The sequence below is a fragment of the Myxocyprinus asiaticus genome, chromosome 27 (genome assembly GCF_019703515.2).
Source record: "Myxocyprinus asiaticus isolate MX2 ecotype Aquarium Trade chromosome 27, UBuf_Myxa_2, whole genome shotgun sequence".
Classification (NCBI taxonomy): Eukaryota; Metazoa; Chordata; class Actinopteri; order Cypriniformes; family Catostomidae; genus Myxocyprinus; species Myxocyprinus asiaticus.
The window spans coordinates 20740748-20884926 of NC_059370.1; the positions used below are offsets into that span (position 1 = coordinate 20740748).

The 144179-nt window shown below is 39.8% G+C and overlaps 1 protein-coding gene across 4 annotated transcripts; it reads left to right on the forward strand.

The window, feature by feature from the left end:
* Positions 1-51046: 51046 nt before the first annotated feature.
* On the forward strand, positions 51047-109296 carry LOC127418370 (protocadherin-19-like). Of its 4 annotated transcripts, none has more exons than XM_051658982.1 (5): positions 51047-54256; positions 57121-57466; positions 86575-86633; positions 88804-88976; positions 107189-109296. In XM_051658982.1, the coding sequence occupies exons 1-5, from the start codon at positions 52056-52058 to the stop codon at positions 107746-107748; spliced, it is 3339 nt and encodes a 1112-aa protein (XP_051514942.1). In that variant the 5' UTR covers positions 51047-52055; the 3' UTR covers positions 107749-109296. The 4 variants fall into 4 exon arrangements, with proteins under 4 accessions (XP_051514942.1, XP_051514945.1, XP_051514943.1 ...); XM_051658985.1 differs by having other exon boundaries at positions 57121-57253; XM_051658983.1 differs by having other exon boundaries at positions 57139-57466.
* Positions 109297-144179: the final 34883 nt, after the last annotated feature.

The window sequence follows — 144179 nt, forward strand, 5'->3', positions numbered from 1 at the left end:
GAAAAAACTCTCTGTAAAAAAAACTGTAGAACAAAAGCAAAAAGCAGTTTGGAATGATTTTTTGATTCATTGCATGTCGATCTCGATCTCAATGTAGATGGTAAACAATCAGCTAATGTGACAAAACCAAAATGCCACTGACAATGAAAGTATATAGTAGGCACTGTGTAAATAATTTATTTATTTATTCTGCTGTCTAGACAGCTTCATTTACAATATATATTCGCAAGAGTGCTGAACTCTGTGGAGCATCAGTGAGCTTGTGCTGAACTGCAGGACTCAAACAGTGAGGGTCTGACAGCTTCAGTCATTGAATGGGAGTGTTCTTAAATTGTCGCACTGCTCAATTTTTGTGTACAGTTTGTAAAAACATTTTTTATAACAGTTTCGTTTTGTCATGTTACTAAGTTGCATTGATGTCTCAAACAGCAATAAATTAATTACCAGTGTAACAGTTATCAGCTTGTTTTGGATGTTTTGGATAGATAATGTGGCATGAATGGTATATTTCACACATCACAATCACTATTATTGCGTCTGCTCAAATAAGATGCCCCACAGCTGCTGTTGGTAGTTTTTCATTTTAACGTATCACACAAAATCCGATAGCAAATGGCTGATTTTAATTTCCAAAGTGCAACCTCTCTGACAGAAATGAGACCAAATATGATCTAACGATGATCTTGTATGAAAAAGATCACCATGGAAGATCCTGTCTTGCCCCTGCTGTAGTGCGTACTGGCTGTTTGTGGAAGGATATTCAAATTAAAATAATATACTACTTTTATTTTTGCATTAACCTTTATCAGGCTTTAGAAGTGTGTAAAAAGTGTGAGGACGTGTATTTTTATCAACCTGTTACATGTCAAACAGACATATTGAATCAAGTTAAAATCAAGTAAATAACCTACATATGTTTTTTCGCTGTAAACCAAAGATACCCCTTTTTAATAACTGTTATTAACGACTTTATTAACAAACATTACAATTGCAATGCTTAAAAGAAACTGCTTCACAGCTCATATCCACCAATAAAGGCTGCTGTTCTGAAAAACCAAGAAGCGCAGTTGCCTGCTTTGTAATGATGACACAGTAATGATATTTTTTAATCAACATTAATAATCACAATTACAATATAAAGGGTATAATAATCAACAATTGTGATTTTTGTCATAATCGTGCAACCCTAGTGGGCAGCTTTCTAAAGCTATTTAACAAGAATTAATAAATGAAGTGCATTTTCAAGCACTGTATGTTTTAAATGGAAGTTTATCTGCTCAGTTCTTTTTCAACACAGCAGTTCTAAACAGGTCCTAGTTGGTTAAGCAAAAATATAGCTGCATTATGCCTAGGTTGCACTGCAGGAATTATTATTATTTTATTTATTTATTTATTTTTATTATTATTTTTTTTACAGATCAAAACACTTTAGGTAAAAAAAATTTTTTTTATTAAAGATATGCAGATTAAAACTTCATATTCAAATTCAGTCTTGCATTGAGTTTACCGGTCAATTAAAACCTCCTAAAAAAAAAAAAACTGTTAATTTCATGAGGCAAATACCTTGTATCAGGCCATTAATGTTGAAACTGAAACTTAAAGTAACTAGCCAGTATCTGTCTCATTATTCTTTTTTAAAATAAATGGTGCTGGTCTGTACCCTACCAAACAGAAACAGATTTGGACAGCCATATTTGCATAGTTTGACAGAGAGACTCAAATAAAGTAGATGAACAAAAAGAAAAAAAATGTAAATCTGCCCCACTTAAAACACCCCTTCAGCCAGCCAAAGTTAAATCTCTGACCTAATCTACACTTTACCAAAAGAGCTTGAGCATTTATTTATTTAAAATCAGCCCGAATAAATGGAACGTTTTGCTTCACATCTATTGAGCCAAAAAGTTAAAACCAAAGAGTCTCCTTGAAGCCCTTTTACACACCGGATGTTTTATGGAAGGTTTAACAGTAAAATGTAAAAGGCTCATTAGGTGCTACTTGGTGCCACTCTGCTCTTATGGGGCATATGCAATTCATATCTGAATGCCATGTATGCTTCAAATAAGACAGAGGGTATTAAGCTGGGGACTCAGTCAGCAGTGTTATTAAGCTGGTTCCACAAAACTTTTTTTTAAGTAGCAGAAGAGTCGAATACTAAATAAGTCTCGCTAGCTGGGGACGAAGGAGGCTCAATGTGCTCTCATGCCTTCAGCCCCAGGGCGTATACTGGGATGCAGAGGGTGACTGCAGGTAAACTGATAGGGCACATCATTACTGTCCCCACACACACCCCTGTAGAAACGGAAGCGAAGGATTAGGAAAGCAGAGCTTCATCCGAAGAGCTTTCCCATCTGCAATTCAGATGACCCTGTCGCTGCTTGGTTTGTGGGTGCAGAGGGTTTGCATTTGAGGCATTACATCTGTATCTCTCGTGCTGCAAAGGTGAGTGACAGCAGGTGGGGATGTGGACCAATTAAATGTGGGCTGTTTGGTTTGATGAATGTCCCAGTCTGGTGGGCTTGGCGAGAAGCACAGGTAAGCGGAGGCGATGTGCTGCCCACAGCTGTCCCAGTGAATAGGAGCAAACATACTGAAAAAGAGATCAGCCATGCTGCAACACTCTGGAGAGGCAGTCTGCCTCTGTCCCATCTCAAAAACTCTCAAACTCCCTCACCTATCTTTCCCATTCTCCTTTCCTTCTGTAGCCTTATAATCACTGACAGTTATGGTCCAGCAGTAATGAGTACAGAGTAACCGAATTGCTGTGAGCTCCACATTCATTCCACCTACTTCACACAGCTACCGGATGAAATAAAACCACTGCCAAGTATAAACTGCTGGCAAGTATGACACTTTTTCATCAAGTATGAATAACTCGCTAGTCACCAACCTCTTTAGCTTTTGACTTGTTGAGAAAAGGAGATGAACAAGCTACATATGCAGTCATTAATCTTTTATGTTGTCTACAGCACAGTAGGGATTTCACTTAGATCAGGTACAGTGTTTGCGATGAAAGTGGCTTTTGCTTTTTTCCAAACGGAGAAAATGACAATGGCTTTCAGAAATGCCACATTGCTTAAAATAACATTTTAGAAAACAGATTTTGATGCATATGCAAGACATCAAAGAAAGCAAACAAAGTACTTAGGGAGATCTACTGCCAGAAGAATCTTGTCAAGGTAACAAAACACTTGGAAGAAGCTGAAATGTTTTGTGCAGGATGAATGTCAGGTTTTTCAATGAAAGGTGCAGACATTCAAGTGCTATAAGACTTAAAAAAGAGATAAGAATAAAAAGAGAGTGATTACATCTTAACAATTTAGACAGAAATTTATTCCATCTCATTTTTAAAAAGAAGTCTCTGTAATTCAATTTAATCACTGTCTTAAATAGGGAGAGATTTTTCTGAGACCATCAGTCGCTTACTCCTCCAGAATTCACACTTGAGGAACAGTGGGATTTTTGTTTTTTCCAAATAGAAAAGTAAATGTATTTATGGTGTCAGCTTCACCACATGATCACTTAGTAAAGTCATTGTTGCACTATACACTCCTTCAGTCAAATAATTTGATTATGCCAATACCTCAAGAGGATGCTGCGCTGATTGATGTAAACACAGTTTTATTGATTTGTCTCATGTAAGGTGAGGGACTAACTGTATCCACATTAAAATCACATAAATGTATGCATAATGACATGTTGTATGTAGTTTAATGTAATACAACTAAGATATGGAGTGCAGTGTAGATTACTAATTATTATGGGGTGAGAAGTTGAGAGTAACATGCTAATTTTGCACTTCCCACTAAGAACAAATGTTGAAAATAACACCATGTGGTCATGTATCCTACACACACACACACACATAAACACATGCATGCACACATGCAAGTGTACACACACTTAAGAAACCATTATTTTTAGTGCCACAAGGTAGAAATTATGTGTACTGTAGCTTTAGCTTTCTCCATGAATGTTTCTTCATATAGGCTATGGTAAGACTGGAATACTGTATACTGCACAACATACTGTACACTGTCTATTATGTACATAGTATGTTAAATATGATGCATTTTGCAACAACAAATTTGTCCAACAGTGGCATGCACATTGTTGTCACATGATTCCATCACACTGGAAATTTTATTAAACGTCCAGTTATCATCTTGGAAATATATATATATATATATATGTTGGAAAATGTAGTAATTTTTATGCATATTGAAAATCTGCATACTGTACACAGCATACATGCTATATTTAAAGGAATAGTTCAGCCAAAAAATAAAATTCTCATCATAATTTGCATTGTACGGACCAACAGAGCTGAGATAGTTTTCTTAAAATCTTTGTTTATATTCAGTAGAAGAAAGAAAGTCATACACATCTTGGAGGGTGAGTAAATAATGAGAGAACTTTAACTTTTGGGTGAACTATCCCTTTAAGCAATATCACACGAGCAAGCGTGCTGTCATCAGTCGTTCCATATATCAGCACCAGTGTAGCCCCCATTCTGTACATGTCAGTAATCATATGGAACAACAGCACGACTGCGAGTGTGATATTGCTTTTATACAACAGTTCAAGAAACAAGGAACATAATATTAAATAACTTATGTTTCAGACAAAAAAAATTGGCTAGTTGCATTTCTTCTCCGCCAGGGAAAATAGTTCCAAAAGAAGGCAAAGCATCAAGCACAACCCTCAGCCCTTGTTTTGAACTAATTAATAAGTGTTTTTGAACAAATGATTCAATTGATTGGGGAACTGTTTTAAAAAAATGTAATAAATGATTCACTCACTTCACACTTCATTCACACAAAATATGCTAATTTGTCACCACTGGAGTAAATATACAATCTCCAGAAATTTTCACTGAATGAATCAGTGAATTAAATTAAAATAAGCAATGAAATAAAATCCTCACCACATTTGTAAAGCCATGAACACGGAGAAGCGGAGTGATTAAAAAAGTGAAATGTCCCAGTGCTGTTTGATCAGCACTCCTGAAACAGCGCTCTTCTAATCAGATTTGAGGACCGGAACTGTAGTAAAAACTGCAAATATAGTAAGAACAGTATGGTAGATTGCTATTCTGAACATAGCCGTCATTTCTATAAATGGAGATAAATTGACAGAATTAACTGTATTTTGTGCATCTACAGCACCCAGAACCATAGCTTTTGCATTCTCCCTCACCTGCTACCCAACCCAACATTGAAGGTCATGGACCAGCCCGCATCTGACAAGCCAAATCCCCTTCTCCAAGTGTTTGTGTCTACACACTAATCAACATCCATTACCTACCGCAGGGTGCAAGGACTGGATGGCCTAATTTATGTGAACAGCAACACCAAAGCTTAAGATAACCCCAGGGTGTCATCAAAGTGATCGTCTCTCCAACTAATCACCTGCTGTCCGAATGAAGTCTCTCCAGAGCAGGAAATTATGTCAGTGAGAGTGAAGGCACTCAATGCACCTCACCTACAGTGCATCTGTCAGTAATCTTTGCACAACCCATGACCGGAGTTCTCAGAGATCTAAACATTATTTTATAGAGGGAGTACTGATGTCAGAGGTTTGAAATAAAAAGTCGTTGTTATGTACATGTAGTGTGTACAGCCAGGCATGGGCAGGAATGAGTGAATCAAATTTTTATTTGTAGGTCTAGTTTATTTAACTGCATTTGTTTTTTTCTCCAATCTGTTTGACCTGTCTTTTCAACATGCAGTTGTGTTGGTAAGAATCCGATGCAGTGATTGCTAATTACAGTACTTGCTCGGTTTGTATGGTAACATACAGAGGGGTCCTTGCCATCGTTGATTACCCTGGGGAAGTGTTACATATTTACTGCCCCCTGGTGGTATACTTCAAAATCCATGGGTACAGCCTAAACATTTCATTCTGCTGCATTTTGTTTTATTATTTGTTGAAGTTTTGCAACAAAACCAATTAATGTGAAGGGGACATAAATCAGTGACTACAAATAAGTAATTGTTAATTGATTTCCAAACATGACTTGTAAAAGAAAAGTGATCTAACAATGTGAGAATGTTTTAAATGAAAGATTCTACTGTTTTCTCAAGCCATTGATTTTATCATGCCCTTTGTGAGATTACAGCTCACTATGTGGCTGGTGACAGTAATGGCTTTTCAATAGGAGCCAAAATGATTAAAGCTTTATTGTGATATAGACAACAAACAAAAAAAGATGTCTGCATTTAAAATATATTTCAGCTACTAGAAAAAAGCCCATATTTGTTTCAGATTTGTTTCAGTGCACACAGCAGGATATTTCTTGCTGTGTCCTGCTGCTCAAATGCTGTTGACAGCAAGCATGCTTTAATCCAAAAGAGTGAATCCCCCTCTATTCCCCATTCATGCTCCTTCACACATGGGTGACTGGCAGCTGCTTTTGTAAATAATTATAAAGTTCCTGGCAGAAAGTGATCATGTGTTGGGAGGGGGAATGGTGGCATGTCTGTTCGGCCATGTATTATTCACACCCCCTGTACCCAGCAGCTCCTACTTCAGGCTTTATACCGCCAACAGGTCTGTAAGAGCAATAGAAATACTGTACATTGTTACTTACTTTTGTCTGTGGTCAGGTAAGCATATTATATTAATATATTATTAACTATAGTCTGTTTATTGCTAATTTAATGCATATGAAATTTTCTCAGCACAAGCTATTTTCATCCAGAACATGTAAAGCAAATATGTAAGAAAAAAATTGGGTCAAGAGCTATGTTACTTTTCTCATCGCAGTGATGGACAAAATGAAAAAATCACAGTCCTTTGACTTTACAGGATAAAGCATTTTATTATTTCCTAGAGATTGCAGGGGTGGATATCCATATCTCAGACACCAATCTTTTGAATTAATCATTTAAACAAGCACACTTAAATTCTCAAAATCTGAATGTGGTCGAACGAAGGAATAGGCTTTTTAGGCCGGTAAACACCCTCTTGAGGAAAACCCTGGCTAAGATTGAAATAAGATACTACCATACTACTTTTATTATTTCTCTCATATCTGTTTACTGACTGATCTCACTGTGAACTCTGTAACAGTAGGTCAAAAGTTCTCCTGCTGAAATTGGTCTGTGCTTACTGAAATTTAAATCACTGCCACCAATTGGTCTAAGCAGGGAGGGCCAGAGTCCAGCAGAGTTTAGCTCCAACCCTAATTAAACACACCTGAAGCAGCTAATCAAGGTCTTCATGAGTGCTTGAAGATTACAAGGAGGCATTTTGGAGCAGGGCTGGAACTAAACTCTGCAGGGCTGCGGCCCTCCAGGAACTGAGTTTGACACCCCTGCTATATACGGCAGAAATGATAATAGTATGCTGTTCCGAACTCAGCTCCCATTGACAGAACTACAGCTATGAATGTGTAATAAACGCTTTTGAGAGGGCTTTAGAATTATTGCAAACAGCTCACTCTACCAAGAAAAAATAAAAATAAAAAATAAAATCTGAGAATCATTAATATGCATGAAGTTCACATTGAGAATTGACTCAACGTCTTTAGCTGAAAACTGAATTATTTACCAAGGAGTGATCTCTCGACACTGCATTAAAGGAGGACATGCACACAGACAAAATGTCCTAAAAGCTACAGCTAATATGTCATATTATCTCATGTGCATCAGTGTGTTAAATGGATTTAATAAATTATAAAAAAAAAAAAAAAAAAAAAAAAGAAAACAAATGTTGGAGACGTAGCTGCATGCATAAGATCATAATATTCATAAGTATAGGTGCAATTAATATGATAATATAACGTAGCATATAAACTGACATGAAACATTGTGTGGGGGAAATAAAGCCAACATTTCTTGGATGATGTCACAGATTAATATTGTCACACCGGTTACGGTTGTGGTATGCTAGTCATAGCAACTGTCACTCTCCCATGAGACATCCACGGGTGTCAAGACATCATGACAAGTAGTTGACAACAAAAACTAAAATCTCTTTCCATTCCTCTTCTTCCCTCTCCTCCTCTATCTATCAATCTATAAACAGTATAACAAATTAAAATCTCTCTCATTCTCACTCATAAAATGTGTTTATTTACATATAGTCTACTTATTTCTGTTTAGACATTCTCACCTAACATTTACAGCACAGAACAAACTGTGTCATCTTCCACCAGCTACAGAGGAGCCACATCCACATTCCAACGAGACGGGCCACTTGCTTCTTCTCATCAGGACCACAGCGCACACCTGTATGTCTCGTTGTGTGAATCCACAGAGAGAAAGAGAGAGCAGCTAGCTTCAGGCAGTCTCAGTTCACCTGACGCCTCGCCGGAATTAAATTACCACTTGGCCAAGATGCCGGAGCTGAACAGTAATGAACTATACCTGTGCCATATGTACCAGTTATAAAGTCGAGATTAGCCGGACTAAAAGAGGGGCTGTGGTGATTCGCTGCAGAAATAATAAGCAGAGCTTTAATAGCCAAGCAATAGCAACATCTGAGCCATGACTGGCTCTGACAGGTCTCCCTGTGCTGCTTCATAGATGTGTAGCCCTGTTTCGCTGCGGCACAGGTCTCATTTAGTGTGCCTTTCAATAAGCCAGCTTTAAAAAGATGTGACACCCCTGCTTTTCAATTCACATCTGTGGGCAGTGCTATTTGGTATTTGGGTTTATTTCATTCTCACCCTCAGAAAAATAAAGGAACTGAGAGTACATTATAGCAGTGTCTCAAAATGTGCTAATACCAAATATGGAAAATTTGCATGCTCTCATTCAGGACACAAGCAGATGGTGAATAATTTGAGTGGGTAAAAATATACTGACCCATAAGAACAAATCTGACTTTTAAATGCCTTTTCTGACAACCACTACATCTAATGATGTCTCATTGAAAGTGCTGTGATGTGTGGATCTGAACTGATCTAAAAGTAACCAAACATACAGTAGATTAACGTATGCACAAGCAGCAGAGGAGACATTATAATAACTGGAATGTTGTAGCTGTTCTGCACGACATATACATCATATATATCTGAGCTATCTTGTATTATTAAACTTTAAAGAAAAATAGCTTGCAGCATGAACACAGAACTTGACAGCTTGAATGTCTGAAACCATAGCATCCTACAGCCTGCAACTATTGTGTCAAATCAACAGCATGCTGTGGGCTTTCTGCAATACTCAGTGTGCTGTTCCCGTGTTACTTTGATACTTCCTTCATAAATCTGTGGGGTATGTGGTTTAATTAGCTGGAGCATATAAAAATAAGCATTTCTTCGACTTTAACTCTGTGGTATAGACAAACGTATTAGTTTTATATTATGTATCTGGGTTGTTTAGTTCACAGCTCCTTTCGGACTGATGTCACTGAAAATTCAGCATCAACCCCTAACCTAACCCCAACCCTAAACCTAACCATCAGTAGAGTAAAAATGAAATTTTAGAGCAAAAATGCAGCCTCTAAATTGTATGTGGTGATGGGGGCGTGGTCATGTGTTTGTTTGCGGGAGAGAGGGAGTGGTGTGGCTAGTCATGCTGGTTGACATGATTTCTAACAGCTGTTTCTCATTATAGTGATAGCAAGAAAGCTATCAAAGTGGACGAAGTTTGAGTCCACTTGTGAAAATGTTTCTATTTAGCATTTTTCTATTTTAATCGTTTATTTTTCATTATAAATGATAATATCTGCATAAAAGTTTGAGTGAAAAATGTGCGCAAAACCCGGATGTGAAAACTCGTGCATGTGGATTTTCACAGAGCATCTTGTGAAAATGATTTAATAAAAGAAAACCTGTCCTTTTGTACAGAATGAGTTAACACAGTTAATGTCACAAATTTGCTTATTTGATTACTGATCACGAAATTGTGTTAAATATTTCTTATATTATGTCATACAAGTTTTTCGCACCTGCATTCCAATCTACATCTTGATATAATCCTTCCTCATGATCATGCAGCATGTTTTCATCAGCTGAATGGGAGGCTTAACACAATTAACGTGTGATGAGACTCACATTGCGTGTGCAAGCCATTCGCACATCACAAGCTGAAATTTCAGCGCTTTTCTGTGAATCGCACCTGCAAAATCCTAAAATTGTATTTCCAGGTTTAATTTATATTTTGAATAGACTCAGAGATTTTTCAACCACATGATGTAGGTTTATGTTTTCTCTTTTAATTGTTTAATTTAATTGTTTAATGTATCTGTTCATATCAAGAACATTCTGTGGCTTCTGTTTAAAATAGATGTGCAGCTGGAGCCGCGGCCTAGTGGTTAGCACATGAGCTCTGATATATTGAGCTCCAGAGATTTTACATACTCCAAACACATATGTTACATTCTATTCTACTATTCATACTATTCTTCATATCTTAATTTACATGCAGAAGTGACTTCACTAATTAAGTCTCTATGCTTGTGGATCACGTATAGACCATATGTGTTCCTTGCTTTATTGTATCTCTATCCAAGGTGTAACACCAAACTAAGTTAACCGTGGTTATTATACCTAGGTCCTCAGGTACCTTTGGTAAACCCATTAAAAGAGCCCTCTAAAGCCACATACACACTGTAAAGTTTTAAGAGTGACCATGTTTTTCATTCATTATGTGAACAAAATACAGGAGTCACTCTTACTACCCCAAAGGTGCAATGGTCGATATTGTGACAACTAAAGCATCATTTTGACATCTCACAGCTGTAAACAAGAAACATGGGTGCCTATAGTTTAACCCGTTTGGTGTTTTAGACCAAACTAACATTCACAACCAGAGACATATTTTATCTGGCAATTTTTAGTAAACTGTTATCAACTGAGGTGGTGTATTTGTTTATGCTTTTTACAGACTGTAAATTTGGCAACAGTAGGTCGGAAGTTCTTGAGCTGAAATTGATCTGTATTTACTGAAGTTTGTATCCCTGCCCCCACTGACTGATGCAGGAAGTGTTGTTGAGCATATGGGCATGTGTGAACTAGTTTTTGGCACTAAAAGTTAATTATAAAGAGAGTTGTTTTCAGTTATAAATGATGTTATGCAGTAAAGAGGATTGCATATTTTATTAACCATATGCCCTAACCCAAACACTAAACCTAACCATCAGTGGAGTAAAATGTAATCGTGGAGGGAAAATGCAATCTTTTAATCGCACTCATCATCAATTCGGTGATTGTGATTACTTCCTGGTTTCCACTGGACTAGAACCTGTGTCTCTGAGGCTGCTCACACAATGGGCTATCAGTAGCACCAGAGGGAAAGTTTAACAAATCTGAATTGATGCAAAAATGTCTGATGGTGTATGGTGCTTGACAGTAACTCAGCAGAAAGCGGTTAATGTCAGGGTACCGTAACAACTTCCTCTTTGATCTGGAATCAACGATGGTGGGGAGACAGACTGTTATAAAAAATGCAAATGAGTCAAGACACCTTCCGCCATCTCTGTGATTTACTTGCACCGTAAACATCTAACACAGAGGTTTTTCTAAATGCATCACTGCATTGGCAAGTAGTTGTTCAGTTCATTTCTGTACACAATATGAACAATTAATATTACCTGAATTTTTTGGGAGTGCATTCAGCTGTAAAATACTCCACTAAATAACCAAACTTGGCCTCGGAGACCAAAATTACCTTCTTATCCTTGGCAAAGTGATAAGGTGGGTTGCTTTCTCCTTCTTTCCTTGTTACTCTTAAGTAGACATTGTGATTGCAAATAGACTGGGTGATCCAAGATGTCCAGACGTGAACATCAATTAGGAGGACCAAACCCTTGAATTACTGAATACATCTGCATCAATATGCCCTTCTAAAAATTCTGTTGAGACGTTAATGTGTTGTATTGTCTATCATACCACAGGTCTATTAAATAATCTATTTATGGATTTGTGTGCTCATAGAGGAAAGACATTAGACACATGAAAATGCTTAGCAAACTGACTCTCCCTTGTGTGTTTTATTGTCTTAACCTCCCCTTAATCCCATATAAAAATATTACAACCTAACCCAGATATAGCATTTCTGGGAAAGGTTGCAATATGCACCATGTCCAATATTTTCATAATTTCCAGTAACAGGCAACCCCAGCTGTCACAGTATCTACTTTTGTGTTTACCTTCTGTCGCAATATTTTAAAATTATACCACATTCATTATTAAATATGTGCAAATTAGCTTGTTATAAGAGCAACAGAATTACCCAGACATGTTCAGTCAAAATTTATTCAAATTCAGATGGCTTTAACTAAACATGAGACATTAATAACAATTCTCACATTGTATCCTCTTGAGAGGGCATCAAAATTACAGCATTTCCATGATTGTCATGTTTGTGCTCAGCAAACTTATGAGCGAAAATGGACTATTATGCTGTTTGAAAACATGTACATGCTTGTCTACTGTATACACAGGCCCCAAATGACACTCATGTTTATCACAGCATTTATGTTCAGTGTCTCTTTCTGTGACATAATTTAACATAATTTAGTATTGCACAAGTACCAGCAATTTCTGTCAAATGCATATAATTGTATGTTAAAAACACTGCATAACATACTATACAAATAGCTGAGTTTTGTTATGAAGTAGATATGTGTGCTGTCTCTCAAAAATCTCTCAAAACAGCCAGTGGAATTTGTTAATTACCTCAAGTGAGGATGGACGTGCTTTCCAAAAAAGGTCTGTGCCCTCCTTTTGAATAGTAATCAGATGTGCAAGTGTGATGTTCAAATGTTCAAGCCCTATGTAAAATTAGGACAGGCTTAAATTATTCCACTTATGCATTTTTAAGATTTTTTTTTAAGAAAGCTATATTAGCTGAGATATGAGCTTGACAGACATGTTTGGAAACCGACACACCATCTGATACCTATACCAGGGCACCAAGCCAATACAGCTCATCCCCTTTGCATAAGGAATATAAAGACATCATTAGAGAGAGACACACTTTCTCCTTTACTGTGAAAAATTACAGTACAGAGGTGAGAAAGAAATACTTTGACAAACTCTCAAATTTCATGCCACAGTTTCCAGTTCAGCAGAAACAGATCAAATGCAGGTGTTAGTGAATGCATCAGTTGCAGCAAAAATAATTTTTGAGCTGCACACCCTCAGAAACCAATCATTTTATATTGTATAGTGTACTGTATATTGTTATTATAGTTTTTTATTTTGTTTTATTCATTACTTGGCACCTTATTTTAATTCTATTTGTATCATAATTTGTTACTATTTTATTAATATTATTTGTCTTGTCATTATCTGTTTTGTGTATTAATGCTTTGGCAATATTGTATGTAAACACAATCATGCTAATAAAGTACTTTAAAATCGAAAATTGAAATTGAGAGAGACAGACAGAGAGAGAGAGAGAGAGAGAGAGAGAGAGAGAGAGAGAGAGATGTAGCCTTCATTCATTTCCATTCAAATCAAAGCCAATTTCTATTCCTCTTTTACAGTAGCTTGTTGAAGATTGGACCATACTCTAGGAAAATATGTAAAACACCTCCATATCACACTGCCACTTTCCTCTCCCTCTCTCTCTTGGATCGCCCGTCCCTCTCTAGTGTAAAAATGGTCCTAGTCAAGTCAAGGTTTGACAACTGCCTTTCTGCTAAGTTACAGCAGAGTATTTATACACTCTTTAGGGTTGCAGCTGTCACTTCAAATGCAATATCCAATCTGGTTCAAAATTGATATCCGTGTACTTGACATCTGTCTTTACCTTCATTTTAAATGAAAGCTCTGTTTAGGTATTGATTTATCATCCTTTTTAACGGGCCCTGGTCGGCCCTTAAGCATTGATTTATGCCTAAAGCACACCAGGTGAAAAATGTGAACTTTGTTGAGACGTCAGTGTAAAATAGGATATTTGATGTACACTTTGGGATACATATTGGGAGATCGTTAATTAACTCTGTCGATAAAGAATTTATTTTTTATTTTTTTCTGAAATATTTTATGGTTAAAATATATCTGCCTCAATGTATTGCAAGCTTACTCACTCATTGGAAAGCACCTTCATAGACAGACCAAGAATGGTGCACAAACAATTGCACTGTGAGTTCGACTGATGACTGTGCATGATTCAGTGGAGGGGGAAGTCTCCATGTGACAGCAGGGCTTTACAATAACTGGGTAAGAAGCAACTGGATTTACCTGCAGATTATACATTATCAGAGACATCACAGCACTGACTGGCAGTGCAGAGTCTCTCTATCTGGTTGAAGATTCCGACGGGGAAGGATGCAATGATAAAGCATTAATACGTGAATTTTCAGAGTCAGGCAATGATTGGATATCTATAAGTGACTCTGTGGTTGAGAGATTGCTTGCAGTCAAACATTACCTGATATCCTATTTGAAATGCCTCTGAGGATATTGCAGAGAGGGTGTAGCCTGCCAAGTTTTAAGACAGAAAGGTGATGATGCTTAGTTATCATTTTGGTCCTGTGCAACAACACTGACTAAAATACACACAAACTTGCATACATCTACAGGCTTTTCAGCTAAACTGTGACACTGAATCAATGCTTCTTGCCAACAGATATTCTTAAAGTGGTTGTTCACCAAAACGTTTATTCTTCCTGGTCTCATAGAATCATGTTACTAAAACAAAATTTTTGCAAAATTATTTGTATGTGCATAGCATGGCAGTTTCCTGATGAAGTGAACACTAGAGGCTCTAAAATTCTCTTCCACATAAATCCCGATTAAAAGGACAGATTATCAGTTCATAAACTCTTACATTTTGCCCTGTTCTTCACATAATGCTATATTATGAAATGCAAACACTTTTACAATAGTGCAGGACTTGCAATACATTGTAACATGCAGTCCATAACCAACTATAGTGCATGTACAAGCTTATCCTGGTACAATAAAATTGTGCAGTATAGCTCAACTAACAGAGTGGTGTGCTTGCGATGCAAAGGCTCACTGTATGAGTCCTGGACAGAATGTGAGTCGTCGCGTAAGCGGAAAGTGTCATAGAAGCACCATAAAATGACGTGGTTGCTTCAGCAATCTCGTTTTTCATGTCACGTTTGCTTTTTTAAAGCACTTGTGGTTAGGTTGAGGTTTAAGGTTTAGGATATGAATGTGGGTTTTGTTTATTTAAAACTTGATGGAGGATTAACCTTCAGAATCTCATCTGTTTGGAGTAAATTGGACTTTTAGCGCCACACAGTTGACATTTCACTTTGGAATTGCCACAATACTAGTAGAAGAACCTTCATCAGAACAGCTCTTCCGTCCAAACAATCTCGTTATTCAACAGAAGCTACCACAGCAGCTCATTTGTCAGTTGTATTGACCACTACCACGTTAAGTGTTATATTTTATTCTGTCTTTCTTTCTATTCTTTATTCGCCGAAGCAGATTATAGCATGAATTTGCTTCTGCAAACTGGCTATGTATACATGTCAAACATCTCTCTACGACTGCTCATATGTTCTGTGATCTAAACTTACCACTCGGAGCGGTCCGTTGCGTGAAGCTGCTTCCGCACACCGACCGCTTCGGTGCTGTATACATGTGAAACAGCTCCCTATGGCTGTTCATATGCTCTCCTATCTAAACTTCCCACCCAGAATGGTCTATCGCGTAAGCCCGCCTCTGTGAATGGGCACTGCTCTGGCTTCATGCCACTTGAGCTCTATTACAGCTTCATTTGAATGTGAGGGAAACAAAAGATTAACTATTTAATTCAAGCATCATTCCAATGCTCCCCAGTGTTTCAATCTGGTTCTCCTGCACAGGTGATTCCTGTCAGCCTCATTACCTTGCCGCGCAGCTCGTTTAGGGCATGCTCCATTCAGCAATTTCGTTACTTCCAACATGATTATCACAATTGTTCTCCCTTCAAAGCGCCCTTCGGAGTGCGATTTATTTCATTCGGAACACATGGGGCATTATGCAACTAGCAAATTCCTTCCAATACTCACTGCCGCAGTGTAATCATGCTCCTTGAGTAATCATGTTAAATTGCTAATTTGGTACTAGAAAATCACTTGCCATTATATCAAACACAGTTTAAAACTATTTGGTTCGTTAAATGAAGCTTAACATTGTCTTTGTTTTTGAGTTGTCACAGTATGCAACAGACTGGCATATCATAAGGTCAATATTAGGTCAAAAATGGCAAAAAAGAAACAGCTTTCTCTAGGATCTATTTCTCACATCTATGGCAAGTGCTACAGAAAGCGTGGGGTGAAATGTCACCTGAGTATCTGGACAAACTGACAGCTAGAATGCCAAGGATCTGCAAAGCTGTCATTGCTGCACGTGAAGGATTTTTTGATGAGAACTCTTTGAAGTAATTGAATTTTTTTTTCAAATTGTAATAGTAATGTTTCACATTATTAATGTCCTGACTATACATTGTGATCAGTTGAATGCCACATTGGTGAATAAAAGTACCAATTTCTTTCCATAAGAGCAAAATCTGTGCATTATTTCAAACTTTTGGCCACCAGTGGATGTTCCCAACATTTAATCTAGCAAACAATTATGTTCAGGAGTCTGCAGACGCTCAATTTAGCACATTACCATGTTTTCTATTGGCTCAGTACATCCCTAAGCAGCACAAATGTGCTGTCCAGGTGCTGCAACTGCAGCGTCTTTGGGGCCATGCGACTAAACCTCCCACTACACTGCAAACAGCACAATGCTATGTCCATGCAGCGCAACTGTGACATCTTTCGGGCCATGTGACAAACTCCCACTACACAGCAAACAGCGCAATTTGCTGTCCAAGTACCGCAACTGTGGCGCTTGGTCATCCAACGTATATCTCAGCTACTTTACATCCACACCAACTGTCTCCATATCAGGAAAGCACAACAAGCCCTAATTAACTAATCACATTGTTCACAGTCAGGGTCAGGGGGACGCTTGCTTCATCCTTGTCTGTTCAATAGGCCGGCCCCACCGTTTAGATGCTGCGGGGGCCCTCCAGGCCAGTCCGGGAGCTCCCCGTCTCAAATTACTGGATGCCTCAAACACTCAAGGGCTCTCCCGTTCGAACCACAGCAGGGGGTTCTCCCATTCGAATGCAGTGCGAGCTAACTCATGTTTATTTGTATCGTGGGCTCCCTGTTCGAAACGCAGTGAGAACTCCCCCGTTCGAATGCTGTGAGGGCCCCCATTGTCAGGAGGAGAGGCTTAGGTAATTTCCGAGCACCTAGGATTCACGCCTACACTCAGGGAGATCTGCCCGAGTGGCTAGGATTCATGCCTCTGCTCGGGCGTGGCAGACTCCTCCAGCGCAATCCATCAAGGGCTCTCCCATTCAAACCGCAGCAAGGGTTCTCCCGTCTGAACGCAGAGTGAGCAATTCACATTTATTTGTATCATGGGCTCTCCCGTTCGAAGCTCAGGAGGACTCTCCTGGTCGAATGCAGTGAGGGCCCCCGTTTGATCACAGATTGGGCTTGCCTGCTCGAGTGGCCGCTGTTCCCCTTCCCTCGGGGTTCGCCCATTCACTGCACGGACCCATCCGTCGAATCCACCAAGCCTGGAGGGAGACTTAAAGTCAGTCCGGGCAGCTAGGATTCATGTATCCGTCTGGGGCGACCCTGACTTACCGTGGGGGCGGCCCCCGCATTCGGGCATAAACGATCCCCTCGCAGAGCTCATTTCCATGCGGCCGCAACCGCCGCGGCCGCAACCGCCACCGTCTCTTCAGTGCTTCAGCCTATTTTTATTCTCCATCTCTACCTATTCTACACCTCCCAGTTTCCTATCCTCCAAGTGGACCCTAGTGCAAGGCTGCCTCCATTAGCGGCTTCTGCTCATTCTATCATATTTTGGCACCTCTGTCTACCTCACACAGGGCTCCGATAGCTTTCTATGCAGCTAAGTGCATTCACTCCTAAAATCCGACCAAAAGTTCAGTTTCAGGAAGCAGATGATGTTTGGAACACTCAAAATTTTGGCAGACATGGACAATGATAATCAGTATATAGATTCAGAATGTATAATGCTAAATTTTATCTTAACATGGTTGGCAGTGATTTGGTGATGCTGGCCATTATTTTTGAATAAGAATGATTTATTCAGCTTTACATAAAATCATCTGTAATGTCCATAACATCTCAGAACATGAATAACCAACACTCCTGGAAACATAATAAACAATTTGATGAAAACATCTGAATTTCTATATGCTGGTATTATTTACAATTTCCCAACTGTCCACATAAGTGGACATCAGTTTTTAGGAAAACTATTTGCTCTAGAATTGCATTTATTTATTGCTTGTGTACTAGGTGCTAATAGTTACAAATCAAAAAGGGAAATGGAAAATTCACACAGCAGTCACGCTTGGGTCTCAGGAGGGCAAGAATGACATTCAGACCCTCGCCAATGTGTTTATGAGATTTGTATGACTTCTGAGTAGCTTGTAAAGTTACCAGGGACTTTGTAACTTTATAAGGCCATGTAAACGCTGCAGCTAAATTAGAATGTCAGTTCACCTTTAAGTGCTTAATCCTGTTCTGTACACACTAGTGATGGGAAATCTTCTTCGGATGGTTTGTTTCAATGAAATGGTTCAAAAAAACGATTCACCAGTTCATTTACCTCATTTACCTCATCACATAATGATGTCACTATACATAATGCTAATACGCCGGCGTCGTAGAATACACGCACAAACACATTCAACAAAGCCATATGTAAGCGCATATTGCTGATTATTACATTTTATTTAATTAAGTTATAATAATAAGTGTGTTTACTGTCATCAGTGTTTCATTCAGTCATTCAAACATACTACATTAATGTTTTGCACCTAAAGCACCCAATACTGACACTGATATACAAAGGCAGATGTTCTACACATGTCTAAAGCATATTAAGTGATTAAACTAGTCTTAATCAACTCACCCATTTTTACAGAAACCATAATTCAGCTCATCAAAATTTCAGATATAATCTGCATGCAGAATACTCAAAAGTAAAATTTGTTTACATCTCTCGATTGAAATGTTTCGCACCCTCATTCAAGTCCTTGGTTCATGCATGCTCATCAGCTACTTACTGATCAGCAGTTCTCAGTATTATGTCCGAAAGAGGCGATTCTCAGTTCAGTGTACTGCTGACTCGAGAACTGCTGCGAACAACTCAGTGTACTGCTGAATCGAGAGCTGCTGTCCCGGGATCAGTGTACTGTTGACTCGAGAGCTGTAGACTGGATCATCTTCATACACTGATAAAATGGTAATACAATCAAGTCATAAACATATATCCAGTATGTTTTATTCGTTACACCTGAAACTTAATCACGCGCATGCTCAATGTCAGCAGCATATCGGTTCTCAGTAGAGGTCTGCAACCCGAACTGGGCCCAACGGGACCCAAGAACCTGACAGGTTTTGGGCCGGGTTCAGGTCAGTTTTTCAAGTAGCACTTCGGGTTCAGTCGGATTCCGGTTTGTAATTAATAAAACTGTATTGTTAAAACTGTATTTTTACTGTTTAAATACTGTTACGAATGTTGCCTATATGCTTACATAAAATATAGCCTATTGCAACAGTACTTGGTAGGAGAAGAAATTCTAAAGATAGTGAGTGATTTCAGGTTCGGGTCGGGTTTGGGTTTATAATCTGGCGGTATCGTTCGGGCCGGGTAGGGTGGTCTCGGGTACAAGTCAGGTTCGGGTTTCATTTTAAGGCCCGTGCAGACCTTTAGTTCTCAGTATGCCGAACACCTTCGAAAGAGGCGATTCTCAGTTGAGTGTACTGTTGACTCAAGAGCTGCTGTGCTGTCCCCAGATCAGTGAGTGTACCATTGACTCAAGAACTGTTGCGACTGGATCATCATCATACTTTGATAAAACAGTAATACAATTAAGTCAGAAACATATTTCCAGTATGTTTTAATTGTTATACTTTCTGCTGTTCAGCAAAATACACCAGTAACAGACATTTCACCCCTTAATCACATGCATACTCAGTGTCAGCAGCTCATTGGTTCTCAGTATATCAGACACCTTCAAAAGAGACGATTCTCAGTTCAGTGTACTGTTGACTTGAAAACTGTTACGAGCAACTCATTGTACTGTTGACTCGAGAATTGTTGCGACCTGAGTGTTCAGTCCGATTTGTGAACTAGTTGGAGCGGTTCACTGCGAAGAAGTGTTGGCAAAAGCAGATATCACCAGTTTTAGGATCATATTACTCTCGGTTATCGGCTCATTTTGATTCGGAGTGTCAGGCACATCCAAGAGACAGGTTAAGATAGAGTAACTTGTGGATCAGTGTTGACTCAAGATGCAAACTGTTTCAAACGATTCAGTCTGATTTGGTGAACTGGTTTAACTCACTCACTAAACCAAAAGAACGATTCGTTCACAAACTGGACATCACTAGTACACACACAGTTCGGTAAAATACGTGAGTGAAAACCGCATTCTACGACTGAATTAAATCCCGAAAAATTCAGGTAGTGACAACCCGATTTTCAAAAGTTCCACATTGTGTGTATGACAGTGAACACAAAACGGGATAAACATTCATGTTTCACAGGCGAGAGATGCTGCAGAATTGCTATGGTAATCACTTGTCAATCATCGCAATTGCGTGAGTCAGTCCTGTATTCCATACACACATGGAATGAAAATTTAGGGAATTCGAACCCGCATTTAAATGTGGTTGTCACTAAGGGATTGCAATATAATGGATGGTTTAAGTCAAATTGTAAGATTGATATTCCTTGCTTATGACCCTCGCTGATGTACATGAAGTGACACAAGCAATTCAAAAGGAAGACACTCAAACAGTCTATTAAAGAAAACATCTATCGCAAGTCATGCATCTACTGACCGCTTACCTCAGTGGAAATGAATTACAATTTATTACAATATTTTTGAATATTTATTGAGATTGAGTAAGTATAAAACAACAACATGGAACCATGAAGCATGGCTGGAGGAGAAAAGCTCCCAACCCTTTAAAGTCTTAAGTGTGGAAATATTTAATACATAGTGACTAGTGGTCGACCGATATATCGCCAAGGCTGCTAAATTTGCAGATATTCAGAATTTTTTAATTATCGGCATCGGGTGATACATTTTCCCATTTGCCCGATTTGTTTCTTGAGGGTGCTGAGAATCAGCTGCTTGCATGTGAAGCGACTGAGACATGTAAACGACCAGTCATGGTTCGTTTTGTTGTTACGTGCCATCGAGTTACTACAATAATAGACCAGTGTGCAACACAGTCTCATTTAAACAGTCTGCATATTAGAGCCGCGGCAGACATGTTTGAGCTCATAATGTTAAAGTGCTCATCTGTTTCATTCTCCCTCTCTCTCCTCAACAGTTCCCTGTAACGCTTAACTGTCTTGTCTAATGATAAAAAGGCAAATATCAATAAAACTAATATCATATACCATCTGCAAATATGCACAGATTTAATTTAAACAGATGTAATTCACGAACCTCACGAAAATCCAGTGTTTTCTTCCCGTCGAACGCTCATCTAATATCTTCCTCTGAAGCGCGTATTATATCAGCCAGAATCAAAACTTCAGGATCAGGATCAAAAGTTCCTCTGATTCACAAATCATGACGGTCACTCCATGACAATCCAAGCAGGCGATCCAGGCCGTATAAACAGATGTAATAAACCAACCTCACACAACTTGAGCAGATCTAGCATCCTGTGGAGCGTTTGATTTAAAAAAAAAAAATTCATATTTATTTATTTAATGTTTATTTTTGTCTTTATTTTTATTTGTGTATTTATTTAACTGTAATTCAGTTTCTTAAATGTTCAACATTTTTTTCAAAGTACCATTCTTTGTTATCTTTCCATTTTAAATGCACATTTGGTGTTTATAATTCATTAAGAACAACAATAAAGTTTGTTTATCTTTTAGCCTGTATTGTAATTAAAAACAACACCACAATAATTCCGTATACCACGATACAAGCTTCAACAATTATCACGATATGAAAATGTTATACCAACACATGCCAAGAAACGACAAATGAAATAGCTTAATCATTGTAGCATTTATGAAAAAACAAACAAACAAACAAGTTGTAAATTCTTTCTGTAGTATTGTGGTGAGTACCAACTTAATTCGATATCTGTGCAGTTTGACTTAGGCAGCTGCTTTAAAATGCTCAAATAAATATTTGCAGCATTCTTTGCAAAGAATGCACACACCTCGCCATAAAACAGGTACAAGTTTTAATTATATTTGTTTATATGTTAAAATGTAACCTTTAAAAAAGGAAGTATGTTCAAGACCATACACATTTTTGTTGTGGTGAAATTTCATTGGTATCGACTTCTGGAATTTGTGTTATCATGACAACCCTAATTGTAATTATAAACATATAAGGGTGAAACCCTATTGTCCTTGACATACACTTCTCATTTTTGTAAAAAATACCATTGGGTCTCATTCATGAAACACAAGTTAAATTAATTACTGTGTAAGGCATTTGTGAAGCCACTCTTATTAAAACTGTCAATTTGATTTGAATGTGACAGTTTACGTAAGAATAGTGTATGATTAATTTACACATACATTTGTTCTGCTCGTATTTCATGAATGAGGTCCATTGTTTTAAATGGGAAACATTTAAAATGTTGAGGGGGCTCGGATCCCAAACTCGAGGCCGTGCTGAGTCTGGGGACATCGGAGCACTTACCTGGTTCCGGGTACCCACCATAGGATCGGTCAGCGATGGGGGAGAAGGGAACCATCCTCGTAATCCGTCACAACTGCCCTGGCATGGGTGTGTTGTGCCGCAACTGGGCATCCGCATCCACAGAGAACTGCTGTGCAAAGTCCTCGATGGTGTCACCGAATAGGCCAGCCTAGGAGATGGGGGTGTCAAGGAACAGTACCTTGTCAGCCTGCCTCATCTCGACCAAGTTGAGCCATAGGTGGTGCTCCTGGACCACCAAGGTGGACATCGCCTGCCCGAGAGTCCACGCTGTGACCTTCGTTGCCTGGAGGGCAAGATCGGTCGCCGAGTGCAGCTCCTGCATTAATCCTGGGTCAGAACTACCCTCATGCAGTTCTCTCAGTGCCTTGGCTTGTTGCACTTTCAGGAGAGCCATGGCGTGCAGGGCGGAGGTGGCCTGTCCAGCGGCACCGTAGGCTTTAGTCTCCAGTGACGACATAAACCTACAGGCCCTGGACGGGAGTCTCGGGCAGTTCCGCCAGGTAGCGGCGCTTTGCGGGCACAGGTGCAATGCAACCGCCGTATCCAATGGGGAATTGCCGAGTACCCCCTGGCAGTCCCACCATCAAGGGTAGTGAGAGCGGAGGAGCTCAGAGATCGGGTCCGGGCAGTGAAAGGTGCCTGCCATGACTTCGTGAGCTCCTCATGCACCTCCGGGAAGAAAGGGACTGGGGCGCGGCCGTGAGCGGTGCTCCGAGCCAAGGAACCAATCACCAAGCCGCAAGGGTTCAGGGCGGGTCGGAGGGTTCCACTCCAACCCAACACTCGCAGCCGTCCGGGCAAGCATTGCCATCAGCTAAGCATTGGTCTGCGACTGGGCAACCGCACCCGAAGGTGCGAGCCCGTCTAACGAAGGAAAGCCATGACCGCAATGTTGCCATGGTCATGTTCTCACAGTGAGAAAATGACCCGTCCGTGAATGCTGTCTCCGTGTGGACAGCGCCCAAGCACGTTAGGCAGCGATCATGGCCATCAGAAGCGGAGAGGTAACGACCGCAACCAGGAATTAAAAACAGACAGAAAGGCATCTTTAAAAAGACGCTCTCCGTCAGTGCCACTCTTTTAGTAGGGAAAATATACTCTTTTATCACAAGATTATATACTCTTTTTGACTGTCAAAGCACCCGGGGGTGTTCTCTGCACTCCAACGGTGCACAAGGGAGAGAAGCTGCTTTAATGCACCATAAACTCCAACAGTTTTTTTTAGAGGTGAATGGAATGGAAGGGGATTCAGCTCACTGAGCACAACCGCTCGGCTCCGAAGCAAAAATCTGAATGAGTTGTTGCGAGCAAGCTCCTTTTATACCCTTATGTCTGGGGTAGTGGCATGCAAATTCCACTCGCCAATTCCCATTGGCCTTTTCTCAAAGATCAGAGGTGTTTGGGGCTCCCAAGGGTGACCCCTAGTGCCACTACATCGACACAACGTCGAGTGAGTGACAGATAGGGAACTATGTTTAACTTCAATTATGTTTGTGTAATAATGCCTATGCATTTAACATGAAATCCAAATCTTCTGCCTTATAAGGTTACTTCGCTTGTAACATTTACAGGCTGGGGGGATTGTTGTCTAGTACTCTCTGAAATAACTTAACTAGTATGCACCCTTTTTTCATTTCAGCCCAGCACAGTGAGATTTCTGCCAAAAAGAAAAATTCTCATTTCATCCTAGAGCTTAATAGCTCTGTTAATAGCTGTCACTTTTAAATTAATGTGGATATTAGTGCAACAGCTGTGAGGCTGCAGCAAAATGGAAATCAGAATCGCTACAGAGCCAGACAATGACCTAATAAAAATACAGCTTCACCAAAATAGTCCCCCAATAAAATCCCCTCCAATCTCAAAGTGTTTACATCTCCCGGCTTCACCAGTCTCCCTCCCCTTTGTGCTTATGTGTTCTTTCAGTGAAAGCCAAGCTGCAGATTACGACATTAGTCGAGAATCTCTTGTGCAGTCACAAATATTACATTTCAACTGTGCAGCCATGAATCTTGTTCAACATTTTCATTTCTAATGCAAATACATCCCTGTGATCATTAATCAGGCAACCATCTCCAAATGCTTACTGCTTCCATCCACAGCATTAATATTTCATCTCATGAACAAGTCTCGCTTATGAGGCAACGCATTTTCATTCTGCTGGTTATTTCACACTATGCTAGAATCAAGACAAACGCTACCTCCATCAAACACACAGCTCTTTTAACCGAACCTGAATTGTGCTCTTTATTCATTTGGCCAGTCAAAGCTATTTTGTGATGCAATAATCCACACTTCAGTTTTTAAGGATTGCGTTCTATTAGGCAGCGTTATGTGGTTAGATGTCTTCATTCTGCAAGTCTGCATATTCCTGCAGGCATTTGCATTAAAAACTGCTCGAAAACTTTTTGAAAAAGCTAGATAGGAAGTCTAAAATAGTTTGAAAGCTTTTGAAGCATTTTAGGTATAGTATACCTACAAGCCTGATTTAAATATTACAATCCAAAAATTAGAGAAATAAAAAAGGCATCAAGAAGATACAGTATATTCACCTATTGTCCATGTATATTGAGCTTGCTCTCACAAACGTCTCAGTATAATGACTGAAATGTAATTAGCTTCCTGCTCTTCATCTTAGAGTGCCAAACACTCTCTGGAGGTTTTAGCATTGCTATTAAATAACCATGGAGTAATTACAGTGCATCCGGAAAGTATTCACAGCGCTTCACTTTTTCCACATTTTGTTATGTTACAGCTTTATTCCAAAATGGATTAAATTCATTATTTTCCTCAAAATTCTACAAACAATACCCCTTAAATAACAACGTGAAAGAAGTTTGTTTGAAATCTTTGCAAATTTATTAAAAATAAAAAATGAAAAAAATCACATGTACATAAGTATTCACAGCCTTTGCCATGACACTCAAAATTGAGCTCAGGTGCATCCTGTTTCCACTGATCATCATTGAGATGTTTCTACAACTTGATTGGAGTCCACTTGTGGTGAATTCAGTTGATTTGACATGATTTGGAAAGGCACACACCTGTCTATGTAAGGTCCCACAGTTAACAGTGCATGTCAGAGCACAAACCAAGCCATGAAGTCCAATGAATTGTCTGTAGACATCTGAGACAGGATTGTATTGAGGCAAAGATCTGGGGAAGGGTACAGAAAAATTTCTGCAGCACTGAAGGTCCCAATGAGCACAGTGGCCTCCATCATCCGTAAATGGAAGAAGTTTGGAACCACCAGGACTCTTCCTAGAGCTGGCCGCCTGGCCAAACTGAGCGATCGGGGGAGAAGGGCCTTAGTCAGGGAGGTGACCAAGAACCCGATGGTCACTCTAACAGAGCTCCAGCATTTCTCTGTGGAGAGAGGAGAACCTTCCAGAAGAACAACCATCTCTGCAGCACTCCACCAATCAGGCCTATATGGTAGAGTGGCCAGACGGAAGCCACTCCTCAGTAAAAGGCACATGACAGCCCGCCTGGAGTTTGCCAAAAGGCACCTGAAGGACTCTCAGACCATGAGAAACAAAGATTGAACTCTTTGGCCTGAATGGCAAGCGTCATGTCTGGAGGAAACCAGGTACCGCTCATCACCTGGTCAATACCATCCCTACAGTGAAGCATGGTGGTGGCAGCATCATGCTGTGGGGATGTTTTTCAGCGGCAGGAACTGGGAGACTAGTCAGGATTGAGGGAAAGATGAATACAGCAATGTACAGAGACATCCTTGATGAAAACCTGCTCCAGAGCACTCTGGACCTCAGACTGGGGTGAAGGTTCATCTTCCAACAGGACAACGACCCTAAGCACACAGCCAAGATAACAAAGGAGTGGCTACGGGACAACTCTGTGAATGTCCTTGAGTGGCCCAGCCAAAGCCCAGACTTGAACCCAATTGAACATCTCTGGAGAGATCTGAAAATGGCTGTGCACCGACGCTCCCCATCCAACCTGATGGAGCTTGAGAGGTCCTGCAAAGAAGAATGGGAGAAACTGCCCAAAAATAGGTGTGCCAAGCTTGTAGCATCATACTCAAAAAGACTTGAGGCTGTAATTGGTGCCAAAGGTGTTTCAACAAAGTATTGAGCAAAGGCTGTGAATACTTATGTACATGTGATTTTTTCATTTTTTTTTTTTTTTATTATTTATTTATTTATTTTTTATAAATTTGCAAAGATTTCAAACAAACTTCTTTCACATTGTCATTATGGGGTATTGTTTGTAGAATTTTGAGGAAAATAATGAATTTAATCCATTTTGGAATAAGGCTGTAACATAACAAAATGTGGAAAAAGTGAAGCGCTGTGAATACTTTCCGGATGCACTGTAAATGCACCTGCTTTTATTGACAGATACACCATTACCATCCGATCATTTAAAGGTGCATAGCTTCAGCTACATTAATGCATGCAACATCTCACAGTATTTATGAGTTCTGACCCAAGAGACATCACCTGTCTCCAAAGCAGGTGTTTGCTTGTGCCGTTATTTAGTGTGTTACACCAAGACACGGCTTCAGCGGGCTGTCATCACACTGATCAGCACAGCATTACTGGCCCCATGGTATTACAGGTCAGAAACTTCCAATGGTGCACTTTGTAGAGGCCCCCTTAGTGCCCATAACTCACTTAGCAGGTTGGCTCACAATCTGCAAAAATGGTGGAGTGGAAACTGGATAGCCTGCGAATGAAAATGAAGTAAAGCATAAAAAACACACCTGATCAATTGGAATGACAAGACATATGGAATGTGTGTAAGCTACACACCTGGAGTGAATTTAGCTACCTTGTCCCATAGAACAACATTACAATATCTAAATCTAGAGTTCTGGCAAACTTGTTGCAAACTTGCAGCAAATTTGTCACTCATTATCATCACATGCAAATTAGTTTGATATTCACTGCAAATGTTTGCCAGAAGATTCACCGGTAGTGGTGAACCTTCAGCAAACCTTTGGGGACAATGAAGAGTTTGCTGCAAAGCACATTTGCATGTGAAAATAATGAGTAGCGAATTTGCGGCAAGTTTGCAGGGCTAGAGGTTGGTTGGCACCTCTGCCCCCCAAGCTAGCCCCTTACCTTGAACAATGCCAGCAACACCACTGGTCAAAAATGTAATTTCACTAGCGCAAATGTACGTGGTTGCTTCAGCAATTTATTTTTTCATCTCACATTTGTTTTACATGACACAATCAGCTCGGTTTAGGTTTAAGGTTAAGAGTAGGGGGTAGGTTTTGTTGATTTAAAACTCTAGAGAATTACTCAATGAACATTTCACCTTGCAACTTCCGTGATACATGTTAGAAACCATATAGTATCCTTTTGCAAAACTGTTTGCAAACGGTGTAATATTGCTGCCCCTTCTTTTGTTCAAAAGATGTATCACCAGCCAAAAGCCAAGAGTAGAGGTAGAAGGTGCTCCCTTTACAACATAACTTCTGTATATACAGTAAAGAGAGTGTGGAAATGAATGGTACTGCCTAACTCTCTTTCTAGGGAACCCAGAGTCAATGAGCTCCCTTCAGAATGCAGACACCTGGCCCAGTAATGAACCGCAGCCCAGAAGGGAAGAGCTTAACTGGAGCAGAGACTTACAGTGGAGCCTAGCGAGAAACTGTGTCATCCATTGTGTTACTATAGTGCGGAAGCACTGTTATATCTGTATCTTTGTCTGCATTTTAAGTTTTCCTTACTGGGAAGCAAAAATTTTTCCGTCCATTTCTTCTCTTGATTACACTACTGTGTGAATAATCTCTAATCAGCCAGTAAAACACAGTAGGAGTAATATTGCATTTCAGCAGCGCATAAAGTAGATCAGGTTTGGGGGTCAACTAAATATTCAAATGACATCTCTTTTAATTCACCACACCTAATCTGATAATGGAACTCCAATTGTGATTACACAGTACTGCCGCATTATCTCTTTGCCGAGTCTATTAATGAAGTTGAATAAAACAAGTTGTTTCACACATATCATGCATATGAATCCACACAGATTTAAACTCCTGCTCAGAGCTCCACATTACAATTCAACAGCACTTGCGTATTATATGATTTTCATTACAAATAAGAAGAACAGCACCATCCAACGGCAGCTTGTTTAATGTATTGGAACTGTATGTTACACATACTGTATGCTAATTATGGAGCAGTCGGCAGGAGCTTTCCAAGGTGAAATGGGGGATTTGGAAGGAAGAGGGTGGTGTCAATTCCTCATTTGAGCAGCAATTAATTAGGATGTCACATACTACAAGTGTCCTCAGTGTCATTCCTCTTAATTGATGATTGATAAGGAATTTTGAAAGGAAGCATATCCTCCTTAATTAAGACTGGCACGTGTTATTTCAGGCTATCTTCAGGGGTTTAAAACCCATGCCTGTGGCCTCCCTGAAGGTCTTGGGGCTATAATATGTGGCGATTAGTAAAGGTGACATCAGGTCAACGTCTCAAATCTGGATCTTTAACATCTGAAGAAAGCTCTGCAGGGGTAAAATGACTATCAACTCGCTCACCTTTATGTAATTTCACAAGTCTTTGACTTTACAGCCACTGCTATAATTATGGTTATGTCAAGAAACAGGCTTTGAACTATGGGTGCAGCTAAGCCCTGCAGTGGATTGTTTAAGAGCTCCTGAACTCCAGCCATTGAATAAAATGGCTAAGGTGAGGAAAATTATTAAGCGCCCTCCGCAGCATTATAATATAGTGTGCCAATCAATGTTTGGAACAATTGCTATTAGTGTTGTCAAAAGTACAAGTCGATCCTAAAATAAAAAGATGTAACGATACGTGTTTCTGCAGTACCGGTAATACCGAGCACCGACTCTATCCGGTACCAGTGCGCAGTATGACTGACACACGACAGCTTTAAAATGCTCACAGTCTTATTTTGAACGCATGCTGTTGCTCCTTTTACGCTGAAATGGATAATTAATCAAATTAAAATCATGACGACGTAAAGCTGACAATTTATTTCTATTTCTTCTACTCCAAACTTACATCAAACTTACTTCTCTGTCTGCTCGTATGAATGTAACACATCATAAGAAAGTGTTTCACCACTGCTCAAATGCTCTTTGGATGTATAATAATTTGGATGCTCATATATATGTATAAATGTTTTCCATCTGAAAGGACTAAATATTAAATTAAACAAATGACAATAAAATGCAAAGTAATCTCTTCAGTAATCAAAATACTGTATTAACTGTATTCTAATTACCAATTATTTAAATTGTAACTGTAGTGGAATACAGTTACTTATATTTTGTATTTTAAATACGTAATCCCATTACATGTATTCTGTTACTCCCCAACCCTGCCGATCGCTCATCAACTGGAAACTCCACAGACATTGAGAATCATTCATGTTGTATGAGATGACAAAGCAGACCACTAAAAAATCTAATCAAATCAAATCACTTTTATTGTCACACAACCATATACACAAGTGCAACAGTGGGTGAAAGTCTTGGGTGTAGTTCCGAGCAACACGGCAGTCATGACAGTGATGAGACATATACCAATTTACAATAAACATCAGATTTACACAACACAATTTACATATCTAATATACACATAATTACACAACACAGTAATAATATGCAATGTACAGTATACAATACACACAATATAGAAAACACATACACATAATATAGAATACACATACAATAAAAATAGCATATATAAAATATACAGTAGGTTGTATTGTACTGTATTGATATTCAGGCTGTTGGTTGATAGTCAGTTGCCAGTGTGTTGTTAAGAGAGAATATAATTTATGACAGTCCAGTGTGAGATAATAAGATTAATAAAGTGCAGTGCTGATGTATATACTCAAAAAGACTTGAGGCTGTAATTGGTGCCAAAGGTGCTTCAACAAAGTATTGAGCAAAGGCTGTGAATACTTATATACATGTGATTTTTTGTTTCTTTTTCTTTTTTTAATATAAATTTGCAAAGATTTCAAACAAACATCTTTCACGTTGTCATTATGGGGTATTGTTTGTAGAATTTTGAGGAAAATAATGAATTTAATACATTTTGGAATAAGGCTGTAACATTACAAAATGTGGAAAAAGTGAAGCGCTGTGAATACTTTCCGGATGCACTGTATTTAATTAAAAGGGACATATTATACAAAATCCACTTTTTCAAATTTTTGGAACAGAATTATGTGTCCCCAGTGTGTGTAGACAACCAACAAACAGTGTCTCCGAACGAGCCATTCAGGTTTGCAGCCCCTTATGACGTCAAAAGTGGAAAGGTACCTCCCACGGCTGGCGAAGAGGTCCGCCCGAGTAGCTTAGATCCGCCCTCATTAAAACCTTAGAGAGCAGTGCACAGATTTACAGTCGGATTGCTTCATCAACGATGGTCAACACAAGGCTGGATTTGTTTCAAAGCTTAGGATCAAGGATGGATTGATACTAACTCTCCATGACCCAACTTCAGATTTGCAAGTCATAAGTTTTGCACTTTATACTTTTTTAATGTTTGCAATTTGGATTTCTGAATTTGCTTGTCTGCACATTTCGTGAAAAATACTTGTTGCGAAAACATTGTGCTTTGTGTAACGTAGAAACTAGTCCCTAACTACCTTATTCCATAACAGTGAAGCTGTAGCTCTGTTTCGGTTATGATATAAACTGATTGGCGTCCTCCACAGTCCCGCTTGAATAATCATGAAATGAAGATTTTCTGTGTAATAAAACCGGTCATTATTTCAAAAACAGTTATGAAATGATTGTGGTATTTTCGACAACTATAGCTGTTTTTTATATTTCATAACGCTACCTTTTTTATGCACAATACAGTAAGATGATTGACTTAGTGTGTTCTCCATGTTATTTGCATTGTTGTCGCTGGGGTATCCATGGCACCAGCAGGAAAGGCATAGCCCACTTCCAGAAAGGGGTGTGGGGAGCAGAAGCTCTTTTGCATTTAAAGCTACAGACACTAAAACTGCCCGTTTGGAACAGGGCTACAAAACTGGGGTATAAAGGCATGGTAGAATAAACGATCTGTGAGGTATTTTGAGCTGAAACTTGACAGACACATCCTGGAGACACCTGAGACTTATATTACACTGTGTAAAAAGGGGCATAACATGTCCCCTTTAAATCACTGCATTTGCAATTTAATCTCAACACAACTTAACAGAGTTGACCAAAGTGCTTCACACAGTAATAAAATTTAAAACATAACAACATTTCAAAATGACCACATACACAAAAACCAGCAATCTAAAATACAAACATTCCAAAACTGTGTCCTACATTTCATTTGTCAGACTCAAAGGCCAGTGTAAAGAGATGAGATTTCAGACATGACTTAAAAGTATTTAATGATCACACTGGGCTGTGTGGCAAACTGTTTATCCAGAAAAGTGAAGCTTCCAGCAAAAAACACGTCATAATAAAAGCATGATACAAAATAAAAGCTATGTCTGAAATTGAAGAAATTGTGACAGAAATATGTTACAACTGTATAGTAAAATGTAATATTCACTGTAATAATAATAATAATAATAATAATAATAATAATAATAATAATAATAAAGCAATATATCACAAGCAAGATTGCTGTTGAATAAAAGTTTGGCAAAGTATCGGTACCAACTACTGAAATTTTGGTACCGTGACAACACTAATTGCTATCAAACTCACACATGCGCAAATCCACACAAATACAAAAACACACACATTCGCTCCACTGCAAATATTCCAGCAGCCAGACAAAAACCCTCCTAAACTCCTAATGACAGTCTCCAAGCAGATTTAAGCTCACATACCCAAATGGAGCACAGAGCTGTCCCTAGACAGAGGGTTTTCAATCAAGGCCAGGCTGGGGCTTGCTCTCATCGGCTTTTGTTATGGAGAGGGTGGTCGAGTTAGGACTGGCCTAAACCTAGAACGTCATCAGAGAAGAGACAAGCAATAATATTTATTTATTTATTTATTTCGTTGGATTGGGTAGCTTGAAAGGGTTAAACATGAGTGGATTAGAAAGCCACCACACATCCGTTTCCTTACTGTAATCCTCTTAGTGCCCACTCCTAATGTGTTTTATATCTTTCCTATCTCTCGCCGAGGTGAAATCAGATTAGTTACCCAGGTTTGAGTATATCATATTACATTCCTATCTAAAAGCGAAGCACGTGAGGGAGGTGAGCGAAAGAAAAGGCTAGACAAGGTACTGTATAGACCACCCCATCACTGAGAAATACAGTAGCTGAAAATAAGCCCCTCCCACATGCCTCTCCCTCCATAGCTCTGTTACTCTTCTCTTTTTTAGATTTTTATGGGAGTTAATCCCTAAAATAGGTGATTTACTTATGATCCCTCAGATTTACTGGCGGATTACACTTCCCTGCTCCTTTGTTTACAAGCGCTGGCAAAAATCATCCATGCCTTCAGAGAGGTGCCTGTGTGCAACACCCAGGGATTGTTTGTCTACTGTCTGAACGTGCAAGTGTGTGTATTTTCTCAATAGGAAATGCTTTGCTGAGGAAATTCTACCCTCGTCTCTTGTCCTGGGAGCCCACCCTGAGGGGAGAGAAAATCAGCCAGCCTAGAATATGCACATACAGCACAAGGAGATTAGTTAAAGCATTTACTGAAGCTCAAATCCAGATTTAAAATGCTACTGTATCTCTTTTGCAGGCGCAGCTATCACAAGCACCACCATTTCAGTAAACAAAAGGGAATGTTGCTGGCCTTTTGCACCCACGGTGTGAATGACTGCTGTTATGGCCTTTTTGATCATATACTGAAATCTCTTTGGTCTCAGTAAGGGAGTATGACTGAAAATAAACAGTTACAGCTGATGCCATGGCAGAACGACTTCAACACTTATAGTAAAATTATGTGTCCCTGAGCTCTGTTGTGCAACTTTGAAATTTCAGCTTTGAACAGGCAAATGCATATAGTGTGTACAAATGGATACAACATTTTATCGCCCTGAAATTCAAGATTCTGAGAAACCAAATTCATCTACATCTCCGCAAACACACATTTGTGCAAACACCCACACATGTATTCACACTAGCGGAGAGGTCACCTGTTCAACCACTGCTCCTCTTTTACTCAAACTATAAGCTTATAGAGCTGATCCTGTTGACTCATACACTCATAAACTTTCAACAACTAACAGTAGGTAAATGCCTAAAGCTAAAAATGAAATAATGATTAAAAAAAGTACTCATGGATGTGAAACAGATATCTCCTCATAGATGACACTCAATGGGTGGTAGCACCCATTGAGAACATTTTCATTTTCAACCAATAGTAGCACTCTGTGTTACTAGTTGTATATTAAAAGGCTTTAAAGGAGTTATCTGTGTGTTTTATGATAGACTTCCAAGAAAGAATTATGTAGCAGTGTCATACAGGCATAGACATCAACCTTGTACTACAGCATTTCACTATGATAATTACATCAAATCAAGGATTCCTGGGGTACACGGCCTAGAAGGGAATAAAAACAGTTGGAGAATGTTTTTTGTAACCTCCAGTGATACATTTGATGGAATGTCTTGCATATTAACATTATATTTCTGGATGAAACAGTTGACAAAAAGAAACATAAAATATGTCATTCTCTTAGGGGGCTGCTTTCTGCGTCTGTTCATAATGGGCTGTAAATAACATTTTTCATTGGGTTGTATCTTCTGAGCCATTCTGTTGCTGTCAAATAAGCAGCCTGCTCGAAAGACAGCCCAAATTTCTCTCCTTTTTATATTGTTTATGTGTGTTCCATTAGACTCTAGCTTTGGGAAAATTACATATGAACAAAACAAATGTTGACACTGAGGGAATTCTCATTTGTCTGCACAGCCCACACATTGGGACCCAGGGGTCTTGAAACCCTGTGATCCTCCCTTGTCCCTGAGAGATGAGTAAACATTGGCTGCCACTGATAGTGAAGGAATTCCCATAACCTGAGGCCATACCATCCTCCCGTGCACACTAATGGCTGTTACCTGCAAAGACAGATAATGAAGTGAGCAGCCATCTACAACACAATTACTGCAGACCAAAACCTTGGAATAGGCAGAGTTTGTTTGCTTTGTGTGTGTGTGTGTGTGTGTGTGTGTGTGTGTGTGTGTGGCTTTTTTATGTACTTTGCCCTGAGGATATGCCTGGGTGGGGTGGCCAGATAAAAATAAAAAGATCAATCAAGTAAAGCCAACCCACAATCACACTTTGACCTATCCTCAGCGTACACATGCACAATGGGAATTCCTTCCCTCTTAAGGAGCAAATATATTCATACATGCTGTATCTGCTTGCATTATCAGGTCAAGCAGTAAGCTACTTGTGTTTGTGTGTGTGGCTACAACTGATCAAAGCTTAACAGAAATCTCATACAGAGTAGTGGAACAGATATTGCAGAGAGGAAAAGAGAGAGAAGGAGAAAGGGAGAGAGAAAAAAAAAACACAATCTGCTCAGAACAGACTTTTCAATACTGGATGTGCAATTAGCGCACGCTAAACAGCATGCCATGCCATGCCTCTCAGAAGCTATTTACTTAATCCTTACAGTGAAGAGGAGAATGATCCTCCCAAGGAATGGAATATCTATATATCCCTCTATTTGCCGAAGAGCAGCTGTTTGCATTGGAAACTGCTACCTTCTCGTTGCCCCTTAAAGCACCTTAATCAGCAGAGTTATTATACAGGCTATATTCCACATTAATTTCTTTCTTCTCCAATGGCAGGAGGGCAAATTATATTGTGGGGTACATGTGTGGAATCTAGAAAGTCAGTCGAGACACACATAAACAACACAGAAGCCATTTATAACTCTCCTTTTTGTTGGGGGAATTGGATTGACAGTAGTCCCAATGGACTGCTACCTTTATTGATATCGCTGCCAAGACAGAAAAACTGCAGTTCCCTGTCACATCACCTGGACAGGGAGACTGACAGGGCCAGGTTGCCCAAACCTTCCTGGTTATAGCACATTAACCAGAGCTCCTCTCTGGTAATGTTAGGTTTGATCTCTCTCATGGGGATGTTGTCGATTTTTATAGAGAATGAACATTATGAGAGCAAAAGGATAAGTTAGTGTGTGTGTGTGTGTGTGTGTGTGTGTGGGCAGGTTTAAGTGGTTTACGAGGACATTTTTTTAGGTTACAAACTGGTAATTACAAGGGTATTGTAGGGCTTTACTGGTTGTTTAGATCAGTGTTACTATCAGAAATAATTAATAATTATTTCTTTAGTTATAAATTAATATGTAAATTAATTAGTTGAATCTAACTCATTAAAACCTCATACGGGGCTCCATACATGTAGTGCGCTACGTTTAGGAGCGGGTTTGGTTATTAGCAATAATTAATAATTATCAAAGATAATTATTCATTATTAAAATCAATAGAACATTGATGAGAATCAATGTTAGCTTTCCTAATCCTTTAAATCAACAATTATCAAAGATAATTGTTAATTGTTAACATCGATGAAACATTAATTAAAATTAACACTAGCTTATTGATCATTCAAATTCAACAATCATCAAAGATAATTATCAATTATCAAAAATCAATAGAATATGAATAATTATAATTATAATTAATAATAATAATAAGAATAAGGATTAACATTGACAGGGCACCACCCTGGAATCAGGGACTAATAACCAGATAGTAAAACAGTCTCAATATTAGATTGTTTTCTTAGGAAAATTGACATCCGAAGAATATCGATTTTCGGGAAAAAAAAACAATGAATGAAGGCTTGAATCCGAGCACTGACATCCCGTCAGCATGACACAGGGTATGCAAAACAAACCAAAACACTTCTCTTTGTAATATAACAAAGTTTATTTATGCAGTAATATCAATTAATAGTTAATACAATGCAGTCAATAAACTTCCGACTTACAACTACAAATTAACAGTGACATGATTAGATATGGAAACTAAAATAATCCTATAACACATAAGGTGTGTGTTTGTGTGTGTGTGTGTGTGGTTAGTACGAGAGAGAGAGAGAATAAAGTGACGGCCCTAAAGCCGATTTCGCGATCATGGGAGAGAAAGCAGCTGTTAGTTTATATCTCAAAGACGCGGTGGAAGGCTTGTAAAAGTCCAGAGTTCTTTGATTCTTTAATGGATAACTCAGTTTGCCGGTTTCACCCGCGACGGCGAAAATGCACAACAGTCCAGTTTGGTTGGACCACAATACAGCAAAACAAATTCATGATAATTAATACACTGAGTATTAATAATGAGCGGACATGGCGGTCCGTAAACTGTACAAGAAAAAAACCTTGAAACACAAGAATGACACACTATAATATTCTATCTCTGCCCAGACGTAAACCTCTTATTTGAATCGCATGAGGACAGAATGTGTGTTCATCCGTCCTTTAATTCCGACCTGGTTCCTTGAGGCTCGGGTGATGACGGGAGGCCGTTTCCTCGCTCTGTTGGAGGGTATGGCTTTTGATTCTCGGCAGGCTGGCGGAGAACTCAGAAATGTCGACTTGATTGAAGATGGAAGAGAAATCTTTAATCTCTTCACTTCTGCAGGCAAACGGATGAAGATGCAGATTGCTCGGCGGTCTCCTTCGGATCCGTTAGAGTGTTCAGTTGAACACAGAGTAATCTCAACTCATCAAGTGAGATGGAGATTGTATGGCCACAGTTTCAAGTCAGACATTACTTCCTTGTGCCACGAGGTTGCACCTGAGAGCAGCGATGAGCTGCGTCTACACACTGCAAACAAAGTTGCTGGAAGCAAATCCCGGAAGCATTTCAGAGGTATTTCAACTCCTGATGATGTCATGTTTGAGGGACATTCTGTTGTGTGCCTCATCCAAAAGGAGTTGAGAGTTCGATCCTTTAGTGAGCAAGGCTTCATGGGATTTGTAGTCTGTTTTGGACTCCCTTTGTTTGATTTTGGTGCGATTTTTATAAGTATAATTTACGACTTGGAATGTGGGGGCTTGAGCTAGGTTTTTACGACTGTGTTAGGCCTGCCTTTGTCTTCTATCTGAATACATGAGGCCCAACAGTATTATGCTATAAATGTGGTTTATGAGGACATTTCTAGCGTTCCCATAATTCAAATCGCTTAAAAAGCATACTAAACGATGTTTTATTGAAAATGTAGAAATGCAGAAAGTTTTTTGTGAGGATTAGGTTTAGGGGTAGGGGTAGGGTTAGGGGATAGAATCTATAGTTTGTACAGTATAAAAATCATTATGTTTATGGAGAGTCCTCATAATGATAGCTGCACCAACATGTGTGTGTGTGTGTGTGTGTGTGTGTGTGTGTGTTTGGGTGGGTGTTAGAGTGTGTAACACATAAATCACCTGTACAGCATTCTTTGAGATATCAGTATATGCTGCTGTGACAGCATTCTGCACTGATTGTAGCATTAAATACATATTTACTGGCCTTTTTGCTGAAAAGATGAAATGTAGGTTTAGGTTTATATTGACCATACTAACGAATTGGTTCTTTATGTTTTTCCCAAAAACTTTGATCATATACCTGTATATTGTACCATATCTTAGGTACACATATCTAGTAAAAGTACAGTCAGTTTGCATATTGTATTTTTAGACATTTTTTTTCCTTTCCCAAAATGTGCAACTACCAAAACACAGAAATACACTATAGTAAAAAGGATTGTATTTATCTCTTAAGAATTTGTTTCCATATCCCCCAGCTATAGCCAGCAGCCATATCACCCTGCTAAAGCTAAGCATGGTTGAGCCTGGTCAGTAACTGGATTGGAGAACTTCTGGGCAAAACGAAGGTTGTTGCTGGAAGAGGTGTTAGGGAGGCCAGCAGGGGGTTCTCACCCTGTGGTCTGTGTGGGTCTTAATGCCCCAGTATAGTGATGGGGACACTATACTGCAAAAAGGCACTGTCCTTCAGATGAGATGTTAAACCGAGGTCCTGACTCTCTGTGGTCATTAACAAAAAAAAAATCCCAGGGCAATTCTCGTAAAGAGTAGGGGTGTACCCTTGTGTCCTGGCCAAATTCCCCCCATTGGCCCTTATCTATCATGGCCTTCTAATAATCCGTATCTCTGAACTGGCTACATCATGCTACTCTCCTTTCCACCAATAGCTGGTGTGTGGTGAGCGTACTGGTGCACTATGGCTGCCGTTGCATCATGGATGCTGCACACTGGTGGTGGGTGAGGGAATTCCCCCTATACTATGTAAAGCGCTTTGAGTGCCTAGAAAAGCGCTATATAAATGTAAGGAATTATTATAAAGAGCAATTTTATATTTTGTTCCAGAAGATTTGCACAGCAATTAAAATTAAATTTTAAAATTAAAATGACAATTTTAACAAATTTCAAAGTTCAATTTATAATATTCATCAAAGTCTAAAGCAAATTTTCTCTGTAATGTACCTACATAAAAAAACCCAGAATATTTTAGCTTAACAAAGTTTATTTAATTGCAGAGAATGTGTGTTCGGTAGAGACAATTCTTTAAGTTACATAGCAATTCTATTTAAAAACTATTTAAACCCTTTGCACCAGTGTTGGCTTCTCTCTCTCTCTCTCTCTCTCTCTCTCTCTCACTCCCGCAGTGTGTGAATGTGCCCTGTTTATTGCCTGATATTAATATGAAATTAACATGCCCTAATTTAGGGCAATCCGATCACAAGTGTACAGGAGCCATTGGCATTTACAGACACATCGACATTTACGCCTGATCATCTCTTTTGACCCCTTCTGTTCGGATTTCGAGGGGAGTGTCTCTGATTTCGTGACTGCGTGCAACAATCATTACGTCAGTGTGCATGATAATGAAGTGCAAAAAAGTATAAGAACAAAAAGAAACATGAAAAAAACAAAACAGCTCACCGTTTCTTCGAATTATACTTGAATTTAATCTTAGTGCAGACATAACATTTAGAGCAGAATTCTCAGTTATTACAGAAGCAACTGTTTTAACTGAGCTTTAAATTTGAATATTTCTCATCTTCATCACTTAAAGTTGATATCAGGCACACTGAAGTTCAGTAAAGTCTTATGCATGAAAATATATTCACTTTTATATTTTCTGACCAGACGGTTATTTCCCTTTAAGCCGCACATAAACAGCAAAGTTTAAAAATCTTGTTTTAGTGCTGCGGTTGATTGATAGGTCTTTCAACCTAGAATGCCTTGGTTTCACCAGACTCATGCTTGGGGAGTCAAAAATCTATTACCAATATATATCAACTCATGTATGTGCCATTATAATGGATGATGTGCCCCTGAATGTAGCCACAGTATTTATGAAATTAAAACAATTATGATGGCTAAAAATAGACAATGATGAAATTTTTATAACTCAGTCCATCAGAGACAGATGAAAACAATTTTTTTTTTTTTTTTTTTTTTTCGCAACCTCATGGGCTCTGCCAATGGACTAAAACTTTTTGTGTTTTGGTAGTGACATGAAAATGTGGGACATCATTATTAAATAAAGGTTCATTCTTAACTCAGTAATTTATTCCACATTAAAAAAGTTTTACTCCTAAAGAAATTAATTGTAATTTTGAAACCATCATGACCACTCACATGAGATGAGGACTGTAGTCATATCAGTAACCTTATAAAAGCTCTTTAATTCTACAAGGGACAGGGGCGCCCTCACGGAGGCTGCCATTTTAGAATCACATGACCAGCTGAATAATACTCGTTTAATCTCAGTAACCGTCTTGTTATTAGACATTTTCCCTCTTGGATTAAATTAATCATGGCTGACTGTGAATAATGAATTTCTACAATGGCATCTGTAACTGAATTTTTTTTTTTTTTTTTTTTTTTTCTGATTTTGAATTAAGCTGCATCCACACCACTAGGTGTCACTGTAAGTTCAAGATAACACCAACAAAAAGTTACTGAGTGCACCTTTAAAACTTAAACCCTTAATAGAATCTATTTTTTTTTTTTTTTTTTTTTACTTTAAAATAAATCAAAAAGTTATTTTTTTTAAAAAAAACATCAGAATAAAATGACAAAAAAAGTATTATTTGAATATGTTAAAATTAAGGGGCTATACATAATAGAAAGTACTCAATAAACTACAATTTATTACATATTTAGCTTATTATTATCTCAATTAATGGCTTTGGTTAAAATATTCTTATGAAATATCCAATATCTGAATTCTTAATTGTTTTTAATAGGTATTTTTATTGTGGAACCGCAGTTCTAACTAATTTGGTAAAATGGCCCATAAAGGTTTATATACTGTAAGAAATCTATCCTAGTGTAAAGAACATGTTGGTGTGTATTCAATAAATTTCTAAGATTACTTTGTTTATATTTGCATACTGTACAGCATTTAAAATTGTACATTATTCCTGAGCAAGGTACTTTTATTTATCTGGCTCTTGATTGTAATGGATTCATCATGACCTGTAAGAGCATGAAAACATTCTTGGTTTCATTCGAGCAATGATGGACACTCTACTCCATACATCTTTTCCTGTGGATTAAGATAATTGACTGGAGAGGCTAAAAGAGATTTGCAGTAATATGAGGGATAAAGATGGCACTCAAAAATAAATATATATTTAGATATTATATTAGACAGCCAGATTGAGAAAAAGAAAATAAACAACAGCAATATGGTATTCTCTGTTAAGCCCTTGCGATTAAATACACTTCAAGTCACATATGTTCTCTTCGCATGCTGTCATGCTACGCCCGACACCAACTCAAGTCTGTGCCCTGTTTTCTATTACAAGTCCACCCCCCACTGGCATTAATTTACCTGGAATGAGCTAAACCAAACACAGACAAAGACTAGCATGCACACACAAGCACACAAACCTTTACAAACTCACAAAAGCCTAATGGCTTACACTCTCCTAATTTGTCTTGACTAGAGAACAGCTGTAAACACACACCCAGGGGGACGAGGGCTGATAAGCTCTCCATCCTGCTGATGGTATCAGACAAAGGGCTGCCCCACCCAGTTCTGCACATTACCAGGTGTTTTAGCCTGCATGTTCTGACATCAATCAGACCCTTGAAAAAAGCTCATGAAAAATAATCATAATATCATACTAATTGACCATAGACCAGGTGATAGACCATACCATGCTACTTTTGAGTGGTTATGATTGTGTGAGGTGGTCTTTGTACTTCCGCTGACCATTAAACAAAGGCAGCTGATTTCTGCATATAGGGGTAATCAGGTTGGAATTCCAGTCTCTAGTGGTGTATTGAACACATGATTGTGTTCATTGTCTGAGTGGTATGAGGTGAGAAGGGAATGTTAGGCATTACGTCTCTAATAGAAACAATACGCACAGCAGAACTGGACCTTTCAGGGTTCTTATCATTTGATATTTGATTGACAGTAATCATTTATAAAAAAAAGGGTGTGTCCATTCTAGAGAAAGAGCCTATGTTTGTGCTTTCTCAATATAAAGCACAACAGTGCCTGCCGTCTTGGTTCCGGAAGTGTTTTTCCTCTTTCATTTTTATTTTATTTTTTCCTTGTAGGGATTTCATAAGGTACTTCATTAAAGGGTTTTAAGCCATGAACCAAACTAACCAGCTCTGAACACTGATTTGAAGCAAAAATAAAAAAATAAAAAAAAACTGAACAAAAAGATAAAGGTACAAGTCTTAACATATTTAATTAGGGAATTAACTACATTGCCATAAAGCATTGTGAATGTTGATGTTCACAAAGCAAAATGATGGAAAACATAAAGCTAATGGTTTAAAGTTGTTACTTATAAGTATAGAAACAATAACTTTAAGTTATTGCAAATTACTGAGACAAATATAAATATATAAGTAGTTTGAGAGTGTAAGGAGACTGCCTCATTTACATCATTCATAGTGCGTCTTTCTCTTAAGGATTCATGGTAAGTATAGTTCTTCACTTGGAATTCCGCTATTAACCTCCATTTTTTTTTTTTTTTAAGTTGAAATAACATGTTTTGATGGTTTCAACAGAAGCATACCATTGATTAACAATATCAGAGCTCACAGTAGGTCTGTCTTTAAAGTTTTATAAGTTATTGTTAATATTCAATTTAGGGGTTGACCGATATGGTATTTTTTTTCAGGGCTGATACCGATAACGAATATTAGTAATCAAAAATACCAATAACCAATATTTGGGGCCGATATAAATTTGCAGTAAAAAATTTAAATTTTGTGTCAGAATTTACACTAAAACAAACTCCAATACAAAACGTCCTTTAAATGCCTACGAACACGTGTTTAATTAAATGCTGCAAAACAGAACATTTAAATATTATAATTTTTTTAATAAAGTGGAGGGAGCTCCTAGCAGCATTTCTTTTGAACTGACACTTTAAATATATGAATGTTATGAATGTTTAAATTCTATGTTATGTATTAACATATGTATATTTTTCTTAAAATGCAAATCTACCAAAAACAAACAAACAACGTACACCAACTTAACTGTTTGCTATAGTTAAGTATAAATGGGCTGACTATTTTTCATCAGTTTTGGTTGTCTTTTTTGCCATCCATGCCAGAGATGATTTTATCTCTGACTCTGATTGATTTTCACAAAATTAAAACAAAAATGTCTTTGTTTATTATCAATAGGCTCAAAACATGTTGATTAATCTAATTTTAGAAGGAAAAAAATCTTTTACAGACTAAAGGTGCTCTAGAACCATGATAAATTGTCCTGTCACACACTAAACCGTTGGGGTCATGTCAGATACATGAATATTGTTTCACTTTGCTTCATTCACGTTTTCTGCAGTGTATTTTAGTGAAAGATGCCGGTATCGTTCTATATTGTTGCTCACTGTATTTCTCCGCTACAGTCTACTGTCATTTAAAAATAACCGCATCTGCAGCTCTACTATGCGGCGGCACATGTCATGGGACGGGGAGAGTGTAAGGGCATTAATGAAGCATGTTCGGTGCTAGATAAAAATATTCAAGGATAGAGCGCTGAAAGATCAGTGCTATCTACAGTGCTATCTACACCCCGGAACGCATGTGGTGTACACAGCTCCATTGTGTTGTCGCGCTGCTAATCTATAGTGTAGAAATGGTGAGGGGGGCAACCGTTGTCATGATGTCTCGCGGTCCGGATGGAACAAATCCGGGGTCCGGACCAGGGCCGCGGTCTGCTAATTGGTGACCGCTGACATAGAGTATTGTCATGTTTATTACAACTTCAGTTTCTGGATTCTTACCTTTGAAAACAGCTTGCCCTCTCAGTGATTCATCTTTCTCTCGCTGCTTTCCTCTTTCCCACCTCTACCCCATGAATACGAAGTACAGTGTTGATCGGCCATTTACTCGTGAAATACAACCAATCCGATAATACTGTGGGCGGGGCACTGAGCCAGACTAAAAGCAGTAATCTTTCAGAGAGTGGCAGTGGTATTAGAGGCAATGAAGTGCAATTTAAAATGTATTTATTTAATCAGCAATCAGATCAGTAAAAATAATTATTCTGATAATTATAAAAATTATGAATATCGGATCTGATTATCGGCCAGGCCGATAATCGGTCAACCCCCTAATTCAGTTCCCTCATGGAAATAAATGAATGGGAATTTTAAGTCCGGACTCGACTGTTTTACTATCTTTAAAGTGCCCTTGAGGGTGTTTGTGTGCAGAGTTAAAATATAGTCTTCATTGTTGTTCAATAATTTCAGCTTCAAAACTACCCTTCAAGAGGGATGTATTAATAGCCATTATAGCAATTAGAGAGACATAAGCATACAGGGATTAAATTTGCCATAAAGATGGTGGAACTGTATGTATTAATTGCTATCTAAATGCTGAAATATTCAAATTAATCATGCATAAATAGAGCACAGTGCTCTTAAACATGTCATACAGAAGGCAACTGGGATGTTGGGTTACTAATTATTAGTCTAAATTGCTGCCATCATAAGTTTCACAATGAAGTGTGAATACAGCTCAATCTTGTTTGGGCCTAGAGTGGAGTGAAATCTAATTGGTTGCAGCTGTGCCAAGTGCCAGTTACAGTGATGAATCCTACCACGTGACTGGCACCACTGTGTACATTTCATCCCTTGAGTATTTCCTTTCTAGTTCTTGCTGCTAGCAAATCTCTGACATTATCAGGCCAAGGTGGCCATGTTATTTTAATTGTAATTACTAATGACTAATTGCTTAAAATGTAGTATCAGTCAAATGATATTGCAGATGTTGCTTATCTAAATCCATGCTACACTTTTACAATTTTGGTTTTGCTATTCAATGTTGCATTGAATACATATACATTTAATTCACAATCGAAAGAGGCATATTAAAAATAAAAACATCTGTAAACACATGACACAACATACACCATCGATAAATGATGGCTAAAGCAAATGTTATTTTGTTTTTGTGCCATTACTTACTCTGGCTGTGTCAACAGTTGCCAGCAATTTCAATTCACATAATAAACAGTCCCCCCCCAACCCAATGCAATCTTGAATACAGCCATCGCTAAAACCTTTCAGCACCTCATAATAGCTTTCAGAGGTTCCAGTGTAAACAGTTGTTGTATTTAAGGCAATTTGCCATCACACATTAATATCGTGTATCAATTGTTAAACCGTTTTCCATCAGATTGTACAGCCTAGCTACAATAAAATAAAAAAGCAAAGCTACTGTAAGAATGGAACTCTAGTTGGAGATTTTTTTTTCTTGTGTACTTTTTACTGCCAACAAAACATTTAATAAAATATGGCAATAAAACTCATCAGTAAAGCAAGGTAGTTCGGCTCAGTAGACCAAATCTTTTACCATGACCTCAGCTTAAAGGGATAGTTCACCCAAAAATGAAAATTCACTCATCACTTACTCACCCTTATGCCATTTCAGATGTGTATGACTTTCTTCTGCAGATCACAAATTATGATTTTTAGAAGAATATCTCAGCTCTGCAGGTCCTCACAATGCAAGGGAATGGGTGCCAAAATTTATATGCTCCATAAAGCACATAAAAGCATCATAAAAGTAATCTGTATGACTCCAGTGTTTTAATCCACATCTTTTGGAGTGATATGATAGGTGTGGGTGAGAAACAGATCAATATTTAAGTCCTTTTTTTGCTGTAAATTCTTCTCCCTGCCCAGTAGGGGCGATATGCATGAAGAATGTGAATCACCAAAAACACAAGAAGAAGAATGTGAAAGTTAAAGTGGAGATTGACTGAGCAGGGAGGAGAATTTATTGGAAAAAATGACTTAAATATTGATCTGTTTCTCACCCACACCTATCATATCACTTCTGAAGACATTTAATTAACCACTGGAGTCTACTTTTCTGCTGACTTTATGTGCTTTTTGGAGCTTCAAAATTTTGGCACCCAGTCACTTGCATTGTATGAAACTAAAGAGCTGAGATATTCTTCTAAAAACCGTCATTTGAGTTCAGCAGATGAATGAATGTCATATACATTTGGGATGTCATAAGGGTGAGTAAATGATAAGAGAATTTTAATTTTAGGGTGAACTCTCCCTTTAAAAGTTTTTACTTGCCACCAGATGCAGAGAAGGGCATGCTCATTCTCTATGTGATTTGTTATAGAAATGTATGCATATAAAAAAAGTTAAATATGTAGATACATACTTAAAAAAACATGTTGAAAATGAATAGTTTGTAATTCAAATATTTTCTCAGAGTAAATAAAAAGACTGCCCCATGTCACTAAATTATACTGAGAGACAAACAACAAGCTTTTCAATACTGAGTGCTCTATCATTGATGCAACAGTGCCCTCCCAGCATAGCAGGGGGGCTCAGATGGAGAGAGGATGGGGCCTGTGGATTTGGCTGTCAGTCATCCTGCTGTCTGTTCCCAGCCACAATCATTAGAGGAAATCAAAATCCTGAAATACTCTACAGATGAAGACCATAATGGAATTGTCCTCTTTGTAGCCACATCCAGCCACAGAAAGAGCAGTTATCTTGATCAAATTCAAATAAATCAAGCTCTGTCCTTCCTCGTCCCTCTCTCTATTTCTTCCAATCGACACCTGTAGGTCCTTGTCTTAGTGAGCGGCCATGCTATCCAAGCAAGTCTGCAGCACAGGTTAAAAGGCAGCAACACATCAGTCTAGCTCAGATATTCCATTCGAAGTGAGCAGAGGGGACTGGCTACAGAAGTGTGCCATGCTTTAGCAGCAAAATATAGCATCAAATCAGTTATTCTCTGTGTACTGTGGAAAGTGTTGGCTCAAGGCTTCGAGCAAAAAAAAAGTGTCTTACAGAAGTTCAAAACCACTGCATGATTGTGGCTCCCGCAGCACAAAGTAGCTTGAGCTGCGGTCTGTATGCACCTTTGAGCTGCTTTACGTAGAAATTCACACAAAGAGTGCTGGCAGTTAGAGGGGCACAGGGCTAAGAACACTGCATCAACAGTACAAGACACTACTGTTCATACCAAAGTATTTTCATAGTACATATTGAAAATTATCTGTATATACAGTAAAATTGTTCTAAAATATCAATATAAAATTAATATTTGCTATTGACACACTAAAGTACTGTGTATACTTTATATATTATAAATATATTAAGTATACAGTACTTACTGTATTAACGTGTCAGTAGGAAATATAAATGTTGGATTTCCAAGCATAATAAAAGTAGAACAAGGAGTCCTGCAGCAGATGGTGTGGTCCCCACAGAGCCCGGATCTCAACATCGAGTCAGTTTGAGATTACATGAAGAGACAGAAGCAATTGAGACAGCCTAATTACATAGAACTGTGGCAAGTTCTCCAAGATGTTTGGATCATCCTACTTGCCAACAACTTTGAAAAGCTGTGTGCAAGTGTACCTAGGAGGATTGGTGCTGTTATAAAGGGATAGGGTGGTCACACCAAATATATATATATATATATATATATATATATATATATATATATATATATATATATATTTGTATGAAGTTAATTGATAAATATTGCATGCTCACTATACAAAATTTTTCACAACTGTCTGACAGACAAACAGACAGATGATAGATAGATAGATAGATAGAGAGAGAGAGAGAGAGAGAGAGAGAGTTATATATATATATATATATATATATATATATATATATATATATATATATATATATATTGGGTGAAAACTCTTTTTGTGCAAATGTGCATGTGTGTCAGTAGACTTAAAAAACACCTTTGTACCCAAACCTTTCATTCTCCCAACCACACCTTTAAAAAAAAAGAAGTGTAGACAGACAGACAGACAGACAGATAGACAGATAGACAGATAGATAGATAGATAGATAGATAGATAGATAGATAGATAGATGTGTCAACTATAACAAAAGGTTGTTTTTTTCCCTCTTCTTTTTGGTTTCTTTTTACCCTAATGCTTCATTCCAACTTCAAAGCATTTGTTTGCTATTATGTGTGTGTTATTATTTATTTGAGAGCCATCACTGCTTTTTTGTGTACTGATGCAGCACCCATTTTCACTGTTTCTCACTGCTGGGGTGAATTCACTCTGGCTTTGATGGTCATTTCTCTTCCATTACAATGAATGGAACACAGTGAGATTAAAACCTCCAACCATATGCATCACTTACTATTGCAGAATCAACACCAACCTCCTCCATTGGAGAAAAAAATGGTGCCATATCACTGAGGAAGTTAAACAGAAATTAAACAAAATTAAACAAAATATATTGTTGGGTATCAGAGAAATGTTGCACAATAATAATAAACAAATCTTTAATTTGAGCAATATCAGAATGTCTAGTTAGTTGAATTTCTTTATCAGATATTTAAAATAGAAATGCATCAAAAAAGCAATGCATATAAAATCCAACAAAATCAATGTAATGTATTTATTTTATTGGTGGAACTCATGCCATGCTATATTTAAACATCAATAAAAATAAATAAATAAATAAATAAAAATAAAAAAAAGTTAAATATTTCCACCACATTACGATTTATTAAGATAATAAAACTAGCTGTGGAACTACACTTTCAGTACCCTGCCATTTCAGAATCAGAATCAGAATGAGCTTTATTGCCAAGCATGCTTACACATACAAGGAATTTGTCTTGGTGACAAGAGCTTCCAGTGTACAACAATACAAAAACAATACAAAAACAGCAGCAAGACACAGATAATAATAAAAAATAAAAAATAATTAAACACATACGTACAGACACACCTACATACATACACATACACATGGGTAGTGCAACAAATTTCATTTGAAGCTGGGCAAGTTTCAACAGTCAACAGAGCAACAGGTTGGCAGCCGTCCCTAAAGCATTGCAAGCTGGATTCAAATATAAACTTGAATACTTAAGAATGGTGACATCTGTGTTTGTTCATAAATATGACTGCTTGAGACCTTCAACTGTAGTATGGCAAAAAAAAATAAAAAATGCAATGCCTCTGTGGTTAATTAACCTCCTATGATTTATTCAGGTATAATAATAATAATAATAATAATAATAATAATAATCATACGTTTTATTTAAATAGTGCCTTTCCAAGAGCTCATGGTCTCTTTACATAAATATTCAAGGTATTTAATATTGGGTATTAATATGGGTACTCAAGGTATATCAAGAGTGAAACATGAGCTATGAAACAAGCAATGTTAATGTAAAATCTTACGGGACCCATTTTTCCTGCAGAATTATAACTGATTATTTGTATCAAATGGCAGTAAAAAAATAAATAAAAATAATAGGATACATTCCTTAAGGGTATAATATTATAGGCTGTTCAACAGTAAAGCTGCATGTGTATTTGTAAATATTTTCTTGGCATATTTATGTCTAAGCAAAGAAAAGAAAAAGAAAAACCTTCTACTTCCTTCATTAATGAGGACACGAAGGTATCAGCCGCTAGGTGTCAGCCTTGTGACTTTAAACATACTTTACCCTCAGTATGATCGCTGTTGTTTTCATGGGTGCAGGTTTCTGATTCTGTGTGCATGTTCAACAGTCAAATACTGAAGATTTAAAGTAATATATATATATATATATATATATATATATATATATATATATATATATATATATATACACACACACACACACACATACGTATATATGAAAATTGGATGGGTTGGAAATCGACAGGGCACTATATTAAATTAAAAGAGGTTAAATTGATCATATATCGACGACGAATATTCAATTTACGAATAAAAATCAAACATGTAGGCTATTAATGTGTATTGGCTTATCTGTGTGTTTTTACGACACGAGGTAGGCTACCATACTATCTATATAGGTTTACCTCTGAGCACTCTCAGTGAATTCAACACTGATTTGCACATATTAACACAGAAGGAATAACAAAGGGTAAAATAGGATTTAAAAACAAAGTAAAAAAAAATTTAAATAAATAAATGCAGGTTATGGAATAGTTATCAGGTCATTTACAAAACGAAACTTTATTTTTTATCATCATCAGCTTCATATAGAATTCTAATGACAGATAATCGTAAATATATAGCCTATTTTTCTCCCTCAGACTTAAGCCCTCGACCATTTCATATCATGTTACATCCGAGAGCGCTACAATGTGTTAGAGACAGTTATTCATTGATATAGTAGTGGTCCTCATCAGTGATGGGAACGAGGGGCAGTTCCATTTAAGATTCGCAATTAGCGCAGATCTAAAAGCTGTCATTTCAAGCACGACTAGGAACAGCAGTGTTGATATTGTGCTCCCATTCATATGCATGTATGCCATTAATATTTCTTAGCCCGACTACTGCCAGTGCTAAGCGAACATATTTCATCAGAGGATCGCAGCGCAACACGTAGACCACCTTTTCATGATTTAATATTAAAACGGATAAGTAAATAAAAACTAATTTGCCTAAAGTAAACAGACTAATGAACAGATCTGACTGGATTGCACTAGCAGCCGAACAAAAATAACAAAAACCTGCTGTTTTGTATGAGAAAGATCCTTTTCTGCAATCGGATGAAATGGCTGCACCCAGCACCTTTAGGTCAATAGAAGGAAATAAATGCTTTTTGAATAGGCTATATTGAATAAAAGCCTTTTGTGTGCACCTACTGTAGCAAGAACCATTCAGTTACTCGCGCATGCCACGTTACTGCCAGGATATTTAATCGGCAATTTTCAGTTTGGATGAACTTGGGCGTAAATCGTCCAGTCATTTAATATGGCACACTTAGATCTAGACATTACTAACTATATTTATGTCCAGACATATCCAGCGCAGATAGCATGTTACACAATTAAGTGTTGTATGAATAAAGCTCGTTGGCCGAGTTTCATAGCTGTAGTTCTGCACCGCCCACCAGCAAATCCAACTCTCCGGTGTAACGTCTGATTGGCTGTGGGGATTGCGGGTCCTGAGACTGAGCGCGAGACACTGGGCTGTGCATTCGACAGTATGCGCTGAAGATGTGTGCTGTGCGTTTACCTCAGTGAGCCACATTTAAGAACTAGATCAAGAAGTATATTTCGCTTCACCCACAGGCTGGACATATTGTTGACTGGAGGCTTTTATTACGGCGAGGCGAGTCCAGTTGCACTTACAGATGCTAGAATATGATTGATTGATTGATCTTTTCTCAGTGCTTTTATATAGCCTAGATTTGTTTCATTCGTTCTGGACTAAGACCAGCTGAAATACCTTCATATAGCCTAAGACATTTACGCCGTTGAGAGAAATCTCCAGGATCTTCAGTGGACAAGGCACCCACCTTTTGCACGACTGGGAATATCACTGAAATGCGGACTGGACTGGTATTTAATGAATTTCACTGAAATTGGTATCTGTGTGGGTTCAGTTGGATATGAGTATGGACATACATGCGGATCAAGGAGGGATCCTAACTTGAGCTAATTATTTGGATTGATTTGGGCACGAGCAATGTTATAAACTCAAATGTATTCCAAGTGAACGAATTATGATACCGAGACCATTTATTTTTTACTTGGATCCTTTCTTATAATTTCTTTCTTTCGTTCACAAGTTGAGGACCTTCCAGCGGACATTTATATTTGTACCGAATCTTTTTCTCTCACTGACTCAAAATGGGCGGTTTACCTATCTGTAACTCCGAACAACGCAAATGTTCATGTTGATGCCATGTTTTTCGTTTGCAATGTTTTCACATTCGTTATATAAAGATTTGTTTACCTTTTATGCACATTTCTCTTCATTAAAAGCACGCAAGACATGGCTAGCCTTATAAGATTTCATTAAAGTAAAAGGAAGTTATCAACTGCGAAATCAGTAAGTCTGATTAATTGCATCGCAGATATAAACATTTTCGTTCATTTTAAAGGATATTTAACAGACTGTGATTTTTTTTTATTTTATTTTTTTTATTATTTTTTTTTTCACTCGACTTATTGGAGCTTTTTATTTGATTTTTTTTACGTCGTGCTAAATGAACGTATGCTTAAATGTTAATAAATGGTCATGCAAATAAGCGCGTGAACGCAGACATCAACAGGTATAGGCGTTCAAAGGACATGGATTTGGTACAGATGTTTTTGTGCTTTTTCTTATGTTGGACTGGAGTCGATGCTGTTTTCAATTTGAAGTATACAGTGGAAGAAGAGCTGCGCGCAGGGACAAAGATAGCCAACGTGACAGCGGACGCAAAAGTTGCGGGTTTTGTACTGGGAAACCGACAGCCTTATTTGCGGGTCATCTCCAATTCTGAGCCGCGATGGGTTAATCTGAGCCCCGCCGGACTGCTCATCACAAAGCAAAAAATTGATCGGGACGCTGTTTGCCGACAGACACCGAAGTGTTTTATCTCGTTGGAGGTGATGTCTAACTCGATGGAGATCTGCGTGATTAAAATTGAGATTATCGACGTCAACGACAACGCGCCCCGCTTCCCCACCAACCACATTAACATAGAAATCTCGGAAAACGCCGCTCCCGGTACCAGATTTCCCCTAGAGGGGGCAAGCGATCTGGACTCGGGGAGCAACGGCATCCAAATTTACACCATTACCCCCAATGATATTTTCGGTCTCGAGATAAAGACGAGGGGAGACGGCTCCAAGATTGCAGAGCTTGTGGTGGAGAAGACTTTAGACCGAGAAACGCAGTCGCGTTACACGTTTGAGCTCACAGCCGAGGATGGTGGTGATCCCCCAAAGTCTGGGACCGTGCAACTTAACATTAAAGTCATAGACTCGAATGATAACAACCCCGTTTTCGACGAGCCAGCATACACTGTAAACGTGCTAGAGAATTCGCCCATTAACACATTAGTCATTGATTTGAATGCTACGGATCCAGACGAAGGAACCAATGGCGAGGTGGTTTACTCATTCATAAACATTGTCTCCAACCTGACCAAACAGATGTTTAAAATCGACCCCAAAACAGGTGTTATAACTGTGAACGGCGTTTTGGACCACGAAGAACTGCACGTCCACGAAATAGATGTTCAAGCCAAAGATCTGGGTCCGAACTCGATCCCTGCCCACTGCAAAGTGATTGTCAATGTCATAGACGTCAACGACAACGCACCAGAAATCAAACTGTTGTCAGAAAACAGTGAGATGGTAGAGGTCAGTGAGAACGCACCTCTTGGATATGTAATAGCACTAGTGAGAGTCTCAGACAACGATTCGGGAGCGAATGGAAAAGTGCAGTGCAGACTGCAGGGCAATGTGCCTTTCAGACTCAATGAGTTTGAGAGCTTCTCCACCTTACTTGTTGATGGCCGCCTGGATAGGGAGCAGAGAGATATGTACAATTTGACCATTCTTGCCGAGGACAACGGAAATCCCCCGCTTAGAAGCTCAAAATCGTTTGCGGTGAAAGTAACGGATGAAAACGACAACCCCCCGTACTTCACCAAACCACATTATCAAGCAATGGTCCTCGAAAATAATGTCCCTGGTGCGTTTCTGCTCGCGGTGTCCGCTAGGGACCCTGACCTGGGCATGAACGGCACCGTGTCGTACGAAATCATCAAATCGGAGGTGCGGGGGATGTCTGTGGAATCTTACGTGACCGTAAACTCCAACGGTGAAATATACGGGGTCAGGGCTTTTAATCACGAAGATACGAGGACCTTTGAGTTTAAAGTCTCAGCAAAGGATGGGGGAGATCCCCCGTTGACCAGCAACGCCACCGTGCGCATTGTCGTACTGGATGTAAATGACAACACACCTGTGATGACAACCCCGCCGCTGGTCAACGGCACAGCGGAGGTGTCCATTCCCAAAAACGCTGGAGTTGGTTATTTGGTTACTCAAATAAAAGCCGATGATTACGATGAGGGGGAAAATGGAAGGTTAACATATTCCATATCAGAGGGAGACATGGCATACTTTGAAATAGACCAGATAAACGGAGAGGTGCGAACCACAAAGACGTTTGGGGAGAACGCGAAGCCATCCTACCAAATAACAGTAGTAGCGCACGACCACGGCCAAACTTCCTTATCTGCCTCTGCCTATATTGTCATTTATCTCTCCCCTGATCTGAATGCACAGGAGCAAATAGGACCCGTCAACCTGTCGCTCATTTTCATCATTGCCTTGGGCTCTATTGCTGTGATCCTGTTTGTCACAATGATCTTTGTGGCAGTCAAGTGCAAAAGGGATAACAAGGAAATCCGAACATACAACTGCAGGTACCCATACAATTGTACACACAGCTTTGATCAATATTATACATATAATTATAGTTGTACTGGAAATAAATCGATTCTCCGACTGCAGACATTGATGGCATGAGGAGAGAGCATGTCTGATGTGTATCTAGCTTACGTCAATGTTGGCTGTGCTCGCCCTGTCGTCGTCAGCTGTGCATGTGCTTGGGCCTTACCTTGCTGCTGGTATTTGTAAATAATATCAGAAATATGCATAACAGGATGTTTTTAATTAAAATTATAATAATAATAATAATTAATAGTGCCTCACAAGACTTATTTTATTATGACAATAATTACATTGCCATTATCGTGACAAGAATTAATGGAAAAAAGCCACAGGAATGTCTTTCTAACTTTGCGTGGGTTTAAAAATAAACACAATAGCTAATAATAATATTAATAATAACTCATTAAATATATCTAGCAAAACTAATATTTTAGTTACAGAAATACAGTCACTAAAGCTTTTTCTATATAAATTAGAAACTTTATTATAATATTGTTTTGATGACTGATATACATTGCAAGCAAGGAAGGGTAAACGTAGGCCTGTCCTTATCCACACACCATCTGCATTGAGACTGGCATTTGCAGAAATGACTGGCGTCAATTTCTGACCTCTCTCAAATGTTTTCAAAATATTACATTACATTAGGTTATGTTTATGGCTTTGCCAGTGTATTTTGATTGTGATCATGGAGGTCATAATACAATAGCAAGGCCAAAGCTTTCAAGTGTTGCCATGGCAACGACTACCCTTTCATAATTGTAATTACTTACTTAAAAGGTAAATCATGCAAATGTACAGCACAGTAACTGGTGTGTGGAGGAGAATATTATTTTGTTAATCTACTGTTATATGAATACTTATCAAGCAACATCGGCCTCTGTGTTGATTTCCCACTGCTACATTACCACTCAGCATTTCCATATAAATTGCTTTTGCAAATTTAACCTGAAACCATTACCATATTTTTACCTAAAATCATCGTTGACATTTCCATCATGCAATGCAACAGCATAACGAACTATCTTAACAGAGATGTTGTGAAAAAGTGAACATATTTAAGAATGCTAGATCATGGTTTCGATGGTTAGACGCATTCAATATCTGCCTTGCCATGATCGCAGGATGGTTAGACAGGGCCTGTGTTTAGACTGCCGTTGTAAACATTTATTTTCCTCTCCAGATAGAAACCCGATGGAGGCTTTCAGCTCTCCCAACAGGGGGTTAGTGAGAGTGCTTGATACATTTTTCTTCTACTGTGCTCACTGACTGTTCTTTCAGGCTTATCTGAGATTCTTTGTATTGTCTTCTCTATGAAGAGAGCCTAACTACATCAAATATAAAACAGAACACCCCAATGTACGTGACTAATATTAAAAATAAGAAGAAAGACAACTATTCCCATAAAATATAATGAAATATGATGGGTCATGCAGGGAATTGTGGGAGCATCCAATTATTGTTTTTTACTGTAATTTTAGCAATAATTTACTGTAAAAAATGAATGTACTCTCATCTTTTAAAATATAGTAAATTTTACAAAAAAAAAAGTTTACAGTTAATACTCGTTAATCAATGAACTTTTTATTTCTGTAGCATTTTTAGAGTCTTTTACTGTTAAAATTACAGACATTTTTTTACAGTGCAGTACAAATGATTTTACGGAAACAAATTATATAACAATAATAAAGAAATATAGTTACATTTTCAAATATTATTTAAATGTGAGTAAAAAACAAAACAAAACAAAAACTGTGTGTACCAGTTCCAAATTGTTAAAAGAAATGGTTTTCTGCTATGCCCAATAACTTTAAGTCACCACCCCACATCTTTGCACACTCATTTGCAATCTACTGTGTCACTCTTTGTCTTTAAAGAAAGAAACAAGCTCACTGTTCCAGTGACAGAATAGTGCACTTTTTCAACCAGCTATTAAGAAAGCCTTACTAACTTTTTCTCTGCTTTAACTTGAGAGAGGAAAAAAGCTTTTAGATGCCCTCCAAAAAGATAAGGTCCTGCACCGTTATCATTTTTTCTGAGCCAGAAAAAAGTAAGGAGCATTGAGACACAGGCTGAATCCCAATGAAAAGCACAGAAGTGGAGGCTTTATGAGGTAGTGTTGTGTGGGCAAAGAGAGTGTACCATTAAATGAAAGGCGTACGTTAAAACAAATTTGTGCCCTTCAGAGGACATAAAAAGAAACAAGTGTAAGATTGTTTCAGGCCATAAGATGTAATGATCCTCATGGGAAGAAGAGAGGGGTCAGCAGGGAATAGCTCAGACAAAGATTGTTTACTACGCCAACTCTCCTTATGAGCTCTCCAGTTCATATTTACAGTGGATGTATTGCAACCTAAGCCTCCTTCGGGGCAGAATTTTAAAGTTTCTCATTTACTCTGATTAGAATCAAAACCCTCAAATCAAGTTAGTAGTAGCCACAGAGCGTAGCTCTGAGAATTGAAATTCACACCCCAACAAACAGTGGGCTTTTGTTTAATGAAAGGCATTAAAAAGCAGACAAATGTGGGATTAACTTTGAATATTATTGCTTACTCTTGTGATGATGTTTAGTATCATTTGTCACTGTGTGTGCTTTTGTGGTTTGGCATGTTTGCATTGTGTATGTGTTTGTGACAAGTTGACCCGCCGAGCATGGAAATGCAAACAAATGAGGGATGACGGCTCCTTTGGCGGCTGGAGGTCACTTGAATGTGTCTCGTATCTTGTGCTTGCCAGTGAATATGCTTCTGGCACCAAAGCCCAGGCCAGGCAGGACCTGGCCCAGGCTTTGTGTGCAGTGAGAAAGGCAGAGCACTGCTTTATTGAGTCTGTTCAGTTTCTTGTACCTGCGCAGGGTGGCGGAGTACTCCTACGGCAACCAGAAGAAGTCCAGCAAGAAGAAGAAGCTGAGCAAGAATGACATCCGGCTGGTGCCGCAGGACGTGGAGGAGACAGACAAGATGAATGTGGTGAGTTGCTCGTCTCTCACCTCTTCGCTCAACTACTTCGACTACCACCAGCAGACTCTGCCGCTGGGCTGCAGGCGCTCCGAGAGCACCTTCCTCAACGTGGAGAACCAGAACTCCAGGAATGCTGCACCCAACCATGGCTACCACCATACCTTCACAGGGCAGGGCCCTCAGCAGCCTGACCTCATCATCAACGGCATGCCGCTGCCTGAGGTGAGATTTGCTCCGGTCTGGTCCATCCTTCAGCCTGCCACGGCTACCTGCGACAAGGGAGGGTGGGGTCGATGGAATGCTGCCGCATGGGCCGCTAACCCAACCTAGTGAAAATGGCTAAATATGGTTACTGCTAACTTGCTTGAATTGTAGACACAGTGGGCAGGAATTTGGGTGCCTTCTTGTTTTTAAATTTACAACAAGATACATGGTTTTGCAGCACTTTTTTCTCTGAAAAATGGTTTAATCTAACCATGCCTTTGGTGGCGCTTTCATATCTATGATTATTTGTTGGCTGTAACATTATGGTCTTACGAATATAAGTATTGGTAATGCCCTGTTATAATAAGAAAGTGAGGCAAGCAGCCATTGGACAGCTGCCAAAGTGGATTATCTGGCCACCTCTGTTTCTGCTCTCTCTTTTTGTTGTAGCCTGAACATCTGCCAAATTTATTGACCTGGCTAATCGGCAGCATTGCATGTCATTTCAGGTGCTGACATTAAGATCAATCGTTGCTGAAACAACGATTTGCACCTAAGCTCTTGTTCTTCATGGGTAGAATGGCTGTTTGAATTGTTAGATGGTACACAAATATACACTGAGCTATTTGCCTTCAAATTGACTGTGGTGAAAAGGTTCCAGCTCATGGACTGTGCACCAAGCAGATCTTTAACCATACTAGAATTAGCTATCTAGGAACTGAATACAAATAAAAAGAGCAAGCTACATGTAATAATTAAGGCTGCCATCAGTCTCTGTGCTTCGTGTCTGTTTCTTTGGAGAATATATAAGTTTAACACTCTTTCAGAATGTTACATTTGCGCCGATCTATTGATTGGCCAATCAAGCATTTTTAGCTGTTTATATAGATTATAAAAATAAATGGAACACAGTTAATATATTGCTTATTCTATATGGAGCTTATTCACAGTAGTGACATCTTTAATTTTTGATGGGATTGACAACAAGGCTTTGAGGGATAGACTTACAGTCTCTTCAGTGGGTTTTATTGTCATTTAAAGTACTGTATTTTAGATCATTCATCTGACTGAAAACATTGAAAAAATCATCATCTTTACAAAAAATGTTAGAAGACAAAAAACTCCAGAAAACATGAGTTGTGGAAAATTAAATGTGATCTTGAAGCTTTATACAGTGCATGCTATTGAAGAGACTGTAAGTATATCCCTCACAGCCTAGTTTTCATTCATGTCAAAAGTCAAATATGCTGCTACTGTGAATACGGCCTATTGAAAATGTATTGCTGTTGCCAGATGCTTATGTCATATTTGCGATATTTAAGATCCAACATTTGGAAGGAATATACAAACAGAGCCCTACTTACAAGCATCCAATAGGTCAGACAACACTCTGAGGTGAACACAGGACTTAAAGCTTTACGCTGACTGGACAAACAAATTACAGAGTGTTACAGCAATTGTAGCAGCTCGGCACGGAAGCTTAATCCTTTAATAAAACTACCTAAGCAGCAGGATTAAAGAACATCTATTTGTCTCGACTGATGAAAAGACAAAGAATGAATAGGGAGGGGTGTTGCAGAAGCCTGTAGAATGAGTGTGATAGTACAATGAACTCTAATGCAAAGCTCTGTTGTTTGACTGCTGCATTACAGGAGAGAGAGAAAGAGTGTCTGGGCCCAGTGCATTTTCTAGTTTTCAGATGGCCGGTGATTGCCCTGATAAAGGCGTGGATTAATTTGTATGCTGGTTTCATAAAGCGCAGTGCTTCACCTGACATTGACAAACATTGTGACATTTACAAAACACAGTTGCTCCTTTGCAACATATTGTTGTATATGAAAAAATGTTGTCAGTATAATCACACACAATCAAATATTGCAGCTGTGAAATGACCGATAATAGCTCTGTCACGCTTTGCGAGCGTTTGACTCTACAAGTCAGGGTTTCCCAGAGGTTTGGTGAAGACACACTGGCTGGCACACAGTCATGATTAACAGTGCATCTCCATCCCCACAAATATCAATGCCCAATGGCTGTTTTGCAGCCTTTCATGATACAAACGTCATTTAGAGACGTGGTTTGTTTGTTTACTTTACAGTCCCAGTAGGAGATTATAGTCTGAAAATATATGTTAGGACGAGTGCCATGGCAATATTTCTGCAAAGGAAGAAATATTGCATAACTTAAAATTACACATTGCTGGCTGAATAATAATAATAAAAAAGCTAATCTACAAAGTACATGTACAGTATATTGTCCCATTGATAGTTGTATGATTTTGGAGAGCACTTGGGATGCACTTTCCTAAGCACACAGATGGCATCACAACAACTGTGGAAGTTGTACTTGTGAGCAAAAAGCCACCATTGAACAAGACAAAGAAAGACACTTAACAAGCCTTAAAATTATAGTCAAAGACAACAGTAACATGTATCTCAAAGGCTCCAGGTGAGTTCTGTGTTTGTGATACTGACTCTCTGGAGATGATTCTGTGCTGCCAGTCTCTGAAGATTTGAGCACATTGTTTTGAGAAAGCTGTGTGGTTAACCTGTCTGCGGTTGTCTGTAGTAGGGACATGGGTCTCTAGCCAATCACTAAAGATCAGTGGCGATTCTTACAGAGGAAGCACTCTCGACACTTTGATTTGAACTGGTAATGTGCGACAGGCGCCGCTCCAACTGTTACAATGATTATGATCCAAAATTCCACCAAAAATGTATCTACTTAACATCCTGCTACTCCACAATGTATAATTGAACATCCCTAGAATAGACTAGCATTTTAAGAAGAGCAATGTTATTTTCTGTTTTTTTTTTTTTTTTTTTTTTTTACTGTTACATTTCCTGACTGAGAAAATCTGTTTTCAATTTTGCATGTTTTGCCCAACTATAATTTAAGAACTGCTTGTCCAGATGCTAGCATTCTGTTAGTGAAGAAATAAGCTCATAAATCCCACTTCTAGCATATGGTACAGTTTAATACTTAACCACTCAATCAGGACCTGTACAGTGGGTATTCATATTTATCATAGTCATATATCTCTTATTAAATAAAAAATAAACACTTGTTATTGTAACAAAGCAAAGTTATGCTTTAAATTTGTGTTGATGTGTTAAGCCCAAAGTATACTTCAATTTTGACGTGAACACTCAGCATCTGCATCTGCGTACAGTTGAACGCAAGCCTGTCAAAGTATACTCCACTTGATGGTGCGCGCATACACAGGCAGTTGGCGCACACATGCTTTGACTGTACAAGACACTGGACTATTTCTCTTCAGGAGTTTAGACCCATAGAGATGTCTTTATATTCCTTCAGACTCGAGTACAAATGCAGGTATCTCCTGACCTCCTCACACACATGCTCCTGACGTGCATATCCACTGTTGTTGTTTTTACCTTCCTCTCCTGTTGTTTACCGGTCTTCTTCTAGTGCATCTTCATGACAACAATGGCCCAAATGTGAGTTTTGCCACCTTTTGGAACCACTAATTAGTGCAAATAATTCCAGGCATATGCGCATTCTACGCGTTGGAAGTGTCCGTTGTGGTGTATGAGGTCGATAGTAAACAGGTGTCCCATTCCATTTTTTGCTGCACACGCTGTCACTACTCCTGCCAACAAGACAAACAGTTTAGAATGTTCGCTTCGACATGTCCAGTGTAGACAGCCTCAAGCCGTTGCGGCATGCCACATCGCGTCAATGGATGCACCCAGTGTGGACAGGGTGTTAGGCCTACAACTCGTGCTCTCTACGACTCATCTCCCTTTTGTCTAAAAGAGGGACAGTTGAAATACATTAATCCTCATTAATGTAGTTAAACCTAGGTTGGAGACAGAGAATCAAACTTGGAAACTTTTTGTCAAACCATTGTTTACAATGGCCCTGAAGTTCTAAACTTAAATGTTTTAATTTCTTGGCAATTATTTGGTTGTTTTGTATTAAGAAATGGCTTTAAAAATCATTTGTTTCACCTTTCAGGCAAGGGTTTGAGGAGTTTTGAAAATAGATGTTTTGACAACTGAACCATTGTGGTTTTGTGTTTCTCTGACTTTCATCAGACTAAGCCAATTAACCATTCTAAATCCCATACACGATAAGGTAAAGGCCACAACATGCTGCCTACCTGGAGGGCTTTCAGAAAAGGCTTCATTGAACTGAGCTGCTCTGATGAAGAATTCTGATTCGGACAGTTTCTATTAGAGGGGAATTAATAAAAAGAAAGCAAGTAAGAAAGAACACAAGAAAGAATGACTTTTCTTTCATCAATAGCTCTCCTGTTCTTTCTTTCATGTTATGTGCCAAAGAGAAAAACAGACAGTAGGAGGGATAGAGCAGGAAGAAAAGCACTGATCCAGAGAGGTTGAGACATCTTATCTCAAGTACCTTGCAATGCTTTCTGATTATATTCTGGCAGATGAAAGGTCATATTTTATAAGAAGGTTATATTTGTAAGCCACAGACTTGCTGGCACTCTGCCTTCAAGAGTTGCCTACTAACAGGAACATTTCAGGAACTTATAAAAGGACCACAGTCCCATTATAGCAGGAACATACACCATTGGCTGAACTCTGACGTTCAAGTGAGTGCGGTACAGTATTAGTGCAATATACAGTAATCAGGCAGGCTCATTTTCTCTTGGAGTTTGGAGATGAGGCGTTCATAGCCTCTGTAATTAGAAAAGCCATAATACTATCTTTGTGACTCTAGTCATGAGCTGATATAAGCATGTCGGAAAGCGCAGCTCTTGTTTGACGTCTACTCTCAAACATTGAGGACAAAAAGCTGACAACGTAATATCCTCAGTCAGTCATGAAAAAGAGAAAGGATGGGGAAAAACAGAGAGATGCATGTAATACGACAGCATTTCTTGATCTCATAGTGACGTGATGAAAACTGAGAAAAGCAAGACAAAATGCATTTTCCATTGAATAATGCTACCGTATCCTTGCTCATTATGGTTTTGTATTCTCCCTTTCCAGCTAAACAGTTTTAGTTCAGTTTGGGACATCTCTATGAAGTTTTCTATGTACAGTACCTGAACATTTTAAAGTATTTCTTCACCTAGGTTCATTGGGACCCTGATGATGCATGCTTACTCTCAACAATTGCTTTGATAAAACTTTTCTATATTGTTGTATTTGTATTTGTAACAGTATTTAACTACAGTACTTAACATGAATACAATAATTTTACAGCACTTATTAGCATTGCTTAATGTTAGTTTCAGCATTTACTAATATTTTTTTACATTAAAAGTTGTATATGTTAATATTAGGTAATGCTTTTTGAACTAACATTAACTACTAAGGAACAACTGTTTATAAACTAATATTAACCAAGATTAATACAAAAAATAATAATAATTGTAAGTTCATGATAGCTAATTTAAACAAATACTACCTTATTGTAAAGTGTTTTCATTGTTTTTTTTTTTTTTTAACAAAATCCCACAGATGACTGATTTAATATTTGAAACAAAGCATAAAAAAGTTATTTGTATGTAAATATATATACACAGACAACATTAAAACCACCTGCCTAACACTGTGGAGGTCCCCCTTGTGCCACCAAAACAGCGCCAACCTGCATCTCAGAATAGCATTCTGAAATGCTATTCTTCTCATCACAATTGTACAGAGCGGTTATCTGAGTTACCGTAGACTGTCAGTTCGAACCAGTCTGGCCATTCTCTGTTGACCTCTCTCATCAACAAGGTATTTCCATCCGCAGAACTGCCCTTCACTGGATGTTTTTTGTTTTTGGCACCATTCGGAGTAAACTCTAGAGACTGTTGTGCATGAAAATCCCAGGAGATCAGCAGTTACAGAAATACTCAAACCAGCCCGTCTGGCACCAACAATCATGCCACAGTCCAAATCACTGAGATCACATTTTTCCCCATTCTGATAGTTGATGTGAACATTAACTGAAGCTCCTGACCCATATCTGCATGATTTTATGCACTGCACTGCTGCCACATGATTGGCTGATTAGATAATTGCATGGATGATTGTTGGTGCCAGATGGGCTGGTTTGAGTATTTCTGTAACTGCTGATCTCCTGGGATTTTCACACACAATAGTCTCTAAAATCTACTCAGAATGGTGCCAAAAACAAAAAATGCCTTGTTGATGAGAGAGGTCAACAGAAAATGGCCAGACTGTCTCGAACTGACAAAGTATATGGTAACTCAGATAACCACTCTGCACAATTGTGGTGAGAAGAATATCATCTCAGAATAGTATTCTAAGATGTTTTTCTTCTCACCACAATTGTATTATATATTTAGTTTTATATATAAAAGTAAAACATATATATATATATATATATATATATATATATATATATATATATATATATATATGGACATCATGCCTGTTACATACTATTCAGTCACAATTTAGTTTTTGTACATAATCTAATAAACACACATTTCAAATTTTGGAAATTCACTTCACTGTGGGTTAACTCTGAAATGTATTTTCGTAAAAAAAATTAAAAATAAATAAAAAATACAGTTGGAGAAGAACAGAAATGTTTTTTTCTCACACTTTTGCAAAGTGACACTTAATGTGTGATATCGTTTAGATCAGGGTGGCGAGATGAAACCTGTGAAAGAACACTTTTGATGGAGAAGTAGCCAGCAAGATACAAATGCAGTTGTGACCCACAAGAGAGGAAAATAACTATAAATGATTTTCTCATCTCTCAGACTCATCTCTCATTAACACGGATTTAGCTGCCAGCACTGAAAATGCCTGTGGTTAAATTAATAGGATGGGAAAGGTCGGCCTACATTCTCTAACACAAGGCATACAAGGCAATGCCACAGGGAATTATGAACATACAACTTTCTATATGGTTGATAACAATACTGGTGGATTAGTTTAATTATATATGCAGGATATTGGGCAAGGTATACCATTAATTGCAAATTATAACAACCAAACTACGACAATATTCACAGTTTCATGTGTAATGCACTTAACTTGAACAAGTACAGATACAGCAAATATAAGAAATTCCTTGTGGGTGAAATTCAAACTGGTGGGTTGTATGTGTACAACATATCAGATTTGTGAAAGCAGATGTCCTTCCAAATATTTATAGCTACTTGCCAATTAACTACCAGGGGATCTGCACTCAGATAGTCCTTTTAGGGAAATTAAATATCTATTGATGTTGGATTTTTTCATGTTCATATAATTGCACAAAGTATAGCAAAACAGTACAAAACATGTTGTCTAATTCATTTTGTGTTTCAGGCTATACATTTGTCCAAATGCAAAGGTGGATAGTGTATTTAAAATAGAACATGTTGCCTATTCATTTTCCAGCAAATGGTGGTCACTCTGGATGTTAACAGGATGTTCCCTAACCCTAGTTTTAAAGGATACAAAAGCATTCAGGGATATAGGAAGTTCCTGTGGCATTATATCAACAAGAGAAAAGAATAGCCATTGCAAATATTGTTTTTCAGACTAAAATCAGACAAATACTCACTCTGACCTTTTAAAGTAGACAATGTGAAATTAATTACCTTTTTAGTTTTTTTGTTTTTTCTCAGTGCCAGGAACTGCATTCATTATCATAAAGTGGATGTACCAAAGACAGAAAGAAGGTTTACCATAGCAGTGGTGTACTCTTGCTCCAATGTTGTAAAATTCAAAGGTCTTGTGTGGTTTGTTAGAATGTGTGTTGGTTGTTTTTTTTTTTTTTGTTTTTTTTTGCTTGGTTGGTTGGTTGGTTTTTGTGACTGTATTTTCACAGATTAGCATCTGAGTATATCATTGTTTATGTATTGATCTGCGCTTGCCTCACTTTCCCACATCTAATACAGGCGTTTGATACTTTGAGTCAATTATGTATCAAGAAATTACTGGCGTCTTCTCTTTTAATATTTATGAAAGGAAAATAAGTATTTCTTGAGAGAATGCTGAGATTAATTTCTGCATTTACTGGGTTTACCCAAGTAAGAATAACCAGCCCCTTTGTGGGTCCATTGGCTACTGGGTTATTTGTCTAGGTAGGAAGGGTGTGCTGAGTATGTGGTGAGCTGGCTTAATGAACAGCGAGATTGTTGGAAGGCAGGCTGGCTGTATGGCAGTAGTGCTGAGGCCAACATAATTGTGCATTGTTCAGCCATAGAACAGGAGGCAGAGCATGTAATGAGCTGTAGCACCCGCTCACGTCTTTCCTAATGGGCTATGACCAGGTTCATCCTTCCAGGGGCCCGAGCCGCTCCAATTATCGCCATCGTTCATTCCCCCTTGTCTTTCATTCCAAGACCCCAATATCCCCTCTTCCAACCTAGTCTTAAAGAAGTGGTAATATTTATATATTTTATTTTTTTATTATTATTTGCAAAATACAAAAATAATAATAATAAAAAAATAAATAAAACAGTAACTGTATTTACTTTCAGCATCATGTCACAATTTCTGATGAATAATGAAAAGAGTGTTTTATCACAATTTTCAATATTTCATTTTTTATATGAAATATTTAAAAAAAAATGCAATAAATACAATGAAACCTTAAGCATTCTTTTATTTTTGGTGAATAATGGAATGTTGCATTCTTCATAAATAATAATAAATAAAAAAATTAAAAAATCTGAATGAATTATTTGTCACTTGGCCTACATTGTTTCTGTAATTTTCTGTATACTTTCTGTGTTATGAAAATAAAGAAAATAAGGCATTTTTATTATATACTTAATAGCTCACCCAAAAATAAAATCATAATTTAGTCATCATTTATTTACCCTTAAGTTGCATAAAACACTATAAAAGTGGTCCACATTGCTATATTTTAAGTCCTTTGAAACATACAATAATGTGGTGTGAGGAACAGACTGAAATTTAAGTGTTAATTCACTGAAAATGTTCCCCATTTACTCATTCGAATTTGGCACGCATACAGCAAGGAAAAAGGGCAGATGAGAAGAAATTCTGCACAAACTTCAATGGTTCTTGTCTGTATTTGTCACCGCAGCAAATTTGAATGTGTAAAAGTAAACGAGATTTGAGGGGATGCACCCCAGACTTTGAGAACCACAATTTTAAAGCTTTAATACAGGCGGCAAACATTAAGATTAAAAACAAATTTGAGAAAAACAATGTTGATATTATGTTATTTGCTTGATATGCTGGGAGAATTTCTTTCGGGTGGGTTGTGGAGTTTTGATCCTGTTTTGCATTTTAATTGCTCAAGTCTCCCGAATAAATTGGATTCAAGTATGCCTACTTCGCTGATTTGTGGTTTCACAAGTTTTTTTTTTTTTTCTCTCTAGTACCTGATAGCCTGAGACATTAACATGTCAAAACAGCTTTAAAACCCAAAAGACCACAAATGCTAGTGCAAAGCCCCAGAAAGCTAGAATGTCTATGAAGCAACGAAAATATAAAAATATAAATATAAAAAAAGCTGCCTATTTATTTTTATTTTTTTGGAGACCGCTCCGCGAGCCACAATGGTGGTTTGCTTTGACTCTCTCGTCACGTCCAGCGTTTGATGTCCTGCAGCCAGAGAGCCAAAGTTAATGAATGAGATCGGTGTGTTCTGATTTGCTGCTCTGTTTCTGGGTGCTGCGCTCTCAGCAGGGGCTGTGGCCTCCCTAACCGCATTCTGACAAGACAGCTGCTCTGAAAGAGAGACAGAGATGAAGAATGCGAAAGTAAGAGAGGCTGGAATCACAGAGTCTCACTTCTCAGCTGTAATGATAAGGATTTAATTTGGCCTTAGGGCGTGTGAGTGCGGGTCACTCCAAAGACGTGTACATTGTCATCCCAAAGTTTTGAGACATCTTTAGCCTAAAGCGAGCCGACAGAGCCCGTTATAGCCACAAAACCCATGCAAAACCTCTTCTGAAGACACGCCCAGAACGCTGCAAGTTGCAAATAACGCTGGAGGTGGGTGTTGGTGAAGGGTGTTATTCTCTGTTGGCCTCTTGTTTATTATGTCTTGGGTGTTTCTTATAACAAATGAAGAGAGACAGTTTTCTCTCAGGGGTTCTTAGCTTCTCTCAACAGAGCATGATTAATTGTTATTGTGGTCTATTTTTATGTTGTGTCCTGAAATATGAAGGTGCAACTAGGTTGACGATGTAGCTCCAGGCTCTCACTGACAATGTTTGCTTTATGGTATTTTCATATTTTATTGCCCCTGCTGATTTAGTTACTTCAAAACATTGCTCGCCATTAGATAGAACACAAGTACTACCAAGCTCTTTCTGCCATTGATAGCCTTGTGGTCCTTTTGTGTTTTTATAGAGGCACTAATGCACTAACGACAAGCAAGGCTGACAGATTAGGGGTCATCGGAGTGACTTGGACTGACGTTTTATCTGCTCATGTCTTAATAATTACTTGGTAGGCTTAAAACCAGATTTGGCCTTGTTGTGCTTGAGACAACAGGCAGGCAATACCATTCACCCTGGCTCACAGATGTTTCTGGGATTTAGCTGCTGGAAGGTATGGGCTCCCAAGGGGTAGAATGTGAGACCATAGGCAGACAATCGTATGAGTCCTGGAAGGAGAGGTTGGAGAGAGGGAAGGGCCTTGGCTCCACTGCTACCTGGGTGCCTTGGATCCTGCTTATTGGGCTGAATAGACTGAGAGATAAACGGAGACAGCGAGAAAGAGAGTGTTTCTAATTATAACATTCCAGTCACAGTGCTGTGGTGGGCTCCAGCTTGCATGAGCAATTGCAGAAAGCTGACTTTTAGTTTAATTTGGAAGACTAGCAATAATCCAGACTAAATCTCTTAAAGCTGCAGCTTCCCCTCTGTCGGATTAAGGGGCAGTCTTAAAAGGATAAGAGCTGCTTATCAGTGCTTCCCTCGACACTTCCTAGTGACTTCCAAAAAATGTATATATGAAACTGGTTAGGGTGAGATAATGTGGCCATTTATTAGTGATTATATGTGACCTAGATGTCATGTGACCTAAACAAATAGTAGCAAAAGCTATTTTTCAATGTGAGACCATATGCTAGGAAGCTTAAAGCTGTTTGCAGGCCTATAATGTTCTTGTTTTCTCTATATACAAATCTGTTCTCCATTGGTCACATGTAATCTAGCTCCTAGAAAATCAGTAAGACATGTTTAAAGTTTATGTCACTATTTAGACATTCGGATTCAGGGATCAACAATAAGATGGCCCTTCAAACCTAGTTTTAAATAAAAAATAAATAAATAATGATAGATATTATTTATAGCACATAAACAGTACATAGAGTATATAAAATACATTATTAAAAATAATCTATTGCAAGTGCTACAAGAAACGTGGGGTGAAATGTCACCTGAGTATGTGGACAAACTGACAGCTAGAATGCCAAGGATCTGCAAAGCTGTCATTGCTGCACGTGGAGGATTTTTTTGATGAGAACTCTTTGAAGTAGTTTAAGAAGTTCTGAACATTTTTTTTTTTTTCAAATTGTAATAGTAATTTTTCATGTTATTAATGTCCTGACTATCCATTGTGATCAGCTGAATGCCACTTTGGTGAATAAAAGTACCCATTTATTTCCATAAGAGCAAAATCTGTACATTATTCCAAACTTTTGGCCGCCAGTATATATATATATACACACACACTACTGGTCAAAAGTTTTGAAACCCTTGTCTGAAATGTTTCTCGTAATCTTAAAAATCTTTTGATCTGAAGGCGTATGCTTAAATGTTTGAAATTAGTTTTGTAGACAAAAATATAATTGTGCCACCATATTAATTTATTTCATTATAAAACTAAAATTTAATTTAAAAAACGTTTTTGAAATTGATGACTTGGACCAAATAATAAAGAAAAGCAGCCAATAAGTGCCCAACATAGATGTGAACTCCTTCAATACTGTTTAAAGATCATCCCAGGGTGATACCTCAAGAAGTTGGTTGAGAAAATGTCAAGAGTACATGTCTGCAAATTCTAGGCAAAGGGTGACTACTTTGAAGATGCTAAAATATAACACAGTTTTGATTTATTTTGGATTTTGTTTAGTCACAACATAATTCCCGTAGTTCCATTTATGTTATTCCATAGTTTTGATGACTTTTTTTTCTAAAATGTGAAGAAAAAAAATTTGTCTAAAATTTCAATAAATCTAATAGATATTCATATTTTATCTTAACTGAATCTAATGAATTAAACCCATATTAATTTTTAAAGAATAAGGCAACTAAATGAAATGACGAAAGACGCATTTTGAAACATGCATCATCCTTTTCGTAACTCTGTCTTTCACACAGACACTCTGTGGAAATACACAGTTTTATTTTTATTTTATTTTATTTTTATTTTTCTGCATTTAGAAGTTTTCACTTTAAATAGAGTCCTTATTCTGAATTACAGTGAGATGGCTGGAAGTTTTATTTACTTGTTTTATGTAACACCTTAAAAACAAACATTTGTAAAGTGGCTAACATTCAGTTCTGTACGGAAGCTGGTGAACAAAGACTGCTGTTGTCATTAGTTGAAGGATTTATTTATTTTTTGTAGCGAGGCGCAGAGAAAGATGAGGCTGCCTCCAAATGGAGCCCGCTTGTTTAATGCTTTGTTAATGAAGTGTTACTTTTTCCTCTTTTGTATTTGACTGTCTTACTGTCAGAGGAACAAGCTCTAATCCTGTATGTCATGATATGTGTTGTTTCAAATTGCACAAAAGTGAGAGGCTGCTATGTGTCTCACAGGGGTGAAGAACGGGAGAAATAGGTCTCTGCAGGTGCAGGTGGGAGAGAGTTGAGACAGAGACAGTGACAGCACAACTTTTTTTAGTTGAGAGTGCAACTATCCAGTGGGAGACAGTCACTCAGGGAGCAATGCAAAAATAGAGGTGTGTGTGCTGAGATTCTTGTTTACAACGTGACACCTTTTTAACCTCCTATTAACTGCATGCTCCTGAGAGCATCTGTTCTCTGCTGGGAAAGATGTCAATCAGCTCTATCACTTCTTCCCTATAAAGTCACCAAAGTTATTATTTGGGTGTTAATTGACACAGAATTCAACCTTGTCAGTCTGTTACATTAGAAATCTTACCATACTTGAGAAATCTATATGGTTAAAATCATACACTATTGGTTGCATGATGGTGTTGGTGTGACATTAGAACAAAAGGAGAGATAAATGTTCTCTCTCTTCATAGATCTGATACCCTCTTTGTATTGTCTGGGCTGACCTCAGCTCTAGTCTCACTAATGATCTCTATTAGAGAGGGGCTGTTAACCCAGACAGTAATTACGTCACATTTAGCTGAGGGGCTGTTTGCCAGTCTTTGCAGGTTTGTCGAACCACAGTCTCGGTATGGGCACTATAAAGGTAGACAGTTGATTGTGATAATTATAATGTGAATAATATAGTTAATAAGCAGTCTATTATAAAAAATAAAATAAAAATCACTTATCATATTAAATCACTTATCATATAAAATTTACTTATTATATTAGTGTAATTATAATCTATCTCCTGGCATATTCAGACAAAAATAATGTGTGTGTGTGTCATGGGGTGATTTAAGATAAGACAAGGAATTTGAGGACAAAAATAATCAGCAAAAAAGTCAGCATCGGTAGCTACATGATATGCTCTTTTATTTTTTATTCTGCTCTTTTATCTGATTTAAAAAAATAAAATAAATAATATATATATATATATATATATATATATATATATATATATATATATATATTAATAATTACCTGAGTAAAGATATTTCAATCGTATTCACTCTATTAAAAACCCATTTTAAAGACTCATTTTCATTTATTTATTTTTATTCCGAGCTTGGGACCCCAGGTGTCAGATCTCCTGTTTCTGCTAATCAAGGGAAGAGCTATTTTTCAAAGCTCGAACTGAATAAAATTGGAGCCGTTGGAGAACTCTTAAGCTGGCATTATTCTCGTGTAATGAGTGTAAGTGAGCCTAATTATTCTACTTGCCATCAAAACAGAGGAAGATTAACTCTTCTCCACTTTGACATTCTCCTACAGTACTATCTTTTTATAGATATTCACACTCTTGATCTGTCTACGCAGTCTCAGCTGCTGTACTGTATGTGCGACTAAGCTTGTCTTCTTATAAATCTTCTTTAGTGCATGGTAGCTTCATCAACAAGCCTGTCACCTAAACAAAACACAAAGAGGATCTCAAACTACTCAAGACAAAATGGCTACATCGCTTCATCTTTCTCCAGGGAGTGGCATTAAATCACTAAATTAGAGATTCAGCCTTGCCACAATCTGCATATGGACGGGGAACCATTTCCACCAAAGCTTAGCTTGAATCCCTGTTAAGTGTTGTTTTTTGAAGTTTAAATTGTCCATGGCAGAGGGATTTCCACTGCTTTTGAAAAACATCTTGTAGATTAAATAGAAAGGCCACAGTTGGAACCCTTTGAATAAATAAAAAGAGTCCAGCTCTATAGGATATCAGTTTTTTATCAGCCTGTGAGGAATGAAATTGGCTGCTAATCAGGAGGAGCCGAATGAAAGGAGATGAATAAAATTATTCGCCACTGCACTGAGACAAAAAACAACTCTCTCAATCTGCAACTGAATAGACACACAGTCAGCCTTAAGATATGTTGGGTCCGATAACCGATGTGCACTAGCGAAAGACAATCCTGCACACCCACACTCACATGAACACAAATGCACCCAGACAGCTTTGATAAGAGACAATTACGATGTGTTGTTTACGGTGACAGAACAAAAGGATTTCAGCTCTTTATTTCAAGGAAGTCATGGTGAAAAGAGTGTGACATGAGGCATGTTATTACTCTCCAATAAAAGAAACTCTTCAGAGCAAGATCGGGCGTGCCGCCAAATATGAATGCAATCTTTATCGGTGTGAATGCAGATGTGGGAGGTGCAGAGGTCACTGTCTCTGGGGTTGGGGTGATGTGCTGGCCATATGTTGTTGTTTTTACATGACCCTCACTCCATCCTGCCCTCCCCCCTAAATCTGTTTACCCCTAAAGACAGTTTAATACAAATTAAATTAAAGAAAGTCAGCACAGATTATCCTGGTGTGTTTCAGCTGCTGCAGCAGTGTGGGGTCAAGCCCGCAGCATCTGGCCCTTCTCATCACAGCAAGACCCAAGCTGCTCAGCTCTCTCTGGAAGTCAGAGCAGACCAGCACGTTTACTGGCCCAGTATGAGAGTGTGCGCGTGCATGCATGTGGTTGAGCCCAGGATGTGGGAATGTAAAACAAGGGTGTGAGCCTGACAGCATGCATGTAAAGTGTGTTTCTATTGTTTGCATTGTGTTATAGGAGTGTAGGGAAAAGTGTTAAATAAGTGCTGTGATACAACAGTTTGGAGGGGTATTGAAGCAAATTGCTAATTGAAAATCAGAACGCATGCTTGAATTAGCACGTATCTGTTGGTAGTCCCTAGTGTAACGCGTCGTAAGGGGACGTTGTCGTGCAGTGGTGATAGCAGACTGTCAGCGCTCTGATTACAATCTGCTCGTCAGTCTACAGATGAGGCACTGATGTGGGGCGAGGTAAAACGCTCCTCTCGATCCTGATGCTGACAGATGCTGAAAAAGGCCATTTGGAATATTAGGAGCAGATGTGTCCAGCATGGCTAAATCTGAGCATTAACTACTCTAACAACAGAATTGCATCATGAATTGTGCTGATGGGGTCAACCTTGTTTTGATTACAGAGGGGTTTTTATCCATCCATCTGTCTATTTAGGCATAACAGGAGATGTGGTAAGGTGCATTGGAGGTGGGAGGTTGATTTATTTTAATTATTTTTTTTAACTATTATTACATTATTATATAGTGGAAACAAGAAAACTGTGATTAGCAGATAGAGACAGTATAGGAAGAAATGGATCACTGGGATCCTTATGAAAGGGAGAAATTGTAACGATGAATATGGCGGCTGTAGAAATGGAATTCCCGCCTTACAGTTAAAAGAGGCACCTTTTAAGAGACACTGCCTCTGTTTTTATCGAGAAGGTGTTTTTTGTGTGTGATTGATGCTAAAGAAGCACAATATATGATACCATTGTTGTCCGATTGCATAGTTGAAATATTGTCGCCGTCTCATGAAAGGCATGTATCTCCAAAAAAATCCTTTTTCAAGAGCATGGAAAAACTCTTTTTCTCATAAACAATCTTACAGAATGAATCTAAAATAACATGATTAGCACCATAAATAGAATTCTATCATTACACATCTGTTAGAGAACTGTTCGATATTTTAATTGGACTTACATGGATTTTGTTAGCGAGCGTGGACATACACAAATTGATTTTTGGATATAATCTGAGCGTTCACTTACTATTTTAGATCTAAATCAGTTTTATGACTAGGGATTCTAGTCCAGTTGTTGAGTGGACAGTTTGGTTTCAAGACACGTTTTCCGGACAAATTAGCTTTCACTCACGGTTTCGCGAAGATGGAAATTTTGCAACCATATATTGCCGGTATAGTCTACTTTTTAAAGCCAACTGACATTGTGCATGCATGAATGGCTTTGGTTGTCAGGGAAATCACAGAGCCAGCGTGCTGAAGGCAATCTCATCACTACACTTCAGCCGGACAGCTAAGGTAAATTAGTTGACGTTCTTCAAAACATAAGGGAGGGACATACACGGTTTTGATGGACACTTCTCAAGGCCAATGGAGATACTTGTTAAACAGATAGCCTGATTAAACATCTCTTTTTTGGTCATTTGGATGTACAATTGAAACAGTAGGAAGAGGTCATTCGGTCCATTCCGTCAATGGGAAAATGGCAAAATTGCCAAAAGTGGAGATACAAGTTTTTCATTGGACAACGACAATATGTTATTTGCTTGTAATCTTAACCAATCATTTTAGAGATTTCCATCTTTCCCCATTAAAGTAGATATGAGCTGTACTTAGAAAATAGCTTATTATCTACAGAAAAAAGCTGCCCGGAGGCATTATGAACATGGCCGCCGAGTAACCTGACATGCCTTAAAGGGACTTTGGAAATGTTGCAAGCTGGAGTTGAACCTTTATTACTTGTATGAGCATCATGGCTCAACATTTGTTTATTAAAACATTTGTTTGAATAAGTGGAGCAGGTAGCAAGGATTAGTGAAAAATTATGAAGTTCTACTGGTACCCAACAGCAGTGCATCCTGTTTGCAGAAATCACACTGCTGCATATCTACACACTCCTCATTGTGAGGAGATGGGCTGCGCTTTCATTGGGGAAGGAGAATGGTCTTGATCCGTGGGGGGTAGGGCGGTGTGGCCTATTAGACATTTCAGCTGCACTGACAGATATTTGGGAGAACATACCCCAAGATACTGTGTCATTATTTTGGATCAAAGTGACAAGAGAGTGTATGATTTACACTCATAACAAAAGCAGCATCCAGAATGGATGAGTCTGCGCTCCCTGCTGGTGCCCAGTGCTGAATATTACACTAATGTAAAGGTGTTCACATAGCTCATCTCCTCTGCTTGCGCCCGCTGAATGTGTCTCTGTGTGTATAAGTGTTTGTGTGTGTGTGTGTGTGTGTGTGTGTACGTTTGTGGGCGAGAGAAAACAGAAAGATGCATGACTGTGTTGTAAAATGGCTCAATGGTACTCATCCTGAGTTGTGAATGTAACAGGCAAAGCATTCACTCTCGTCAACTCTTTGTATAGAATAAAACATGCTAAAAATGTTACAAATAGTGCCATTTAAGGATTTGGATTGAAGAATAATATTCTACAAAACCTGTTGAATAGTTTGTAAATTAATTAATGGGTACTTTCTAAGGCAAACATCACTATTAGTATTATTGCTTTTACTTACATTTAGGGATCTGAACAAACCCCTAACAATAAGTACGAGACTTTAGTGCATAACTTGTCCTGCCTCAAATCACATTGCTTGTTGAGGAGAGGTGTGCTGTTGTTTTTTAAGTGAATGGACTTTCACCAGGTAGATTAAAACCTGCAGAAAAACCCACTTGCATTGAAGGTGGGACTCGAGTCATATCTAGGGACCAGAATATCATAGAGACTTGGCGGTGGGCTCTGCTGACTTGGGCCAATAAGTAAATTAGAAATCACCAAGAACACCCTAAACACTAGCAACACACTAAAAGCCACTCAGAACATCTTAGCAATAGCAAAACAACAAGATTATGGCGGAGAATTTTGCACAGGCACGCACGACTCGGAAATCTAAAAATCGTGTTTACAATAGCTCCTCTTCTTCCTAAAGGAATATTCCTGGTCCAATACAAGTTAGCAATCGACAGCATTTGTGGCATAATGTTGATTACCACAAAAAATAATAATAATATTCCGACTCATCCCTACTTTTCTTTTTAAAAAAAAAAAAAAAAAAAAAAAAAACGAGGTTACAGTGAGGAAGTGAAAGGGGTCGTTGGAGAGTTTAAAGGCAGAAATGTGAAGCTTATATACTTTTAAAAGCACATTAATTCTTCTATGAAAACGTGTATTACTTGAGCTGAAAAGTTTTTTAAATCATCGTTTTTGCTGTCGTTTTAGGGTTTATGTTGTTAAATTCTTGGAAACGAAGTTGTAAAATTGGATATAACTTTACACAGAAAAGGTCAGTTAGTGATTTTTTATCACATTAAAATAATGTTAACACGCATATTGTTTACAACTTGTGGGTATACTATTGAAACAGTGAGTATTTTAACGTTTACAGATTGGCCTCAGTTATTTGTACCATTTGTACCAAGTGCTTCACTGTAATGCTGATTTTTGCTTTTTAAAGAAAAGGAGTCAAAATTATTATTATTATTATTATTATTATTATTATTATTATATCTTTTAATTATTTATTTTTTAGTATTAACATTATGCCACGAATGCTGTCGATTGTACTTAATTTGTACCCAAAATATTTCTTCAAGAAGCACAACTGAAGGAAAAGCCCTCAACAAAGGAATTTAGTGGGAAAATGGGCAGTAACTAACAGCCTGTTCATGTCAAGTTTCTTAAGCAGAAGGTTAGCGAATCAGAATAGCGAATTTTGGATTTGTATGTGCCAGGATCATTGTGTGTCCAGGTGTCTCTTTTTCCGTCCCAGGTGATGCCAGGTGGACATGGGAAGACTTTTGAAAAAGGGATGTGAATGCCTTTTAGCCCAGACACTCATTTAGAATAAAATCGCATGGGATTGATTTAAAAAAGTTGCCTCCATTTGAGTTTCATTAGATTCTATGGCCAAATTTTCCCTTAAAAAACAAAAACAAAACAAAAACGAATGTGGTAGCCAAGCACCCCACCCCCATTACCTCCACCACTACAAACACACACACACACACACACACACACACACACCTTCTCGTTTATTATATTACTGACCAGTCTGCTTCCTGTAAAACATCCAAGCAGATTGTGAGTCTATAAAGCACACGCACATAGTCTCTGCTGCTTGATATGGATATTGTACTGTTGAAACAGCTATTTATAGCAGACAGAATATCTGATAAATTCCCGAACACCACAAAGGCCAAAACCAAACACCAAGTCTTCTTGTTGAAACAAAATATCAAAGTACACAATGACACACACATGCGCACAGAGTCATATTATATACAGTAGATCAGAGAGGAGTTTCTCAGTAATAATACTGCCATACAGTATGTTAGCAAACAACATGTCATTACAGTCCTCCTTGCTGGAATGCAGATACTGTATGCAAGGATAGGATGGGTTATTTAAATCTTTTCATCATGCTAAAAGGCAAAGAGCTTTGACATATGATGACCTTGTGAATTATTAACACAGTTGCTATTAATGTATGCATAATTAATCACAAATAAACTGACTGCAGGCGAATGGAACCAATAGTCCTTAGTAGATATTAACTGAGTCTATTACAGGACCAAACACAAAGACTTTTCCTCTCTTGCTCCCTGCTCTGCATTTATGATGCAGCTGTTGATTGGGGAAATACCCATTCCTGGTACTTAAGTTGTTTATTAGTGCTTTGCGATTGTTTTATGTAAAGGAAATATATCAGCTGCAGTCTGCAGGGAAAGAAACACTGAACGAGTGAGGTAGAAAGTGAGGGTATTGTGTATACTAATTTGTAACACACTGTTTCGTCCCCATGGAGTCTTGTTTTAGCTAGTGGAATAATGCAAAGCTGAGCATATCATGTTGCCACCTATGTTGACTTTTTAATTATTCGTTTTTGTCCAATTGTATTTTGAAAATACAAATTGCATCACTTTGGACCGACGGGGTGTGTTGTTGCCAGTTTAAAGGTGCAAAAGCTATCAAAGCATTTACCCATGGAAACAACGGCCTTTCATAATAAGATGGATTTGCAATGGGGGAAATTGAGTTGAGTGTGAATTGACGGGTGATGAAGTGGAATGATTGCGAGGATATGGCAGCTTATTTGTCACATGGGCTCCCGTTGCGATTGATTCTTTATAATTTGTGTTTGTAGGTAGCTGGATGCTTTTAAACATCAACAAGTCCTCATATTCATCTCTCCTACTGAAGAGGCAGAAAAAGAAAATGTAATCTCATCCCGATGCCAGGGCGAGCCTGAGGCGCTCCTTCGCCTCCTTTATACTGTAGAGCTTCCCCTAGGGCTCATACGGTCTGCAAGAGAAGGGGAAATCTATAATCTAGCAGATGGCAGAGGATCTATGGGAAATTCTGTAATCAGGGGTTGGCAACCTAACACTGGCTCAGGAGCATTTCCACCCTCCACAGTGTGTTTCTCTGAGCTGGTGAATAAAGATAAATCCAGTCCTACCAGGTGCTCTGCTCCACGGTGGAGAGGAAGCCGTGGTGGTCTGTTCCTGTTGTCATGGGTGCCACACAGAGAACTGCCTCAGCGAAACAAGGACTGAAATGGCTTAGAGATGCTGCAGACCCTCCAAAGAGACAGTGGGGTGAAAAGAGAAGGCTTGTTGCAATCTCTGGAGAGTAGGAGGCAAACAAGATTAAAATTAAAAAGAAAGGCTACATGTTGGACAAGGAGGAGAGGGAGTGTGTGTGAGGAAATAAATGAGGCTGGCAGTGAAGTCTAGGAAGAGCAACTCAATGTTAAGTTTGGCTTTCAGTGTGAGACTCCCCTGCTCCATTCAAACAGCGCACGCACGCACACATGCACGCACACACACACACAAACAGATAGTTTCTTTGCAGCCTCACTGCAGCTTTAAGTTTATAGACATATAGACATCTCCTAAGCCTCCATGGAAAATGCCACTCTTGCTACAGGCTCATTTCTTCTCCTAAACCCTGCTCAACAAAGCGTGTCTGACTTCTCCAGTTTTTATTTATTTTATTTTATTTATTCATTTATTGTTTTGCAAGAAAATAGCTATGCACCACCTGCCTTTCCCTTGATAACCTCTCCTTGGTAAGCTCCTTGTGGAAATAGGTAAATAAACAACAGGACTCATTATGAGTACTGATTTTCTCACAGCACTCCGGGGACTGTGTAAATAAACCTTAAGATGACTAATGAATAAGCTTCCAGATAACAGCAATCACCAAACTGCTATTAAATGAGTAAATATAATGGTTTGATTTAAAAGGAGAATCTCTTTTTTTTTTTTTTTTTTCCTTCATTTAATACTTAAAGGAATATTCTGGGTTCAATACAAGTCTCAATCAACAGCATTTGTGGCACAAACCAAATATTTGACTCGTCCCTCATTTATTTAAAAAAAATATATAAATAAAGTTTATTTACAGTTACAGTAATGCACTTACATTGGAAGTAAATGGGGCCAGTCCATAAACAGTAAAACATACACCGTTTCAAAAGTATAGCCACAAGTCTTAAACAATATGCGTGTTAACATGATTTTAGTGTGATAAATTTCTTACTAACCTTTTCTGTGTGAAGTTATATCCAGTTTTACAACTTTGTTGCCATAACAATGCCGTAAACACTAAAGCCCTAAAATGACCATTAAAAATTACGATTTAACAATGTTACACCTCAAATATCACACATTTTAACAGAAGAATTAATGTAAATGCTTTTATAAAATTCTAAGCTTCACATTTCTGCCTTTAATCCCTCCAAAAATGTTGCCAATTGACTTCCATTGTAAGTGCCTCATTGTAACCTCGATTTTTTTAAAGAAAAGGAGCAGGAAGAATCTAAATTAGATTTTGTGGTAATTTACCATGTTATAAAACACACACACACACACATATATATATATATATATATATATAATAAAAAGCTTCCTGAAATGATTTCGATAAAACGACTATTAAATAATCTAAATTATTTTATGTGGTAATTTACCATGTTATGCCACAAATTCTGATTGAGCTTAACTTGTACTGAACCTGAAATATTCCTTTAATGCTTTTTTATTATTTGTATTTGTTTAGCCCTAACATTTGTATTTAGTGGAAGTGTGGTAAGAACATGTTTTTGTCTCTGACTGTGACATATTCCGAACATTTCAGTAAACATTAGTGGAGCTAGAAAGAAGAAGAAGAGGAATTGCTTAAATCTTCAAGACACAATTTTATCAAACTTTCAACCGTTCCCTAAAAAAAAAAAAAAAAAAAAAAAAAAACGTTTATGCCTTAATTTTACTGTTTTGTTTCCTGAAAAGAATTAGATAAAATGACTATTACATATACTTCTATGGCAGTAAAAAGAAGGGTATAGTCTGATAATTATTAATTGCTTTTAGAGTATAGCGTGCAGCTTGAATTAGTGCATAATTTAACGCACTCCTCCATGTGTAAATGCAAGTGAAATTGTATGGGCTGATGTATCTGTCTCAGAAGAGATAAAACATAAATAGCAATTTTTGTGTCTTGCGGCACCTGAAGTACTGTTCCCCTTGCTCTGTGCATCTGCCCCCATACAATGAACACTCTCACATCCGGACTATGTAACCAGTTGTCATGCTGGGAGGAAGGCAAATGAAATCTCACAGCGGCAACTAAGCGAGGAGATTGCTTTTCCTCTCCGCAGGCTGAAGTTGCGGATGGGGCATTGGTGGGGACATTTTAGGGGTTAGGGGTTAGAGAGAAAAGGAGAGAGAGAAAGAAAAAATTAGGAACTCAACTAGGGTGGTTTGCAAAGGTGTCATCTGGCTGGGTGAAGAAGGTCTCACTTTTACCGCCATCTTTCCATTACTTGGGAAAGAGTATGTGGGAAGAAACACAACAATAATTACGGAGATAGGGTGACTCCGGCCGCCAAACTGGGGCCATTCGGATCATAACAACACATTGTAGAACCTGATTAAGTAGCCATTTGTGGCAACCACACTGTAGTTTAAGCAGCCCTGATCTCCGAGCATGAAACCCAACCTCTGGGAAAGAAATATTGATAGCCCTTATGCTTTGATGGCTGTCAGCGGTGTAGGCATACAGTACATTACTTTACAGGAAGATTACCGCTAATGCATGGAAGCTCTCTGTCATAAAGACCTTTAAGGGCCAAGGGCGCCTCTTAAATGCCCTCTGGCCATCAACCTGAATTAATGAAAACACAAAAAGAGCATTGCACAATAGAATTGATATCTCTTTTTTTTTTTTTTTTTTTTTTTTGGTGCTAATTATCACGATCCATTACTGAATCATCACCACACATCAATAGATGCTTTTGTTGTTGAATGATGGCACTTATCTATCACATTCTTTAAAAAAAATGCATTGATATCTGCTCAAATATGCTGCTGAACCACATTTCGCAATCTCCAGCCATGAGATGTCTCTGAACAGGCATCACATTTGCATAACTGAAGCTATTACTTCAATTAGCCCACTATGATATAAGGAGAGAGATCAAAATGTCAACAGAAGGAAATCTGCCAAGATCTGACTGAGCCTGTATCATGGATTGCAACTCTTCTCTTAAAAGGGTCAGCGATCTGCGATGCATAACTGCTTTTCAACAGGGCTCGCGTTTGTTTGAATATTCGTAGCCGTGGAGAGGAATAGCAGAGATCTGTATGTGCAAATACATGAGGAGGATGGCCTGGAATCCCATTCTCCTGGAAGGGCTCAGCCTAATGTAGAGCCCACCTTTCAAAACCAATTTTGGACCGGCCACCCAGAGCACATCATTTGGAAATTTGTATTCTGTCTTTTTTTTATTATTAAGTTTTCCCCTTGTTACTCAATCCATAGTGGTGGAGATGGAAAGGCTCTATAATGAGTTCTCCCAGGGACCAAAGTAGAGCACAGGTGGAATAAAAAATGCAATTCTCTGCATACTTAGGTATACATTATATTTACACACTTGCCCTGTTAGAGTACTAAAATAATTGCCCATGCCCATTACTTTGATATTAATGAAGTCAAGCCAGACAGGATCAAAGAAGCAAATAACTACCACACAAGCTACGACAAGAACAAACAAGAGTATATTCCAAATTGAGGTCTGCTAATATACTGTTGATTAAAATGGCTTTTTACAAATTATCTCCTTGATTACAATGACTTAAGGTTTAATCAGCGACACACCAGACACTGACACAAGCAAGAACATACACACCCCCACACACAAAAGACTGTGTGAACCTGCGGTGGGTCCAGATTTCATCACCACCCAAAAATCTCAATTAGGCGCCTCGTCAGCCGTCACTTGTAATTAAAATATTATCATGCGTGGAGGTAATTAGTGAGCATGGAGGTGAGACAGTACACGGCAGCTGGCGATGGATGATATTTGACATTCTGACTGGCCTGAGGTGGACAGCAATGAGTAGGCATGCGCGAGACTAGTCGACTAAACTGTTCTGATGCTGCTAGTCGACACTGGAATTACTAGTCGGTTAATATCCCCCCCCATTAAACTGATCATAATTTTGACAAATTTCCGTTTGGCTTTATATTTTTACAGAGGCTGCGCTTAAATTACTGCCATATTAATGTTACATACTTTAAATAGAATTAATAATACAAAAAATATTATTTTAAAAAGAGGATATCTGGAGCAGATACAAAGTTTAATTTCACCTCAGGCTGCGCGTGCTTCTTCCCTCTCTCACTCGCAGCGCACGCAGGAAAATGTCATCTCGCTAAACAAACAATCTCAGCAAAGTAGTTATGAAATCACTTCGGTGGTTGTGCGGGAATTGGATTTCCAAATGTTTGAAAGTCCCTGTGGATGTTTCCACATATGAGTCTTCTTTACATCTGTGCATGCTTGTACGTTATTTTTCCGCTGTGCAGGCTTTTTACAAGCACAGGATAGCCGCCTCAGGTGAGTCAAGTCCCGTCTTTCACCGGACCATGTTGACGGGTTAATTTTGCTCCTCAAAAAATTTATGCTTTTGAGTAAGTAGCTTAGAAAATAACTATTTATTTTCAATGAGGTGCCGACTGCTTAAGGCTTAAACTATATTTTTTTCTGTGTGCACGTCATGTTTAGAATGCATGAGGTTTATTGTAGGCTACATCACAGGCCTATTTTTTCTATCCTATGGCTATTTGTTTTTTATTTTATTTTATTTTTATTTTTTTTAACATCATAACTGTTATTGTTTAACGTTTTTTACAGAACAGCTGTCATATTAGATCAATGACTAATGCACGACTGCACGTTGTGAAATACGCGCAACGTTTCAGCGCATTTGTTTTTTTCTCTCGTAGATTTGGCTTAGTCTACCTGTTAATTATTTTCAACTATGTCCTGACTGTTTTAATATGTTAGGAAACTTTTACATGGTGAATTCCCTTTAGAACAGGCTGGGTTGCTCTATTGGTCCAGCACTATTCATTCAGTTGTTTTTAATAAATATGCCTGTTAAATATTCTCTAACATTGATTCAGTGAATGCATGTCATGTTTTATATTAAATGTACAATGATCAAAATGCAAGGCAAGCACGTTGCAGATAAATGCCCCGTTTCAGTGGAATTTAGCTTCGATTTGGAACAGATTAAATATTTAACACATTTACACATAAAAAAAAAAAAAATATTCTTTTTTTGACTGTTTTCTGAAGGTTGGTTTCATTTTAGACTAGTCGATTTATTGATTCAAAATTTTTGTTTAAATTTGAAATTAGTCATTCAGCACATCCCTAGCAATGAGATGGACACAAATGAGTTATTACACCTCTTTCACACTGGACTTGGAATCGCAGCATAAGCGTGCATATTTTTTTCGCCGTACATGTTAACAGGTTAGAGCATTCATATAGGAAGCGTTAGCAGCATGTTGGAGTGGCGCGTGAGCATCAGTGCAGCGGGAGTTTCAGCGTCAAGTCTATTTTTGCTGCGCTACTCATGCTGAATTAAAGTGCCAACGCACTGTTGATGGACATGAAGATGAGTTGCCATGAAAAAAATAAAAAAACAGATATTGCACAGACTAAGCATGTATTTGTAGTCTAGTGTGTTTTTGTATTAATTAAAGCTCGTAATAAAAAAAAAAAAAAACTAAATAAAATAAAAAATAAATGACACAAAAACAAAATGTTATTATTTTAATGATTTAGCTTAAGCAGACATAAGGTTTTATAAAAAAAAAAAAAAAAAAAAAAAAAAAATGTGGCCTTGAAATAAAAATACCCTATATACTATTAAATAGAGAGCAGGTCTAAAGGGTTAACAGCAGCACACATATACAGCCCAGTGCTAACAGCTGAGGTAAACAAATGCATGCGACAGCACGTGTGGTCTGTAAATTCAAAACTTTCCTCAGTCTTGTATTGAAGTGCTCTGTTACTCTCAACTTTTTACATAAGGATTAATTAACAAAGGACAAAATGTGGGATGCTGTACCTGGCTGCTGGTGAAGATGGTGAGTTAACATATTGGAAGCGCGTCCTTTTGTGAGTGAAGTACTCAACACTCAAAAGTTTTGGATGTTGTTTGAACAAAGAGATATAGCTATTCAATGGTTGTGCATAATTACTTATTTCTGGCTATATTATTAAGCTATATTATTAAGTGTGACTGAGCCAAACCGAGTGATCAAACCGTCCGCCTTCTCTTGTGCAAACAACGGTCAGGCTCATCATCCTACCCCTTCCACCAAATTATTTTGTTTAAAAATGAACAGAGCTCATTGTGTTGGCCGTAGCTACATGAAATAATTCTATAAGACTGCATTAGATTACACCAGCATCATGTCAATACGATTTCATGACGATCACATTTGTAACATTTAACAATAGCTCACTCCTGATAATCATTTTATAACTTTATTTTCTGTGTAGATTACAGCAGTTTATGCAGCAGAAGCGCTGCTGGTGTAAAAGCACAAACGTTGTTTGCAGCGACATTGTCGCAACGCACTGCTTCAATTCGGCTCACACGCTGTTTCGGCGTGCTATATGAAAGAGGCGTTACTATCTATACGACCTGATTAGGGAAACTGCGGAAAAGTTGTTGAGAGATCACTCTTTTGGGCTGTTGGGAAAGTTCTGATGGCTCCAAGGATCCAATAAACCCATTCTGAAATTAATTTAGCCAACATCAAATTCAGTTTGGTGTGGTTACAATTGTTGGCAGGCATGCACAACTTCTTTCTTCTGTTTATATACAGTGAAGGATGAAGAATATGTGCATGTGTTTTGGATCATAGCTCTGTATGCAGTTATTCCATCTTTGTGATTATAAAAGCTTATATCTGTCTCCGGGAAGCAAGTCTGGCTGTCTCTGGCTGGCAGCATAATCATTGGTTGTGTTCCACTGTCTGCATTAACCTCCTTATCGTCTGGATGACTGTTTTTGTCAGAGGGGCTGATGGCTAGACATAGCCCTGAAAGGAAGCCATTGACTTCTTTTTCTATCTTGGTTTCAAATCATAGAAGTTGAAGCCAAGAGAGGAGGCAGGTTTCTCCCCATTGAAAATAGCTGCATTTCATCAACATACTAATTGAAAGGGTAGTATTGGCCAAAATGGAAAGATTTTTTACATTTGCATTTAAGCTGTTAGTTATTGAAGAATGGTCCAATCTTCCAAATGTTTAACTTGGGTCTAGTGCCCTCAATCCATATTTCAAATTTTTATAGCATACTAGGCCGTGCCGATATAGCTTAAAAAAAAAAAGAAAAAAAATGTTAAATTCAATATCTTGATATTTATGTATTTTCGTTGTTGCCAATTAGATTCATAATGTCTGATTAAATGTTTAAGTATGAAACATAGTAAGTACCCATATATATATATATATATATATATATATATATATATATATATATATATATATACATACATACATACATAAATATCTTATTTCTTGAATACCTGTGCATTTAGCCATGCATATCAGTTGTGTATTTGTATGACACAAATTAATCATTTGAATCCATTCATTTAAACTGAAAAACTGACTCTGATGCCATTTTTGCTACAGAGGTTTAAATAATAGACTCTATTCAAACATATGTCTTAACGCTCTCATACTCAAGAGACAAAGAGAGATGAAATTAGTATAATGAGATACTCTTTAGGAAACTCAGTAGTCAAATAAAAAGCATATTAAATTCACTGCAATATTCATGATGTTGCTTATTTTATATAGCCAGCAAAATCATCACAAATACAGTATATTGTGAATCTTCGACATATCAGCCAGCCCTATTGTGTTCTACTAGTCATCTTTTGGTGCTATCATTTCCATATTCCTTCGATTTATTCCAACACCGTTGAATTCCAGAAGCCTTTGAACTCTTTTTCTCAATGTGAGCCAGAGAGTCATCATATGCAAATCATTGAGGCCTTTTCATCTGCAGTTGCAAAGTTAAAAATCTCCTGGCATGCTCTTTAATTATTATTTTTTTTCCTCTCGGTTTATTTATTTCTTTGATATTTTATTATTAGCATCCACAAAAATTGTGCGAGGAAAAGAGGAACTCAAAAAGAGGAAACTTTCTTTTCTAACCCTGAACTCCTCATCTATTCCCCTGTCTGGCTTAATGACATTTTGAAGAGCATGGTCTGACTGAGGATGGGTTTGGGGGAGGCTGGAGGAGTGACGACAGGAGCAGACTCACTGCAGCAGAACAGGCCACATGTGCTTAGAAAGAGAATGGGGGAGGTTGCCTTTGAAAGCCCAGGCAGCTAACTAGAGTCTTTGTGTAAAATAACATTTCAATTGAAAGGCAATTACTGGTGACATTATTTTGGTTGCTGCATGAATAAATAATTTTTTTTGTCCCCCCCCCCCTTCTCTCTTTCTTCTCTCTCTTTCCTCCAGACGGAGAATTATTCCATTGACTCCAGTTATGTAAACAGCAGAGCACACCTAATTAAAAGGTATGTCTTTATTAAGCAATCAGATTAACTTATCACTCTTATTTTAATGTATTCTTAAAAGGGTCATACATCACAAATCAGTAGGAGCAGAACAAGGTTTGGCGAACTTCCTCATATTTTACTCTTAGTCAAATGTGGGCAATCATATGTTAATGTTAGTTTTAATAGATGGTCATTCTGGACTGGGGAGGAAGAGTCAAGTTCTGAAAGTTATAGTATTGTGCAAAAGTATAATTAACTATTTTATTTCAAATGATCAAGAACAAATAGATGCTTATGACCCCTTTAAGATCATCTCTGACCAGACACTTCCATATTCATTTAAATATGACACAAATATATATATATATATATATATATATATATATATATATATATATATATATATATATATAAAATAAAAAAGTTGGTTTCTCATAAACTTAGATTTGGCCATATACCGTATGCAAGACATTAATATCCAACATGTTTATATATGGATAGTGTGAAGCATTAATAATTTTGTATCATAAGTGATTAAGCACACCCTCATCAAGTATTTTTCGTTTCTCCACTAATATGAATAATTCTATCATATCCTTGTAAACGTGTATACATATTACATGTTATAGAATATTAAAGCTGAAGCCCAGAGCGGAGGCTTGGGTGGTTAAGCTACATGCTTGTAGATGTTAATCATATAGCAAAATCTACAAGAACTTTTTATCCCAGAATTCCAGAGGATTCTTCTTCAAAGCATATCAGGAGGTCTTTGTAAGGCTTCAGAGATAAGGAAAAGGTAAAGTTATTTCTCATTGTGGAAGAAAAGAGCAAGAACAATAGATCCTTTGTACTGGCAGGACTTGGCCAGCATTCCTCGGTCCACCTAAAGGAGGCTATTGACAGACATGGAATATTGGCATGCAGACATCCCTAATAAAGGTCCTCAGCCACCCAGGGGCCTGGCTGCTATTGATGTGCATGAGGACCTCTCTTACCTGGAGCAAAATAATGTTCCAATCTTCCTCAGTACTGCATTTTTCAACCCAATTACAGCAATTTTATCTTCTGAAAGAAAAAAACAAAATCTAGTGTTTACATAAACAAAGACTATTCAAGTGTCGGCTGTTTGGCTCTGCGACACTACAAAGAAATCCCCTCTGGAGCCTGTGGGCGCACAGACTGGGACAGGTGCAATTAGACTGATAAAATCAGAGCCTGCACTACCACCACTGCAGTGACATTGCTAGAATCCCCCGTCTCTCTCTCTCTCCATTCCTCTTTTCTTCCATAGAAGAGGCTACAGAGATGCTTTTGTCTATGCAAGTCAGTTTTTGCATGAGTAAGCATACGTCTCTGATCCTCTTATGTTGAGGCAGAATGTGTTCCATTGGGCTAACTATCAAATTAAAGGCGTATTCTGGGTTTAATACAAGTTAACATCAATTGACAGCATTTGTGGCATAATGTTGATTACCACAAAAACACATTTTGACTCACCCCTCCTTTTCTTAAAAAAAAGCAACAATAGAGGTAATAGTGAGGCACTTAAGTGAGTGGAGCCAATCTGTAAATGTTAAAATACTCAATGTTTTAAAAGTATACTGTAGCCACAAAACAATATGATAAAAATATTTAATGATTTAAACTTTCAAAATTCTCGTGACAACAATGTAAAACACTACTGATTAAAACCATTAACATTACTTCACATACTATTTTTAAATATGCTAAATACTGCACCTGTTTCAGTTTATACTGAACAGTACGCAGTAAGAAGTATACTATTATTCCATTCCAGAACATTCCAAACTAAACCATTGACCTTCTTTTAGACAAGTGGATGGACTCTTCACATTATTACCTCTGTAGATCAGACAGAATACTTTTGAAACAGCTTGTAGAACCTCAAGAAACATTGACTTTTTACTCGAGCAAAATCCTGGCAGTACAAAACAGCTTTAAACAGCCACAGAGAGTGCAAACCTGTGACCTCTGATCCTTTACCCCGCCACATCAGAGTGTGATAAAAGCACCGTCTTTTCAGCTTCAGCGTCTGGGCGACTACGAGCTAAACACAAGACAAATAGTGGTAGCATGGGGTGAAGAGAGAAATAGAATGATGAAACCAAAGTTGACAGTTAAATAACACTTTCTCTTCTCTCATCTTTTCTCATTCACCTGACTAAAGCACGTCAACATTCAAGGACATGGAAGGAAACAGCCTAAAGGACAGCGGGCACGAGGAGAGTGACCAAACCGACAGCGAACATGATGTTCAGAGAGGGCACTACGCGGACACTGCTGTCAATGACGTACTGAATATGACCGTACCTCCCAACAACTCACAGTTACCAGACCAGGGTAAGACAGTTTTGGAGGCAGATATTAACATTATTGGCAGAGCCATGTCTGCATTCGGCTGCAACACACTTTGAGTCCCGACCTAAATGACAGCAATTAGGCTGGTAAAGGTTGAAGGTGGAAATCTACCTTCAACTCTCATATCGTGCAGTCTCCTTATGCATAATTCACGTGGATCATTTAGCAGGGAATTAATGTTGATGTTTCTTTTTTGAGTGACATTAAAGACATACGATTTGTTTGTAGGAGTCAGTAGGAGGTCATGTTCCCTCTCAAGTTCTGCCACTCAGTGATACCAAGTTATAGAACGACGAGTGGCGGCACTACAGAGCATCAAAGACAAGCCAAGACCAAAGGAGGGCTTACAGTCGTTTTATTACACAGATTGTTTTTTGTTGTGGTGCTCAATCAGCCTTTGATCTGGATAATTTAGAACAACGGAACACCTCCAGCAGATGATAGCAGTCAATAGAGAGAACTCTATTCTTGTTGGACAGAAATTAGTCAATCAATTTTCTGAATTACAATGAGAGCCTGACATTTGCTGAATAGAAAGAAAGTGGAATAAAGAGCATTTTTGAGTGAGATGAGGTCATTAAAATCGGCAGAACAGTCACTCAGATGGGAGTTTGAAGAATGTGTGGCATTGTGACTTGTCTGCAACACTCACACCAAATCAAGTTTGCCTACATCCTTGTGGACTTCTGACTCAAAGCACTGTGACTAACAGCATACATTTGCTCCACCTGAGTGTCTCCACTCAGTACAGCCTATTAAGAGAGCTAAGGAAGAGAAAGTACTGAGTTAACAGCCATAAGATAATTTAGCTTGTTCTTCTTCGTTGTTTTGTTCCTTCATGAAGCAGGATCCTGAATTATGTGGAATTGGCAGGTGAACCAATTAAGATCTAATTTGGTTCAAATCAGGTGCTCTATGGCTAATTTCAGCAGGCTAATTAACCAGTTTGTTCTCCTGATGAATCACAAGGCGTATGGCTACCTGGGAACCAGAGTGAGGGAAACATCCTCCATTTACATTTTAAATGGAAATGTGTCGGATACATCAGCAACATTTTTTGAGTGTTGTTAGGCTTGACGTGGTGGGTGTTAAAGTGTGCTTTCTGCTATGGAAACCGCTGAGAGGAATTACAAGCCTCAGGATTTCTAAGATGGAGATCTATGTGCATTTCTTCCACCGCCAAGTTGCTGTCCACGAATAATGAACAATGTTTAGTGAGTCTCAAGACTACAGCTTAGCAAATGTAGACATCTCTCGGTAAGAAAAATGCATACATAGGTCTCATAAAAATGCACTCTGACAGATCCTCCAGCCTGGCACTTGTGTAATTGGACACAATTAGAAAAATGTACACAGAGCAAGTTACAAGTGAATAAAGCTTTTCCAGGTCAGCCCTTTTATCATTAGCAAAGCTTTTATCTGTTCTCGAGTAAACAAACACTGGAAAATAAAGGATAACAGATAAGCAAAATGAGCAAGAACTTCAACGCCACTGTCGTCAGTTTTAAGAAAAGCCATTAGACGGTGACAAGTATCAGATACTAATGGGATTTGGAGGCATGTCTTCTATCATATTATTCTGCAGCCTCGACAATGGCGAGGGATTTTTTCCCCCAGTGAAAAATCAGTGCAGGGTATAGACTGGTCTCATTTGATTCCATTGTCTCTTTGTCTTTTAACAGAATCTGTAGCTGCATGTATGTTGATAATTATGAATTGAATTGACAGATGGCTCTTACATATGCAGAAATGTAATGACACCGCAAATGGAATTCTCCCTCAATTACAATTTCTGTAGTCTTATTATGCCTCCAAAGTGTGTGATGGGCTTGCTGACTCACTGTCTGAATTGGCACAAAGCACAATTCAATCTCTCAAACCCAGGATGAAATTGTTTCAGAAACCTCTGGAGGACAGTTTGCTTGAAAGTTCTGATATAGACTCAAGTGTTCAATGGCTCTATTAACTCACTTTGTAGCGTAAAAAGCAATGCACTATGCAAGAGTTTAGTGTCTTTATAATAAATTTAAACAATCTCACTCAACAGATTGACAGGAAGCCAACATAAGGCAGAACTCCCAGCTAAGATATAAACACGCTTATTTAAGACACAGAGGCATATAGCTGTTGTGGTGGGAATGCCTCTGATATACACTTTAACTGTTCTAGTACAATGACACATGAATAAATTGCAATTGCCAAAGGACACAAACAGAGACTCTGGATCAAAAAAACATTCTTTTGTTTCCTTTTTTTTTTTTTTTTTTTGCTTTTGTTTTTATGTTTTTTTCCCTCCTCATTCTTCCTGGAAACAAACAGAGGCAGGAAGTAGGGGGATAGTAAGCTCCCTTCTGTCTTGTTCCCCAGGCTGCCACGCAGTGTAAATGTTTATGATACACGCAGCTCTTTGAAAAGGTAATGTTCGCACCAGGGACACAGTATTACGGCGATTTAAAATGGCTCCTCCCTAACTTCCCTTCCTTGCTCTTTCCATTGTGAGACAGAGTGTGAGTACAGGTTTCAGTGAGGGAAAAAAGCTCTCCAAGGACCATAGTTTCTTAATACACAATACACTTTCTAAGGGATGCTTCCTTCATAGCTTATTTTTCTATGAACAGGATCTATGTCTACTTCCTGCATTTTGCATTCCTTTTATTTCAGTAAATACAGCAATTTATAGAGGCTTCTTCGCACATCAGAAACATCTTTCCAGGAGATGGTGTGTTGTTGACAGGCAAGCGTGGGAGACACCACTAATGCTACTGTCGCAGTGGTCATAAGCCAAATAATGATTTAGATGGGCCAGAATTACCTAACAGTGCTCGCACCTTGGGGTTGAAAAAAGGTGATGAATAGGTGACAGTTTAAATAGCGCTGACCGAATCCTTAGTCACCCTGCATTTAATTATACATTAATTGAGTGGTAAGAGACTCTTGAAGACAAGGGCAGCTGATAGTAGTGGGCTATAAAATGCATGCATTTACTTTCCACATCCTTTTAAAAGCAATTTTAGCATGTACAGGCTTGGATAAATCTCTGAATTTTACATGGGAATTGACTGTTGATTTTGTCTGTTGTAGGCTAGAGGTCTGTTTAAAGGCCATTTGTACAGTCTCAGTACTACAAGACAAAATGACAGTCACCATTAAGCTCTTCTTCATCTTCATCTTCTCTATCTTTTCCACACACCCCAAGGAGACTGTGGAGCTTTGGCAGCTCAATTTGCAGCTGCTGAGTTCCAGCATGTTCCACCCAGAGCGTCCCCGACCCTGGGAGTCTTTTATTCATCAATTCCTCTGTCCCCATAGGCATGTATCTCCTCCTATGCCCTATGATTTCACACTCCCTCCACCTCCCAGTGCCCCATCAGTACACTACAGCTTCTAATTGATTTTGATGAAATTGATAAAATAGTTTCTCATTTTGTCTTCATCGCCCTCACCCCCTCACAAATCCCACCCCTGTTCTATTTGACATCCTCTCCCCAACCTGCTACACCAGTTTTGGAGAAGCTACTTTGAAACTGTAGCTTGCCAGGCTAAAAGCTTTTCATGATTTAAAGCAGTTCAACTACAGTCAAGCAACAGTATTTTGAAAAAAGAAGTTTGCTGCTCTGCAAGCTACTAACTAAAATGGACTATTTAAGCTATTGGTAACACAATGTATTAATGCATTACTAACAGTTAACAAGGTTTTTTATTTTTTTAATTTATGTATTTATTTTACAGCATTTAATCTAATGTTAATTCATAAATAAACTATTGTTAATTGTTAGTTCAGGATATTTCCTAATGCAAAAGTAAACATTGACGAACAGCAGTATGTAACTTCATATTTTTCTTTTAAGAAGATGCAAATGATTCGGTAAATCTAAAATTTTTTGTGACTCACTGAAATGAATGATGCTTTCCAGCTCTACATATGGGAGAGAGAGGATGTTTTATGAGAGCACATAAAGCTGCAATACAATGAAACACAAAAGTAGAAGTAGTCTTGCCACACAGCTACTTGTTGGCAAAAGTAGCTTGTTACTGAAAAAGCAACAGTATTTTGAAAACAGGTGAGCTACTGGCACATCACTAAACAATACTGTATTAAATTAGTATTGGCGACACTCTATACTCGACACTCTATGTTTATGTCTGATAGCACAAATAATCATAAGTATTTCCAAACTGTCCTGCCACATAAGCATCTTCCCATCCTCATATTAATAGAAATAAAACCTGAAATAGACGTGGCCCAAACTTAGTTTACTTGAACATTTCTTGTGTGGCAGCCTCTGATTGCCTAATGCAAATGCTGACAGATTTCAAAATCAAGACAGGAAAACAGAGCGACACAGAGAGGACTGAAATTGAGGTAAGCAGGGTGAGAGAGGTGCAGAGAGCAGGAGAAATTATGTCTTTAACAGTATGGCGCGGTCATCTCTCAGCTCTGAACAGTATCCCCAAGGGGTAGTGCATCATGACAGCTGACTTCTGCCAAAACTAATACTAACATTTGACTGAATCAAACATTAAAAACTTAAACAAATGTTTTTTTTTTTTTTTTTTTTTTGCCTGATATGAGACAGGTATATCTTTAAAAATATCGGATACACAATTTAGATTTACTGGCTACTAGTGCAGCAAACAATGAAAATATCATTGTAAACACATTCTATCAAACACAAAACAACAATTTTTTTTCTTCTTTTTTTGCATTTTGCATTTTAACATGTGCTATTCATTTTCCGGCATTCAAACATGTTGCTCTCTAAAAAAAAGTATCAAAGGTGCCGAAGCTTACCTCCACATCTGTTGCCTTCACAACAATGTGTAAAAATTTGGAAATTAATCGTGTTTTTCTTCAGCACTTTCACGCCGTACTGTGACAGGTAGGCCTTGAGAGCCTTCCTCTCAAAAACACGGAAACATCTTAGACAATCACATAACTCTGAACAGCATTGCTCTCCCTTGAACCCCTATTTCCAAAAGCCTCCACCTGAATACTCAGAATGGGGTTTAATCAGCTCAAGAGGGGGCTTCTTATCTTTCCTGCACTTGTTATGGGTAGCTTATTGAAAATATCAGAGAGAAAAAAGGAGCAGTTCATTATTTCTTGGGTCTGCAATGAAGCTGATGCATCTCACTGTGAACGCTCAGCTGACAGCTCATTTTCCAGACAATCCTGTCTTTGATTCACGGAAAGCGAGAAAGAGAGCGGGATGGAGAGGAAAAGAGGGCTTAGGATTCCATTGCTTATTCAGGACAGTGCTTGTGGCTGTGTGTTAATAATCTCTTCAGAAAACCGGCTGAATCCCAATTGTTTGTTGAACACGTGTGTAACTGGGTGCAATTCAGCACAAATAGGAACGCAGGGAGATTGGCCTTGTGCTGAACACAGAGGAGAAGATTAAGGCAAGGCAATGTGCTGTTTGATAGTCACTGTGAGAGAATTGCTGCTCTTCAATCTAAAGTCAATTGTGAGGAGGTGGGAGAGACTGAGAGCAAGAAGAGATGAGAAAGTATGTGTTTAAGGGTTAATGAGAGATATTGTGAAAAAGAAAAAGCTTTGAGTGAGGCTTTTGGCTGGATGAGGTCAGCTGAAATGTGGCACCACGCCATATCCAGTGTCCCAGTGGAGGACTCTTGGACCTTCTCTATGTGTAATGTGCCAAATGCTGCAGATGAGCCCAGGTCTCAAAGTAAGCATGTCCTGCATACCACCCCAAATTCTTCCACCTGGCAAGGTATTACTGTAAAAGTTAAAAGATTCTCTAGGCACCATTTGGGGTTCTTCATCTGCCACACAAGCAGAACGCTCTAGAGATCTTCCAGAGACCCTTAAAAGGAGTCCTAAATAGCATTTTAATGTACTCAGGGAACTTTAATATGCTGTATATTTCAAGGGCCTCAAAGTCTTTCCCTTATGATAGGGTTACTGAAGGAACCGTTTACAGTCCTGAGTAAGTTTCTCAGAGAACTGAAAATGTGTCTAGAGGTTCTTCAGAGATTCCACCAGTGGGACATCCAAATAGTTCCTAGTTTATCTTTTCATTTTTACAGTGTAGGTGTCACTTAAATTACAGATTACATGCCAAGGATGAGGAAATCCAATCAGCAAAATGTTATCAGCACCTATGCTGAGCTAAACCAGACCCTCATCCTCACAACCCCTCCTTTTGACAGGGATTGGACTGTGAGGCTAGTGCTGCCAAAAAGTGAGCCTCTATCAATGAGCAGGCAGTTTAATAGAAGCCAGGACGAGATCCCTGCTGGAAAGCAGCCCACAGCAAGCCCCACTCAACTCCATTAACTCCCATTACAATAGCTCAGCTCCGCTTCCTAAAACTTGGCATTACTGATTTTTGTCCCCGCTAACGGACAAAACCACGTGTGTCTACTGAAATACACACTGATTAAGAGTGTGTACACATTTGAGGGAAGTACTTACAAACACACCCACGCTTACATAAACGCACATGATAATCTGTTGCACATGTAATTTTCTTAGGCAAATGACAATTGTGTATTGCATTTTTTCCTTTGACTGTCAGGGTTCACTCACTCAAGGGAAGATTATGCATACTCTGCAACAGTAAAGGGAAAAATTCAGCTGTCTTCTGACAAGTACATTGTACCTGGCAGTTTTCTGTCCAGAATACAAAAAGACATCACTGCAGCTGGGTAGAAGAAAGAAAGAGGGATGTGTGAGTGAACGAGAGAGGTGTGAGTGAATGAGAGAGTCAGAAAGAGAAAAAAAGAGAAGGAAAAAAAGAAAATAAGAGGGAGAGCTTGCTGCTCTGTCACTGTGGCAGCTCGAGAATTTTTTCTTTTAACCCCCTTTTATATTAACACGGTGTGCATCTGAGTATAGGAGCTCTCCTTTTAGAAAAAAATAAAATAAAAAATCTCTCCACAATTCCCTTTTCCTGCACAACATGAATCATTTTACACAATGAAACTATAAAATGATTCTGCCTGCTCATCTTAGGTAATTACAGCCATTAAGAAAAGGTTAAAACCCTGGGCAGCTGGCCTTTCCACATTCTGCCAATCTGATGTATTGTAATTTGTCCTGATTTAAACATAAAATGATCGGGATTAGGACCTTTGATGACAGAAACGCATACGCTCAGACGTACCATCAAACGGTCAGTGACTGCACTGTAGGGAATGGCTGACTGAGTTCACAGGCATGCCTTCATCTCCTCACACCTTCATCCTTCTGTCCTCACTGCATCCTCTCTCACTTTCCTTAAGATGATCTCAGTGGGTTAAAATTTAGTTCTTCTGCAAAACTATCCTCCCTTCTGGACAAAATGACTGCAGCCAGGCCAGAATATCAGCCATTGATGAAAGATTAAAGACAGGAACCAGAGAGAGAGATCAGTTATGGCCACAAACCTTGGGAGTCTGCCCCCACCTTGCCCAAAGGCATCTACACTGTATGAAGTCAGCCTCACAATCCAGACCCCCTCCCAGCAAACCTTTATGTGCAAATACTCTCCTTCCTTTCCCCCAAAGCAGTCCACTCTCCCCAGAGTTTAAGCAATTTTTTTTCCTCAGAGGAGAAAGACTGTGTGGCATGCATTCTGATTATGCCAGTGCAACAAACAGTACAGTCTGTTTTCAAGGCTTCCTAAAGGGGAGGCTCAATCACTCCATTCTCAGGGTAGCCAATTAACCTTCATGTTTTTAGGGCCCTTGCCCCCAACCCCTTAAAAAGGAGGATAAAAACTAATAGGAAGGCTGGCTGTTAAGTTTAATGGCAGACAGGGAGGTCTCAGAATGGTTTTTTTAATGATGTTCCTCTGCTCTTGTGCACTATCCATTAAAGACTAGGCTGGAATGGGCTTCTGCACTGCAAGATTGGAGATCAACACAATCAACTGGGCCAAACAGCGCAGCGGGAGCTTAGACCCTTTTGTCTTTCCATGCTATGAAATAATATATATGCCAGCAATAAAAAATTAAAAAAACCTCTTGCTCTCTCATGATTTCTTTCACATTAACATCAAAATATCTAAAACATCATAAGTCTCCATCCAAATCTGAGCTGTCATGTATATGATTTATCATTAACAACAGATGTCTTTTTTCATCTCCGACCTTTATGAGATCATTAGCCAGTCTCCTTAAAAGCATGTCAGGCTTCTCCGATGGACTTTGCTCCTGACCATGAAGCAAGACCACAATCTCCTTGTGATAAATAGTATGCCAAATTTAACCTACCCTTCCCTGCAGTCAAGCACTGCCCCAGTTGGAATGGGATTGTGACTAAGCAACAGAAGTGACTGGGAATGGTCAGTAGGGCTCCTTAAGACCAGTCCCTTTCACTGTACTCTGTCTTACACTCCTGTCATATTTAAGGGCATTTAATGTCATGGCCCCACATGTGGTCAAGAGTGGGCACTGGGGAAATCCAATTAACTTAAGCCACAGCAACATTGCCCACATTGTGCCTTTCACAATCCCACCCACCCCTCTGGCACAACTGGGTGCCTCCCATCGCCAATGACCCATTGAATTCATTTGACTCAACTGGAGTCTGCAGTGTCTTACACTGGCTGTTTTTCTCCAGTCCATTACTCAAGGGACTATGTGAAAAAAATTATTTGCAATGTCAGGGTTTTCATAGCATGCCTCACTGAGGAATATGCCCCAATGCTGTCTCTGCTTAGCATGTGACTCATGCTTTAAGATAAGCTTTTGCAGAATATTGACAAGCAGTCACAAATCTCCCCTCCCCATTGTTTAGCTGTGAGTCAAAGCAAGATATTCTGCTATTTCAGCTGCAGTGCCTCTCCCTCTGCAAAGCCTGTCTTTTCGACTCAGTATTACACAGATCAATGGATGGTCAGTGCTGCAGTGTGGCTGCTGAAGCCTGCCACCTTTTTTTGAGTATATTTTTTAAAAACCTTGGAGAGGGTTATATATAAATACAGATAAAAAGGGACACTATTAGTGTCCATAGGCATGTGTTAACAAAAAGAGGCATGATGCCCCTTTTTTTGGGCCAGACGGTTATCGCCTCAGAGCCAGCACGGCTACATTGCACCTGGACCTGTGTCTCAGAAAAGGAGCGTAATGGTGATAAGGTACAAAATGCATCAGGTGAGCCAGCCACCCACTCCATTTGTGAGCTTAGACTTAGGCCTGGGACAGGGGGGCTGGGCAATGATGATGATTTGAGGACTGGCAGATCCTCCATAGCAGGTTGCACTTTGCCAACCAGCCTTAATGAAGTCAGTGTCTATATACATACAACAGTGGGGGAGAAGGGGCACGTTGGAAATTATGAGGGAGTTGGTTAAAAGAAAGTAGGGGAGAACAAGGCAGACACGGGCACATAGAAAAGGGAGAGAGAGCACGAAAGAATGAAAAAAGTGAGAGAGACAGAGAATGGGTTTGCTTGAAAAACAAGATAAAACAGAATATAAAACTCATAGCCAAGGCTGACACAGTGAACATGCCTGAATGAGAAGGAACATTGCATTAATTATGTAACAGTCTATGCAAGCAGGCCGATCACACACGTCTCACAGGGAATGGCAGTCTGGAGATATTAGTATTCAACTGACGCATTTGGGCCCAGCTGTTGAAGGGAAGACACGTTGATTTTAGGCGCTCAGGTTGCATTGTGTCCAGGTGCGTTTGTTTCAGTCTAAGCCTGACAGGAACGGGGCATCATCTTTATTCGCACTGAATAAAACAAGACAATTAAAAACAAACTTAAAACATTTCAACAGCACAACAACAGGAAGATGGAGCTATAGCAGCTATGGGAGAGGATGTTAAGTGACTTAAGTTGACACTTCTTTTGGACTTTAACTTGCCACTTGTGCTATGGCCAATTCATTAATCATTTAGATTTTGATGATGACTTAAAAATGTACAGAAGAATGTTGAATGAGTTCAAAATGTGCATTCTTTGATTTAACATTTGATAAATTACTCTATTTATTTTACTCAGCTCCAATCATATACTATCAATGATTGAAACATGAGAGTAAAATATGGGAGGTCAAGAAGCTCAAGAGTAAACAGAACAAAAACTGTACACTCATCCACACAGAAATCTAATTTTTCTGCCGCTTCCCTGAAGCCTGTTACATTCTCTAGGCTGGATGCTTTATGAATAGCAAATAAAGCCCTAAAACAAGAATATCTCACAGGCTTGCTTCAAGTAAAGAAGACCGGCCTGCAGATTTTAGAGGGGTTCACTTACTTCTCACTTACTTGCAATGTGCTTCTCACAGATCATTTAGTTCTATGGAGCCAGCGAGTTTGCTTCCTCTGTTGCACCCCACCCCCAACCCCCATCCTCAACCCCCAAAGCCCAGCTCATCCCCTCACAGATGCAATTTACTGTCTACATTGTCCCTCTTGCTCTTCTCAGACTCAAGGGTTTCTGAGTAAATTAGCTACATTGCTCGGTCAAGCTTAAACACAGAATGCAGCATTTGTTACAGAATATTTAAAGATTTCCTCCATAAACCAATACTTTCAGAAAAGAAGATCCAGCCCTTGACTGCTCTTGAATGGGTGGCCGCTTAAGCATGTGTGCCTTGATGGCTGCCAGATCTTTGAGTCAGTTTAATTTAAAGTCCGCCATGATCAGGGGAATTTGAAGGTCGAGTACCACTACATTGGCTTTCTCCGTGGTTGTCCAAAACTAATGAGGGAATCTGTAATTTCCTTACCCATGAAGGGTGCAGAGACATAAAATGCTGTTTTCTGTCAGATTTCCTTCATGTTTTTTTATCAGCGGCCTCTGAGAGGTCACTTGACCTTGTGTTAGCATGCTACTCTTTCTCAGTCCATGACACTGACCAGAGAAAAGCTAAAAAGGGTGCAGCAACACAGCAACAAAGAGGGGATGTCCGTCTGTGGCCCTACTCAAGGGACTCTAACCATTTGGTACAATTTAACTCCATATAGTTACTATTAGCATGGTGCTCTTTGGCCTTGAGTAAAACCTTGAGCAGAAAGCCAGTTGCTATGGGCCTTTGCACAATGTATTTGTACACTGATCACTGTGGAAAGCCTATATCATCATTCATGATCAACCTTTTTGATGTTTAAGGTTAAACAAAATCAATTTCAGATAAACAATAAACAGTAAACAATGATTTGATCTTAATGGCCTTATACACAAAATGGTTCCCAGTTGCCACATGCTAACAGTACTTTCAGCTTTAAGATTCAGTAAACTATTTCATTGTAAACAGATGTCTGAATTGAGTGTAAAACGGCAATGGATCATGATACTAAAATAATAAAATATATTCGTATATAAACTGGATCTCTATTGGAGTAGCTTTTGTCTGATGGTGGAGATGTCATAAAACGGTCCCTCGCCATAAAGTAAAATGATCTAGATTCTATCTGTACAAGCCATGAAACAAGTTGAGCTTATTATCACATCAAGCCGTCCATTTGGTAGCCCCCACCCCTTCTTCTCTTACATAAAGCGGCTCAAAGTGATTCATAATATTACATAAAAAAATATATTTTTCCCCGTGCAGATACTGTTTGTACCAATATAAGTCTACCGTATTGTTTGTCAGCATCAGTTTAGAAATTCGTCCTTTAACTAGGACCAGCTATGGAGGGTCTGATGGGGCGGGAAGAGAGATGATACATACTTTGGAGCTGTGGTACTAATTTACACAAATGACAGCAGTTGAAGGAATGGTGGAGTGGTAAACCACAGATACAAGTTAAGCTGTCAGTGTGTGTTTGAGGCTAAAGTATTGCAGAATGGATTCTCAGAGGAGACTGACTGTCAGACACACTTACCAGAGCAGAACAGACCAGACCCTGATTTACTTCCTGATAAATTGACTGGTACTAATGTTAAGACATGGAAGCAGGCACCGGGAACTCCTGATTTGCCATCCATGTGACAGTCCTTAACAAGGCCAAGCAGGGAGTGTAATATCCTCAATAATTAATATCTGAGCACAGAGTGAAGGAAGAGGGAAGACGTCAAGGTCACTTTCCTGAAGAAGCCACCAAATTGAAGGGTGAAGAGAGCGAAGCAGATGTACAGGGGTAAGAAGGAAACAGATGACATTTTGGGATGGTGTGGAACAGGGAGGGCTTGAGGGAGGAAAGAAAAGAGGGGAGCAGATGGAGTAAGAATGTTGGAGAGCCGCTCTAGATGGCAAGGCCTCTGCACTGAGTGCCGTCTTCATGGCTCAGTGACGCATCCTCCTCCACTGTTTGTAAAAACAAGACCATCACACTCCATCTTGTGGTCCCGCAGGGCTGAGGGCTTGCGGCTGATTTATGGTGCACAGACTGAATTTCCTGGCTGGGATGACAGCAGCACTTGGACTCTCCCTCGTGGGAAGCCCCTAGCGTCTTCCTGGCTTGTCCTAGCCTGTGCATGGCAGCTAGCGATAGTGTTAGAGTGGAGACAAGGTTCCCAATGTGACCCCGAGCCTGGATGAATGCACCGCAAATCCACCTAGGACCTCCCGGGCACTTCATGCGCCTGCAACGAGCAATGTGAATAAAATGAACATTGCCTGAATGAAATGTATTCAGATGCAGACTCGATCAGTCTCTCATATAGCCAAATGAACATGGAGAACAATGAACAAACAACAGCTGGACAGTCACAAATGCATGGCTGTGCTCCAGAGCTGCTAGAATGCAGCAAAATTCAGCCAAGACTCTGCAATGAAAAGGCCCAACTCAAAAGAGTGACCTCCAGAGGGTTATTTTTTAAGAGGTCACAAGGTTTAATGTAGCATCTATTTTCTCTCATACCATGTCAGTGGCCACCTCACTTGCAGAACAAAAGAAATAAGGCAAATGCCAGAACTGATGTCTGCCCTCTCACTCCAAGAGATGATTTCTCATAGGATCTGGCTGTAGCTGTATTGGGTACACAGAACAACAAGTGAGCAAGACAAATGGAAGACAAATTACTAAAGCCGTTTGTGGCAAAATATGTGTGTATATGATTTATAATATATTTATGCCCAAAACTGTATCAAATCACACTGTTGTTTAATATTGTTAATCTTTAAACCAATACATCATTGTGTAGCTTAGGACATTTTGATTTATAAGGAAAGACACTCATTTTACCTTATTCCTCAAAAGAAATTACATGTTTTCCTCAGCCCATAAATCCAAAGTGACTGAATAGTGTCACTCTGAAGGCTGCAAGGCCCCGTGGTTGCAATTACATCTCCAGTAGCAGTGTGTTACAGAGTGGGTGTGAGTAAGCCCACTCTCTCTCATTCTTCTTCTCCCAACCCAAGCCTGTCTAAACAGGTACATTAGCGACATTTCCTCTGCCCTCTTACTGGATTACATCAACACTGCAGAACCCCAGTGCTTATGCCCGCATGTTTGGAGAGAAAAGAATGTGTGTTTTCCAACTAGCAGCATAATAGCTGCCAAACAAGATGAAAGTCTGGCAGTGACACAAAAGATGTTCAGATTTTTGGTAAATTTAAAGCCATTTATTTTGTTTTGGGTATATAGCCCACCCACAAATTAAGCTCAATTAGCCATGTTTATGACAATAGACATCAATTTAATGAATTAAAACACCTTGTTGTAAAGTAGAGAAAAAGGAGGTATCATAGTGTCGCTTTTTAGCTGCCCTGTCAGCCACTGCAGCCGCAGTGACCTCAGTTTTATACACTTCAGTCTGATGAAGGCCATAGCCATGAGGGGACAGATCTAATTGGGTGCATTCTTAGCTCCTGTTGAAGTAAGCCAATGTGATTCTACAACAAGCTTAGAGCGGTAGTGGATTTTTATCAGGAGACTTCAGCCTTTCATTACAAGAGGCACTATTTATTATTCTATAGCCCTGCAAAATTACGCTCGGGGTACCCATATTTAAGTGCTCCTAAATGCATTTGGTATTCTTTATTCCCTCAGCACGAAATTAAATCACAACGTTTCCCATTTGATAGCAGTGCTTTCATCCCCATGACATTTTTTTAACTCTGTCCTTTACTATTATTACTATTTCGACAAACATAGTAAGCTTCCGCCTTCTGTCAGAGCCAAGACCATAATTAGTAGGCTTTAAATCCAAAACAGGAAATGTTCCCACTGACATAGTGCTCCGAACTGTATTTTAAGTCTGTTCCCGGAACTGATTGGCAAGCGTATTTTCCTGATGACTTTCTATAGACATTCTCCATAGGAGGGCTGTCTTGCCTTTCACTGCTCTCTTGTGCTCGACTAAAAGATCAGCTGCATTGAAGCTTTAATTGCTTCATTTGTTGGCAATATATTTCTCTATCTCTCTAAGGCAAAAAGATAAGAAAAAAGACTCTTGTTTTGTCAGGGGTTGACAGGATGTCATGTCTTCTTGCAGTTGTTATGTAGTTAGTACAGACCTTTGAGAGAAACATCTGTGAGTTTTGTGTATTAACTAGTGACAGGATGTGAGAGAGCTGTTAATGGTGTTCTGCTTTCAGAGCAATGTCATTTACAAGAGAATCGCTCCCCGGGAGATCCCCTAAAGGACTGAGGCAACATTCAACGTATGTGCTCGTCCCTTCTGTCATAAGGGAGGGGAATTGGAAAATATGCTTTTTTTATGAGTTAAGCATTCAAGAGGTGAGAATGATTTGAATCTTGTTAAAGTTCCCCAAATTGATCATCAGGAAGCTGTTAAATCCACGCTTCTGTAGAAAAGCAGATTCTTATGAAAGGAGGAATTCTGGGTTGGCAGATTGCGCTGTGGCAGGTGTGGTGTCCTCGGCGGTCTCTCGCTGTATATGTGGATAATGGTGAGGCTTATCCTTGTTGCTATGGTGATAACATTGACTTTTGGTGATGAAAAGCCCTTTCAAGATGTGGACTTGTGTGTGTGTGTGTGTGTGTGTGTGTGTGTGTGTGTGTGTGTGTGTTCACAGAGGCTGGTAATTATGGGCTAAATTTGAGCCACTTGAGATACCATAGTAGTGTCACAGTCTGTCTCCCTCATATTTTCACTAGGACTCTTATTTTGAAGTTTTCCCCCTGACTACATTTCCCAGAATTCACAGCCCTCATCACTTCCATCTGTTCCCTATCATCCTCACCTGTCCTCCATTCCATCATCTGCCCTTGTTTGTATAAATACCCTCCTGTTTTGTTCATCCATTGTCAGTCCTTGAAGTGTTACGTTGTGTTGATGAAGTGCTTTGTTGTTTTGTTATTTTGTGATGTTTAGCTTTATCGTTTGTTCCACTCCAGCATTTATTATTAAAATATTTAAAGTATCTACTCCTGTGTCTCTTCCTCTTCCACTCCACATACCCAACTTTACAGAAGGACTGACCTACAAAGAATACTGATTCACTTACCTGCTCTTCCAAACATCCTCCTGTACTCCAGCGATCCCACTAATCCACCTCTCCCAAGAAAGCCAGACTCCAACGAGCACAATACATTGAGCATGGAGCTAACAGGGGTTTTCATGGAACTGTTCAGGCAGGATCTTCCCCTCTTGGAATATTCCACCAAGTTATTCCAAATCGCTGCAACAACCACCATATCAGATATGTACCTCAAGTCCATTTACGGTATGGATTTAAACTTTCATCGAACAACAGCGCTTCCGGAGGCGGAGAATCTCTCCCTTGCGGATTATATCCTTGCCACACTGAACATCCATCACTCCTCACTATCTTCCATTACCACGGTTACTCCTCTCCCAGCTTTCTCCCCTCCCAGCTTTCTCCCCTCACATTGTGGGTTTTGGCAGGAACCCTGTGCCACCTCCTTGTTTTTCGCCTTCCACGGCTCCTTGCTCCACGGCTTCTTGCTCCACACCTTCCATGACTCCTCCTTCCAAGCCTGCCACGGTCAACGAGCCAGTGCCCACGCCTGCCACTGTCAACGAGCCAGTGCCAGTGCCTGTAGCCTCGACCATCCCAGAGCCAGTGCCTGTAGCCTCGACCATCCCAGAGCCAGTGCCTGTAGCCTCGACCACCCTGAGCCAGCTCTCGCCAAGTTAATAGACCTGGACTTGCTCCCCACCCTAGTTCCCACCCTAACTACCCTTCATCCTCCGCTGGTTCCAGCCTTCATAATGGACACCCTTGTTCCGTCCAGTGCCCTGTCCCTTCCTCCTCCACTGGCTCCACTCAAGACATTTGCTCCTCCTCCTCCTTCACCTTCTGCATCACCCTACCCTCCTAATCCATCTTTGGGTGCCAGTAGTCGCCCTTTGAGGGGGGGGGGTAGTAATGTCACAGTCTGTCTCCCTCATATTTTCCCTTGGACTCTTATTTTGAAGTTTTCCCCCTGACTACATTTCCCAGAATTCACAGCCCTCATCACTTCCATCTGTTCCCTATCATCCTCACCTGTCCTCCATTCCATCGTCTGCCCTTGTTTGTATAAATACCCTCCTGTTTTGTTCATTCATTGTCAGTACTTGAAATGTTACATTGTGTTGATTGTTTCATTGTTTTGTTATTTTGAGATGTTTAGCTTTATCATTTGTTCCACTCCAGCGTTTATTATGAAAATATTTAAAGTATCTACTCCTGCGTCTCTTCCACTCCATGTACCCAGCGTTACAAGTAGATCCAGAGCTTTACTTTCCAATATATTTTTTACTTTTTCAATTTAATTTCTCTATTCTCCCTGCTGCTCAACTGTGAGTTTTTGTATGAGCAAGCGTGTGTGTGCCCATCTGGGTGTGCATGTTGGCATCTATATTTGGGTCAAATCTCTCCCATACTGTATCAAAACACACATTTGCAAACACATTTTTTATGAGCTCCATCAGGAGCTCTCATGTGCCGCAGGAGGTCAGAGGTGTCACCTGACTTCAGTCAGTAATCTGTCAATCTCATCGGATCACATTTTTAAGGTTGCAGTTTTGGCAGCTGAGGCCTTGGAATGCAACGCTCCAATCTTTAAATATTGATTCAGGGCCCAAAGCTGTATTGTTCTTCAGAATCCAGGAAGAGCAAATCATTTGTGATTTTAATTGGATGATCTGTCAAGTTTGGAGTGCCAGATTTACTTGTACAAATCCTTTCCACAATCCTTTACTGTCAATGTAGGCCACAAGTGTGTAGCAGGGTCTCGACCCTTGTGCTGATTTCCCAATAGGGAAGATGACAAAATGTGTCAACAAACATCTGTGTGGCAGCTACTTTTACTATTTTTATTGTCAGGGGTGGGAACCTATAATACGACAAATTATTTGTGATAGTCAAGACTAACAGTTGTTCCCTTGTGTCACAAATACGGTATGAACCGCACTATAACTACCACTATCACAGAGTATTTGAAACATTATGCTCTTATTTATTAAATGTGGGAAGAGTGTCTGGATACAGCATTCAGAAGACGCATTGTAAAAGCTTTTGGGAAGTGATTTTGTTATGCAAATGCCATTTGTGGATATTAGTAAACATTTAAGCAGGTAGAGTGCCCTTGCCGTGCTGTCTATCCAGATGGCCAATAATTAAATATGCATGGAGTCAAAGGACTCTGCATGAAAAGCTGTTTTTGGCTGACTGCTAATAAAAAGAGAGCTACCTTGATTATTACGGATGCATCTCTTTTAAATAAAAAGGAAGAGAAAAGAGGCAGACAGCTCCTCAACTTAAGTGAGAGAGAGAGCACAGCTTTTTTTGTTGTTATAATGATACAAAAAGCAGCTTAAAAGCCCTTTCCTCCGAAACAACAAAGGATGGATCTCTAGTAATACTAGCTAAGACAAAATCTTTTTTTTTTTAAACACCACAACATCTTTAACATTACATATTTATAACTGCCACCTAGATGACAGAGACAGAGCAAAATATTCAGCATATGTTGTAACAATAGGGCTACTTCACAGTGTCCCTCAAGCTAAAAAAACTGATTGGACTGTCTAAACCCTCTTTTCATCAAGCCTGGCAACAAAGTGAAACAATTACTCAAAAGATGGGAATCTACTTTTGATTTAACAATGCACCCTTTAATTGGTTTACAAGAAGACCCAAAAGGTTCTAGCGTTGAAACTTATTGAAGAAGTAGAGCCAGGCAAAAGCTTGCACTAAAATGGGGTGGAGCAGTTTGGCTATGCCTTTTTCAGCTCTGACATGTGCTATAAAAATGAAAGCTCTAAAGCAAACTGTGCTGAAATCCATGAAAGAGAGCACAAATAATCAGAAGCTGTGGGAACTGCACAGTTTTGAAAACAAAACAAACTCTTTCTCTCTTTGTCTCTGCAGATCAGTCTGAGGGTTTTCACTGCCAAGATGAGTGTCGTATCCTGGGCCACTCAGACCGCTGCTGGATGCCTCGAGTGCCGATACCAGCCAGAGCGAAGTCTCCCGAACACTGCCGCAATGTTATTGCTTTGTCCATTGAGGCCACCACCGTAGATGTACCTCACTATGAGGACTGTGGCACAACCAAAAGGACTTTTGCTACCTTTGGCAAAGATGGGCCGGATGAGGAACGGGGCGAACAGAGGGGCAGGCGGCAAACGGCAGACCCGGCCGTCTACAGCCCCAAGACCAACGGTGCCGTCCGTGAGGCTGGAAATGGTCGAGAGGCTGTCAGCCCCATCACCTCCCCTGTGCACCTGAAGAGCCCCCAGTCCAAGCCGCCCTCCACCTACAACACGCTGAAGTGCCGAGACGCAGAGCGCATAGCCAACCACAGCCTGCTGCGGCAGCCGGAGGGAAAGGACAGTGAGCCAGCAATGCGGGAGATTAACACGCTTCTGCAGGACGGCCGTGAGAAGGAGTCCCCTGGCAGTAAACGCTTGAAGGACATTGTGCTTTAACTGGCTCTCATGTATACACAGAAAGCATACACTATTCTTAGTGTGTGTTACGGTGTGTATGTGTCTATTTATTTGCTTTTGAAAGTGTCAAGCTGAATGAGCCAGGGAAGGAGAACACATCTGCAGCACAACGCATTCTCAAGAGGACGCAGTAATCCAGAGACTGATCAAACTAGGCTGAAAATGTGTCTGTGAGCTCAGACTGTCATTGTAGCTTGATAGTAAGAGCATTGCCTGTATGTTTGTCACAACTGTCTGTCCGCAGTGGACAGGCTGTTTACTGTGTGCTGCGTGAAACTCAACCCCGCCCTCACGTCTTACCCTTAGGGATGAAAAACCTTCCAGTGCACCACTGGTGACACCTGAGTACAGTCATGCCTTGTAGACTCTAAAGAGACTTCTTTCTTATAATGCCTTCTTTGGTATGCAGTTTTGCTTCAGCTGCCAAACCGCTCACTGTTCCTGAAGAGGACGTGGGTCTGTCCGATGCTACAGATGGTGACTTACATTAGCAGGACTCTTTCAGTGTGATGCACTGTCCAACTGCGCTCTCGCAACATTATCTGATTGCGTGAGAGCCCACAGGAACGCTTCCGCAAATCTCATTTCATTTCAGTGGCTTCTCACTGTTCTGATAAGACAAGCCTTCTCTGTTTCTCTCAAGACATTCCAATGTCAGAAAACGGTGAGGTCATTACAGTGCATATTTTTTTATCATAGATTGAGCTAAATGAAGTTGCGCTATCAGCTCGAGCTCACTGAAAAACTGGAATAGGGAGAGACCGATCCCCTAGACTTCAAGCCATATATATATATATATATATATATATATATATATATATATATATATATATATATATATATATATATATATGAATAAAAGAAGTGAAAACTAAGACTTGTTGCTTTTGAAATCTCCTGTGCCCTTTCCTGATTGTAGCCAGTGGAGTGCAGTTTACTAGAACTTCGTGCTCTGGTCTTGTACTTTTTTGGATTTTGACTATGGGGCTAGGATAGAAGGGGTCTTCACTTATGTCTTGCTATGTGAAACTCAGTTTAGGGTTTACTACTATCATTTTTAATAATCTGTTGTTATGTGACAATCCCTTTAATGTTTTTGTTGCGAAAGTAAAAACTGAAAAAATAAACATTGGTGTTTAACTAAAGCTACAGTAGCGTTTGTACACAAACACAAAAAGAAAAAAAAAAAAAACATATATGCCAAAATATATTTTATAAATAATTTAAAATGTATAATGAGAATATTTAATGCTGTGTAGTTATTTTATTGGTAAGTAATACTTGAAATTAACTGGCTTTTTTTTTTTCTTTATTTTTCCCCTTTTTTATTGACAATGTTATTACTTTTTCATTTTAAATTGATCTTTAAGTTTTGTTCACTGTGTTACCCCTGGCAACTGTTGATTGCAGTCTACCTTGTTGTAAAAGAGTTTCTTATTGGTCAGTGCGTGTGCCATCAAGTTTCCGTGTGGGCAAAAAAAAAAAAAAAAAAAAAAAATAAAATAAAATATATAAAAAAGAAAAAAATTATAATAATAATAATAATAAAATAATAATAATAATCTACACCAACAATAGTGTGTCAGTACAATGAGCTTAGAGTGAGATAGCAAAAGAAACCAAAAAATAAATCATTAAAAACTGCGCCAAACATTAAACTTTCAAGATAACAGGTTGTTGTTTAATCTTAATACTCAAGTAAGGGTAAGAAGTAATACTATCATTTCCAGTCATTTGAGGCAATTCCACTAATTTCTTAAGTAATGTGTTTGAGAAGCACTCGCACTTGCATCTGCTCATTGGATATACGTTACATGTAAAGCAAACCCTCCTGTTAAAGATACAGGTGCTCTGCTATCTATCATCAAGTACAGCCCTCTTTACATCCATTTTTTCAAACTAGAATGCTGCACCAAGCCCAAGCAAACAGATTTGTTTTTCAGCAAAACACGACAAAACAGATTTGGTGGAATTGCCATAGCTTGGGAGATATTGCAAAATCAGCACCCCATAGGGGGATTATCGGTTGCTTTGCAATACTCATTTTATAACGTGGAAAGTACAAACAATGGCAGTGTGTGAAAAAAGATATAGATCAAGTAGCTGAATGTTTTTGCTGGTCTCACCAAACAGCTTCTGGCAACATGAAAAAACGGAATTATCACTGAATGTATACTGCAGCTTATTATTAAACTATTAAATGTTCTCCACTTTGTCTCCTTGTCTAAATTCATCAGTTCTGCATATTTCCAACACACTCTTTTTAATTTGCCATCAAATGGCTCGTAATGGAATAGATTCGCCTGGACTGGAGAGGAAGGGAGAGGAAATGCATTGCTGAAAAGTAATGAGCACAATCCAAGTTCAGCATACTGCATTTATCTTTTCTTGTGTGATATTTTGTCTTGCCATTATTCAGAATCAGAATGAACTTTATTGCCAAGTGTGATCATGTACACAAGGAATACAAATCTATAATGTGAAATGAATATCTACGGAAAATTTTCCTTGAAAGTAATGTGGTAAAATAATGGTGATGGCTGCGATGAGGATCAAATTACAATTAGTTTTTGCTGCAGAGGTCTGCTCTTGTTATCTATATCTGTGATATCATCATTAGATACCCTGATGAACAAATAGTAATAAATAAATAAATAAATAAATAAATAACTTCAGGAAATACGCCTAGCACTGCCACATAAAACAGCCGTTTGGGAACTATACAACAGAGGAGTGTCAATTTCAGATGGCTGGTTGTTCTAATTTGCTGAAGTTGATAATACATGTATTAGTGGCCAAGTACATTATTACTTGGATTCTTACACAGTGTAATGTGATGTTGCTTATCTTTCAAAACAATATTTGTCAAAGGTTTTTGTTGAGCTGATGAGAGAGGGGTTCACCATTCCAACTTTCAGACAGGACTGATAAATGGAGAATTATAGGAGCTAGTTGTTACAGATAACTCCTCCCTCCACAAAACTGCATCAGAAAACCACAATCATTCAAGATTTAGTTAGTTTAATGTGACAAACTACTGATTGGCTTTAATGTACTGTATAAAGTGAATTATGTTGTTTTAATGGTGTTCAGGCCCAGTGTTACCAATAGCACACTACAGTTAACCTCAGGCTTTATGTTGTTACGGTCAAAACATCTAATTCAAAGAGGCCTGTAGCCCCAATTATTAGTACCGCAAATAAAATTGTTGTCATAATTATCAATAAATGCATCTGTTGCACCCAATGGCAGTCCACATTGCTTTAAACTACAAATGAAATATAAGACATGCCAGAATAAGCCTCGTAACCACATGTTTAATTACTCTGGATTCCTGTTGGTCTCAGTGAATTCATTATACAGAGATTTATCTCAAAGGTTACCAGGACACACATCCTATTAACGTCCTATTAATGTTTCAATTATCAATTTGCAGAATGGAAGAAGGGGAATCAGAGAACAATTTAAATGATTTATTCCTGACACGGACAAGCAAAGAAAGGAGCAGGAGGACGGGAAGGGGAAAGAGTGGGGATGGGTGCTACTCTTTTCCACCAATACAAAACAGTTTGTAACTTATTCCTTTGAGTGGGGCTCTCAATCAGTTCCAGCCATCTCTATTCCTGAATTTACCTCATTCTATCAAAACGCCTGCAGCTGCTCCAGCAGCAGGAAAGGGCTCATTGTGACCCACTGTCCATTCAGGCAAACCTCCGGGACCAGTTTTGTATCCTGTGCCCACCAACCAATAGCTGGAGGGCAAACAGAAATGGTTGGAGAATGGCTTCCAGTAGTAGGCCTAATAGTTAAGCTTTAGAATTTTCTAAGACAGAAGAAGAACTATTTTAGTTGGTCAAGGATTATTACTACACGGTAGAACATGTCTGTTGATAATAAAGTTATAGTAGCCCTATAATTGGGACCAAAAGGCACTTACTTGGACTGTCAGAATTGTTCTACAACCCCATCACCCTGCTATAGCCTTTGTAATGGTCCATTATGGGACAGGGCAATAGGTCTTAGGGCCAATGTTCTTTCAGTGTTCAATGTTCTTTAGTCTTAATGTGTATGCTAATTGTGGAACACATCAAAGCATAGAGTTGCAAATAAGGATTTGGATCACAGTGGTTGTCGCTCTCATTCTTTCTCTGATTTCCCAGACATCCCCTGGGGCCTCAGTCGTAGAAGCACAGGAAGACTTCTAGATGTGTTAATGTGTTTTTTTTTTTGTTTTTGTTTTTTTGTGTGTTCAAGTATATAAAATAATATACCTTTCCCACTTTTATTGTGCAGAGCCAACTTTAAGCTAAACTAATTATTGTTCGATTTCCTCTAAAAGTGTAAATGCTGTAAATTTCAACATTGTTCTGTTTGTTTGAGTTATCCAACATAGCAACACTGACCTAACCAACATAGGCAACAGTGCCTGGCCACTTTTTAGCTGTCTTGGTTCCGGAAGTGTTTTTCCCATTCATTTTTTTTTTTTTCCAGAGGGAATTAATAAAATCCTTCTAAGTGTTCTAAGCCATGAACCAAACCAACCAGCTCCAAGGTGAATCAAATGATAACAAGCTTTGAATTGAAGCAAAAATGTACTTGAATATGGACAAAAAGATGATGGCAAGACTGTGTACTTAATGTCTTTAATAGAGAAATGAATCACAAACCCATGAAGCACTGCAAATGATGTAATCGAGTTAAAAAGTAATGTAATCCTCTTCAGACCTGGGAGGGTGACAAGGGGAGAAAAAAAACAAACAAAAAAAAAAAAACAGAGGGAAAGGCCAATACAGAGTGACAGCGGGAGAGAGAGAGGAGACAGAGAGAAAAAAAAACTTACTCACCAGTTCTCTGATATGCTGTAGCCTGGTCCTCGGCCACTCCTCCACCCACTAGCAGACGACAGCCGTGCCTACCCGGGCGGATTGGAGGCAGTCCTCCGACCCCTGGCGGACGGAACGCCCCGCCGTGTTTTCGGTGGACGGAAGGGGTCTCCCCCACCCCTGGCAGCGGTTCTCCCGCTCCAGGCGGTCGGCCAGGAGCTCCTCCCCGCTCGCAGCTGGAGGTCCTCTCGACCCCGCCGCATTTTAGCGGCTGGTAGGGGTCTCCTCCACCCCTAGCAGCGGCCCTGACCGCTCCAGGCGGTCGGCTATGAGCCCCTCCTCCCCTCGCGGTCGGTGGCCGTTCCTCCGCTCTCAGGCGGCCAGGCTCCTTCGTCCCCCGGCGGATGGCTGCTCTGTTGGGGTGGATGGTAGTGGTGAGGACTCTACTTCGGTGCATCCCTCCTCCTTCCCAGATTTCGGCTCCAGTGTAACACAGTTCAATGGAAAGGAGGAGGCGAGAACCGGCTTAACAATATAAATAATATTTAAATAATAAACTTAAGCAAAAAGACAAACACACAGGTGTCAGGCAGCTGCCCGTAACTCTCTCTCTGTTGCACTGCCGTCTCCGGTCGCCTTTATCCCTCTCGGGCTTAATCAGCCTAATTAGGGGCCAGGTGTGAGGAATCACAGCCCGGCCCTGCCCTCCACCCTGCCACATTCCTCCCTCAGTCTCTCAGGCCGGGGGGGCATGCCCTTCTGGCCCCATCTTCCTGGATCTGGGAGGAGACAAGGGGAGGAAAACAACAATAATAATAAAAAAAATGCGGTACTTACACACTGTAACAGTGATAATACCAACCAAAAACACAATAATAATATTTAAAAAGAGAGGAAAAGGCCAACGCAGAGCGGCAGCGGGAGAGAGAGAGGAGAGAGAGAGAAAAAAAAAATTAAAAAATAATTTACGTGCTGGTTCTCCGATATGCCATAGCCTGGTCCTCAGCCACTCCTCCACCCTCTAGTGGACAACAGCCGTGCCTCCCCGGGCAGATCGGAGGCAGTCCTCTGGCCCCTGGTGGACGGAATGCCCCGCCACGTTTTAGCGGCTGGTAGGGGTCTCCTCCGCCCCTGGTAGCGGCCCTGACTGCTCCAGGAGGTCGGCTAGGAGTCCCTCCTCCCCTCGCAGTCGGCGGCCATTCTTCCGCTCTCAGGCGGCCGGGCTCCTCCGTCCCCCGGCGGATGGCCGCAGCTGTTCCGATGGGGTGAATGGTAGAGGCAAGGACTCTACTACAGCGCATCCCTCCTCCTTCCCGGGTTTCGGCACCAGTGTAACAAGGTAAAAGGGAAAGGAGGACGTGAGAACTGGCTTGACAATATAAATAATAATTTAATAATACATTTAAACAAAAAGACAAACACATAACGGGCAGCTGCACGTAACTCTCTCTCCCTGGAACTTCCGCCTCTGGTCGCCTTTATCCCTCTCGAGGGCTTGATCAGCCTGATTAGGGGCCGGGTGTGCAGCATCATGACCCAGCCCCGCCCTCCTCCCTGCCACAAAAGGTTTATAAGTTATCATTAAAAATGGATTCCCCCATGGAAAAATGATTACTTCTGGAATCAGACTGTTGCGCTCTATTGCGTGAGTATGAAGCGGAACAACCTGTTTGAAAATCATTAATCATTATTTTTGCACTTCCATTTTGTGCCACTAGTCACACAGACAGTACTCACTTCACCTTTAAAGTTGGCTAGAGGACAGAACAATATTAAATTTACTGGCTGTCTCTCTGCAACATTCTATCCACCATAAAAACTATGTAGCATTATTTATCTTCAGCAGTGTTGATATTGTCAGTTTAAGTGCATGTGATATACTGATGCACTACTGCGATCAGCCATCTTTTTGGCCTCTACACTTTGGCTTTGTGCAGAAGACCAAGGAGGACTTGTCAGGCAGATAATGACCTCTCCTAAAGATCCACACCTTCAGGCAGGCCATTATCCTCACCACAGGAGAGTAATCGGATAGACCTAAAGCCAGCACATAGCCAGTCTGCATGCAGCCATACAGCTGATCTGCATGAGGTGCAGGGATGCCTGGGGCGCACAGTAGGCCAGAGGAGGAGTGCATCGCCATTGGAAGGTCAGACTCATTTGAAAGTGAAGAACACTGGGAATTGTGATATTAACAAAAAACTGAGAGGCCTATGTGTGATGTGAATGAGAATACAAATCAAAGGCCTAAAGAAGCAGAGGTGATCCTTTGTGTGATCTCCTGTCTGACTCACTGAGGTATATATTGGTCTGCCCTTGCAGAGTGTCTTGACATGGAAAGAACCAGTGCAAAGTGGGAATGTACACTTGGCAGCAATATGGATCAGATTTCTTGGCTCTGAAGACTGTTGATGTTAAGTGCCTCCTATTCTCTGCTCAACACTCATCTTATAACTCTGAGGCTGACATTCTTTGTGGGAATGATTCTTCCCACAAAATGATTCTTTGTGAATTGCAGGAAGTCAGGGTTCATTACAATAGAGAATAGGGTTATGGATTAACAAGTTGCAAAACAATGAGTCTAAAGGCTATGGAAGGAAGGAAAAGATTGTCTGTCAGGTAATTCACCCTTATAATGTGGCCAAAACTAATTAAATCCATTTCTAAAATGAAGCCAGGTTTGTAATCGTATGCCAAAAGAGATCTAGCCACTTTATTTAGACACTGCATTTATAACTTATCTTACCACAGCAACATTACATAGGCAACAAACCAAAAGGCAATTTTAAATTGTTTGCGATATTTTAAAAGGAACAGTAAACCCCCAAAATGAAAATTTTGTCATCATTTATTCTCATGTCCTTCCAAAGCCATTTTATTTTTCTTTCTTCAGAGAAACACAAAAAAATATGTTAGGAAGAATGTTCGAACTGCTCTTTACCATACAATGACGATGATTTATACTACATCCACAAAGGACAAAAAAGCACCAATAAAACTATCATAGAAGTACTGTAGTTTATTTGACTTGTGCGCTATATTCCAAGTCTTCTAAAGACATGAAATGTCTTTGTGTGAGGTACAGATGGTAATTTAGGTTGTTGTTCACTAATAATCCTTCCCTCAACTCTAGCTCATAAATCTTTAAATAAAGACTTGAATATAGCACACAAGTCATTTTGACTACATTTTTTTTTATTTTTTTATTTATTTATTTTTTTGTCCTTTTTTTGTTGTCCTTTTTGGAACTTGGTAGTACAAATAATGATCCACCATCCCACAAAAAATATTAAAGGAATATTCTGGATTCAATACAAGTTAAGCTCGACAGCATTTGTGGCAAAATATTAATTACCACAAATAATAGTTAATATTTCCTTTAAAAAAAAAAGAAACAATTTAGGTTACAGTGAGGCACTTACAATGGAAGTGAATAGGGCCAATTTTTAAGTTAAAATACTTACATTTTTTCAAAATTATAGCCACAAGACATGAACAATATGCATGTAAATATGATTTTAGTGTGATAAAATCACTTACTAACCATTTTTGTGGAAAGTTATAGCCAATTTTACAACCTTCTTGCCATGATGATGTAATTTCAACAAACCCTATAACCCAAAACGACTGTAAAAATTACAATTTAAGCAACTGTACAGCTCAAATAATATATGAGTTTTAATGCTTTTATAAAATAATTCGCTTCACATTTCTGAATTTAAACTTCCCAAAAATTGGCCACATTGTAAGTGGCTCACTGTAACCTTATTTTTTGTTTTATTTTTGTGGTAATCAACATTATGCCACAAATGCTGTCGATTAAGTTTAACTTGTATTGAAGGCACGGAACGACATGAGTAAAAAAAATACAAATAAATAATAATAATAAAAAATCAGTTTTTCTGTAGAACATTTCCTTTTGAAATGTCAAGCAAACTATTGATTGCTAGCTTTATTCAGCTACCATGATAAAGACATTCTTTGGTGTAACAGGAAAATCAGGTAAGATATTTACTTATTTGTAGCAACGTAAAGAAATGAAAAGTTATTCTAGAAAGGCTAAACACTCAGGCACATAATTAAGAGAAGCATCACTGGGAAATTTCCACTTTGTTTATACACAAGCAGGGCCTGAGGTCGATCATTACTGTCAGTCACAAGGTTGATTAGCCCCTCCATTTCTCACCTACCATTACAAATCTGACAAACACTGCCTCATCTGTATGGAGTCCCCACAATATAACCCTAATCAGCCCTGCAAATGAAAAATGACACACTGTTTTGTGTTTACTGCTGGCTGCCCAGATTCATTGTGGCACCGGGAAGAAGCCACCACACAGTAATTGGGCTGAAGGCAGACAGATGATATCATAAGCATGCCTGATTCCCTGATAAGTCAGACTCTTCCAGGCCTGTCTGTCTGAGGAAGGTGCCCTTTAGAGAGGCCAGTTTTGAGATGGCCATTCTCGAGTGTACTCACAATCTAACCCAAGATACCCGTCTCAGTCTGGGGCATGCAGGACACGGGCCAGAGCTCCTAGAAAACAGCTGCCAATGACCCCCCCTCTCAAGAGGATATAAATGCTGAAAGCAGTGGTGGAAACCTACATCCTACATGCCAATCAGGGTGATGGATCTCTCCCACAAGCCCAGTGGACATGCATTATTGAGGTGTTTAGTTGACTTAAAATTTCTGCAAGTGTGTAGCTGACATAAAATGCTTTTGGAAAGTTCCTAAAGTGTCCAATGCTGTGGCAGGCTATCATCCACCTAAAACTATTTTAAGTAGCATTTTGCTTAGTCTTTTAGTATTTTTCTATAATATTTAGTTATTAATAATTATTATGCATGCAGCTTTAATAGCCTAATATTAAATTAGACAATATTTGTACTTTATTAGTGTTTGTATTTGCCAAACTGCAGGACCATTTAAAGCAATAGTTTACCCAAAATGTTTTTATTATTTACTCACCCTGAAGTTGCGCCAAACCTGTATCACATCTTTTCTTTACATTTTATTTTATTTTTATTTTTTTAAATAGTGATTTGGGTCTGTCAAGCTATTGTGCGACATGGCATAATCACATTTGGTCACAAGACGTGATGAGAACCAAGGTTTGACATTATCGATGCATCCATCAAATATAATTTACCTTTATTATTATAATTTGATTTGAGAAAGACTTAAAGAAAAATAATATTCTCTTATTATTTACTCACCATCATGCCATCCTAGATGTGTATGTCATACAGATGTGTTTATGTCTTTCTTCAGCAGAACACAGATAAAGAATTTTAGAAGAATATTTCAGATCTGTAGGTCCATACAATGCAAGTGAGTGGTGACCAAAACTTCAAAGCTCCAAAAAACATATAAAGGCAGCATAAAAGAACCCATACAGCTCCAGTAGTTTAATCCATTAATTCATCCAGGTAGTGCTGGAGCCTATCCCAGCTGTCTTGAGCCAAAGGTAGGAAAACACCCTGGACTGTTGGCCAATCCATCACAGGGCTAACACACACAGACATACACATTCACACTCTCACCTACGGACAATTTAGAGTTTACAATTCACTTCACCTGCATGTTTTTTGGACTGTGGTGGAAACCAGAGCACCCAGAGGAAACCCACACAAACACAGAATTCCACACAGAATGCTGGGACTGGAACCGGGGACCTTTTTGCTGTGAGGCAGTGCGTAGTTTAATCCATGTCTTCTGAAGTGATCTAATAAATAAAATATAACTTTTTTCACTGCACATCGTGCCATTGCATTTTGTCATTTTTGGGTGAACTACTCCGTAAAGGATGCTCTATGGAACTTTGGGCTCTCTATCGGCATCTGTGGTTGAAGCCTAAAATTGCAAGCAGCTTGCGGACAAACATTTTACGTGAATTGTGTTTCAGAAATGTAAGCACAGTGTAGTTCTAGCGGGAAGACTAGCAGCTGTACATCATCGCACCATTAGCTAGATAACTCCTAGCCAATCACATGTAAGCCATTGCTTTATATATCTGCTCACAATCTATCACATTGCTGTTTCAGTGTGCTAACACGGCAACCTCCACCACCCCACCACCACCAGTTGAGTCCTGTACTGCAAGGGGGTTGGCTCCTCGCCCCTGCCTCCTATCTCCGGCAGGATATGAATACAACTTCTTCGGACCGCCAGACGGGGCTTATGCCAGAGATAGACATTACATTTCTGTTTTATATTCATCAAATAAATGTCATCTTAAATTTCACTCAAGTGTGTGAGTCTTCCTGATAGAACTGCTCTTCAGCAAGGATAAATCAGCTGTCAAAATATGCTCTGTGAAGTTTACCTCAGTATCTACGCATCCTATCACACAGTATTTGGCCTCGTTTCAATTGGGAGTATTTTCTTTAAGTAATTGTGTGTAACAGTTTTTAATATTCTTTGTTTATGTTTCATGAAAAAAAAAATGGGACAAATAAACGACATCTGATTTTAACATATGTAACTCTATGCTGTATACAAATAAACAGCTTTTAGTCTGTGAGTAAAACAATATGCCTGTTGTATTATATTCATTCATTAACAATAGCTAGTATATCTATGGATATTTCTGATATTTGCTATCATATTTGCTATGCACTAATTATCTGGTTCACTGACTGAATGTTTTTACTACAAATGTGATTAAACGTCATTTTGTGGGGATGTGAAGAGTTGCATTTGACAGCAGTCTAGAGTTTGTAAGAACAATAATGTTCTGATGGATAAAATATTTAAAGTATATTGTATATAAGTATATGCATAAAGTACATAGTAAAGGCAAAATACTCTGTATGTGCTACTTTAAAATGCTACTATTGACTCTTTGACTGATGTTTTCATATGTTTGTGTGTAAGCATGTTTTAGCCGACATCAATTACGTATAAATTATGTAAATAAGTAGCTTCGGACTATAAGTCGCAGGACCTTTCAGATGAAAGACAAATTTGAATGTATTCCGGAAATATTATTCTTTTACTATGGTTTTATGGGTTGACAGCTTGACAGACTACTCACTATTCATGTACATTAAGGCAAATAAACCCTGTGAAGACTTTTAAAAAATGTGTTTTTTGTGTTCCACAAAAGAAATAAAGTAATACGGGTTTGAAGCAACATTAGAGTGAGTAAATAATGACATCATTTTCATTTTGGGATGAACTATTCCTTTAATTAGTTAATTAGTGAAGGCCAAAAGTAGATTAAAAATGGTTAAAAACTTAAAATGGGGAAAAGTGTCTGTCAATATATACACTAAAATCGTCCTGGTTACTTGCGTAACCTCCGTTCCCTGATGGAGGGAACGAGACGTTGTGTCGATGTAGTGACACTAGGGGTCACTCTTGGGAGCCCGAGACACCTCTGGTCTTTGATAAAAGGCCAATGAAAATTGCCGAGTGGTATTTGCATACCACTCCCTTTGGACATACAGGTATAAAAGGAGCTGGTATGCAACCACTCATTCAGGTTTTATGCTGAGGAGTCGATATAAGGTCTGGCCATTTCAGCGGGTAGTTTAGCGTTGTGGCAGGAGGGACACAACATCTCGTTCCCTCCATCAGGAAACGGAGGTTACGCAAGTAACCAGGACGTTCCCTATCTGTCACTCACTCGACGCAAGGAAGACGCAGTTTGCCAACAGGGAAACGAATTAGCGGAAGATATACATCGCATGGGGTTACCTAAGGGGAACCACCACATGCGGAGCACCTACCACAGTACAGGGCTTTAGTTAGCACGTGTACTGGGCCGGCAGCGAGTCTCTCCGAAAACTCGACTGCCACTGGGCTCGGAGGAAGTCAACCAGGGAACACAGTTTGTGAACACTACTGGGAGTTAATGGCGCACGTCTTCAGCTCAGGGGAGGTGAAAGGCACTATGTGCAAGCGATACACCCAGCCAGCTGTCCCGGACTTACCTGCTTGTATTGCGTACCACTACACGGGACAAAACCAGTTCCACCCGGAGGTTGAAGAACCTCACAAAGGTGTTGGGTGTTGCCCAGCCTGCTGCTCTGCAAATATCTGTTAGAGAGGCGTCCCTGGTCAGGGCCCAGGAGGCCGCAACACCCCTGGTAGAATGGGCTCGTAGCCCTACCGTGGGCGGCACGTCCTGGGTGTGATATGCCATAGTTATGGCGTCAATGAGCCAGTGGGTGATCCTCTGCTTGGAGACAGCGCTTCCTTTCCGCTCTCCAGAGGAGCAGATGGCGGGCGAGTTGTGACATACAACAGGCACGCAGACCTCCTTGACAGTTGACATATGCTACCGTTGACGTGTTGTCTGTCCGAACTAACACGTGCTTGCCCTGGATCAATGGCCAGAACCTCCGCGGCGCGAGCAGAATTGCCAGCAACTCGAGGCCGTTGATGTGCCAACGAAGCCACGGGCCCGTCCACAAGCCGGCGGCTGCGTGACTGTTGAAAACGGCACCCCAGCCTGTCTTGGAGGCATCTGTCGTGACCACGACGGGCCTGGAGACCTGCTCTAGGGAAACACCTGCCCGTAGAAATGTGAGGTTGGTCCAAGGGCTGAAGAGGCGATCACAGACCGGCGTGATGACCACGCAATGTGTCCCGCGGCACCATACCCATCTCAGGACTCAAGTCTGAAGCCAGTGCTAAAGCAGTCTCATATGCATCAACCTGAGTGGAGTGGCCACCACTGAGGATGCCATATGCCCCAGGAGCCTCTGAAAGTGTTTCAGTGAAAACGCTGTTTTCTGTTTGAACGCCTTCAAACAGGTCAGCATCGACTGTGCGCACTCGTTCATGAGGCACGCTTTCAACAAGACTAAATCCAACTCCAAACCAAGAAAAGAGATGCTCTGAACCGGGAGGAGCTTGCTCTTTTTTGAGTTGACCCGAAGCCCTAATCGGCTGAGGTGCAAGAGCACCAGGTCCCTGTGTGCACACAATATGTCCAGAGACTGAGCTAGGATTAGCCAATCGTCGAGATAGTTGAGAATGCGAATGCCCACCTCCCTTAACGGGGCAAGAGCTGCCTCTGCGACCTTCGTGAAGATGCAAGGGGACAAGAACAGACTGAAAGGGAGGACCTTGTTCTGATACACCCGACCCTTGAATGCAAACCGCAGGAATAGTCTGTGTTGAGGCAGAATAGAGACGTGAAAGTACGCATCCTTCAGGTCTACCGCCGCGAATCAATCTTGATGCCGGACACTCACCAGAATGCGTTTTTGCATCAGCATCTTGAACGGGAGTCTGTATAAAACCCGGTTCAGTACTCGCAGGTCCAAGATTGGCTGCAACCCACCGCCTTTTTTCGGTACGATGAAGTAGGGGCTGTAAAACCCCTTCTTCATCTCGGCCGGAGGGACAGGTTCTATCGCACCCTTCCGTAGGAGGGTGGCTACCCCTTGTGGACAAGGTAGCAGCATTTTCGTCCTTCACCAAGGTGAAGTAGATACCGCTGAACCCGGGCGGACGCCTGGCAAACTGAATCGCGTAGCCGAGTCGGACAGTCTGGATCAGCCACCGCAATGGATTGGAAAGCGCAAGCCACACATCCAAGCTCCGCGCGAGGGGGACCAAAGGGACAATCTTGTCGGACATACCAGCAGGTGGGGCCTCGTGGCGGGGCAGAGCTCGAGGTGCCACACCATGTCGTGGCCGTGCTGAGTCTAGGGACATCGAAGCACTTACCTGGCTCCTTGTGACCCCCCACCGGAACAGCCTGGGACAGGGGAGGAAGAAGCCTGTCCTCGCAAACCGTGGAGACTGTCACAATTGGGGAGGATCTGTGCCACAGCTGGGCACGCAGGGTCAGTGAGACCGCCGCTGGAGCACCAATCCTGCAAGGATAAAAAGGTGGACGGTGGTCATGATGACAGCCGTGCACACCGGTTATGTGACCCAGGGAAAGAGGAAACCGCTCTTTTGCTGAACTGTTGGGTACCGCAGCCACTTGGGCATGCGGCGAAATTAAATGAGAAAGCAACAAAAGATTCTCCTCCTGGCCCTCCACTGGGGGATGGAGTGGTCTGCTTACCAGCTCCAAGGTGGGTTTCATTGTCCCCGAGTTGCCCGTCTCAGGGGCGCTTTGAAGCCTTTCGTGGGTTCTTGGTGGCCGGCCGTGAGACGGGTGGCATCTGCTTCCTGTGGTGGGCTCCACGCCGGGGCCGGGCCGAAGGGGTGGGCTGCGGCTTTCTTATGAAAGCAAGCCGCTACTGCAACGTTGCCATGGTCATGTTCTCGCAGTGAGTACATGATCCATCCACGAACTCTGTCTCCACGTGGGTCGCGCCCAGACATGAAGTTGAAGTTGAGAGGAAACGACCGCAACCAGGAATAACACACAAACGAAAAGGCATCTTTAAAAAGTTGCGTCTTTAAAAAGACATTCTGTGTGTGCTGCTCTTTTAGAGAAATATACTCTTAAAAAAATATACTCTCTTTTTTCTGCCGAAGCACCCAGGGCCGTTCTCTGCAGTGCACCAGTGCAGAGGAGGGAGAAGCCGCTGAAATGTGCCATCAGATCCAGCAGAGGTGAATGAACAGTCAGCTCAGTAAACATCGACCGTTCGGCGCCGAAGAGAAAATCTGAATGAGTGGTTGCATACCAGCTCCTTTTATATCTGTATGTCCTGGGGAGTGGTATGCAAATACCACTTGCCAATTTTCATTGGCCTTTTATCAAAGACCAGAGGTGTCTCGGGCTCCCAAGAGTGACCCCTAGTGTCACTACATCGACACAACGTCCAGTGAGTGACAGATAGGGAACTTGAAGTTTATATACACTACCAGTCAAAAATTTTGAAACACTTGACTGAAATGTTTCTCATGATCTTAAAAATCTTTTGATTTGAAGGTGTATGCTTAAATGTTTTTAATTAGTTTTATAGACAAAAATATATTTGTGCCACCATATTAATTTATTTCATTATAAAACTAAAATTTTATTAAAATAATAAACCGAATAATAAAGAAAAGCAGCTAATAAGTGCCCAACATAGATGGGAACTCCTTCAATACTGTTTATAAAGCATCCCAGGGTGATACCTCAAGAAGTTGGTTGAGAAAATGTCAAGAGTATATGTTTGCAAATTCTAGGCAAAGGGTGATTACTTTGAAGATGCTAAAATGTTACACAGTTTTGATTTATTTTGGATTTTGTTTAATCACAACATAATTCCCATATTTCCATTTATGTTATTCCATAGTTCTGATGACTTTACTATTATACTAAAAAGTGAAAAAAAAATCAAAATAAATTATAATAAAGAATGAGTAAGTGTTTCAAAACATTTGACCGGTAATGTATGTATATACATATATAATGACACATTATGCATCAACTTCGCATGTTAGTGCATTACTCCATGAACACGTACTGTATAATCTGAAAGAAAGAGGGAAGAAAGAACAAGAGGTGATGCCATCCTCCCCTCAGCAAAAGAGATGGCAGAGATGACTGACTGCCTTCTAGAGTGGAAGAAGAATCACACACTAAAAGAACAAGAGCACCTGAGGCTTTTGTATTGAGAGGGATCGAATGATCCTGTGAGATCTCTTTCTGTCTTTCCTTTTTGAATCAAAGCTATTATGTTCATTTCTTTTCCAGCCAACAGCATTTTATATAAACCCAAAAGTGACAACAGAGAGGGCTGAAAAATTATTGGGTCTATTCTTCCAACATTACAGTAATTCAACAAGATGGATTGCACTCTCAAGCAAGATCAGAAATGTGCAAGGGCTAGCTAAAATCACAGAGGCTTGTCAGCTAACGTGTCACTACTTATAGGACTGCTGTACGCTTACAGAGAGGCTAGAATCTCTGAAAATATCTCATACTTTTATTTTACTTTCTCAGTATAAATCTTTCTAAAACATACCATATGTTCCATATTGAACCCCTCTCTTGATCTCATTTTGTCAGAAGAAACAAGTAAGCCTGCCTGTTACATTATCACTTGATCACAATTATTTGATATAATAGTGATTATTTGAGAGTGATCACTGTGCACTTAAATCAACCATCAATATTATATTATTCTACAATAATGTTCAGGTAGACTCTGGAAAAAAAAAAATCATATATCAAAGAGATGATGCAAAAAAATAAAAAAATAAAAAATAATAATAATATATATAGAGTGTGTATATATATATATATATATATATATAGAGAGAGAGAGAGAGAGAGAGAGAGAGAGAGAGAGAGAGAGAACAGGATTCATTACTTCCACAATGAAATTTCATGAGATGCTGTCAAGCACATATTGAACTACAAATAACACATAAGCCACAAAAATGCTACACATAAGCTACACATATGTATTTTCTCAAGCACTTTTTGAGTCTAAATAGATGTACAACTTACATAAATTCAGTTGTTCACCCAAATGGCAATAGCCAAATCGTACTGTCCGTGTGTTACATTTGCTATAGTTTACTTCCACATTGATTCTTCATCAAATAGCAATGTCAAATTTAAATCAGTTTAATCACTGAAACATCAACAGCACCACCTTGAGTAAGAAATAACATATAATATGTACAGCTGAAGTCAGAAGTTTACATACACTTAGTTGAAGTCATGAAAACTCATTTTTTTATCCACTCCACAGATATAATATTAGCAAACTATAGTTTTGGCAAGTCGCTTAGGACATCTACTTTGTGCATGACACAAGTAATTTTTCCAACTATTGTTTACAGGCAGATTGTTTCACTTTTAATTGACTATATCACAATTCCAGTGGGTCAGAAGTTTACATACAAAAAGTTAACTGTGCCTTTAAGCAGCTTGGAAAATTCCAGAAAATGATGTCAAGCTTTTAGGCAATTAGCCAATTAGCTTCTGATAGACTAATTGGAGTCAATTGGAGGTGTACCTCTGGATGTATTTTAAGGCCTACCTTCAAACTCAGTGTATCTTTGCTTGACATCATGGGAAAATCAAAAGAAATCAGCCAAGACCTCAGAAAAAATTGTGGACCTCCACAAGTCTGGTTCATACTTGGGAGCAATTTCCAAATGCCTGAAGGTACCACGTTCATATGTACAAACAATAGTACGCAAGTATAAACACCATGGAACCACGCAGCCATCATACCGCTCAGAAAGGAGATGCATTCTGTCTCCTAGAGATGAATGTAGTTTGGTGCGAAAAGTGAAAATCAATCCCAGAACAACAGCAAAGGACCTTGTGAAGATGCTGGAGGAAACAGGTAGACAAGTATCTATATCCACAGTAAGATGAGTCCTATATCAACATAAGCTGAAAGGCTGCTCAGCGAGGAAGAAGCCACTGCTCCAAAACCGCCATAAAAAAAGCCAGACTACAGTTTGCAAGTGCACATGGGGACAAAGATTTAACTTTTTGGAGAAATGTCCTCTGGTCTGTTGAAAAAAAATGGCCATAATAACCATCGTTATGTTTGGAGGAAAAAGGGTGAGGCTTGCAAGCTGAAGAACACCATCCCAAATGTGAAACATGGAGGTGGCAGCCTCATGTTGTGGGGGTGTTTTGTTGCAGGAGAGACTGGTGCACTTCACAAAATAGATGGAATCATGAGGAAGGAAAATTTGAATATATTGAAGCAGCAACTCAAGACATCAGCCAGGAAGTTAAAGCTTGGTCACAAATGGGTCTTCCAAATGAACAATGACCCCAATCATACCTCCAAAGTTGTGGCCAAATGGCTTAAGGACAACAAAGTCAAGGTATTGGAGTGGCCATCACAAAGCCCTGACCTCAATCCGATAGAAAATTTGTGGGCAGAACTGAAAAAGCATGTGCGAGCAAGGAGGCCTACAAACCTGACTCAGTTACACCAGTTCTGTCTGGAGGAATGGGCCAAATTTCCAGCAACTTGTGGAAGGCTACCCAAAACATTTAAAGGCAATGTTACCAAATACTAACAAAGTGTATGTAAACTTCTGACCCACTGGGAATGTGATGAAAGACATAAAAGCTGAAATAAATCTTTCTCTCTACTATTATTCTGACATTACACATAAATAAAGTAGTGATCCTAACTGACCTAAGACAGGGAATGTTTTCTATGAATAAATGTCAGGAATTGTGAAAAACTGAGTTTAAATGTATTTGGCTAAGGTGTATGTAAACTGTGTATGTGCACATGCATATGGAATATGTTCTGGTTACTTTCGTAACCTCCGTTCCCTGATGGAGTGAACGAGACATTGTGTTGATGTAGTGACACTAGGGGTCACTCTTGGGAGCCCCAAACACCTCTGCTTTTTTGAAAAAAGGTCAATGAGAATTGGCGAGTGGAATTTGCATGCCACTCCCCCGGACATACAGGTATAAAAGGAGCTGGTATGCAACCACTCATTCAGGTTTTGTGCTGAGAAGCCGAGACCAGGTCCCGGCCATTTCAGCATTGTGGCAAGAGGGACACAACGTCTCGTTCCCTCCATCAGGGAATGGAGGATACGAAAGTAACCAGGACGTTCCCTATCTGTCACTCACTCAACATTGTGTCAATGTAGTGACACTATGGGTCCCTATACAAAATGCCACAACTAGCTGAACTGTGTTGCGTAAACTGGCGGTGTGTGATGGGCAGACTGCTGTGTGCCTCATAGCCAGTGCACCAGGCCATCACGTAACCTCCCCCAACGCTCTTATGAGCGTTGAACAATCCATCAGAAACAAATCGACTGCCCAACTATAGGGACAGGCTAGTCCAGTCGAGGCCTCTTTTTCCTCTCTTTTCTCCCCAAAAAGAGTGGAATTTGTTAACTGACTGTGAGCCATAAGTGTCTGCGTCGGGGGGTGTCCCTCCCAAGGGGAAGACACCGTGGAGACCACACCCCACCCAAAAAGGGGGGGGGGGTATTTTGAGTGGAATATGTCACATGGTCTTACTGAGTTTTGTCGTAAGTATGTCATGTGGAGAGGTCCCATGGTAGGTCCTACCCGAAGGGGGAGGAGTTTCTACAGAGCATGGCGACTGGGGGCAGAGGGGCCTCTGCCCAAGGAAACAATTTTGCGGAAGATATCACATGGGGTCACCTTCGGAGAACCAGCACATGTGGAGCACCTACCTCAGTACATTAGCGCACGTACTGGGCCGGTCAGCGAGTTTCTCTGCAAACTCAGCTGCCAGAGGGCTAAGGAGGAAAGTCATCCAGGCATCACAGTCTGTGAACACGACTGGGAGTCAAGAGTGCACATCTTCACCTCAAGGGAAAGGCGCTATGCGCAAGCGGTACACCCAGCCAGTTGTCCTGGAACTTACCTGCTTGTGCCTGCCAATACACGGGACGAGACAGGCTCAACCCGGAGATTGTAGAACCTCACAAAGGTGTTGGGTGCTGCCCAGCCCGCTGCTCTGCAGATGTCTGCCAAAGAGGCGCCACTGGCAAGGGCCCAGGATGGCCACCACACTCCTGGTGGAGTGGGCTCGTAACTCCACAGGGGGTGGCACATCCTGAGCCTGATATGCCATCGTGATGACATCAATGACCCAGTGGGCGATCCTCTGTTTGGAGACAGCACTTCCTTTCCGCTGTCCACCAAAGCAAACAAAGAGCTGCTCGGAGCTTCTGAGGCTCTGCGTGCGATCCAAATAAATGCATAAAGCTTGCACCGGACACAGCAACGCCAAGGCTGGGTCTGCCTCCTCCTGGGGCAGCGCTTGCAGGTTCACCACCTGATCCCTAAAAGGAGTCGTGGGAACCTTGGGCACATAGCCCGGTCGGGGTCTCAGGATCACATGAGATTAACCCGGACCGAACTCCAGGCATGATTCACTGACAGAGAATGCCTGCAGATCCCCTACCCTTTTGATGGAAGTGAGCGCAGTCAGGAGGGCAGTCTTCAAAGAGAGTGCCTGAAGCTCAGCTGACTCCAAGGGATCAAAGGGAGCTCCCTGTAGACCCCGAAGTCTCCACTCTCCTCTGAGGGTAACATGATGTGACAGCGTGTCCACTGCGGTGTTGAGGTCACCCGGGATGTGAGCGGCAAGAAGTACTGCCAACAACTCTAGGCAGTTGATGTGCCAACGCAGACGTGGGGCAGTCCAGAAGCCGGCGGCTGTGTGCCCATTGCATATGGCACCCCAGCCCATATTGGAGGCATCTGTTGTAACCACGACGTGCCTGGAGACCTGCTCTAGGGGAACTCCTGCCCGTAGAAATGCAAGGTCGGTCCAAGGGCTGAAGAGGTGGCAATAGCTCTGCGTGATGGCCACGTGATGTGTCCCATGGGCCATGCCCATCTTGGGACTCGAGTCTGAAGCCAGTGCTGAAGCGGTCTCATATGCATCAACCCGAAACTTTTTCAGAGGAACCGCTGTTCTCCATCTGAATGCCTTCAGACAGTTCAGCACCTACTGTGAGCGCTCGTTTGTGAGGCGCGCTGTCATCGAGACCGAGTCCAACTCCAGACCAAGAAAAGTGATGCTGTTGACCCGAAGCCCCAGTCGGCTGAGGTGCCAGAGCACGAGGTCCCTGTGTGCGCACAGCAACTCTCAAGAGTGAGCTAGGATTAGCCAGTTGTTGAGATAGTTGTGGATGCAGATGCCCCCTTCCTTTAGCGGGGCAAGGGCAGCCTCTGCAACCTTCATGAAGATGAGAGGGAACAGGGACAGGCTGAAGGGGAGTACCTTGTACTGGTATGCCTGGCCTTCGAAGGCAAACCACAGGAAGGGTCTGTGTCGAGGTAAGACCGAGACATGAATGTACGTGTCCTTCAGGTCTACGCCGCGAACCAATCTTGATGCCTGATGCTCGCTAGAATGCACTTTTGCGTCAGCATCTTGAACGGGAGTCTGTGCAAAGCCCAGTTCAGTACTCGCAGGTCCAGGATTGGTCGCAACCCACCGCCTTTCTTTGGTACGATGAAGTAAGGGCTGTAGAACCCTTTCTTCATCTCGGCTGGAGGAACAGGCTCTATCGCGCCCTTGCGCAGAAGGGTAGCCATCTCCGCACGCAAGGTAGTGCTGTTCTCGCCCTTCACCGAGGTGAAGCGGATGCTGCTGAACCTGGGCAGGCGCCTGGCGAACTGAATCGCTTAGCCGAGTCAGGCGGTCCGGGTCAGCCACCGCGATGGGTTGGAAACCGTGAGCCATGCATCCAAACTCTGGGTGAGTGGGACCAAGGGAATGATCACGTCAGACGAACCACACCGGGACAGGATGTGCTGTATGGCCTCCATATGGTGCTTCACCTCCAAGAACTGCTGGGCAAAGTCCTCGATGGTGTCACCGAATAGGCCAACCTGGGAGATGGGGGCGTCAAGGAACCGTGTCTTGTCAGCCTCACGCATCTTAACCAAGTTGAGCCAAAGGTGGCGTTCCTGGACCACCAGGGTGGACATCGCCTGACTGAGAGACCGTGCCATGACCTTCGTCACCCGGAGAGCATGGTCGGTTGCCGAGCACAGTTCCTGCATCAATCCCGGGTCAGAACTACCCTCGTGCAGTTCTTTTAGCGCCTTGGCATGGTGTACTTGCAGGAGAGCCATGGCATGCAGGGCGGAGGTGGCTTGTCCAGCGGCACCGTAGGCTCTAGGCGTCAGGGATGATGTAAACCTACAGGCCCTGGACAGGAGTTTCGGGCACCCACGCCAGGTGGCGGCGCTCTGTGGACACAAGTGCACCGCGAGCGCCTTATCCACCTGGGGGATCACCGAATACCCCCTGGCCACTCCGCCATCGAGGGTAGCGAGAGTGGTGGAGCTGAAAGACTGGGCAGTAAAAGGTGCGTCCCACGATCTTGTCAGCTCCTCATGCACTTCCGGGAAGAAAGGAACGGGGGCGGTGCATGACCGTGGGTGGCGCCCCAAGCCCAGGAACCAATCGTCGAGCCGTGAGGGTTCAGGGGAGAGCGGAGGGTTCCACTCTAGCCCGACGCTCGCGGTCACCTGGGAAAGCATGTCCGTCATTTCCGTGTCGGCCTGGGACTGGGCGACTACTCCCGAAGGAGGAAGCCCAGTCGAAGCCTCTGCGTCCGACTGGACGAGCCCGCTCTCCGATGCTGCGCTCGATAACCCGTCTTCTTCCCGGGCTCCGAATGAGATGTCGAACTCGCCCTGAGGCGAGCCGGCGATCTCGTCCGAGTGCCCGACTGGAGCAAGCGAGCACGCTGGGGAATGGGAGGTCCATGGGGGGATACCCAGCGGAGGTGGTCCCATTGAGATCCCCAAATCGCCCCCAGTTCTAACCGGCACGGCCTCACACCCGTAGGTAGAAGGACCGAGGCGTGGAGCCGCTGGGGTGGCTTGCTTTCTTACGAATGCAAGCCACGACCACAACGTTGCCATGGTCATTTTCTCGCAGTGAGGACAAGACCCATCCACGAACGATGTCTCCACGTGGGCAGCACCCAGACACGTAAGACAGTGATTGTGGCCGTCAGAAGTGGAGAGATATCGACCGCAACCTGGAATAACACACAGACGGAAAGTCATCTTTAAAAAGACGTTCCGTGTGTGCCGCTCTTTTAGAAATAAAATATAATCTTTTTTAAAAAAAATTTATATACTCTTTTAGTTGTTTCTGCTGAAGCGCCCAGGGGCTTTCTCTGCACTCCATGGGTGCAGAGGGGGAGAAGCCGCTGAAATGCGGCGTCAAGTCCAGCAGATGAGGTGAATGAATTTGGTGGATGAATTCAGCTTCAATGATTCTCACTGGCCTTTTTTCAAAAAAGCAGAGGTTTTTGAGGCACCCAAGAGTGACCCCTAGTGTCACTACATCGACACAACATCGAGTGAGTGACAGATAGGGAACTAATAATTCACCATTGTCACACTGAAAATCAATGCAATATAGTATTAATTTGTATTAATATTTTACTCATTTGTCTTGTAATAAACAAGTAAATATATATCCTGTGATAGTAAACGTAAATAGATATGAAATAAACATAAAAATAGGATTTATGGAAGTGCAATAAAAGACACTATTATATATCTTGGGTCTTTAATGACCACACATTTGGTAGTTAAGAAGATATAAAATAAATATATACATACAGTGTGTGTGTATATATATATATATATATATAAATTTTATTGTTTTGCAATTTTGCCATTTTTTATCAAATTGTATTTTTTGTTACAATATTCAGAGGAGAAAGTTTGAGAAATACTAAAGAGGTGTGGGCATAACTCCAAAAAATGGATGAGGTACAGGGGATTAATGAGGTCCTGGGTCACTAAAGACCCAAGGTATGCATTAAAGGGTTGAACTTGACTGACAAACTTTTGTAATGAAACTTTCATAATGAAAGCCGTGTATAATCGTGACAGCCATTGACATGATTTGTAATGAATAGCCAAAAATATGATGACCTTGTTAAGATCACTCTAAAATCCAGCACAAAGTAATGTAAAAAGTGCACACTGAATAGTAGTGAGTTCATTGTCAGCTTCTATTCCTATGTAAATGTGCTCAGATATCCATTCTTTTCTCTTCTGTGCAAATGAGTCACTACTGCCGTGATGACTTGATAATAGCTCTTTTCTCTATGTTCGAGCAAAAGGTCTAATTTTAGGTAAGGTTTATTACAAATCTGTGTGCCACAATACTGGTAACAAAGCCAACATTATTCGCACTGTTTGGTTATGTTTCTCATTAATTACGGCCTCATTACAAGGGGACTGGGGTCTTGAGTTGGCTCAAGGTTAGGACGAGCCCAGGGTGTGATGCAATACAAAGATGAACAGGGTTTTTGGCAGGATGTTGGAGCATATGTTAATGGCTGAACACCAGGGATAGCTTACATAAGAAAGTGATAAATATTCACTCATTCTGAGACTAGATCAAACAGTCATCATCATCATACCTGTACAACATCCCAAACTACAAATATTTTGCATTGCAACATTACATATTCCCTATGTTTAAAGTAGACCATAACAGTGCCTATCCACATTTTCAGCTGTCATGGTTCCAGAAGTATTTTTCCAAATAATTTTTTTTATTTAATTTTTTTCCATAGAGGTTTCAAAAATCCTTCATAAAAGTGTTCTAAGCCATGAACCAAACCAACCAGCTGCGAGGTGACTCACAGCAATACACTCTTTGATTTGAAGATTGGACAAAAAGACAAAGGTACAAGACTGTATACTTAACGTTTTTAATTAGAGAATGAACTAAATCCCAAGAAGCACTGCAAACAATGCAATCAAAATAAAAAAAAATATAAAACTATTGATTTAAAGTTGTTGATTACAAGTATGGAATTAGTATATTTCAGTATATTTTATGAAGCAGCTTATTGTGAAATATTCAGATATAGACAAATTATAAGTCAGGGCAGGGGATGGTCACTGCAGAGCTCTTTTGGTTTTCCACGATTCTCTGTTTGGTGACTCCTTTTTATAAGGATCAAAGGTAATGTTGTTACTCGCCAGGAATTTCAAATTTGGGACAGTGTGGAAAATGCTAATAAAAATAAGGAGTTATTTAAATTCTATTAACCCTCCCTTAGAAAAAATCTAGAGTTCTGGTAAACTAGCCACAAATTTGCAGGCTCATTATTTTCACATGCAAATGAGCTTGTAATTCCCCACATAAGTTTGCAGCTCTTCACCAGTAGTGGAGAACCTGCAGCAAACCTTTGGCAACAATGGACAATTTGCCGCAAGATAGTTGCAAAGCTCATTTGCATGTGAAAATGATCACTGGCGAATTTGTGTCAAGTTTGTGACAAATTTGCCACGAATTCTTGATTTTTGTAAGGACTGTGCTATATTGAAGCACTACAACAACACATTATTTGATGTTTTGCCTTATTTTTAAATATACACTACTTTTAAATTCAGATAAATGCAACATCCTCTAAAAAAGTTGGGACAGTTGAATGTTTACCACTGTGTAACATCACCTTTTCTTCTATTAAGCATTTGGACATTTAAGACACAAGTTTGTTAAGTTTAGCAAAGCCATTACTGGGCAGTACGCAGTCAGAGATAAAGCTTCGGATTTAGACCAATTTACTCTGTATCCCGAAAATTTAGAAAAGGAATTGATAATTCTGTGGAGGCTAGGCATAGATCTAGTGGGATCAGAAACGAATAACAAAATATAATCTGCATAAAGTAAAAGCTTATGCGCCACACCTCCCGCCATCACCCCTGGAAAATCATCCTCCTTTCTTATCGTGGCTGCTAAAGGTTCCAGGGCAAGACAGAACAATAATGGGGAAAGAGGGCAACCCTGCTGAGTGCCCCTATCCAGAGTAAAATAATCTGAAATTAATCCATTTGTTTGTACCACTACAGGGTGTCTATAAAGTAACTTAATCCAGCCAATAAAAGTATTTCCGAACCCATATATTTCCAAAATCTTAAAAGATAATCCCATTCTACCATATCAAACGCCTTTTCGGTGTCAAGTGAGATGGCAATGACCGGAGTCTGATCATTCGCAACTGACCACATGATATTAATGAAACACCTAATGTTGTCAGAAGAGCTGCGGCCCCTAATAAACCCCACCTGATCTATATGTATAAGAGATGTCATAACTTTACTTAATCGGTTAGCCAGAATTTTTGCCAAACTTTTAACATCTAGCTGGATCAGAGAAATTGGACGGTAACTTTTACACTCGCTTGGATCTTTGTCCTTTTTAAGAAACAGACTGATCTGGGCTTGTGTCATGGTTGGCGGAAGCTTTCCATTCTTTAATGATTATATCTGTATTTCAAACGGGTGAATTCTCTGAGGCCATCAGACAACATTTGGCGCCTTTGCACTTTTAATATTCCCTTCCAACTCCGCGAGTTCTCGTGCTTTGAATTTTTTGGTGAATGAGGCATACTGTATGATCTGACCCCTAAGAACCGCCTTAAGTACCTCCCAAGCCATGCCCACAGAGGATACTGAGGACCAGTTGGTCTCCATATAAAGATTGATTTCAGTCTTTAACATTTGCTGGAAATCAGGATTTTGCAAAAGGGATACATTAAGGTGCCAACTATATGATTTCTTTTTCTCTGTATGTGGCAACACCTCTAAACTCACTAGGGCGTGATCTGAGACTAAGATATTTCCAGTTGAGCAATCCACAACAGATGAAATGAGGGACTTAGATATATATATAAAAAAAATCTATTCTAGAATAAATCTTATGGACTGATGAAAAAAATGTATAGCACCTACCAGATGGGTTCAAAAGTCTCCAAATATCAGTAAGACCAAGATTTTTACACAACCTGTGAAGCGTCAGTGTTGCTCTGGGGGGCTTACACACTTTTGCTTCACTATGATCAAGGACTGAATCCATCAAAAGATTAAAGTCTCCTCCCAATATTATATCATGAGGGGTGCCAGTGGCTTGCAACATCCCTTCAAGATCTATAAAAAAGCCTTGATCATCAGCATTAGGTGTGTAGATATTAGCCAAAATCGACATTTGCCCCTGAATTTCTCCTAAAACAATAATGACTCTTCCTAATTTATCTTTACTCTGTTTGAGACATTTGAATTGTAGATGTTTATTTATCAGTATAATGACTCCCCTACCCTTGAGCCAGCACTAAATAAAACATGTCCACCCCATATCTTCCCAAATTTTTCAGCTTTCTGTGGGGAAAGATGCATTTCTTGAAGAAACACTATATCATATTTTTTTATGCTTAAGAAAATAAATAACCTTCCTTCTTTTTATGGGGAGCCCCAACCCATTCACATTCCATGTGGAGAGAGATAATCCACTCATATTAACAACTGACATATTGATATAATAGAAAAAATAAATTGTTTGTCAAAAACAAGATTATAAAGACCACATTCCCCATTAGAGCAACAATAAAACCCCGAACTTCCCCCCGAACAAAACAAACAGAAAAAAGAAAAACGTGTGCATTAACCCCACGCAAGACAGCGCCAAGCAGCGTCAATCCCTCTAAACTCAAAAGGTCCATGTATGCCTACGAGAACCCCTGCGACAACTTTGCCATCGGATTGCTCAAGTCTGGTGCTTCTGCAAAAATTTTAAAAACAGGCAGAATAAACACAAAGAACATGTAGATTAATTTACAGAACTGTCTCGAAGGTGTGTTCCTCCACAAAACAAACTCCAGCTGATATAAAGCCATTCAGTTTCCTCGGACAGACAGACAATTGTTCAGTGAGCCGGCCGTTATGAGTGCAGCAGATGACGAAATCAGTCCAATGTCTCGCGAAAATACTCCACAAAAACAAACTCCAGCCTCTAGGCGGAACCAGCATGGAAAGAAACAAAACAGGCAACCAAGTTCCTCGGATGATCAAGAGCCAAATTCACTCAGAGGCCGCATAAAAAAAATACATCATGACTTACTCAGCCCGTCAACTTTATAAAAGACGTCCATTATGTGAGCATGTAGATATTTTGCTGTTAACCATAGTGTCTGGCCGGGAACTTCAGTGTAAAAGCGATCTTCCGTCAATACAAAAGTTTCTTGAAGGAGTCATGCCACAATTCAAACTCCAGCCACTAGGCGGAGCCAACGCGAAAAGAAACAAAAATGGCACCCAGCTTCCTCAGACAATCGAGTCACTGAACAGCGAGTCAGTCCACTAATATAAGAAACATCAAATGGCTTACTCACTCCAATGTATTTATAAAGGAGAGTGCCTGTTTGGGACATGTAAATTATTTGCTGCCGTCCATGGTGTCTATTCTCAGTTTGGCCAGAAACATCAGTGCAAAAGTGATCTTCCGTTAATGTAAGAGTTTCTTACATTCCTTGAACCAATCGCGTTTCTCTCGTCGAACTCGCAAAGTCCAGGAACAAAAAAATATTGTGACTCCTCCAAGAAAGCTTTCCTTTGCTCCTCACCTGGTGCAACACAAGATCTTTATCGGATGATCTCAGAAATTTGGCCAGAATTTATCGGGGCCTGTCTCCCCCAGCAGACCCACGAGTCGGGTCTCTGTGAACTCGCTCAATTTCCAGTTTATGGCCTGTTATGTCGAGCAGGCTCGGAAAGAGCTCGTCAAGGAATTTCACCACATCTCTGCCCTCTTCATGTTCAGGAATTCCAACAATCCGTATGTTATTTTTCGGCTCATATTTTCGAAATATTCAAGTTTTTCCAAAATGTGTTCCAAGTCTGTTTTGGACGCAGGCGGATTAGCGGATAATTCCCTTTCCAATAACTCCAGATAATCAATCTGTTTCTCAATATCTGACACTCTTGTGACCAACTCAGAGAATTTTGTTTCCATCACTGTAATCGATTGACATATTACAGCAAGATCCTCCAAGTCAGCAACAACCTTCGTCGGCATCACTGAGATATTGGACAGTTGACGCTGAATTTCTTCTCCTGACGTGCTTTCCAAATCGAGTCCCCGGATCGCAGTCCTGTCAGAGGCCTCAGCTTGAACATGTAAGTGTCTTTTAATGTCTCCAGAGACTGAGGAATTTGACTTCTTTGCCATGTTTACCTCAAAGAGCAAATATGTAACTGGGTGTATCGAATCTCACCAGATTATAACATGAAAATAATAAAAAAAACTAGCAAAGTGCACAGAGCTAGTTGCTCACACGTCTGCTTCTCGCATGGCGTCACGTGTCAATTCTGGTAGGTCTGTCTTTAAAGGTTTAGAAGTTATCATAAAATCAATTCCTCAGTGGGGAAAATTAATGAGATTTGTATATCTGGAATCAGACTATTGTGCTCTATAAACAATATGCATAACACACAAGCTAGTCATACTAACAAAACTTAAGTCATTTTTTCCCCTTAATTTTGTATCAAATATAACCTTAGAGTATTGTTCCCTTTAAGAGTAAGAAAAATATTGACGTGATAAGTTCTGTTTCAAAACCTAGTGTGCTTCCTTGCTGTCTGCTTTCTATATCGGCAGCTGCCTTCTGGAACCTCACAACTGACTGATTTGAAATTGTCAACATAGACATCAACTTTGCAGGAAACTCAACTCACAATTGATTCCAGCATAGTTTAGCGTTAGCATGTTGCTAAGATCAAGCAATTAAATTCTAATAATCATCATAATCAAATACATTGCATGTACAAATATTGGATAAAATAGTCTTTTTTCAATAAGACTGAACTATTTCAACTTAATCAATATCAATATCGAATAGTATTGGATGAAATATATTTATAAACAACATTTGTCTCAACATGTCTGCAATCCTGCAAGAATTTATTTCATTTTCAGCTTGTCACGATCCATTCTGGAATGGCCAAATTCGCAAAGGATAGATGCCTTAGAATTTTACTAAAACAAGATGTTGCAACAACATGACGTTGCTCAGAACGTGCCTGTGATACCTTCGAATGCTGTCAACACAGCTTAATAGGCTTTGGAATAGAGATTAATTTTTCATTTACTAAAATAGACAATGCTGTGAAAGTGATGTAAACAGTGCATTGACTTTTGACTGATACATCTGGTCATTTTGATGAAGATTGCAATGGTTATGCAAGATGAAATGAAATAATGATTTCCTCCCAGTACCATCATTTTGTTGAGGGCAATGAGAAAACATGCAAACTTTTTCAATATTTTGTAATAAACTTCCACATGAAGGTAATTTCTCCCTGAGGTGACCATGTTGCCCTGGTGAAGAGTAAACTCTGTGTTCCTCCTCAAAATTTTACTGGAGTGAGTCTTCGCACCGGTGGAAAAAGCTTTTTGTTCTGTGCAGCCAAAGTTTCCATTGTGATGTTATAATGTTGCCGATAAAACCGGAAGCTCAAAGAAAGAGATCCATCTGCAGGAGAGCTGAAGCAAACTACAGGGCTACAGCATTTTTCAACATTGCCACACAAACAGCTTTTCTGATTTAAACAGAAAACAGATGAAACACTGGCTTGTCCACTTAGCTTCTTATGTTCTGTCCAGTTTGTTTTTAATTAATTTCCTTGTTCCATCTTCAGTTGTGGCATTTCTGCTTTTAGCTGGGGTTTTAGCTTTGTTTAACATCCAAAGAAAATGTTCAGTATCAATAGGAAATGCTTTGCTCTGATGCTCAGCTGTAGTTGGTTGGCATGTTGGTTTTGGATGAACTAAAAAAAAAAAAAAAAAAAAAACTGCATTGCCAAAAAAGTAAACTGACATAGCAAGGGCTAAGTTAAGCTACACACTTGAAAACTTTTGGCTAATTTGTAAAGACAAGAAACATTTAATTATTTCGGAAAAAGCAGTATGATGTTTAATCTCTACCTAAAAGACATCTAGCCAAATTTATTCATGTTACTAAACAAAACGATTGAAAATAAAAACTAGAAAGAAAATACATTTGGCATCTTATCTCAGACTGCAAGTTTTTCCCCCTCCTTTACAATGTCAGAGCGCTGATTTACACAGGACACTTCAATGAAATTGTCAGCGAATCAGATGCCTTTCATCACATATTGCAACTTTCCACCCTCTGTGGCATCTATACACCATTCATGGGGTAATGGAGAAACCAATCACTAATCAACTCCCATTCAGACATTAGAAATGCATGTTCCTCAAATGAGAAAACCAAGTATGCAATTAAAAGACAAGATTCATGCATGTCAGAGTGCAAAAGACAAAAACGTGCACCTATTTACAGGTACTTGTCTGACAGTTTTCGTGATCTGCTGTTTCTTATTGGCTCCCATTGCATTTTTTAGATGTTTTGTAACTAACTCAGATTCTTCCTGTTGTCCTTCTTCTTTCTTTTATTTTTTAAAGATTGTTTAGTTGTTTGTGTAATATCAGCAAGGGCAACATGAGGATACTTCAAGTAAAGAAGTTTATACATTTGTTTGTGCATAGTTTAAAATTACATTAATAATGTAATATGTTATGCCTTTTGTTGGTACAGAATATTTGATGCTGTTTAAATCACAATGCATTTGAAGCAGCTGTGAACACAAATCACTGACAATTAAAATAGGGATATATTTCCATGGTAACCCATAACACAGAACATTGGTGTTCTTTTTAATCGAGTGTGCCAAAATAGGATTAATTCCATTTGAGAGTAATACTGTGGCCAGTGGAACTCTCAGCTGAACTGTGTGACATTACACTATTTAGTGGTGCATGCTACCTTTGTTTTCGGCAATGTTAATTAAAGATGCAACAAAAAGCTGAAAACGAGCCAAGTGCTCAGAGAACAGGTGTACAAACCTTCAGTACAGCAGGAGGACTAAATTGGATTTTGTGTCTCTTGAGTCTGACTTGGGAAGATCATCTGATGCAGGGATGTTTTAAAAAGGAAAAAGGGGGAGATTGTTGTTTTTATACAGTTTATGGTTACTGTATATGTGTAATATTTTGACTGTAGTAGAAGGCAAATGTAGTCTCCTGATGTTAGACTGATGTTAATTTGTGTCCTTAACATTTCCATGATCTTTTGGGACATGGCGTCGTCATGGTTACTTGTGTAACCTCCATTCCCTGATGGAGGGAACGAGATGTTGTGTAGATGTAGTGACACTAGGGGTCACACTTGGGAGCCCGAGACACCTCTGGTCTTTGATAAAAGGCCAATGAAAATTGGCGACTGGTATTTGCATGCCACTCCCCCGGTAAAACCCTTTCTTCATCTCAGCTGGAGGGACAAGTTCTATCACGCCCTTTCGTAGGAGGGTAGCGATCTCCACACGCAAGGTAGCAGTGTTTTTGTTCTTGACCAAGGTGAAGTGAATACCGCTGAACCTGGGCGGGCGCCTAGCGAACTGAATCATGTAGCCGAGTTGGACGGTCCGGATGCAGCCAATCTTGGACCTGCGAGTACTGAACCTGGCCTTACACAGACTCCCGTTCAAGATGCTAATGCAAAAATGCATTCTGGCGAGCGTCCGGCATCAAGATTGGTTTGCAGCGGTAGACCTGAAGGACGCGTACTTCCACGTCTCGATCCTTCCACGACACAGACCCTTCCTGCTGTTTGCATTCGAGGGAGTCTGCGCTCTCGTTATATGTCACAACTCGACCCGCCGTCTCCTCCTCTGGAGTCAGCAACACTTCAAGTTGCTGTGAGCCACTCACATCCCGGGAAACCTCAACACTACAGCGGACGTGCTGTCATGGCAGGTTTCCCTCAGGAGAGAGTGGAGGCTCCACCCTCAGGTGGTCCAGCTGATTTGGAGTCGATTCGGACTGGCACAGGTGGACCTGTTTGCCTTCCAAGAATCCTCCCACTGCCCGCTCTGGTACGCCCTCACCTGCGGTGGTAGACACAATCACTCAGGCTAGGGCCCCCTCTACGAGGCGCCTGTATACCTTTAAGTGGCGTCTGTTCACTAAGTGGTGTTCTCCCCGATGGGAAAACCCCCAGAGATGTGCAGTCGGATCAGTGCTTTCCTTCCTGCAGGAGAGGTTGGAAGGGAGGCTGTCCCCTTCCACCTTGAAGGTGTACATTGCCACCATAGCAGCACACCACGACGCAGTCGACGGTAAGTCCTTAGGGAAGCACGACCTGATCATCAGGTTCCTAAGAGGCGCCAGGAGGCTGAATCCCTCCAGACCGTGCCTCGTTCCCTCATGGGACCTCTCTGTAGTTCTTCAGGGTCTATAGAGAGCCCCCTTTGATCCTTTGCAGTCAGCCGAGCTTAAGGCACTCTCCTTGAAGACTGCCCTCCTGACTGCGCTCACTTCCATCAAGAGGGTAGGAGACCTGCAAGCGTTCTCTGTCAGCGAAACGTGCCTGGAGTTCGGTCCTGGTTACTCTCACATGATCCTGAGACCCCGACCTGGCTATGTGCCCAAGGTTCCCACGACCCCTTTTAGGGACCAGGTGGTGAACCTGCAAGCGCTGCCCCAGGAGGAGGCAGACCCAGCCCTGTTGTTGCTGTGTCCGGTACGCACTTTACGCATCTATTTGGATCACACGCAGAGCTTTAGAATCTCTGAGCAGCTCTTTGTCTGCTTTGGTGCACAGCAGAAAGGAAGTGCTGTCTCCAAGCAGAGGATTGCCCACTGGCTCATTGACACCATAACTATGGCATATCACACCCAGGACATGCTGCCCCTGGTAGGGCTACGAGCCCATTCTACCAGGGGTGTAGCGGCTTCCTGGGCCCTGGCCAGGGGTGCCTCTCTAACAGACATTTGCAGAGCAGCAGGCTGGGCAACTCCCAACACCTTTGCATGGTTCTACAACCTCCGGGTGGAACCGGTTTCATCCCAGGTAGTGGCACGCAATACAAGCGAATAAGCCCAGGATAGCTGGCTGGGTGTATCGCTTGCACATAGCGCCTTACACCTCCTTTTGAGCTGAAGACGTGTGCCATTAATTCCCAGTAGTGTTCACAAGTTTTGTTCCCTGGTTGACTTCCTCCGAGCCCTGTGGCAGTCAAGTTTTCGGAGAGACTCGCTGCCAGCCCAGTACACATGCTAACTAAAAGTCCTGTTCTGGGGTAGGTGCTCTGCATGTGGCAGTTCCCTGTAAGGCTAACCCCATGCGATGTATATCTTCCGCTAATTCATTTCCCAGTTGGCAAACTGCATCTTTCTTGGGCAGAGCCCCTCTGCCCCAGTCTCCATGTTTGTAGTAACTTCTCCCCCATCGGGTAGGATCTAACTTGAAGACTCTCCACATGGTTGGAAAGACCATGTGACGTATTCTTCCACTTAAATATCCCCCCTCTCTTTGGGCGAGGTGTGGTCTCTGCAGTGTCTTCCCCTTGGGAGGGACACCCCCCGACTAGACCTGGCGGCCCAGTCGGATAATCCCCCTTCTTTTTTATGGTGTGGAAAAAAGAGAAGGGGAAAAGAGGCCACGACTGGGTTAAGCCTGTCTCTTTCTCTTGGGTAGTCGACTTGTCCCTAAAGGGCCGTTCAACACTTATAACTATGTTGGGGAGGTTACGTTTTGACCTGGTGTGCTGGCTATGAGGCACACAGTAGTCTGCCCACCACACACCACCAGTTCACGTAACACAGTTCAGCCAATTGTGGCGTTTTTATAGGGACCTCTAGTGTCACTACATCGACACAACGTCGAGTGAGTGACAGGGAATGTCATGGTTACTTGTGTAACCTCCGTTCCCTGATGGAGGGAACGAGACATTGTGTCCCTCCTGCCACAACGCTGAACTACCCACTGAAATGGCCGGACCTTGTCTCGGCTCCTCAGCATAAAACCTGAATGAGTGGTTGCATACCAGCTCCTTTTATACCCGTATGTCCGGGGGAGTGGCATGCAAATACCACTCGCCAATTTTCATTGGCCTTTTATCAAAGACCAGAGGTGTCTCGGGCTCCCAAGAGTGACCCCTAGTGTCACTACATCGACACAACGTCGAGTGAGTGACAGATAGGGAACTCCAATGATAATGGTGACCAAATCTCATGCTAAATTCAACTGCCAGACAAAGGTTGCAGGTTCCTACAGTTGGTGGGTATCCTGGAGCTATAAATGAAATTATTATGTCACACAACAAGAAACAATTAGCATATTTTAGAAATGGCTATGGGCAGTGCTATGACTCCGTTAAGCATTATATAATGTAATTATATTTGTTAATATTGATGAAATATTATTATAAAGTGATGCCTAATATACAGGGGGGTTTGAACTACAGTAAACTACAAACCCAAGAGTCATGTCCTGACATGTAACAGGTTGTTGAATACACATCTATAACAGACTTCTAAAGCCTGAGAAATGTGTATATAAAAGTATTTTAGACACCCAATATGCATCTTTACTGTCTAAATGCACAATGGTACACAAACATATTTATATTTGACATTAATATTTAGATGGACCACGGTAGTGCATTGTAATAAATAAATAAATAAATAAATAAATAAATAAATAAACAAACAAATAATTTTTATGTTTAGTTGTATCAAGGTGCATTTTTGAGCTGACACAACTAAATATTCCAGCCAACATGTTAAGTTGTTGTTTTAGGGCTTTACTGTTGTTTAGATCAGTGTTACTATCAGAAATAATTGGTAATTATTTCTTTATTAATTAATATTTAAATTAAATAATAGAATCTAACTCATTAAAACCTCATATGGGGCTCCAGTAAATGTAGTGTGCAACGTTTAGGAGTGGGTTTGGTTATTAGCAATAAATAATAATTATCAAAGATAATTATTAATTATTAAAATCAATAGAATATTGATTTGAATCAATGTTAGCTTTTTTTAATCCTTTAAAAAAACTATTATCAAAGACAATCGTTAATTGTTAACATCAATGAAACATTGATTAAAATTAACACTAGCTTATTGATCCTTCAAATTCAACATTCATCAAAGATAATTATCAATTATCAAAAATCAATAGAATATTAATAAGGATTAATACCGCTGGGGCACCACCCTGGAATCAGGGACTAATAACCAGATAGTATAACAGTCTTAATATTAGATTGTTCTCTTAGGAAAATCGACATCGATTTTCGAAAAAAACAAAAACCATGAAGGCTTGAATCCGAGCACTGACATCCCGTAAGCATTTGACACAGGTGTATGCAAAACAAACCAAAACACTTCTCTTTGAAATTTAACAAAGTTTATTTATGCAGTAATATCAATTAATAATTAATACAATGCAGTCAATAAACTTCCGACTTACAACTACAAACTAAACAGTGATATGATTAGATATGGTAACCAAAATAATCCTATAACACACGAGGAAGGTGTGTGTGTGTGTGT

Bases quoted from the DNA above. Each gene is read 5' to 3' on its own strand.
- LOC127418370 (XM_051658982.1), top strand. From the start codon at position 52,056: ATGTTAATAAATGGTCATGCAAATAAGCGCGTGAACGCAGACATCAAC. The intron at 86,634-88,803 runs GTATGTCTTTAT...ACCTGACTAAAG, and splicing joins AGAGCACACCTAATTAAAAG to CACGTCAACATTCAAGGACA. The intron at 88,977-107,188 runs GTAAGACAGTTT...TTGTCTCTGCAG, and splicing joins CTCACAGTTACCAGACCAGG to ATCAGTCTGAGGGTTTTCAC.